The sequence below is a fragment of the Aythya fuligula genome, chromosome 20, assembly GCF_009819795.1.
Source record: "Aythya fuligula isolate bAytFul2 chromosome 20, bAytFul2.pri, whole genome shotgun sequence".
NCBI classification, from domain to species: domain Eukaryota; kingdom Metazoa; phylum Chordata; class Aves; order Anseriformes; family Anatidae; genus Aythya; species Aythya fuligula.
In genome coordinates, this window is record NC_045578.1 from 594,944 (window position 1) to 715,185 (window position 120,242).

Genomic DNA, 120,242 nt, shown 5'->3' on the forward strand with positions numbered 1-120,242 from the left:
TGACCCCTCTGTGCCAGTGCTGCAGAGATTAGCTCTCGTTTGGAGCTCATTCACAGAGACCAGCCATGGCTGTTTTGTTGTTATCTAGAAGCCAAGTTCTAGTCCATCAATAGTTGTATTCCTAATGCCTTTTAAAATTCTCCCATCTCATACGAATCCTATCAATAACAGTTATGGACTTTCAAAATTTCGTGCAAGCTGCTTTGACAAGCAACTGGTTCATCCTAAAATGTAATGCCAGTGAAAGGGTCTTTGAATGGCTGTTCTGCAAGGACAGCTGTAGCTGTCAAATCAAGGTTGCTGTTGTCAGGCACCTAATGAGAGAGGAACATCTTACACAACTCTACACATGAAAACTCACCCAGAACATCTAGGGACAAAAAAGGGAGCAAAAAGAAATCATTGCAAACCACTGAAGAGCTTTATTTTTAAGCCACTGACAGCAATTTACAAATACATTCATCAAGGCTATAAGGAAATTATATTTCTTTAGCATACAGTGCACTACCAAACAGGTACCAAACTATAGCAGGTTGATGTCTCTTACCCAAAGGAACATGGCAACCCTAAAACACCATGGATCTATGAGAAAACTGTCTCCAGCACAAATTATGGTTTCCACATGGTCAAAATAAATCACAGCCAGAGAAGGACATAAGCAGATTTACAAGTGCAAGCATCTGTTAGCCCTCAAATTAGAGGGCCAAGTTAAGAGAGGAGTTGGCATCCATGGCATCACTGAACAGGGGCATAACCAGCATCAGCTGGGCATCACTGAGGACAGCTGCTCTCAGGAACACATCAGATATGCAAGAGTTTGAAGATAGACCCATGGTTATATGGGGCTTTAAATAGTTAGTATCTCCTATGAGTATGGGAAAATGAAAGGACAAAAAGAGGTAATAAAAATTATGCAATTCCCAACTCATCATGGAGAGAGAATCAGTTCAGATCTAACAACACATTTAGGCTCCAAACCCACTGATACTAAAATTCTCAGATAACATTTTCTTCCATTACAAAGATTCATAGCATCTAGACCCATTATGCTTCCATTTCAAAAGCAGACAGCTCTTGCCTTTCAAGGCTTTTTTTAGAAACTACAGCTCCAGTGAAACTCCTGGCTTTTAGACTAAATGTATCCATGTTCACCTGACTCCCTTGCCCCTGGATATTTGCACCTTCTTCAGAGCCTGGCCCAATTTAAATGAATCTTAGGTAGTGGGAGGAGGGTCTTGCTGTTCTCAGGAACTTTTGTCATGCAGCTTCAATGACTCTTCTAAGGCATGCATTGGCCAGAAGAGAGAGGTGGAGGCAGGAAGGTGATCTGATCTAACTGGAAAAGACTAAGAAAATTAACTTGTCCAAAGTAAGCAAATGAAGGGTCAAAAGAGATCTGACTATTGTCAGTAAAGCAAAGCTGGAGAGTCGGGAGAGCTGTTCAACTTAAAGGTTATGATTGACTTTTAAGTGAGAGAGGAATGATTTCAGGATGAAATAAGAGGACTGGATTCTGAAATGGGAGTGAATCCCACTGGAAACTACTGACACAAATATCTCCACTGGAAGAGACTGGAGCTAGCTAACAGAGGGCAAAGAGTTGGGACTGCTCACTGCGAGGGCTGTATTGTATCAGCCAGACAGTCCTGTAATGGAGAGCAGTGCTGAAGGGAATTCACCTACTACATACTCAGATAAACAGACATTAACACTGATGTTAAAAGTTTCACAAGGATTCCAGAGTATTAGACAAAGGTCATCAAGACTAAGGAATCTGAATTTATCATGCTCCCGCTGTACCTCCATGATGAATCTTCACATAACTCAATTGTACAAGGCACAGATTAGCTTTGCATTTATACTTATGAGTGAAGAAATAGTGAAATAGAATAGTCCCATAATGACAGAAAAAGAGTTTCAACAAGAAAATGTGTACCAACTCATGAAACTTCCTGTAGTGTCCATGACAGAAATGTAATACAACAAGCTGGAATAACTTGTGGCCTTGGACTTTAAGCCATGATAACAGAGCAGGGGACACCCAGATGAGCTGAAGACTGGAAAATAACTTAGTTTACCACTGTAAATGAAAGAATCGTATTAATAAAAAGATGGGGGAATAGACCCCTGGAGGTCTGTAGTCCAACCAGCTGCTCGGAGCAGGGTTAACTCCAAACCCAGATAAGTTTGCTCAGGGCCTTGTCTAGGTAAGTCTGGAGTATCTCCAAGGATGGAGATCCCACCAATTCTCCGGTCCCTGTCTCGGCACTAGACCATTATTATGAGGAAGAATGTTTTTGTCCAATGGGAATCTCCCTTGCTGCTGCAAGTGTCTGTCCTCTCTCATTCTTTCACTGTGCAGCTGAGAAGCATTTGGCCTTCTAGCTGCTCATTAGGCAGCTGTAGACTGAAATCTCCTCCTCTCCCCTCGTCCTCTCCAGACTGAACAAATCCAGCTTCTTCAGCCTGTCTTTGTACAGCACATGCTCCAGCCCACTGACCATCTTAGTAGCCCTTCACTCAAGTGAAATGTAGTAAGTGCTGGGAGATGGTCCTGAGCAATATGGACATCCATTTGCAGAGCTGAAGCTGCTGGGGGAGGCTGGTAAAGAAGGTGAATGAGAGGCCATGATAGTGCCATGTTTCTGAAAGCAGCAGCAGAGACTGAGCAGGGCAAACAAACGTGTCCTGGCCCCTTCCAGGGAAGTGGCTCCTTCAGGCTGCACTCCTCCACTCTGTGGCTCTGCCAGATGGGGCAAGCACACTCTGAAGTCTCATCAGAACAGCCCTGATCCTGCTGCACATGCACTTTTGTGAATTTGACTAAGCAGTTTCATCAAGTTGATAAGCTCGATTAAATTTTCTACATTTCAGCCTTGCATTTAGCTAAAAATGCAAAAATAGGTACTCTGTGCTTAGTGCACACAGAAAGATCATAGGTGATTGGGCCCCTCAGTACAAGAAGGACATTGGTGCCCTGGAATGTGTCCAGAGAAGGGCTATGAAGCTGGTGAAGGGCCTGGAACACAAGTCCTGTGAGGAGCGGCTGAGAGAACTGGGGTTAGGTCTGGGAAAGAGAAGGCTCAGGGGAGACCTCATTGCTCTCTACAACTGCCTGAAAGGAAGGTGTGGGGAGCTGGGGGTTGGCCTCTTCTTGCAGATAACCAGTGATAGGACTAACTTTTTCACAGTGAGGGTGACAGACCACTGGAACAGGCTGCCCAGGGGCGTTGTGGAGTCTGCTTCTCTGGAGACATTCAAACCCACCTGGATGCATTCCTGTGTGACATGATTTAGGTGTTTCTGCTCCTACAGGGGAATTGGACTAGGTGATCTTTCAAGGTCCCTTCCAATCCCTAACACTGTGATTCTGTGACTAGAGGGAATGGTCCAGGGAGGTTGTGGAGTCACCGTCCCTGGGGGTGTTCAAGGAAAGGTTGGACGTGTTGATTAGGGACATAGAATCATAGAATATCCCAAGTTGGAAGGGACCCATAAGGATCATCAACTCCAACTCCTGGCACCACACAGGTCTACCCAAAAGTCTAGACCATGTGACTAAGTGCACAGTCCAATCTCTCCTTAAATTCAGACAGGCTCAGTGCAGTGACTACATCCCTGGGGAACCTTTTCCAGTGTGCGACCACCCTCTCAGTCAAGAACCTCTTCCTGATGTACAGCCTAAATATCCCCTGCCTCAGCTTAACACCATTCCCGTGGGTCCTATCACTGGTGATTACGGAGAATAGGTCACCTGCCTCTCCACTCCTCCTCGTGAGGAAGTTGTAGTCCCCCCCTCAGCCTCCTCTTCTCCAGGCTGAACAGGCCCAGTGACCTCAGCCGCTCCTCATACATCCTCCCCTCTAGGCCCTTCACTATCTTTGTTGCCCTCCTCTGGACACTCTCCAACAGTTTAATGTCCTTTTTATACTGTGGTGCCCAGAACTGCACACAGCGCTCAAGATGAGGCCGCACCAGCGCAGAGTACTGTGGGACAATCACTTCCCTTGACTGACTAGTGATGCTGTTCTTGATGCATCCCAGGATACGCTTGGCCTTCCTGGCTGCCAGGGCACACTGCTGGCTCATATTCAACTTGCTGTCAACCACAACCCTCAGATCCCTCTCTGTGGGGCTGCTCTCCAGCGTCTCATTGCCCAGTCTGTACATATAGCCAGGATTGCCCCATCCCAGGTGCAGGACCTGGCACTTGCTTTTGTTAAACTTCATGCGGTTGGTGATCGCCCAGCTCTCCAATCTGTTCAGATCTCTCTGCAAGGCCTTTCCACCCTCATGAGAGTCCACAACTCCTCCAAGTTTGGTGTCATTGGCAAATTTGCTCAAAACACCTTCTAGTCGTACATCCAAATAATTTATAAAAACATTGAAGAGGACTAGCCCTAAAATGGAGCCTTGGGGGACCCCACTAGTGACCATCCACCAGCCAGATGTGGCCCCATTTACCACAACCCTTTGAGCCCTGCCCATCAGCCAATTGCTCACCCATCGTATGATGTTTTTGTTACGTTGTATGCTGGACATTTTGTCCAGTAGGATCCTATGGGAAACCATGTCAAAAGCTTTGCTGAAGTCCAAAAAGATCATATCCGCTGGTTTCCCTTGGTCAACTAGATGGGTGATGTTATTATAAAAGGAAATCAAATTTGGACCTACCCCTCATGAACCCATGTTGGATGGGACCAATGACTGCATTGTCCCCCAGGTGCGCTTCAATAACTTCAAGGATTGTTGCGAGGACATTTGTTGTCGACGGAAGGAAGACACAGACACTCAATATGAGTGATCAGTGAACTTCGATTTATTGGATAGCTCAGTCGTCTTTTATCTAATTCAATATAATTAGCTCATACATATTGCAAAAGCTAAGCTCATGATTGGTTAGTGCATTTCTCTATTTTATCAGCTAGTTTCTCACTCCCATCAACCGAAATAACACAGTTAGTACTTTCCCAAACCTCCAACGGATATCGTGTCCTTGTGCCTGATTAGCTCCCCGACCTTACGTACTTTCTCAGACTCATATGAGCTGCGTTCGATACTTTTTTAGACCTTACATACTTTCTCAGACTCATATGAGCTTCGTTCGATACTTTGTTAGCTCACGACCTCCTAGCTGCTCAACATGCACATGACCTACTTCACTTAACCATTCCTCCACAAAGGATCATCTTCTCCATAATTTTACCAGGCACTGACGTGAGACTGACAGGCCTGTAATTGTTAGGGTCTTCTTTCTTACCCTTCTTAAAAATTGGCACAACGTTTGCCAGCTTCCGGTCTACTGGAACCTCTCCAGATTCCCAAGATCATTGAAAAATAATTGAGAAAGTCCTGTGATGATGTCAGCCAGCTCTTTAAGCACCCTGGAATGAATCCCATCCGGACCCATGGACTTGTATGGATCCAGGTGGAGCTGCAAATCCTGCACATGTTCAGGGTCAATTGGGAATTTAGCATTCCCACCGTCATGGTCCTCCAGCTCTGGGCACCCTGGGTCCTGAAGCTCGTCATCAGTGTTGAAGACAGAGGCAAAGAAGGCATTAAACGCCTCTGCTTTTCCTATGTCATTGTGAGGAGACCTTCCCCAACATGTGGCAGACCTATGTTTTATTTGGTTCTCCTTTTTCTGTTCACCTATCTAAAAAAAACTTTTTTATTGTTGCCCACAGACATGGTCAGCTTCAACTCTAGTTGGGCTTTGGCCACACAAATTTTCTGCCTACAAACACAAACAGCATCCCTGCATTCCTTCCTTGTCACCTGACTCTCCTTCCAGCAGCTGTACACTTTCTTTTTCCGTCTAAGCTCCAGTAGAAGATCCCTGGTCAGCCAGGCCAGCCTTCTGCCCCGCCTGCCTGCCTTCCAATATTTTGGAATTGCCTAATCTTGTGCTTTTAGGAGGCAGTGCTTAAAGACTGACCAGTGCTGATGGATGCCAATGCCATCAAAAGCAGTTTCCCAGGGGACCTTGCTGACTAGTTCCCTGAGCAGCCTGAAGTCTGCTTTCCCCATATCCAGGGCTGAAGTTTTGGTGGCAGTTTTCCTTCTGTCACCATAAATTCTAAACTCAACCACTTCATGGTCACTACGACCGAGACGGCCGCCAATTGCCATGTCTCCCACAAGACCCTCTCTGTTTTCCAGCAACAGATCAAGGAGGGCACCTTTTCTAGGTGGCTCCCTTAGCACCTGCACCAAGAAGCATCTACGTGCTTTATGAACCTCTTGGACTTGCTTGTGTCAGCTGTGTGTTGATCCCAGTTGATGTCTGGCAAGTTGAAATCTCCCATAAGGACAAGGGAAGTTGATCTCGAGACATCTCTAAGTTCTGCAAAGAATAATTCATTGGCATTGTTGTCCTGGCCAGGTGGTCTGTAATAGACTCCCACAGCAATATCCCCTTTATTTGTTCATCCCTTAATCCCTACCCAGAGGCTGTCAACTTTGCCATTCCCAACTTGAAGTTCCACACAGTCCAGCCCATGCTTCACATACATCACCACCCCACCCACCCTGCTTGTCCCTCCTGAAGAGCCTGTAACCATCTATTGCAGCACACCAGCCACAGGACTCATCCCACCAGATTTCGCTTATGCCGATGATATCATAGCTGTGGGACTGAGCCAAGATTTCTAGCTCATCCATTTTATTCCTCATACTGTGTATGTTTGTGTAGAAGCACTTCAAATGTGCTTCCCTACACACAGCACCTTATGAAGCCGACCGAAGGACCTCACTAGCACACAGTCCCTCTGATTCTAGCACGCCATCCCTTAGCTCATCACCAGCGTGCCTGGTTTTATCCCTTTCCCCCTTCAGCTCTAGTTTAAAGCCCTATCTCCTGAGCAAAACTCCTTATCCCTCTCTGAGAGAGGCGCATCCCATCTGGTGACAGCAGGCCTGGCGTCACGTAGACCTTCCCATGATCAACAAACTCAACGTTCTGCCGGTTGCACTAGTCCCAAAGCCACGTGTTAATGTGACGAGTCTGCTTGTCAGCATTGATCCCCCCTATTGGAAGGACAGAGGAAAACACAACCTGTGCCCCTGATCCTTTAAGTAGTTGCCCCAAAGCCCTAAAGCCCCTCTTGATTGCTCTCGGACTTCTTGTTGCTACGTTGTCATTACCAGCCTGAAAGACCAGTAGCAGATAGCAGTCGGTGGGCCGTACCAGGCGCTTGACTTTCTTAGCAAAGACTCTCACCTGAGCCCCAGGCAGGCAACAGACTTCCTTGTGGGTTGCATCTGGTCGGTATATTGGGCCCTCTGTCCCTTTCAAAAGGGAGTTCCCCATGACAATAACCCTTCTATCTTTCTTGACAGGGGATGTAGCAATGCGGGGGGGGGGGGTAGGTTGTGTTGCCTTAGGCACCTTCTCCAACTGGGACGGGCTTTTGTCTACTTCATTGTTCTGACTGTTGTGTACTAGAGCCTCATGCCTGTTACATAAGGGTAGATGGGAAAGTGAAGTGGGCAGGGACAGGGCTCACCTACCACCCCGAACAGGAACCTACCTCCATTCCCCCCCTTGGCCCAGGTCTCCTACTGCCTGGCAGGATGAGGGAACTTTTGTCTTCTGCACAGCAGGAGGCACCTGTGCTGTGGCAGGCTTGTGAGTCTGTCTCAGAGAGGGTAGAGCACATCTCCACCAGTCAATTTCCCTCTCTGACTGCCTGATGCTCCTGAATCTGCTCGCCTCCTCCTGAAACTCCACTACCTGGCTGAGCAGCTCTTCAGCCTGGGCACACTTCCCACAGGCATACCCCTTGCTGCTGCTGGATACAGACAGAAGACTTGGGCACACCCTGCAGCCCAAGACCTGGATGGCGGTGTGTTTCCCCAAGCCCGCTGTCTGAGTAGCCACATCGGTGACTGTGGCTGGAGAGGCCACAAGAGATGGGGAGGCCATGGTTTTCTGCCTGGTTTATACCATGGCCAGGTTCCTCACAAGGGGGTTACATGTACTGAAGGGAGAGACTGCTGAAAGAGAGCGGCGAGGGGCCCTCCCTGCGCGAACTGCCGCGCCCCGCCCTGTTTGCCCGTCCTGGTCGCTCGTGCTCCCAGGGGCTGCCTCGTCAGCCTCCCTCGCGAGGGCTGCTGGATCCTTGTGGCTCCCTTGGCTGCTTTGAGTGGCCTCTATGCCAAAAAAAAAGCCCTGCCTGTCTCGATCCTCTGCTCTGCTGCAGAACGCGTCTGCCCCGGAGCCGATCGCCTCGGCAGGCGTTTAGTGGGTGATACTGATGGTAGGGGGTGGTTGGACCAGATGATCTTGGAGGGCTTTTCCAACCTTAATGATTCTATGATTTTGAGCTAGTCATTTAGACTTGACGATATTTGTAAGTCCCTTCCAACTGAAGTTTTCTATTTTCTCTTCATAAGTTAATTGCTGAAATCAAAAGGTAATGAATGTGCCCTCCTGTGTCATCAAGGGTCTGAGTAAGTGCTGGGGCTGCATGTTAGACAACCAGTACTAAAAAAATAAAGCCAGAGAGACTGACGCACATCCCCGGTGTAGTCAGTGTCTCACACCCATTGAATCTGTTGACTCCCTTGAAACTCTCAGCACCATGAGCTTAACCAAGAAACACTGGGCTTCAACCCACTCCTAGGGGATGTTTGCTTGTAAGAACCCTTCTGTGTTCAAAACATGTCCAGGCTTATGTTTGTCAGCCTACACACCTGGAGCATTTCATCACCCCAGCATCACCCCAACACCTTGGACAAATGGTGGCAGAAGTCAGTACCTACACCTCTTCTTTTTCTCTGAGGATCTCACAGGAGCTTTTTGCCTTTTGGGAGAGATAAGGAGGAGATTGCTGTCAAGCGTTTGTTAGAGCTAAATCCTGCACTGCCCCTTTTTCTGAGGAATGCTTTTGTAGTGCTACATGACACAGGATAATGACTCAGAGACTACAGCAAGGTATATCTTCCTTCCTTAAAAATATATGGGTTCTTCACTTGAATCTGCTTAATCCATTACCTCCAAATTAAACCTATCACCACCCTCCACCTGGCATTGGTCATTGTACTTTTTACAAAGTGTAAAGAAAGTCTTGGCCTCAGCTCAAAATTGCAATTTATTGATCAACTACAGTAGCACAGCAAATTAGAGAGGAAAGAGAAAGACATTTTGATTCCTTTCGGGAAAAGCTATTGAAGGGAGAAACTAGATTAGGTCTTACTTTCTTGTACTGTCTTTGCTAGGACATATCCCATCACCTCCACAGCCCAGGGGTAAGTCATTCTGGCTCATGCCAGGCTGCAGAACAATTTATCAGTTTTCCATCATGCTGTGTGATGCCTTAGGCATTCTGGAAGAGGGGCAGGTACTGATGAGAGAACAGCTTTATTCCAAGTGGACAATTTCTTGGTTCCATATCCAACAAAAGCAGGAACAGAGGGTTTTTAATAAATCTGTTTGGGGTGCATGAAAGCTATTGCTGCTTCACTGAAATTACTAGATTTTCTCTGGAAACTGAAGTATGTACTTCTTAGAAATAAAAATGAAATGGTAATAATAATAATAAAGAGAGTGAAAATATGCAATCTGTTCTGATGCCCCAATGCCTTTCTGTGTAGACTGGAAACTTAATGCTATTTCACACAAAAGGAGTGTACAAAACCTGTCTTTTGACAGTAAAGCTTACTGGGACCCAGTGTATGTGAAATTGCCTGAGCAAGCAGTATGTTTGGGAGTGAGTCTCTTGATAACTCATTTTCTTTTGCGTTGTGATATTGAGTAATTTGCACAGATCTGGAACATCTTTTCATGAAATTTTTTATCACTGGATTCCATCTCACTTGAAAGGCTTCAAGCAAACTAAATAGAGTGAATGACAGCAATCATGCCCAAACATTTCAGGCAGTAAAGACATAGACACAGGAATAAAATAATAATAATAATAAAAAAATCTCAGCAGCTTCTTCAAATCCAAGCTTCCGGGGAATCCTCAGTGTTCAACATTAAGAATCACGTGGTTCTTCTACAGGAGACAAAAACCAATGCGTTAACAGACCAGAAAAGGAAGCACCATATCTCCCTATTGTCTTGTGTGATTTATTGCATTGGTTAAGCTGGAAAAGTGGGACCAATAACTCTGGTATTAGCTCTGCTCTGAGCAGGAGATTGCTCTAGAGACCTCTGGAGATCCCTGCCTACATATTGCTTTCTGCAGTCCTCCAAACCTTACTTTTCTGGTACCAAGAAAGTGACATTTATGGTTGCACCTTGTCACACTTTCAAGCTGATAATCCCATAGCCCTTCGGAAAATGTAACTAAACAGCCTCAAGGGAATTGGAAGCCGACTGCAGCTGGAGTTCTCTGCGCTCTTAATGATTGCGTCTAGTTGCAGTGATTTGCTCCTTCTCACAGCTATCAGCATGACAGCATGGCAGGGCCTGACTCTTAGAGCAAGGGAAAGATGATGTTTAATAAGGAAAAGGCCCTAATGAACCAGAGCAGCCCACTTTTCCCAGGGGAGAGCTGCTCTTGCCTGCATCCACTTCCTAGAGATTTCAGAGATCATTTTGGAAGAAAAGCATTGAACCTCAAGAACTTTAAAACTTTAAAGCAGTAAACCTCAAGAACTGAAGGCAGATGAAGGAAATACCAGAAATATAGGTAAAATATTTCTTAGCATAAATCAAACTCCACAAACTGGTCCATATATTGGGAATCTCTTTTCAAGTGCAGAGATGGTTTTTGTGTGACCTGGATGTGCTGACAGAATTCTCAGAGATGGGCAGAAGACAGACCTAGACAGGTCCGGACAGAAAGACAAGCTGGATGGAAAAAAAAAAAAAAAAAAGTGTGTATACCAACAACAGAGCTAAACTGAAAAGATTGAATAAGAAAAATCCCAGAGCTATAAAGCTAGCTTCACCTTGCAATGCTGATGCTGGAAAATCTGTGCTGGAGGAACTACTCCCAGTGGACTTGATGGAATGATATATCTAAACACATGCTAGGCATGTACCTGGCACATATCTTCAGGCCTGTGATAGACAGCTCTGTTTAAGAGCCTGGGTGTCTGGTGCAGTGGTCTTTGGCTGCCCTAATATGTCAACAGCCATTTCATGGTAGTCTCAGGAGTATTTTGGTAAGCAAGTTTTCTGTGTAACGCAGACTGCATTGCTTAGACACTTAGAGTCCTCTAAAGCCTGAGCTTAGCCCAGTTATATCACCTGTTTTCAAGCAGGAACTGACTGCTGTTTCAGGTTTATACCTTACTCTGTACTTTCCTCCATCTTCTTTGACTTCCAAGCTCTGAGGTCCAGCTTTGGGATCTGGTTGCAGCTCACAAAGGAGTGAGGATAGCTGTTGGCCTGGAAGATATTTCTTGACACTTTAGAGATGTGGGTGTTATCACATATTATTCGTGACAAGGAGATTTTAGCCAGTGAACTGCGTTGCTGAGGAGTGAAAACTCCTTTATTCTCCCACCAAAACCTGCAGGAGACAGAAAATGACACTATAGATTTTTCCCTTCTATCTTCTTCTTATTCAAGATTCCTGCAAAATTATTTCCCATTAACACCAATGTTTTTTTTTTTCCTCGCTAAGACCAAATTAAAATTTCTGGTGTTTAAGTTAAATGCTCTGTCTCACCCGCTGAGTAATTTGAATTGCATTTCTGCCATATAAATAAAACAAAGATACAGTTGAATTAAAGCCTAGCCCTGTGTTTCTTCAACTGAGGCACAAACACCCTCTTTCGAATAGAATATTCAGCACAAACTCAACACAGACTGTGATGCCATGGTGGGAACAGCCCTCTAATTACTCTCTTTTAAAAAATTGTTTCTTCTATTCCTGCCTTATGAATAGGATTTCTAAATGTGCAGTAGACTGTCTGCCTTTAAGCTCCCAACTCTGTGTTTTGAGCTTGTAAGTCTCTCTAGGTATGTACTTGGCAGAAAGTTTCCTAGAAACAGGTATCATGATCCCATTTTCAGACAATATTGCTAAACAATGCAAGAACCCTGCTTCAGAAAGGACTGGCAAATGTACCTTGAAAAGGGTACTAACTCCTCTACCTGATGTCCTTTAGCAACTTCAAGGAGGAGGTGGCAGAGGACCTCAGGTATTTTGAAAGCACAACACTGCTCAAATGATTTTCGTTGCCAAGCTAACACCAGTCCACCCATCTCCTGGTGCAAACTAAGCCTAAATTGCTACATGCCCATGAGAGTACACCTCATAACTGGGGTGGAATGGACAAATAGTGAAAAGTCACCTCTAAGACCTCCAAGAGGTACAGAAGACACTGCATTTGTGCAAGGTCATGTTCTGTAATTACAGGGTCTGTGAAGGTGACAGATGTTTTTAGACTTTTGCAGGGCACAGCCATGAAGAAGCAGCCTATCTGTCCCAGCAGAGAGGGATCAGGGATGCTGACAGTGCCAAGCAAGCAGTGAAGCTTAGCTGGGACTTGGAGAGAACCAAGAGAACAATTAATCTACTTTACTCCCTTCAAAGCCTGACAGTGTTAGTCCCTCAGTAACATCCCTTAGCATGCAGGCAATTTTTCAAAAACTACCCAAAGTGTTATCCACCCCATCAGCAGACACTGAACATCTACAGTTCTGTCAGCGTGAGCTACATAGTCTGACTAAACCTGGAAGCTTGTTTCCAGTTGGTGAAGGCAATGCATCTGGAGCCTGGTTTTCCCATCCTTAAAACTATACTTGTTTTTCTTGTTAAGGTACTTACATGTTTCCCTTTGCTTGAGCAAGTGGGTGTTTGAACACGTAGTAATGTAGGCCTCCTTAAAACAACTTATCTGAATGCAGAAAAATTGCTCAAACATTACCACTGTGTTTGAACCATTGGCATGGAAAAAGTCAATACAATTTGCAAAATTAGTGATAGTGAACAGGCAGAGGGTCAAAACACTTGGCTGGGAAGGGATCTCAGCCTAGAATCTCAACCTAGGGATGATATATCTAGACAGGGAATAAGAACATCACTAGAAAGGGAAAGCAAACAAACAAACAAAAACCAAACACATTTTGAGGAGCAATGAAAAAAAAAAAATAACCAAACAACTGGAAGCAGTTTCCAAATCTCCATTAGGAAATCTGCACAAACTCCAGTCTCACTCTGTCCTCTGGGGTTTGTGTACCCATCTCCTCTCTTACCTGTCCCCATCACGTATCTTCCTGAACTGGGTGCCAATTAGACAAGCCATGAGAGGACCAACTCTTCCACCTTTCACAAAGGGCTCTGCAAGCGCCCCAATCCAAATGTCAATATTCTTTGGTGTCCCATACAGCTGCATGAATTTCTTTGCCAGACTGTGATTCTTCAATACTTGAGCAAGTGACTTCAAACCACGAGGTTTTGAGAGCCTACAGAATTGTCTCCAGGAGATGTAACCTGCAAGTAGTCGAGTATCACAGCAAAGAGTGGTCAATAATGTTTTCCCTTTTTGGAAAGATTTTTTCTCTTTCCTGTACCCTGGGCAGAGGTAGGTACCAATTATGTTTAAAACCTTTTTCTAAATTCTTCTATATTTCTATTAATGCTATTGCCTTTCCATTGCTCGAGGGTCATTTTGTCCTGCCTGGCATTTCCATGCTATTTGTGGATGTCTCTGCAAGTGATCCCTGCCAAGATCCCCATGCAGGCTCCAGAACCACGGTGTATCCTGAACAACCTCATGAAGATGTGACAGAGGAGATATGGGAGACCCATGCCCTGCTGAAGCTGCAGCAGATGGCGAGAGGAGTGACCCCAAAGCATTTCCAATAGCAAAGGAGATATATGTTCAGGCACCTGATCCTGAGTGTGCTATGATTGCTCCTACCCCTCTGCTCTGGACACCCAGATGAAGGGGCTGGGCATGCCAAATTACAGCCTAGGAACATTAAGGTATCTCTGTGAGCAGACAATGTCAGAGATCTTTGGAAAAACAGGAGAGATTTCCTCACAAAACTTATTGATGTTGATTTCTTTGAAAGTGAATCTAGATAATATGTTGATGCTCTGTACAATAGGACAGTGGCCAAGTACTTCCCCACAGGTGGTCTCACGTACATTTATGTCTAGCCACCCTGACAAGCCATTCCACACTGCAAATAGAGCTCATAAGGCAAGCTACTATGGGTGGAAGAGGGACACTGTACATTGCCAGCTGTATTAAATTTTGTTTACAGCAAATAGCTGGAAATTCACTAGACCACAACTGGAAGATAATTTTGCATCTTGTTGATCTGGGCACATAAACAGCAAAAGGCAGTCTCAATTCAATCCTCTCTCTATCTTATCAAATGACTGCTTAAGTAAAAGAAAAGTCTATGGAGAACTAATGCATTCTGCTACCTTCCAGCCCAGTAAACTGCTGGGTACAGAGATGAGAATGATGCTGCAGCATACATTTCAGCTGTAAGCAAGATGTTTAAAAGCTGGTGAGAATTCATAGAAAAAGATACAGCATATAGTACCACTATCAAACAATTCAAGGAAACCACATATTGCTGTATCAGAAAAAGAATCAGGAAGCTTTTTTGATGTTGCTATGTTATCACCACTTTCATAGTTTGTCTAACATCAAGGAGCACAGTAGCACTCAGGGGTAGGCTGAGACCCAAAGACAAGGAGATTAACACAAATAAACACTTTTACAAATACATTTCATTTCCACTGCAGTAGATCAGCAGACAAAACTAGAAATTTGGGATTTGATTTCAGATGAGGTTCTGTGCAGCAGCATTCCCAGAGACAGAATGGAACATCGAAACCTACTGTTGATAAAAAGGCAGAGCAATCCTGTGACCAGACCATGCATCTGCAGGCATTGCAAAGCCTCTGTCTGGGCTTAAAACATGTGAATCTGGCATTCTTCATCACAGTTTCAAAGTGAGCTGTATTGCAGTTCCCAGGATGTTACTGACACAGCAGCTCCAGGCACTTACGTCAGCCTAAAAACATTGTTAGGCAATGGCACACCCTTGATTCTGTTGTCAAGTCCTATCAACAATCTATTTCTCAAGACTATATTGCGATGTCTTTACACTGGTTTTGCATTTTGCAGCTCCCTGTGAGTTGTTTTGACATGCTTGGTTTTTTTTTGTTTGTTTGGTTGGTTGGTTGTTTTTTTTGTTTGTTTGTTTGTTTTTCTGGGACATTGTCTTTGTAGAGAAAATATGATGAGATTATTTTTTTTTCAGATATATGGTCTTCTGGGGCTGTGCTGGACCTATACAAATGTCTGAAGAGAAGCCATGGGGGCTTCTGGCCCAAACTCTGCTAATGACTCCTGCACACCCTTGGTGAACCACTTTCATAATTTTGGCATTTAAACAACAACATAAATGCATCAGTTACTGAATGCTTGACTCTGTGCAATGCTAAGTGTACTTGTGGTTGTGTGCCTCCATGTGTCTTCTCCAGCTCCAGCCAGGCTCTGACTTCATTGCACAACCTGCAACCTACTTATCAATGGTAGTACAGAAAAGATTAAAAGGTTTGGAAAAGTCCTCTAAGACAAGTTTCAGCCTAGCATGGGCTGGAGATGTTTCTCAATGTTCAATAACAAGATTGCCTGCTTTTCACTTGTTCTCCTTTGGCAGCTCTGCTGCCACAGCCAGCTTACCTGGAAGGCCATGATCTCTGCCACGCTGCATGTTAAGTGCAGCCAAATCAAACCCAATCCTTTCAACCTGCTCAAACATCCGATCCCGGAGTTCATCCACAACCATTTGTTTCTGTGTCATCAGCTTGGCCTTACTGGCCATCAGGTTCCGCAGGAAGGGATCGATACCGCCTGCAACAGTTACACAGCAACTTGTGAGCTTAGGGTGGAAAGTGTGTACGAAAGAGGCTCCAGAGGCTTGTATTTAATTGTAAGTACAGGAGAATCAGTTTTCCTGCACATAAAGCATTAGAAAAAATACTTTGAATGTTCTTAGAAACTACAACAATTAAGCAATCAGACTGCAAACATCATAATAAGATGGGTCGCATCTGACTGCAGAGAACAGCTACGTTGGGAAAACTACTCTGGCAGTAAAGATGATTTAATACATTTATTTAATGCAAGCTGCTTTTAAGTTTGACTGATGCAGGAGCTTATCCAGAGAGGGCCAAATGAAGTAATGGTACACCCAAGACATGCAAGAAAGGCTTTACCTTCTTTCACAATCCTCCAGACACCAAAAAAGGTTTTGCTGAGTTGCAGTTTGGGATTTATGGGCTTATAATTTTCGTTTAATCGGCCCACAAATGGGGGAATTGAAGCATGGGCGAAACGGAAAGCCAGAGTGAAGACATTGGATATGCGAGGATCCACAGCCTCGTTGTAGCCTCGGTAGCAAGGAATCCATTTCTGTAAACTTTCTCCCAGCAAAAGAGGCAGGTAGTCCCTGTAGGTTATAATCTAAGGAGAAACAAGGAAAGTGTGAATCATTAATTGCTTAAGCATCAGTTTCCTTGGAAACAAAGTAATGGGAGAGCTGTTGCGTACATCTTAAACAGGAGCTGTCAGACTGGGCTTCTCTGATGCTATTTCTGTAGGAAATTTTGCTAACACAAGATGCAGACCAGACTCCCCAGGGCCAGCTTTCCTTTCACCTCATCAGACCTTGACCCAAGTGCTCTGGCAGTCTGTTGAGGATCCTTTCTGACACTGTTGAGTGACAATTGTATTTCTAAAGCTCTGTAGCCTTGGTTCACAGCAGCTTTTGCACCTGACCGTTGCCCCATGCCATTGGCAGTGCAGCTCCAGGCACAGGCACTGCAGGGTGCTGCTCCAGCCATGTGCAGGGATCTCTGCACTCTCTAGCACTGACAAGGGGATGAAAATGCAAAGCTTCATAACAGCTTCAGCAACATCAGGAAGCACAGACACTGCTGATGCCTGACCCATGCTCAACCTTTGTGTGTAATGCACTGGGATTCTCTACATGTTGCTGCTGCTGCTCAGCTGTCCTCAGACATGGTCCTCACCTCTAGCCTTACATCTTGACAGATGAGAGCAGGATGAAAGCTAGCATTGCCTCCCACAACCTCTCAAATATTTCCTCTTGGAACTATAGGTACAGCCCATTTCCAGCAGCCATGTAGAACTGCATGTCCTCCTCCCTCCCATATTACTTGCTTCAGATGAGAGAAAAGATCTATGGTGTTGACACAGATGATATCACCTCCCATGGGCAGCTGTTAGTCCTCTCAGAGCAGAGGTTTCCAGCCCTGGCTTCCTCTCTCTTTGGGTTATTGAGGAAGCTGAAGCATACAACTCGAAAAATCAAATTATTTGTCAGGAAATGTCTTAATTGACTGCAAATTGCAAGAAAATTAAGCCATTGATGTAAACACGATGAAAGAGGCAATGTTTTTACTGCAATTGTTTAAATCTCTCCACATTGGCTTATTCAATATTTGTTTATTCAACACTATCATAATATGCAATTTTGACAGTTTTAAAAACTTAAACCTTCTGATATTACGAAAGAATTTGCCAAGCCAACTTAGAAAATAGGTTTTCAATTAGATATGACTAAGCACTGCCTTTGGTAACCCTGTGTCTTCTTCTGTCATAGGAGCCAGCCTTTTCTGCCAGCTGTGAAACCTCATCTGTTTTGAAGCTGGTCCTGCTCTGAACTGGAGGCTGGACTAGAGACACTGAGAGATCCCATCCAAGCACAGAAGTATTTCTGTGACCCTACCATCTCAGTCAGGGGAAAATCTGTAGTGTAGCATGGACCCAAGCATCTCTGCTCTAAAACCATAAGGACAACAGAATATCACAGGTGGTTGCACCCACCAGCACATAGGGCTTCTTGAGAGGATCAGACTTATGACCCAGAGGAATTTTAACCCAAATCTCCAATAGCATTATTATCCTGCACAAAACACTGGGAAAACTTTTCCTCTGACTTTTCTGTCCTCATGTTCATCAAACAAAAATATGCAGTTAAAAACACATCAAACAATTCAGAAATGTAACAGTAGAGGAACATAAAAGATTCAGGGAGACCCCCCTCTGCACATGTTATTTCAGGTATCTCTGGGTGGTTTTACTTTAGACTAAAGGAGTTAGTGAAAAGCATTTGATTATTTGCACCCCAAAACACTGCACCCTATGGAAACCCCACGCTAGCAATCCCACCATATTAACTCTGCAAGGCTGCAAGACAAGGCAGCAGAGCTGGGGTGTGACATGGTGGCTCTACCTGGATCATGGCACCCACAATCTTCCGTGCCTCCTGGTAGAGCTTCTCTCCATTCCAGTGTGGATTTAATCTCTTCAGTCCTCTAGCCAGGCGGTTGTGCTCCCGCACAAAAAGCGTGTGCATGCACGCCAGCTCCAGCATCTCGTTTGCTCGAGAGTCACCTATGAGTATCACAAGAGTGCTTAATTTTACTGCTAGTGTCCTGCATGTGCCTGGCTGCTTCACACTGGGAGAAAGCAAACATCCTGCTTTGAACCACGCACAGAGAGCTTTTTAGGTGTCTCAATATCTGCATCATGAAGAAGATGGATAAGAACCACACACAAGGAGAAGGAGCAGTCCAGAGGACCAAAGAGCTCTGGTGAAAAGCCATTTCCTGCCAAAGCAGCAATAGCCAAGATGAGCACAGTTGTGCCCATTTTTTGGTTAAAAAAAAAAAAAAGTCTATGAGAGGTAACTTAAGGAGTTAAATACAAGTAGGTCTCCTCTAGGCTCGTATATCAGAGCAACAGTCTCAGAGCTCAAGACAGAAATGAAAATGGGCAGAGGGAAGTCAGGACAGCCAAGGGAGCTTTGTAAGTCAGAAGGCATCCTTTGAACCAGCTGAAACCATGGCCAAAGCAAGAAGACAGTCACAATCAAGCTCTCAGAAAAGTAAAAGTAAAAGCAAAATGAGTCACAACTTGAAGGAATATATTACAAAAGGCATAACAATGAAATATTAAATCCTTCTTCAAATGTCTAGAGCAGGAAACCTGAAAGCAAGCAGGTGATGAGAGTATAAAGAAGCACTCAGAGAAGAGTAAATGCATAGTGTTTAGTCCGCTAGATCCATAGTAAATAGAGGGATTCGCTCATGCACTCAGCACAGAGCCCTTTTCATTAACTATCAAAGACTGTCTGTAAGAGGCTACGGAAGAAGAAACAAAACAAGCACTGTGAGGTTTCCTCCAGCAGACAGCATCCACTCAGGGCTTCCAAAGGAACTCCAATAATGAAATCGCTGAACCCTGTTAGGTAACAGCACATGTACAGCTGCCTCAGTTCTCAGGGACCGGAAAAGTCACAAATAAGACACTGAATTTTCAAAGGAGTTTGTGGGGAGCTGCAAGGAGCCTCTGAGTAAGCCTGAACCCCTTCACTATAATTTTGTTGATGTCCGTGTACCCAGCTATATAACAGAAACTGCTCAGGCAGCCCAGAGTTGCTTGGGATGGGAAGCCCACACCAGGAAGCACCCGATGCACCTGCCTGCTCTGCTCCCCACTGGGCATCTGTCACAGGCCCTGCAGGGCCCTCACTGAGGACCTGCACGAACTGGGGAAGCAGCTGGAGACATGGAGCAATGGATGGGAGAGATAGGCAGGTGTGAGAGGCCAAGGAAAACAGAAAACACCAAGAACTTGAAAAGAGGGATCTGGAGGATGACACCAAGCAGAGCTCTCCTGCTGGTCCTGTCACCTTGGATGTATCACCAAGGTGTACAGGGATGTTGTTCAAAGCAGCCTAGGCCAGATGTACAGGGTGCAAGGGAACAGAAATCAGCTCCACAGCTGATGAGATCTGTCATGCCCTCAGGTGCCATGAACAGCCCAGTGTGGCCAGAGCCATCAAGTATTAGACAGGAGGTCCTGCTGGCCAAAAGGAAGGACCAAGGGGTGAGAAACTTTCCTCTGTGGGTTCTCACACACTTTTTGCAGCACCCAACTCCTCACTAGCAGGAGCCGGGGGAAGAGACCACTGCTTAGGGCATTGGGAAATGAAATATATTGGCCTCTGTGTGCTGGGAACAGGACAAAGCAGCAAGCAACAGCAGATGGAAGGTCCCGGCTCTGCACAGGACAAAAGGATTTAGCTTGAGTTGAAGGAATGGTCAAGAGGATGCCAAAAGGGTGACAAATGGAGCAGGAGATTTTGTTAATGTATAAAGGTCTGCGCTGCCAGCATGTTGCCAGTGCACCCCAGCCTTCTTGGTGGCAGGTCACCTCAGTCTGCAATCAGTCCTGTTCTCAGTCCAGCTGGGATCTGAGCTTCTGTCAGTGCAGCAGCACTAGCAAATATTTCTTGGTAGTGATCCAGCCCAGCACAAACACATCTGTATCTATCCAGATAGTAGAGAGGTAGCTGCCAAGTGACGAGCATGGACAAGCCAATGTATCCCAGCCAGTCTGCTACTGCTGCATTCGCTTGGCTCCATCCAGGAGCTACATGGGGCCCTGGGTGCACCATGGCACCCATGGCAGCACTGTGTCCCTGGCTCTACTCCAGGGCAGGGCTGCTGAGCACAGATGGAGAAACATCACAGCAGTGGTATGGTCACAAGAAAGACTCAGTAAGTGAAGTGCTTTCTCCTACCTGCCTGCCTTAGTCATTCACCATGTTTTGCTATGCTCCCTTTTCTACTTAAATACAAGAAACAAGCAATAAAAGAACTAAACCCGAGCTGGTGGAATTGTTCACTCTAGATCTCAAGACTAGGGAACCTACATGTACAAGGGTTTCAACAGCCAACTTACCTGCAAGAAAGCATGGAATTTTAGCTCCCTTGCTGACCATAAGACAGGGGTTCTTTGACATGTAGTCAAAGGGCATATACGCCATGCCCCTGTCAGTGAAATTCCGATTAACAGCCAGCAAGCCCAGCTGGTTGGTCTGATCCCTCAGCTTGTTGGCCAAAGGCACCTCACTGCCATACACCACACTGCCATCAAGAAAGGAGGTGAGCGCGTTGATCTGTTCTCGAATTGCTTTACCACTGTCACAAGCAGGAGCTGAGCGAATGAATGGGAGGCAATCTCTGGTGTTTTTAACTCGTGGGTCATTAGGTGGGATCTGAAGAAAGATAAGAGAATAATTCATCATCATTTCAGGGGTGCAGAAACTCTGCAATGTGATACTACAATCATAAGAAAAGTCAGGCAGGAGTGATTTCAGAGGCACCTTTCATGGCAGACAGTGTTGAGTCTGGTCCAAATTCCCACCTATGAAGTGTCAGACAGACAGCAGAGATGCTTTTTTTAGGAGTCCCAAATATGTATGAAAGCCTGGAGGTGCCTGAATGTCCAGAAAGAAAGACCAAAGGATACCTAAACTTCTTCCCCTGGGTAAATACGTATCAGATCACATCTTAGAAGCTCGTGTGTTCCTATCTTATATTGCAGTCTAATGTCCGTATCTACTCCACATTGTGGACAATTGCCATCCAGCACTTGTAACACTGGCTGTGTTTTCAAATGCATATGTGGCAAATACTCAGTGATGCCCCAACCCTTCACAGTTTTCCTTGGGAGGAAATATGGGTATGCGAGCGAGCCAGAGCTGCAACACATCCCGAAAATCAGGAGAGTAGTGCTGCAGGGTGGATGTGTGCTTACTGGAGCAGAGACTGCAATGTGGCTGTTGAGTTTCCTAGCTCAAAGCCTTAGCCACTGCTGACAGGTGCTCGCCACTTCCTCATTCCAGACGCTATAGAGCAATTAACCATCAAATAGGCATTTTCCAGGGTACCAATGGGACATTAACACCCACCAAATCCTATCTCTGACACACTTACTATAACCCAGGCACCGTCTGTGTTGTCTTTGCATTATACCTCCGAAATAAATCCATATTCTTGAAGGAGATGGGGTTAAAGGTTGGAAACAAGGGAAAGGCTGTGGATGTGCTTACATCTGGGGACAGCTCCTTGGAGTGAGCACTGCCACCTCAGAAAGAGTGGTCTGTCCCCCTTGGCCTGCTCTGTGGGGCTGTTCCTTGGTGGCCAGGATAGGGAGAGCCACCAGCACCTCCTGGTCAGAGGACCGATACCCTGTCCCCAGCTTCTCTGCAAGAGGCAGGCTAGCTGTACCTTGATGGGAAAGCAGGGGGGCTGCTTGGCACAGCTGGTGTGACAATCCACTTTGCCACTGAAGGTGACTCTGGCTGGGGTTTCAGGACTGAAATCAAGGTCATGATCAATAAACTGACCCCACTGCATGAACATGAGTGATCGCTGCTGGTCCAGCTTGAGCTGCGCAGGGGGGAAACGGACGATCTCATTTGAAACCTTTCGAACCTGCACAGGATGAAGGCAGAATACGTGCATTAGAAAATGGCTATAGGAATGGGTGCATCTGTAGGGTTGTCGACAAAAAATCACAAGGAATGATTCCTCTTATGTCATATTAGAAAAAAAAAAAAAGCCTCTGACTGGAAGGTATTACAGAGAGACCTCTGCTGAGCATTGTACTCTTGAATCGAGCCAGGTTTCTGAGCTTCTAGGCAAAGAGCATCCCTTAATGGACATATGGAAGTGGCTAAGAAAGAGCCATACTCTGGTTCTTAGACTGGGAAAGGGAGGCATTTTTTTTTCAAATATTGCTTTGAAATAGAAGTGCAAGGGAATAAAAGTATTTAGGAATTTATGAAGGTTTTGTCAGTAAATTCCCTCTAGTTACTAAAACATGTATAACCCTTCACAGTTCAAATGCTCCTTGGTCAGGTACGCTTCTCGCATAGACAGGATACTCTCCCAAACCCTTTTTCTTTTCTTCTGCTCTGTCCCCTGTCACCGTTTCTCCATCAGCTCTTCCTTCAGTTATTACTGCAGAAAAAGGAGAAACTGGGCAGCCCTGATAATGTGCTTTAGAGCAGAGTTAGGAAGCACAAGGAACTGTGACAATAAGGCACACAACACGGAAAATCTTTGCTCCTCATTACTGCTGGTGGTGCACCAAGCTCAAGTGACCTGAAACCATTTCCCCGCCAGGTGCCACCAGAGCCACACACACATCCCTCACTGATTACTCACCCATGGGTGCATAAACAGAATTTATAGCTCAATGTCTTTTATTCCAGAGATTCTCTTGCTCATTTTATTCTCTGGCATACTGCTTTTCAGGAGACCATTCAAGAGACAAACAATTTCCACAAAACAAATCATAAAAAGCTGAGTCAGACCTTAAAGTAAATTATATTGGCTTAAATGCACTTGAGTTAAAAGAAAGCATCATGCAGGTCTTTCTTTGTTTCTTCTGCAGTAATCAGATTAATTTTCCTTTGCTTTTCATCCAAGCATGGGAGTGAGAAAGCATTTCCATTAGGTCACCATGGAGATTCTCATATAGTCAGATGACACCTGACGTAGGTGAATTTATCTTCCTGCCTCCTGATAATGATGATGCTAACTAGCAGACTTGTAAGGACTTACTAGTGGAAAGGGGAATCCAAAGAAACGCTTTTTTTCTGTCCACCCATGGGGAATTGACACACCATCTTCATAGTCTGCTGGCAACCATCTGGCCAGGGCTCTGTTTGAAGCTCCTAGTAATGGGTTTTTCCTGCACCAGTGAATGGAAGAACAGCAAAATATTAGTGGAACTAGGTCTGGCTCAGGTCTGATGGACCCATTGTTATCCCAGATACTAGATCTCCCTCCCAAATGAAGCCACCACCTTCTGAAAATGGAAGGGCACAGCTAGCTCTCTCCCTGCTTCTTATACAGACATCTGAAGGCGAAGTCATCCTGTAGGCAGGCAGACCTGTCTGAATTCCTTTCTCCTCCCGAGAAAAGGGAGACACAGCTTTTTATGGTCAAAGCGTTTTATGGCCACAGCTGCCAGGACGTGCTCTGCCTAGTAGGTACTTGGCAACAGGGGAGAGATGTGGAATGTTCCTGCGCTGTTCCTTTGAAAATACTCCACTGTTTGCCATACGAAACACTAGGAAAACTCTGTAAGTACTAAGAAACAGTTTTTACATTCCATGTTACAGTCATGTCCATCCATATACCCATGGGACCTGCACAAGGTGCTCGCACCCAGCCTGTGTGTCCAGATTTCCTCCTGGACACAGACTGGGGCATGGAGATGGCCAGATCATGCCCCAGTTCACATGCAGCCAGGTTGTATACCCAGGTAGGAAGCCAGGAAGCACTATGAAACCCTGCAAGGGGGTAGATCCAGACAAAACCCAGGAGAAAGCAGAGACAGAAGGGTCAGAATTGTTGGCATTTTGGCCAAAGAGCTCATTTATGTATGACACCAAGAACACTTGAAGCAAGGCTGTAATTAAAATCTTCATACATCTAGGAAACAACTCTGTGGGCTGCAAAACCCTAAATAAGGCATCCTATGTGGATCACCTATAGGTCCATAGGTCTGTTCCTACTGATGGAGGACCCATGCATTCATCTTCCCTTTAACACAGCCTCCTCACCTGTTGTTGCACTTGCCAGTGATCGTTCGGTAGCGGTCAGAAGATTCACAGTTTATTTCCTCATTCTGCTGGTCACATCCGCTTGCCTTGAAAATCATCCCCAGCTGAGCCGGTGTGAGCATATCTGCAAGGTAACCATAGAGGATAAGCACACAGGAACACACTGGCTCTGTCGAGTTTGTGGTGTCTCCCTGGCTCAGGAAAAAGTTTCCCTTCTCGTACCCTTGACGCCTAAGAAGGGGACCACTTATCACCCTTACCACTGTATCACCCTCTGCTCTGAGCACAAGGGGCTCACCAAAGGTCATCCTGCTCAGACCTGTGCTGAGGATGCTCTTTAGCAGATTGCTTTTTCTGCTTTGGAAAGCATTAAAACCACCAAAGTTGTGATCAAATCTTAGATATTATTAAGCCTGTGCAGAAGAGGCATGAGCTTCTAGCATTAGCAATCCTTTTCCCTTCCTCTCCCCTTCCTTTTTATCTCCACCATAAATTGCTAACAATTACAGTCATCCAAGAAGTTTGTTACAAATCTTTCCCTTATGGGAGGAGTGTGCCTCACCACCACTGAACACACACTCAAAGCTGCTCGGAGAAGGCACCCCCGGGTGGCCGGGCAGCACAAGGGGATGCCATTTGCATTTCCACCGCGAAGCTCTCCTCCTGTATGGGAGGTAAGTGGCTGAGCTCAGCCAGCAAATCCTGCTTGGCCATTGCTGCTAGCACGCTTCCCGAGTCCCTTGGAGGTTTCGTAGCCGCTGCTGCCACCAACAGGATGGGTCACAGAATGGTTTGTCATCATGCTCAGGCAGATGCGGGGTGCCCTGGCAAGGAGAAAGGCTCCTGGCACGGAGAGGCAGGAGCTGAGCACACCCAGCCCTGTCTCCCCACTCCCACTCATGCTGGAGCTATGTTGGAGCACACCGTGACTTGCATCTTGGCCTGCCAGTGCTTCTGCAGCAATCAGATTAATTACGCTTTGCTTTCCCATGAGTTTATCTTTACATCACAAGAGCCCTCCTGTGCCTGCCTCCCTGGGCTGTTTCTCTGTCTGCCCCTAATGTGCCTCCTGCTCTCAGCAAAGTGGTCTTGCCAGGAGGCAAGGACTGCTGCTTCCTGGAGGACGCTGCGCCTCAGTGTGGCACAGGGACAGCTCACTCAGCTTTGGTGGGAGGGATCCAAGACCTGACCCCCATAAATCCCTTCCCCTCCCTCCTCATAAACCCCACAGAGTCCTGTTGACCAAGCCCCCCATCTGTCTGCAATAGCACTGCTCTGCCTTCCTCCCAGCAAAGTGACACCCTGACCTGTGACATTGAAGTCCCCCTTCACGGCCCAGCGTAGCTTCTCCTTGAGAAGGGTCAGGGTGGTTTCCATGTAATCTGCAGCCCGCACAGCAGCCCGAGTCCCTGCCACTGGCTGTTTGAAATATCTCAGAAGTTCTACAGGGGTCAAGACATCATTCTCCAGGTTCTTCTTTATGCTGCAAGGGAGAATAAAATAACTTCTGCAGGACTGAAATGGGCCAAAGCCATGAGTCCTGCAGGTTGCACACGTGAGCCTCAGGCACCCCAGATCTGCCATGTTAAGAGTTGGAATTGCCAACAAAGGCAGAGTCACCTACCACCCTGCACAGCAGCTGGAAGAGAGCAGGCTGCTCCTGCCACCCTCTGCAGAGGAGCAGGGTGGGTGCAGGAAGGCAATCTCTCCAACCTGCCAGAAAACATCAGAGCACTCAGGTCTTTACATCTTTGAGGCAACCAAACCTCACTCAACTGTTCTCCAACTAATAAATGCCTGCAGGTGCCTGTCTCCATCCAGAGGTCCCAAGCGTCTCCATGTCACCCTGTCTTAATGCTGCTGGAGCCCTGAAAGGCTATCAGATGGAGGGTTCCTAAGCCAGTGAGGGGTTTTCAACAGATGGCAATAGAAAGAGGAGGTATATAGGTCAGTCGGAAGCCATATGTTCTCACACCATAGTGGTAGAAGCTGGAGTCATCAGCAAATGCACAGTCTACAGTGGTTTGCGTCCTCCGCAGGGGGTGAAAAACTATGAATAAGCAGGATCCTGTGCTGGCTCCAGCCCTCCTCAGGACCTTCCCAAGGGATGAAACAGAGCCACGCAATACTCAGCAGGGAGGGAGGGCAGGGAGAACACTGTTCCAGCTATGAGCGACACCATGGACTGGAGATATGGTGCAGAATTGGGGGAAGCCAATATGCACAAGGCAGCACTATCAGTTGCAGGATGCAAAGAGCCAGGCCCTCTGCGGAGACACAGTTGAGGATCCAAGGATGAGAGCAGGCAGCAAAGGATGGGTGGGGAAACCACAAGGGTATATGAAGAGGAGACTGGACACCCCCTTGAGGCTGTGACCCTCCAGAATGTGACAGAGACCAGGCCATGGCTCGTGCACATGAGACAGCTGTGCCCAAGCCCAACTCTCACCGGTCACGTGTGTTCTTGTAGGCTGAATCCACGATCTGCTTGGCTTCAAACACACTGCTCAGGAGGGATGCGTCTGATAGCTCCTTGGACAGATCTCATTAGGGGAATGGAAAAAACAGAGGTGAGAACACTGTCCCATGCCTAGTCACATCAGAGCTTCCCTGTGCCACAGTGGGTGTCTCTTTGTGCCACCAGCACCTGGGGATATTTGCACTGCAGTGCTGGAAGCAATTGCTGCTACTCTCTCTGGAGAGGGAGAGAGACATCTGTGCGTGACTACATTCCTCAGACATGGAAAGGGTCTCTCCATTGGTGGAGGCTTCAAATAGCCATGTGAGAGATGTAGGCATGATCCTTCCTGTTGCTTTAGGGGGAAGAAGTTGCTATTTCTATAAAATATTTTGCAATCCCAATTATTGTCATTTATTTTATTGATATGCCTACAGCCATAGTTGCCTTCACAGCTTGCACAGATACCTCTGGCTGCCATGTCAAACAGCTCAGCATTAAAAGCTCTCATTTCCTGTTTTTTCACATCATTGTCTTCATTCCCCAATACTTTTAAAATAGAATGGGTATAGCCACGTTTTCCAACACACCTATGGTGAGTTTGGCTGCTCTCCTGTGGCACCAACTGGCAAAAGGTCCTATATATCCCCACGTCTCAAGGCAGATGGATGCTCATGCCAATTTCCCCACTACTTTCTCCAGTCTCCTGCAACCCCCTGCTCTCTTCCCACTCTCATCACTTCCCCTCATGCTCTGGGGAGCTCCCAGAAATGGACTTGGTCCCCATCATCAGCTGGCTGGGGGTTACAGAGCAAGAGGAAAAGCCCCTGCTATCCCACTTGATCCCTGAGTGGGATCTTTCTCCTACAGCTTCAGAAATCAACACAAATTGCAAAAAAAAAAAGTCTCCAGATTCTCCCAAGATTCTTTTAACTGTCTTCCACAACCAACCCAGAGTTCACCTCTTTTTCAATCTTGGAAAGAAAAATTATTGCCTGAACCACCATATGAGATAAATTCAAGGTCTGGCATGTGTTTTCCATAATGATTTAAAATCATGAGTTAACAAGCAGAGGTCTCTACAGGTTTTGGAAGGGTAAATCAGCACTAGAACAGAAATTAGTTCAGTTTTCAGCCTCCCTAAAAAAGACGATGCATGATGGAGCTACTAGCACTGCAGCCCGGCAGAGCCAAACTGTGCTCCCAGGGGACACTTTGCAAAGCGTGTGGGGTGGGAGGACCTCTGTACCATGGGGATGGAGCTGTTCTGAGAGCTGACTTCTCCTATAATGTGATTTTAAGAAATCAGGTAGGAAACTGATAAACACCTGAAGCTGTCAGGATTGCTGGCACAGTAGATACAAACTGGCAATGTTTTTTTCTGACCTCTCTTTGGGGCTCAGCTGCTTGAAAGAGAGTAATTCAGATTCTCCTAGACCTGACTTCATTGTTTTTCCTACTCAGAACATACAAGACCCTGATATGCAAAACCCAAGAACAGAACAATACCATAGGAAGAAGATACATGTGCCTGGAACAGGATTAGGACCACCAGCAATCCTGGGAAGAGGATTTCTGCCTTCATCCCTGCAAAAAAAGTGCAAGAAGTGAAGAAAACTGAGAAGCCACGGACCTGATTATGAGTAGCAAGTCCCTAGCAGCTCCCCCATGTCTATACAAAAGCCCAGAAGCAGATGGACAATTATTTCCCCAGCTGTATTTTAAAAACAGACTCAAATCCTTTGGAGTAGCTGGAGAACAGCAAGAGAGCCCAGCAGCTGCCCTGATCATGCAGCGAGTTTGTGCAGGGTTAGGAGAGCTGCCACTGGTTATTCAGCTGGGGTGGGGGTGGAAAAGAGAGATCAATCTGCAAGGTCTTCTGCACGCAGAGATTTGGGATGTTTTGCCCAAAACTGACCCCTCACCTCCCTCCAGCATGGAGCAAGGCCACTCCAAAGCAATTGGTTCTATCAGAAGCAGAGCCCAGAGCTGTAGGTGCTGCCAATGGAGCATCATTAGGCACCCACCATGGAGCAAGGTAGGTACCAAGCAAAGGCAGCATAGCATTCACCTTAAAATTCAGAGTAAAACCCATTCCCCATGGGGGAACTCCCTGCAACAACAGCAGCATGGTCCAGCCCCATCCTTGCTAGCCTCCAGCTGCACTGGGTAGTGGGGCAGAGAGAGGCTCTGGGGTCCCTGGGGAGAGGTGGGGAAGCTCAGACCTCAGCTAGGCACAGCCCTGGCTCCCCATCCGCAGTGTGGAAGTAAGTGGTCTGTGAAAGCAAAAGCAAGCATGCATTGTGCCAGGCTCTCACCTGCTGTCTTCTGCTGTCCTCACCACGGCTCCCCCCACGGACATGCTTTTATCTGTGCCAGGCTGTTATCTGCACCAGGCTGTTATCTACAGCAGGCTGTTATCTGTGCCAGGCTATCTGGGCTGACCCACAGGGCTCAGTGACTCTCCACAGTGCTGCTTCCCACCCCAGCTCCATAGCAGGGGGCTCCTGCGCACGAGGCGAGTAGTTCTGCACACCCAGCTGGACACACAGCCTGTTGCTCTAGCAGCGCTTCTGCATGGTTTTGGTGGGGGAGAGACATAAGGTAGTACTTTGCAGTGGTTCAGGAGTCTTGAATTCCCCCCTGAGGATGTCCTACAGGGACAGGTGTCCTTTCCCCATGGTGTTCTTTATCCTTTGTTGCTCTTAAAGGTTGAAAAAAAAAAGTGTCCTAAGTATCAATGGAGCCACCAGCTGTAAGGAATGTCTGCTTTGCTCATCACTCCCCGTCACACCTCCCTGCCCTGCCTTGTGTTCCTGCTGTGGTGTGGAAAGGCCCATGAACATCACTCCTAGAGCCCCACAGGCAGGAACATCAGGAGGGGGCACCTGGCTGATGGGCTGAACATGCAGCAGGAATGCACCAACCTCCAGTATGCACATCTCAAGCTCTGGGTAGCTCACATAGGGGTTTAACCCTTGTCCAAATTGCCATAGTACTCCTGGGAGCTCACCTGGCAAAGCAGCAGCTCTTCCACCGTACAAAGCCCCTCTCTTTGTCTGCGTGCACATCCAGCTGATGGACAAATCCTCACCATCTTACAGCTGTGCTGATGATGCAGGGAAATGGAATACTGCTAGGCAGGCAAACAAGCTGGTGTGTGTAGAAGCAAGGGAGCTGCTCACCAGCACTCATCAGCTCCCCACTAACTGGGAGTTTATTGCAGTTGTACTTCTCCTAACCATAACTCCCTGGATCAGCAGTTACAGTTTGAGAATAATCAAGTCTCTGCCGGTGTTCACCAGATTAAATGAGCAGTGGTGGTACAGTGCCTCCAGCAGCAGCTCAACACATACTTGGGTCCTCAAAGCTGGACTACACAGGTGGCGCCGTACCCTTAAAGAAAATCTGCAAAGCCAATTGCCAGCCTTGCAATGAGTCACAGGTGAGGCTGCTCTTGGAGCAGTGTCCTGTTCTGCAGTTGCTTGTCTGAGACAGCTTTTGATTAACTGGAGTGAAATCAAAATCTTGTGCACCTAGAGCACAAGACATACAACAAGAGCTGATTTAGCCAGTTTTAGTCAGCTGGGTGGGGAGAAGGCTCAGAAGAACCCCACTGTTGGATTCGGCTGTCTAATAGAAGGATTATAGAGCAGGACTCTTTTCAGAAGTGCACAGAGAAAGGACAGGAGGCAATGGGCATGTTTGCTGCAAAAGAAATTCCTGTTGGACTTAATAAAAACAACTACAAGGGTGATGCAGTGCTGGGACGGGTCTCAGGAAAGTGGTTGGTTCTACACCCTTGGTTCTCACTTGGAGAAGACCCTGAGCATCCTCCCTGGCCTCAGAGGTAGCCCTGTTGTGGGCAGGGGTTGGACCAGAGCCTCAGGAGGTGCCCCCACACCACGCCACACCTTCCTGTGCACTCAGCTTGTCAGAGACAGAAGCAAAGTACCTCTCCCTGAGCCACCACCATCAGCTGCTTGCACAACGAGAGCAGCACTGCTCTTGTGCAAAGGGGCAGAGCTGGCAGCTTGCTGAAGCCATTATCTCTGTGCTTATTTTGCTGTATCATGTAGCTCACTGGTTAGAAGGGGATAAGGATTTTTCAAAGGCTAGTGAGACAGTTAGTGCACATCTGTGCTGATAATTGCATTTCATAATAAGGAACTTACTTAATTGCTCTTAAAACTGCTTTAGAAATCCTGATAGTGGGAGGTTTTGAGAGAGGCTTTTTCTCTTCAGTGTTCCCTTGCCATGGAGATGTGGACGTGCTGCCAGATGGCCATGTGTGGGACCAGCCATGTATCTGGGCCTCTCTGTACAAGCCTTCTGCCAAGTATCACTGCAAATGCCAAGCCCTTGTGCTCAGCACCTTCACCTGCAAAGGAGACGCTGTGTGCTGCTTCTCTAGAGTAAAAAAATGAACATGTTAGCTCAAGCAATGTCACCTCAGAGCAGAGGTTTACATTCCAGCTGCTTGTTTGCCTGCTTGCCCAGGCAGAGTCCGCAGGAAGCATGGTTCTGTTGACCATGAGGTGGTCAGATCAAAGCACCAGGCATCTCCACATCACTACAGGACTCCAAGTTCTCCTACTGAAAAACACAATGGTGACGATTGTCCTAGGTGGAGGTTTGCACCACTGATGGAGCAAGCTCTGTAGCGCTGAGTTTCTCATGAGGCAAACCCTCCTGGTTGGGCCTGCTTTGGACCACCACAGCTCAATTTTGAACCATGCCAAAGTGACGGTTTTATAGTAAAGTTTCAGTTGGGAGGCTCCTCTAAAGTCTGTGGTTCAATCTCCTTCTGGATTGATCCAGATCAGATCCACATCTGGATCAGGATGCTCTCCCACCAGGTGTAGCTCTAATGAGCAGGGGTGGTCTTCTCCATCTGTGCTTGCAGTCCCAACTGCTGAGTTCCAATGGTGCAGCTCCAGTGAGCAGGAAAGGATTTGACTGCTTTTACAGCAGTTCTGTCAAGTTATGGGCTCCTCAGAACTGCCAGGCTAAGCCCTTCTGACTGCAGATGGCTTTCTGACAAAACAGCACCTTTATATAAAGCCAATTATATCCTCATGAAAGAGCCTGAAAAATATCACCCCTCTTTCCAGTCCTCAGGGAGAAAATCTGTCAGACAAAAGCTGCTTTTCCATCAAGTCATTCAGGCATTTCCTTGGCAGTGCAGCAGGCTCAGCAGCACTGACAAACAGGACTGCTGAGGACTGAGAAAAGCTTCATGCACCTAGTGCATTTCTCTGTTTTTAACCAAATATCTGGACCAAGAGCAGTCAGGAAGCCCACACTAAGCAAGCTCACATCCTGGCTACAGTAAGTGGATTGTTGGGACAGATGATCCCATTCCCCATGCACCCTCCATCCTACCCAGAGACACACACTGCCTCCCTCACTCTCTGGGACCATGGCAGTGATCCACAAGCCCAGGTCAAGCTCTTACCTGCATACTAGACATCTTCAGGTTTTACAGGTCTTAAGTAAGAGCTGTGCAAGAGTATTCAACTCTTGTGTTGCTTGAAGTCTGTAAAAAGCTGACCCAAGTCTTGTTCTTCTGGAGAAAGTTTTATAAACTCAGAAACTTGACAGAACTCAGGCACTCCAGTTCATCTTGGGAACTATGGGCAACCACACATTGATATTTTATCTCAATTCTGAGAAGACACTAAGTAAATTTCCTGAAGAAATAACTTTTAAAAATACAGATTCTGTCCACTGGCCTTGCTGCCTTCCTAACTTATTCTCTACTTTAATTTGTTGAGGATGTGTGTCCAGTGCCAGTATTGTCTGCTACCAAATATGCTTGGTGTTGCCAGTGATGATGTGCCTACCAGAAGTGAAGAGCATACTGGAGCTGCCAAGCGAAAGAGAATATGCATGCAGTAAATGGTCACCAAAGGCCCAGGAATGGAAACGTAGACATCCCTGTTAGGCAGCTCTTAATGAATATGCACAAAATCAAAAACAGGAGCAACTCCTTAGTCAGTAGAGGACACCAATCCCCAGGTGACCATTGGCTGCATTTGCATCCAGATCTAGACTGAAGGGAAGTACCTAAGGAAGGGCACAGTTTGGCAGAGGAAGAAACCAGAGCTTTGGATGTCACCAAGAGTGTCATCAACACCTGGGATACAGTGCAGCAATTCAAATCCAAAAGTGCAAAGCAGCATTGTTTTGTTTCTTAAATTTATTTTTTTAACCTACCAAGACCTGAAGGTCTTAAACCTTTCTCAGACTCCTCTCAGCTTTGCTGTAAAGCCTGCCTGGTGTTGGGGGATCCAACTGAATTAGCATGACTCCACTACGCAATGGGAGTCTGTGTATATAACTGTGATTTGGTAGCATGCAGCCCAGCACACGCCTGGTGAGCAGGGAAACAACATTCACCTTGTGAGGTATGAAGGCAGTACCAGAGCAAGTGAGCCATCCTGCAGGCACCAACTCTGGGCAGACACCAAAACGTTACAGCTGCTGTTTATCTAAGGACGTTGTTCTTCCGTTAGTCCCCTGATTAACTGGTAAGTGCAAGAACAGACAGTTTCTTTCAAAAGACCTCAAATGACTTGCTTAGGAAACTCCAGATCGTAAATTCAGTTAGAACAGCAACCAACTTCCTCCAGGCAGGGTAAGTGGAAGGTAAGTTACAGCATGGAGGGTACTTCTGGCAGCACTAGCTACCAAGATTAGAATCACAGAATCATAAATTACCCCAAGTTGGAAGGGACCCACCAGGATCATTGAGTCCAACTCCTAGCTCCACGCAAAACTACATGAAAATTAAACCATATGTCTGAGAGCCTTGTGCAAGCACTTCTGGACCTCCAGCAGCTTTGGTGCCGTGACCGCTTCCGTGGGGAGCCTGTTCCAGTGCCTGACAAGTCTCCTGGTGAAGAGCCTTTTCCCGACAGCTCCTGTCTGAGCCTGCCCTGAGGCAGCTTCCTGCTGTTCCCTCAGGTCCTCTCACTGGGCACCAGAGAGAAGAGATCAGTGCCTGCCCCTCTGCTCCCCCTGGTGAGGAAGATGTAGGCCGCCATGTGGTCACCCCTGTGCCTTCTCTTCTTTAAGTTGAACAAACCAAGCCACATTAACTGCTCCTCCTATGCCGTGCCCTTTCACCATCTGTGTTGCCCTCCTCTGTAAACTCTGTAACACAATTATACCCTTTGTAGCCCTATAGGTGGTGTTACAACTGTCAGGGGAGGAAAACTCCAAGGCAGAGGAGACATGGGGTCTGACATGCTTTCAGGACTCAAAAGAGACCCAGCAGGCCTTGATACTAGGTTGCTGAGGACCATCATCACTTATGTCTGCTTCAGATATTCTAAGAAAACCTTGCAAGCATTCATAGCTAAAGCAACTTTATGACTGTGTCCATCAAGTAAGATAGTGGTACACTGTCAAATCAAACATACCACACTCCCACCCCCCAAATAAGCAACAATGAATCTTTTGCTTTTTTAAGGAAAATGTATTTTTGTGAAAATAGACTTTATTATAATAAAATTTGATATTAAATAAAAACATACCTTATCACCAACACTTGTGGACACTGTGCTGGCATAATTCACATACCTCACGTAACTGTCTTTCTCAAAACATGTACCCCATTGAAACATGCAAAGAAAGAAACACTGAAAAGGATAGAAACCATGTCGTACAAAACTCTCCGTGGCTTAGGAAGGGATGTGTCTTAACTGAAGGAACACATCTCATATGAAAATAGCTGCAAACTCTCCATCCCCAGCTCTACGCTCCATCCAAGCTCCAACTGAGGAGCAGCCCACTGAAACAGCCAATTTAAAACTGTGAAAGAGGCGGACAAAATAAATAAATAAATAAATAAATAAATAAATAAATAAATAAATAAGGCGGAGTCCCCAGCCAGTGTGTGGTCAAGGTGAACCAGCCAAGAGCAGCTTACAGCAGCCCACGCTACAAGCTGAAGTATCGACCCCCTTCTGGGTATCGCTCCTTCCTCCACGGGAATCATAGAATCATTAAGGTTGGAAAAGAATCCTCACGCTGAAACATGACTGAGGCAGTGTGGGATGCTCCTAGGCACAGCTGCATATTTACAGTACAAATAACTCACTTTTCAGCCCAGAGACAGCAAAGAGGGTTCACAGCAACAGAAGAGTGCAATTTTTCTTTGCAGGAAGTGAAGGACTTGACACAACCTCCTTTGGACCAGAGAAATACCAAGGGGTGTAGTACAAGGGAGCTCTTCCTAAGGGGCTGGGGCTTTGCTGGGAAAAGCCATTTAGCTAACTTACAGTCAGAATATATTCTTAAAATTAAAATATTTACAGGGAACTGGTGCATTGAGGGCTGCATGGAGCAGGACACACTAATGTGGAGTTAGCTGTATCCTAGAGCTGAGGCCTCACACACCTCAGTGCTGTGACACTGTTCAGAGTCACTGCCAGTGGGCTCTCATCAGAGACCACAGCTCACAGACCCACTGAAGAGTTTTCTCTATTCAATATACACTTTTCCCCTATGAAAATACTCTAATCAGCTTATTGCAGAGGGCTTCTCCTGAATTTTCAGTGCCTGTGTGGACTGCACAGGCAGCCTACACCTAACAGTAAATCCTTTATTAGTTTTTCTTACTGGACCCAAGTTTTTTGAAGAGCTTTTTTCCTTTGAAGAAGAAGCCTCTCTTCTTTTTACTCTGACCAGGTAAATCACTGCATTTGAGAATGGCCAGCGATGCCTGCTCTGGACACTGCTCGCCTGTGGCAAGGCAGGAAGGTGGTTCAGTAGGAGGAGTTGGTGAGAAGTCGCTTTGATCAACAGACCCGTCTGGATTTAACTGAGCAGGAAAAGAGAAAGAAAAGAAAAAAAAAGAAAAAGTAGAAGTTAGACTTGAAGAAGGACACGATGCCAACACAAACCTCAGCCAGAGAACCCTGCCTTCTCCCCACCAGTCTGTCCCACAACCTGTAAGGCTCAGCTCCTTTGTGCAGCTGCAGAATCAGTTAGGAAGTTTCCAGTAAAGTGTTTTATACCCCCAACACACTGCCTGACCTCAGACATTCCAAAATACGTTAACTTTGGACTTTAACTTTGGGCAATATCAGAAATGCCTCCACTGAGGACCTCTTGAAAGATGTTGCTTCACAGCTGAAGAAACTATGTTAAGCACCTTCTCAGTGCAAGGATAGAAAGGTAACGATGCATCCCATTATGCCTGCTGGCTGCTTGCGGCCAGGGGAGACTGGTGGGCTCCCGGCACACTCTGGGATAGGCCATTAAGAAAAACACCCCAGTAAGAACAAGGGCTGTGCAAGACCTCAGAAGTTCAAGTAGGCTGGCTAAGCTGGGAGGCTTCTGTAACAGTGACTGTGCTCTGTCAGGGTCAGAAATTTAGACCCTTGCAAGGCTGCTCCGCATCCATCAAATCTAATTACAGGAGGGGCAGAAAGCATGTCTGATTCTCTCCAATGGTTCCAACAATGGAAAAAAAAAACAAGAACGTGGTGATGGAGCAGGACACAGGGAAGTCTTGAATCACGTGGCACAAAGCAATTGATGTGTTCTTAAGCAACCTGAGTATTTCAGAATATTAACTAGGATCTACAGCTCCAAATGATTCACTGTATGCTGCTCCTTTTGGAAATCACAAAGTGCCCTGGTCCTGGGTTCAGCTTTCTCTTCAGAACATGCTGATGTAAGGTCAGTTTCTGGCAGAAGACTTCTGCTTTACACAATCTCCTCTTCCTCGGTGTATGGATTGTGACCACTTCTGCTCTGGCATAGCACACTTTCCCAAGAAGTTGCCAAGTTCACTAGGGAAGAGGTTCTGGGTTGCTGAAGCCTAGGAGAGCCCTTGTCCCACTGCCTTCTCTTCCACACAGCTTTCATGTGCCTGACAGAGAACTAATTTTCTAGACTCCCTGCTGTATATCCTACCTTGGCAGTCCCCAGAACCCATGACATGTGCTAGAGCTGTGCCAAGGAAGAGCCCCCTTGGCAGGTTGAAACATTGGCTCTGCTTGGGTCCCACTAAGTCAGGGAGAGTTGAGTGCATACTCATTAAGGATCGATCTGTAAGCAGCCACAGCTCCATCAGGGAAACTGAGTTAGTAACAAAGGCAGAAGGATGCCCCACCCAGGGAGGAAGCATTGCTGAAGAGCAAAGATGAGTCCTGCAGATGAAATGTATCAGAACCACAGCAGCAGCTGCTTGTAGCTCACTGGCAGGAGTAGATGTGCTCTGGTCCCATAGTGCTCCTGGTGAACACTGCTGAATGAAGCAGATGCACAGACATACCATCACTGCCATAGCTATAGGACTTTATGTGCTGTCGGTTCGCTTATTTAAAGTTTCCTAAGGTTACAAGCAAATGCAGCCCCACTCAATCACCCCATGGCTGTTTCAGCAGCCCACCAACTCCGTGATGAAGAACATGAAAAGTAGCTGTGATTTCTGCTCCTCCTGTAGAACAATATGCTGCTGTGAAACAACCTTCCATGTGAAGTTCACACCTTGGTCTGTCTGGCTTAGCAGAACCAGAAGATGTGGGAGCAATGTAAAGGTCCCTGCACAGCCAGGGCAGCAAAGGCTTGGAGCCCATGCACTGCTGGATAACATTTTTCAGGCAAAGGTGAAACAGTTTTAGGGCAGATCTGAAGTGGCCCAACAAACCTGATGCACTTTCTCCTGCTGAGCTAGGCATAAAAAACTGCACACAAAATGAGCGGCAGGTATCCAGATCAATTAATGAATGACACAGTTATTTACTGTAATAAGGATAGCACAGTATCAATATAATTATCAAACATCAAACAGTTAAAAGGAAATGACTAGCAGTTTCCAGCCTTTGTGGCTGCAAGTCCTTCTTATTTCCAGCTATGGTACATGATGCCCATGCAGATTTTTATACACAGAGGCACTCACACACAAGTATGTGCAGATATTCTCACAGGTCTTTGTATGGCAGAAAAACAACAGAACCAGTTCACAGATTCATCTGGTCAGAGACAGGTAACACGAAAAACAAGGGATTCTTCTCTAAGAGAAACTTAAAGGAAAAACTGCTCTGGCAAGCTGTGGATGCCCCATCCCTGGAAGTGTTCAAGGCCAGGTTGGATGGGGCTTTAAGCAACCTGATCTAGTGGGAGGTGTGCCTGACCAGAACAGGGGGGTTAGAATTAGATGATCTTTAAAGTCCCTTCCAACCCAAACCATTCTGTGATTCTGTGAAGATCCTGATAAAGCTATTGGGGTTGATAAACAGAAGAATCACGTTAGTTTTCAGGAGACACTTTTCAATGCTCTCTCTGGTATTATTGATTTGTATAACTTCTGGAAAACAATGTTTGAAAGGAAGAAAAACCACAGATCTCCTCCCACTGCCACCCAAAACCAGGGGTCTCACCCCCCAACCCCAAAATTGTCAGACAGAACAATTATCCAGACTAGGTTGGTTTTAGGGACTAAGTGTTGCTACTTTCTTAAGTTGATGGTGTATGGGGGCATTTCAAGAAATGAAAAAAAAAACACAGACTGAACATGGGTGCTCAGCCTGAGCAGGATTTCTGCAACGGCTACATGAGGTTCTTGTTGCTGAGGTGCTTGAACAGTGGTAGAATGGCAAGGCTGAATTTCAAAGCAGGTCTTTTCTAAACCTGAATATCCAGTACTACTACAGTCCCGTCATGGTCCCCAAAACCACCAGATAATTGTTCCAAACTGTACTTCATGTGCAGAACGTGGCTTCTCTTTAATACAGAACTAACTTGGCAGGTAAAGATCTGCCACCAGAGGGTTTGAAGCTGGACTTGATAGCAGAGCCCCAAACCAGCCTGTCAAACTACAAGCAAGAACAGGAGTAAATTGCAAGTGCAGGACCCTTTAACAGGCTAAGCTGGGTGGGAAATTGAAGAGATCTTCTCACACAAACTTACATGGTTGCTCTCTCTCTATGTATCATTCATATCTATCACTGGACTCTTCTCTTCCTCATTCTCTGAAGAAAAGAACCACCACGGCAGAAATAAATACATGAAATCAATTAGAATTGAATACTTTCGAAGTTGCTTTACAAACGGTCTTTGACAAAAACTGCATATTAGTGAGGCAAAAATATTCATTCAATAGCCGCAGCATTAAGGTAAACTGCTCATAGCTGGTGAACATGAGTGCTTCAGCGCCCTAGCTTGTGATCATAACTTCTTGGACACTCCTCTTTGTACTGCATTTTTTGTTGCTCAGTCTAATACCAAAATGACGTTACTTTGAAAGTCAAACTGCTTTACCTTTTTCAGATGCCAGCATTTTAAGATTTACTCAAAAATAATTCTAATAATTCACCTTCCCCAGTTCAGTTTGGAAAGTTAATTGTCCTTACCCTCAGGCCTTTGGCATAGCATCAAGGAGAAGGGAAATGGGAAGAACACACATAGTGAAAATTTTAAATCCAAGAAGTTACAGGCAATTTTAAAATCATTCGTGGTCATGCTGGAGAAGCTTCTGTTAAAACTGGAACTAGCTTTAACACAATCCAAAGCTCTGATGTTAATACCATGATGAGTATGCATGCTTGCTGATGTCTCAAGACGAAACTGGCAAATTTGTTGGGAGACTTTTGCTATGTTGTGTCCCAGAACATTCAAACAATACTTCTCTAGAGGCTGCCATGCATCTTCTGTCTTTGGTGATTTTTTGCATAAGCCCTGTCCTCCCACCCCATCTCATCTCAAACAGGAGCAGCTGTATGTGTTCTGCCTACATATACATGCCAAAAACACACTTAACTAGCATGTTCATAAACTCTGCAGAATGAATATGACAGAGTTTGGAAAGCCTCATGCTTGGCTGTATCACTCAGTTTATGACAGCTCGGGGATGGCCCTTAAAATATGTGTTTTCTATAGGAGAACATGTTTCTTCTTGCCTTACCCATCAAGTGTTTTGCTCATAGGTCAGGATGCTGTAATTGATGACACAGCCAAAAACTCAGTGGGTCAGGTCTCTTCTCAGGACTCGCTAAACATAACTAAATGCAGTTATCTAGTACAAGCTTCATTATGAGCAGGATAAATATAGTGTTTTACATGGGGGCAAACATTCCCTTCGTATTTGGAAGCTGTTTAGATGGAGCTGGACTGCAAAGCACAAGCAGGACTGCACATAATTAAGATTGTTAAGCCAGAATCACCAAGGACAGGTGTGCTGGTGAAGCAGGGAGGCAGCAGGACAGGAAACTGTCTGCCACCACATCTATGTTATAACAGACAACAGAAAGTCATGCTTGCATAGTTAATGCAGACTCCCAATGATACAAAATTGGCTTAAGCATCAAGAACTGAATTTTCCAAGTTCCCAGACTTCACAAGGAACAGCGGCTCATGGATTGGCCAAGTGACAAAGCTACCAAATGTATCCTGGCCTAAGGCAACAGCTTCCCGCTCTGCAAACCCCAAGTCTGATCAAATGCAATGAAAAGCTCTGTTGCATCTCTGGCATAGAAACACAAATAAACTGAAGGCCAGGCAAGCCTGAAACAGGTCTATATTAGGAGGGTTTATCATGTTCGAGAGGTATTCCTGTTTAAAAAAGGTGTCATGAATCACAAAAAAAAAATTACAGCTTTGAGCATCCAAGGATATATGGGCCAAACTGCTGTGTCCAGGTGAACAGTCAACTCCTGCTGAACCCAGCCACAATGGAAAGGGGAGAGAGGAGAGGAGCAGCAGCAAACTGTAAAGCATCAAGGAGGAGCAGCTTGTGCTCCCTGCTCAGCAGGGGATCAGATGGATTTATTGTATATGTCACTCTGTTTATCAGCCTTGTTGGTCTCTCTTACCTCTATTCAATAGAATACCATTTTCAAATGGCAGCTCTCTGAACCCTGAAGGTTCACTGAATTTCCTATTATTTTTTTTTTTTTCCCCCACAAATTCTGGGGCCCAGGCTGGGGATGTAATAATGACCCCCCAATACATGAAACAGGCCCTTGCTGATCAATGCCAGAGAGGACGTCAGGTCCACAATAAGCTGTACTATGAATTCAACCTGCTATAATTGTACTGGTCTCCTTTGGCACTTTCTGTTCTCATAGATGGATAATTTTTGAAGAGTCAATTGTTCTGATAGGGGAACTGGAGAATGAAATCCACTCTGAATATTTGTTTCTAACCAGAAAGTTAGATCTGTGTAACCTCATAGCTGCTAAACCCTGGTAGTAACAGCTCATTAATTTCTCTGATTGCTCAGCAAGGACCAGCCTTTGTTGGCTGAGATCAAAGTAACTGAGTATCCAAAACAGGCAAACATAAGGGTCCAAAACCACTTCTGGGTTTAGAAGATGATCCAGCCAACTACCCTCAAATCTTATTTCTGAGGCTGTCCTTCCACTTTCCCTCATAAGACGACATTGAGACTGTGGGACAAACATTACACCAACAAAGCTTCAAATGCCTGGAAGCAAAAGAGGGGGCTGTAGGTAGAGCTTGTGGAAGTCCAGGCAGCATTTGAAACGTAAGTGGGAAGTGAGTAAAGGCAGAGCAGGGAATGAAAAATAAGACAAATGACACTGCAGAGAGATGGAAAGTGAGGGTGACACCAGTGAAGAGTTTGACAGAGGAGGATTTAGGACCGCATACATCCTTAAGGATTGCCTCAAAGCCAATCTAGGCCTGCTCTTCCACACTTTTAAGGGCCTGTATAATAACCTCTCCATGAAGAACTGAAGGTTGAGGAATAAGTACATTTGAACTGGGACGAGGCTGTGTCACTCCCTGCCTCCCACTGTCTAGAATGCCACAGCACAGGCAGTGACCAGAGAGGTGTCACACTTTTGGCCTTGCTTTCTGAGGACTGACTGAATCTGGCAGATGACCCCAATGTCCTGCTTAAGCATTTGCTTGAAAAGTATCAGAAACATAATGCAAGGGGGATAGCCCAACCTTTGAACCCCTTGCATCTGTGGGTTGCTCCCATAGCCTTAGCCTGTGGATCCACTCCTCAGATCTGTTTGATCCTTCCCTCTATGTTTTTTTGGTTGTTTGTTTGTTTTGTTTTGTTTTCCTGAATACTCCTTGGACAGATTTAAGATACATCTAACTTGGGATGGGTGGAAAAGCATTGGTGCTTAGGTGTCAATAACTCCAGAACTCCTTGGCATGGATATGAGCAAATATGAGGAATTTCATGTGTCTGGGGATCTGGCTGAACTGCTTTGCTTGCAGCAGGATTTCACCACTGACCTTTGTGTGCATCTGAAGAACCTGCTGGTGGGACCTGTGATGTTCTTTGCTCACATGACAATAACAAGCATGAGGTCCCAGAAAATGTTCTTGCTTTGTGTCTCATTTTGTACTATACTGTCTTTAAGAAGAGCTCCTGGTGCTCCCTTCTAAACTTCTGGGCTCCCATGGGATGAATCAAGCTACATGCAATAATTTAAACCACTCCATCAGATGCTGCATGCTGTGCAACACCCACTCTCCAACCATGTCACAGCTTGGATGTCTGTACTATGCAGAGTCTCACAATCTTACCTGGCTCTCAGAACTCAGTGGGAAAGCATCTTTATCTTTTGAATGAAGTTCCTCAACCATGCCTCCATCTGAAGTTACAGCTTCCAAGAAGTTTGATGGGACAAGCCCTCTCTGTTGGTTCAGCTCTCCCTGAAAGATCAACGTTTAGTTCCCATATCAGGTTTCCTGGCTGATGGAAAAATAAATAGAGGTGCAGCCCTATTCCAGGAAGGCTATGCTATGGCCTGAGAGAAGCCCAGGAACACATTCATGTTGGAAGCATCCTCAGTAAGTTTCACAACTCACATTCTTGCTTAGTTGTGGAACAATTCAAAATGCAAAAACACATGAGTGTAAAGGAAGAAAAGATGATGGCAAGCTATGACAAATGTATTCCAGCAGCATGGACAGACACCTCTAAGTTGTAGACTATGAAGACTATTTGCACTTTACAAACTCAAAAAAAATCTACTAATAACCTGGAAGCAACTGGAACATGATTGTGCCACGGGATTCCTAAAGGTCTTTCATTTGTTCTGGTATTTAATTTTTTAAAGAATGAAGTACTGCTAGTACAATGCCCTGTAGGCCTTTTCTCTGTGCTCACTGACATCTGGAGCTGCAAACCAAGCTTGGCTGTCTTTCCAAAAATTTGTCTCTATTTCAACAAGAGGTAGCTGGGTGAGACAAAACAACCCCAGCAATGTTGTCTGACCAACACCATGAAGGAAGTCAAACAAAACATTCCTAACAATGCCTCCAGACTTCATCTAGTGGTGCACCTCAACTTTGATGTATGAATGCATGCTGTTTTCTGTGCAGGAAAAGAGGGATGATCCAAGGGCTAAGAAACATGTCTAACACACAGCTTGCTGGCAGGCACGGTCCCCAGCTATCCACAGTAAATTAAACAGATATCAATGTTTGTTGAAGTTGGTTTGTTGATGTGTTGCAGGATGGGGATCAGCATAGGTTTTGTTCTTATATTTTAGCCTCCTGTTGCAGGATGGGGATCAGCATAGGTTTTGTTCTTATATTTTAGCCTCCTGTCCTGGTTAAGACCATGTGTCAGAGTCCTTGGCAACAAATCAGCTTGTAGCAGATGCTGATGCAACTAATGTATGTGCAGTAAACGCATCTTAGGCTTTGGGAAACCTGCAGTCAATTTAGTCCAAGAAAGAAAATCAGAATCATTTGGAATATTAGGCTTAGAGGAGAACATGGACTGCAAGAAACAATCTGCTTATTCTAAGGAGGCATGTGTTCATGTGTTCCAGCAGCAGAAAATTTTGTCCCCTAATTTTTGCTCTCCTGCCACTAGATTGAATCCAAGGATTTCAGATGTAGCCAAAGGACCCAGCCAACCCCAATACTTACGTAATAGAATCCATCATCATCCATGGACCCAAACACAGTGATAATGTCCCCTGCGCTGAAAGTCAGTTCAGCCTGCAATGAACAAAAGGAAACAATGGTCACAGGAGGAGCACTGCCCGGAATTTCTCAACAAGGTTGCCCTGGGCTGCTTGCACAATCTCACCATGAGTGAGGGAGGCCATTGTGATAAGACTTGCAGGAACAGAATGCAGAACAACCAACCTTGGAAACTGTAGAATTCCTTGTTGAGTAAGCATTTCATGAAGTATGATAAGAGCAAAATTTGTCTCGTAAACCAATTTTAATAGAACTTCAAAATGGTACCTACTACCTGTTATAGAAAGGGGTGCCAAGAACAAACTAAACAAGCACCAGAAATGCCTTTTTTTTTTTTTCCTTTTAATATAAACACTAAATCCCCCTTTACCTCGGATGACTGTTCTGTATGCAATGCTCAGGGTACTCCTTGGAGCACAAGACCAAGGCCAAGGATATAGGCATTCTCTTCTAATGGAAGGAATCCCCCCAGTTACAGTGAAACATTTGCTCTAAGATAGGAGAAGTGGAGTCTTTCAACAGGCTGCATAATGGGCAAGACCCACTGAAGACATGTCTTTACATGCAATTCCCAGACCAATGGAAGCATTGGCTCGAAGAGACCTACTTCTGATACATTTACTTTATTTAGTTCCCAGTACTCGATTTCTCTCCTGAGGCTGCAGGTTCCTACTGATGGCAGTGAATGACTTTGTCCTAGCAGAAAGCAACTTCTAGGGAACTTCACTCACAGACACAGAGAACTGCACAGCTGATCCTATTAGGTGTTGCTGCAGGTTCAAAAACACCAAATGCAGCTTTACAGCACATCAAGTGACCAAATTTCCTGTGAGTTAGAATGGGGAACACCTCTAATAATGCAATGTCAACAGCACCTTGTTGATGAGAGCTCAAAAAAATTCTTCGGTCAGATGTGTGAATACCTACATAGATGCTGGTTGATGCATGTTTTTATTGTATCTCTCCTAAAATAATCCATTAAACCCAAAATACTCTGTCCTCAGAAGCAGGCTCTTTTGTTCATAAAACACACAGATTGGGTGTCAAGCATTACCTGTATTGTGCCACCTCTTGGCCATACATTCTTTTTACTAATCATGGGGTTAGTATTCAGATTCTTTCCATGTATATGTTTGCTCAGAGTAGACTGATGCTGCTACAGAGGAACAGAAACAGAGCATGTTCTAATTCAGAAAGTCTTTTTTGCTGGAAGGATTTTGTTTTACAATCTTTCCATCAGAAACAAATTTATCCACAAAATCACTGTTTGGATTATATGTAGAGACTGCTTGAAAAGCCGAGCGTAGAGGACTGGTCCATTAAATTGGAATTAAGTGTTCTTGCTTGAACAAAGACCTACACAGGTAGCTAACACAAAAGACATGCTCCATAAAGACACGTTCACCATAAGTATCAGAAATCAATTCTGACCCTTAATCGGGTATTTCCATTTACCACAGGATGCCCTGTACAGGTGCTAGCAGCAGGGGCTGTTTAGTCCTGTCTAAACACTTACAGGATGCTACAAGGCCATGAGATGCTCTAATAGCTTCACAGAGACAAATACTGAAAATGATTAGGGGTATGTTGCTTCATACTCTTCACAGAATAATAACTGACCACTGTTATTAGGGAATGCATGAGAGAACTTATTGGCAAACTTTATATTTTATGACTTCAGCCAAACAGTTATAGTCATTATTTTGCCATGCTATAATCATCTTAGTTTTTACCAAAGTCTTAAGTGTCTCAGGACAAAAGAAAAAAAGAGTGGAAAAAGAAAGGTATCAGAGGACTGAGCAGCTGCTGGTTACCTCTGCATCTGCATTTGGAGAGCTCTCCTTAGGATTATAGTCAAAGACAGCCATCATACTTCGAGGAGTAAGTAGTTCAGCTTCAAAGTCCTGATGCTTCTGTCCTGGAGGACAAAAACATAACAAAACATGCTGAGCTGGAAGCCAAAGGACAAAATACCAAGTCACAGCAGCTATTCACTCTTCTTGGGAGTAAACTGAATAAAATGAATACAAGAGGGAAACTGAATGAGCAAGAGATCTTAGAGGACCCCGAGATATCTGATAAAGCAGATTTCTGATCTCCTGCATTAACTCACAGAACCAGTGACATCTCTCACTTGCAGTATCCTAGTATCCTGCCTATATATACAGGAATTTTAATTTATTTATTATTTTTTTTTTTAATATACTAACAGACACAAATACACAAGACAGCAGTCTCTTTACAGTGTCTCAAATGGATATTTCTCTTTTCTCCATGTAAAAATTATCCTGAGGAATAAATAAGTGCCAAGGAAACAGCAAGACCCTAAACAACATCAACAGGCAGTCTAGCCATACCAGCACAAAGCTCAGCACAAAGGGAAGGGCACGCAACACCCTGCATTTTTACAACCACCTACCTGCTCAGCCCCATTAAAGACCTGCTCTGACTCTACAAAAGCAAAGCTTGACACTACAGAAAACACAAATTGTCCAGTCCTTCATCTTACAGATCTGATCCATTGTATGGGTCAGCAGGGTGTTTGCAGGCTTGAACTCTCTTGACATCAATAAATCACAGAGCACCTAAGCATAGAGAGAACTCCTTCAAGGGACCTTGGATTTTAAGGATTGCAGCATCAGATGAATAAGAGATTACCCTGCCCTTGCAAAGCAAAACCATGTGTGCTCTTCTCCTCCAAACACTCCCTTGTTTAGTCAAAGGCCACTGCAGTCACTAATAAATTAAAGAACTACAACTCTTCTTTTCTGAGAATGACCATTCTCTTACAGTGCTCCGAATGATGACTACAGCTACAGGACAAGAAGCAACGGGCACAAACTGAAATGCAGGAAGTTCTGGCTGAATATGAGGAAACATTTCTTTGCTGTTAGGGTGACAGAGCACTGGAACAGGTTGCCCAGAGAGGTTGTGGAGTCTCCATTTTGGAGATAGTCAAAACCTGCCTGGATGCAACCCTGTGCAACGAGCGCTAGGTGACCCTGCTTGGCAGAGGGGTTGGACTAGGTAGACTCCAGAGGTCCCTTCCAAACTCAAGCATTCTGTGATACAGGATGTTGGATTGGCCCATGACCACAAAACTAGTGTCTGTATTATGATCATGCCAATGTAACATTCCCCTTCTTACAGTAAGAAAGAACAATTCTTACCTGTTTGAGACTTGTACTTCTCCTGTTTATCCAGTTCTGCTGGGGGGAAAAAACATCTTATCAATGGATATTCATCTTTCAACAGTGTCCACACCACATAACTGACAAACAACAATCAAAAGAACAAACGCCACAGCAGCAAAAAAACAGAAGCAAACTCTTCATGCAACTCAAAGTCTAAGCCAGTAACCATGACTCAAGGATGTAATAGGACGCAGAGGTCAAGCTCCAAAACTATAAAAGACATTACTGTTGTTAAAAAAACTTAACATCAGCAGGGATGGAATCTCTTTCCACTTCCTAGCAGTCGTACAAACATCTGAGGGTCCTGTAAGCAAGCAGTAAAAATTCAATGCAGTCTGTAATCCTATTGCAAAAAACAAAGAGGAAGCAGTGGGTGACACAGACCTTTCTTGGAGCGTCTGGGTTTTGGAGGAGGGACGGTTTGGCGGCGTGGAGGTGGAGAAAATGTGCCATTTCCTTAATAAAAACCCAAAAAAAAAGCAAATAAATAGACAAGAGAAACAGACAGTGAATGGAAAGTGAAAAGCATCTTGAAGAGTGAACAGGCAACAGAGTGGCATGACACGCTTCCCCTGGGAAGCAGACACTGTGATTTCTGTGCACAAGGCCCCAATCTCTATTTATTGCATGTGGACTCAGACGAGGCATGATCCACATCCTAGATATATACAGAATTCCACATTGTATTTTTGCCCTTAATTGACGCCACAGTACACATCCGACAAACTTTGCCACTTAGCTGCATTTTATCTTTCAGAAGCAGCACCACAAAGATAAAATAAAGCCTTTGTACCATTAATACCTGAAAAATGCCAGGTGAAGTGAATCCCATCAGCTCAAGTGGGAAGGGATCTTGGGATGTCTCTTGTTAAAACTTCTGAACAAAACAGGGTCAATACTGGATTTGGACCAGGCTGCTCAAGGCTTTGCCTCACTGGGTCTTGAAAAACTCTTAGGACAGGGATTCCCCCACCTCTTGAGTCCTGTACCAATGCTTATTTATCCTCATAGTGAGAGATCTGTTTCTTTTATTTGGTCAAAACTCTCAATCAATTATTATTTTCCCTTTTCCTTCAGCCATGCAGTACCATGAACTGCCTGGTTGTGCCTGCTTGCTAACCTCTTTTAAGGTGCTAGAGGGCTGTCAGAAGTCATTCTTCACATACCCCAAGCCTTCTCTTCTCCTAGCTAAACAAGCCACAATTCCTCAGCCTCTCATTGTACACAATGTTCAAACACATCCACTGCCCCTGTATGGCTCTTCAATGCTTGAACATGTCCCTTGAAGTTCCAGAAAAGGGAGGATTTCTATAGAAGCCAGCACATACATCCCTAGAGAAGTCCCCAGCTGAGCCTGCCGGAGTACCCAGACCAATCCCTTAGAGGCATTCCCTCAATTACCAGGCTGTAATACCGGTTTACAGCAGCAGGAAAACTGGGGCACTTACAGCCCAGCTGTGTAAGGGAACAAGGTTTACCATCTCTGCACACACCCCCACATATCTTTTTCACTATCCCCACTGGATACTTTCCAAAGTGGATTTGGAAACTTTCAAATCCACTATGTTTCATGCAGTCTCAGAGCTATTAAGGTTTTTATTCTGAGAGGACGCAACAGGGGAGGGAACAGAGAGCCCTGTACATCCAGATAGGTACAAAGCCCACCACAGGCATCAAATCACCTCTGGGTACCAGGGAATAAATTCAAGAGAAACATTATGAATGTTCCAGGGGTGGAAAAAAGCCTCAGTAAAATCTCTGCTCCCCGTAGACATGAGAGGGGCCAACAGACACAAACCTACCAAAAAGCACACAGCCACAAAGTGAAAGCAACTGCCTCCAAGTCCTGTGCTCCTGAGGACTCACCTTCCAGAGACCCACATTTAGCAGTTGGGCATGGTTAGACCCTTAGTCTCAAGGGCTGGACAATAGGTCTCAATGCAGGGGAACAGAAACAAGTTTGATCGCTTCTTTTTCATTTTTCCTTGACTGCCTGTGAGAACAGCTCAGTCCTTTGCCACCCCAAGCACCCAAAAACCCCATACGTGTGCTGTTTCAGCCTGCTGAACCCGTGAGGAAAAGGTGGCTAGCCAAAACGCAAATTTCCTCTCGTTTTAACAAGTGGAAAAGGTCAAAGAATCATCACTGGTAGCAGACAGTACAAAAACAAGCACGGAATGAGACGGGGGAATAAAAGCCAGACAGGTGGGACACAATGTTGACAGCAGTCTCAGGGCAGCTCACAGCCCTGCAACTGCAGTCTAACCCAGCCCAAGCAGTAATAGCTGCAAATCCCAGGGAAGATTCCTCTCCTCTCTCTGAACATGAGTGGAAAGAAACAGGAAAGCCTCTGCAGTGCGTAAACCACTGAACCATGTACTTCAGGGAGTGAGAAACAGCCCACGGACCAGGGTCTACCCATTGTACACTCTTGCCTGACTGCCTTGCTGTCTCAAACCCTTCCTACCATTCACTATGAGTCTCTGCCCATCTTCCTCCTTTCCCACATTGAAAATTCTGTCACCTAAGAGCCTACAGGCTCATTTACAAACTCACAAAACAAGGGAGAGCACAAAAGTGAAAACTGTGTTCACAAACTTCAGCTGAACTACAAACTTTTGTTCCTCCTCCTCTACTGCGGATCAGCTTCACCAGCTTCTGTGTGGAGTTCAAAAACACAACACTTCAAGCACTGGACCAACTCAAGCAGCTGCAAATGCAGCTCTGGGCAGTGGTGTCCCGCTCTAGAATCTGGTATGAACCAAGATCTCAGACATCCCTACTTGCCACTGCTGTAGCCACTAAACAAGCATTCAGATCCTGGGGATGAGCCATTCTGGTGGGCTGCATTGGCCACAAAACTTGACAGCACAACTGAGCTTTCTACAGTTCAGCAAGGACACATGAGGGCAATAGCACAACACACATAAAGGAGATACAGTACCTATGCTCTCCATTGGCGTGTCGGCAGGAAGGAACCCTTGCTTTAGCAGCTGCCTCTTGATTTCATTATTCTCCACCTGGATTTCAGATACCATGTTACATGGAATGTAACCTTCTCTTCCTGCACATTCACCCCTGTAAAAGCCATCAGCATCCTTGTCTCCACACACCTGCAAGGTAAAAGACAGGCCAAGGACTGTTTACACTACAGGGACCAAGACACAAAGACAACAGAGGAAGGGAATCTAAGGAAACTCCCAAGATGAGGAAGCTCCACTTCCCAAAGTTTATGCTGTCCCTGGAACAAGAGTTGGCTCCATATAGAGTAGATGTTCACTAAGATCTGCTCCTACCTTCAGGATCTGCCCCTCCTTAAATGGGAGCTCCTCTTCTGCTGCATCAGGGTTAGGAGACATAGAAACAGGATCATAGTCAAAGAGGGCCACAAATATTCTAATGCCATCATCTTTAACAGCAGTTGCTGATGCAGCACTTCTTGGAGGACCTGGAAGTAGTCAGGTGACACACCAGATATAATGTAAGCACCATTTCCCTGCCATAGACCTGCATGGCTAAAATACTATTAGCCTCCCCCATGCAATTTCCAACAGCCTCCCCCTCTTCTGCTGCATGACTCTCCCCTCCTTCCCCACTCACCTGGACTAGAGAGCAAAGGTTTCTGCATTTGACTTCTTCTTACACTCCTGTTCCCTCTTCTGCTGGGAGCCTGCCAGGCAGCTGAGCCAGACAGCTCCTGGCCCCTAGGATCTTTATTACCAGATGCCTGCAACAGGAACCACCAGAGAGTTAGTAGCAGCCTCTGCTTTCCAACTCATGTGAACAGTGCTCAGCCTAAATGCACTCCACAAAGCGCAGTGCATCCAAATGCAACATTCCTCTTCAGGGACACTCTAGAGCTGAAAATACTATGGGAGGTGGAAAAGAGAACTAAATACAGGCAAACACCCAGCCTGACAACGGGGATGCAAGGACGCAGGAAAGGGCATTTCAAATGAAGGCAATGACACTACAGTCATCATCTACACAAAGTTTTCACAAATCAGCTTATTTCACCAGGGATTCTCATTTGAGTCCCACAGCCTCCTGCTATAGGTAGGAAGACCCAGTGCGAAAAGGAATACTGCATCGGTGACACTCAGTCATTTAGCAGGAAAAGCAGAAGCAGCTAATACAAGAAAAGGCACGAAGCAGCACAGAACTACAAAATCTCCCAGATATTCTTCCAGATGGTCCTACAGGGTCCTTTTTCTGGACAACACTGAACAAAGCAAGATACAGGCAGGCCAGGGAAGCAGAAGGGAAGCTAACGCCACTGCAAGCTGCTTCAAAACCAGAATAGGAAAAGTCACCCAACCCTTTTGTGCAAGGAGGTGCTACGTATCCCCTTCCAAGGATGTTCGAGCCTCCTTCTCCAGACAGGTGACTTACAGTCCAGGTCCCAGCCCTGCTCCTCAGAGCTGCTCTCACACCTCAGTGCCTCCTTCTCCTGGCAGAAGAATTGCAGGTGGTGGTTTGGATATCCTGCCCACTCCATGTCCCGCTCTTCCAACATCTCCAGCCTGGTCAGGTCCCTTCTGCCATCCATGTGGACAACCTCAGATTGACTGGAGCAATCACTCCAATCCCCCGCACAGCTCTGGGACCTTTCTGGCCACAGCCTGCTCTCAGGGGGGGATGCACAGGTTGAATCCTGATCGTCTTCAGTGTCGTATTCAACATCTATTTCCAGGCTCCTGGGGCTGGAGCAGAGTGCTGCTGCCAAAGCACGTTCTCCAAACCCTGAAACCACTGCTTTCTTGTGGTTTCTTCGTGAGGTTCCTTGTCTGGCTCGATTGTACACATCAAACCCCTCCTTACCACCAGCGCTGCTCACAATGTTCAGCTCTTCCCTGAGGCTAGGAGCTCTGTACAATCCACTTCCCATCTGGCTGCAGTTGCCCAGCAGATGACTGCAATGCTCTGAGAGATCATTCTGTCTCTTCCTACCCATCTCAGGCCGACTCCAGATCTTCTCTTGATAGTTGTTTCCCTTCTTGCTCTGAGTGGGGATTGCCCCAGTCCCAGGCTTTGGATCATTCTCCTGGTAGCCCCGGTTCCAGTTTGCCCTTTTCTGACTCCAGCCCAGAGGCTCAAACCCAGGGCTCTCATGGTCAGCATCCCCTCTGCTCTCCTTAACAGTACACTCATCCCATGGGGTCTCAGCGGACAGATCTGGGGAAGAATCACTACCATCTGCCTTTAGAAATGGCTCCTGGATGCTGAGTGGCTTCTCGGTCCTTCCTGCATGGTAGGTAGGCATTTCCAAGGAGTCTTGAACATTTGCCTTTTCCTCCATAACACCCTTCTCATCCTCATCTTCATCCTCATCCTCAGTCACTTCAGGGATGCTAAACAATTTCTTGCTGTGGTTCTTCTGAAGTGGGAGCTCTAGTATCTTCTCTAGAATCTCCTCATCGCTGTCAGTATCACAAAGATCCATCTGTACCCAGCCCCCGAGAAAAGCAACAGCCAGGACAAGCAAAGGAAAAAAAGAGAGGAAATACACATTAAAAAGAGAGACAGGGTTACAGTGGATTCCCTCCCAGCACAGCGGTATGAAGCAGCGACTGTGGTCTGCAGAGAAGCAAGGGTAGGAAGCAAACAATAGCAATGGGTCTTCTGGCAAAGGCAATCAGATGAATTAGCAATGCAGCAGAAAGCAAGAAAGGCATGGATGAGCTCCCTCCCGGGCTCTGCCTCTGCACAAACAACTGTCTGCAACACCCTCCATCCTGCCTGCTGGACTCCCCACAGCTCCAGCATCCCCAGTCTAGGATGACGGGCCAGGAGCAACACAGATCCTCCGTAGTTGCTCACTGCACGTTGGAGCTGGTCTGCTTCCACCCTCCACAGGGACCAGTCTCACAGCCTGTGCCCACACAAGGACCCAGAGTCCTCCCTTATCTCTCTGTCCTCACACTGGAACATAAGGAAGTGACCCTGTATAGCAGGACAACTTGAAGATGTTTCTGCTATAAAGCACCTTCCCCAAGCCTTTCCTCTCATCTGTCAAGGTCCAGCTCTACAGCAGTTTGTCTCTAAATCCAGGTTAATGCAGCATTGCCATGAATATACATGAAAGTCCTTTATATCAATGGGGTTGTGCATACTTCTATCTCACTTGCAATCTGGGAAAGAGTCTACCAGCTCACACAAAACTTTTGGAAAAACATTGAATTTTAGAACTTGTTTTGGATCAACTGTGTAAGTTATGTTTTGCCTTTTACTACATTTATAGTAAAATAAAAGGGTAGAATCCTGGAAACATAGCATAATTTAACTTAGAAGATATGTCTGGAGGTCTCTGGTCCAACTTCCCTGATAATTTTTACCATGACTTTCTAAAAACATTTATAAGTACTTAACAAAGCATATGCAGATATTGATGTTTTAAGCTACAGCCACAAGCCTGGCCATGCAGAGATAATTAAAAACTGAACCACGACAGGGTGAAAAGGCAGTTGTAAGCTGCCTATTGACCACTTCAACCTCCATAACTTTTTCCAAGCAAAAGCTGGTCTTGAATCATATTTAGAATGGGTTAGAAGGGACCTCCAGAGGTGTCTAGTGCAATCTCCTACTTGCAATCAGGACTGTTACAAAGACTATAGCAGTGTTTTGCTTAGCTGAGGCTGGAAAACAACAAAGAACGGAACTCCTGCACCTCTGACCCATGAGATCCATCCCAGGGCTGCATCACCTTCCTAGGAAGGAAGTCTGTACTTATGTCCAACATGAGCCAAACTGCAGCTCATGGCTGTTGCCTGTTTCTTTATTATTTGCCACCCTTTGACTTTGGCTTTCTCCTCCTTGTAATCATCCTTCAAATGGTTGCAACCAGCTACTAGACCTCCCTTTAGCCTCCTCTTTGCCAGACCAAACAAGCTCAGCTTCCTAGAACTCTGCATACGATGAGCATTCAAGGCCCTACTTTGTTAGCACAAATTAGTAACATGCTAATTTATAAATGCAACCATAAAAAACAGTCTAGTAAGACATTTACAAAACTGGGGCCTTTGCTTTTGAGTTTTAATATAATAAATGGTTTCTAGCAAGTTGAAGCTGCAGCTATGCAAGTGTGAGCTTCCACATCAAGACAAAAGGAATCCAGGGACTCAGAAAACAAAAATATTGAAGAAAAACACTGTTTCGTATTTGAAAGAAGTAGAATAATGAAATTCTGTAACATGAGAAGGGTCTGGGACTTTGTAGTCCATTAATAATAAAGAAGAAAGTTAAACACCATAACCGAGGTTACACTTTTAAAATCAGAACCCCTCCATTCTTTTATCCCACAAACCCTGAGTCAGCTGAGGAGACCTGAAACAACCCAGGACATTACTAAATATGCAGAAGCCTAGAAAATAGGCCTGCCGAGGCTTGGCCCAACTTCAGCCATCATCTTCCTCTACATTACAAAACAGTGTAGTGAGCTCTGTGCCCTAGATCTTCCTTCCCCCTGATGCCTCCTACCCATTCAGCATCTTGTCACACTCATGTCATCAACTCTGCATTGCCAGAACAGAAAACAATCACTTTACCAGGTCAAGAAGCACCAGTTTGCTCAACCCCTCGGAGTGTGCATGTTGTTTTTTTTTTTTTTGGTAGTTCTTTGTCAGGGGAAAACAAACAAACAAACAAATACACTTTCAGGCTAATAAAATGTCCAGGAAAAGGTGACTAGTAATGGTGTTTCTAGCTGTTCTCATTTCCCCTTTTTCTCCTTCCAGGGAAACTGTTTTTATCCCTTTTTTTTTTTTTCCTAGCACAATCTAGAGCTTCAACACGTTCTTCCCAGGGAGCCCAGGTCTCCAGCCACCAGGTTCCTGACACACTGCCCTGTAGGTCCACCCTCCCCACCAAAGCAGAACCCCCTTCAAAAGGGGAAAAAGCAGCAGATTTACTCCAGATTCATTGCAATTTCTGCTGCTGTCTATTTAATGCTCAGCAGATCCATCCCATCTGTGCTGCAGGCTATGAGCCACACAGTTCAGCATCGGTGAACTACAACTGTTCTTTGATCACATGAAAGAAATAAGGGTGTTTCTTGCAATACAGGAAGATCACATTTCCTGCAAATCTTTCTAATTTCTCAGTTATCCAGCCTTAATACCATCCCTCATGCGCATTCATTTCAACTGTCATAATTTGTATGATTATATATCCCTTCCCAGTCATGCAGTTTTAAGCACATTTCCTGATGCAGATGCATTGTAACACTCCAGCTAGCTTTAACTGTTTGAACTCGTAACATGAATAAATTATTGCTCATAATTTAACTTAAGCAGTATTTTCTCACTTGTAACATCTGAATTGCAAAACCATTGCACTGCTCCTGCATGCAATCCTTCCATTCAGAGAACACCAAGGTTTAAACAAAATCATCTGCACGACATGATTCATGTTCAGGAGTGTGTGCAGGACTAAGGCCAAAATATTACATGACCATTTTCCCTTTGGAGGGATGGTGGATTGCTACAGAATCTATAGATGGGTGGACTTTACAGACTCCTTCGTGCTCACTGTTTCCATCTACATTAAGAACTTGGTCAATACAATTGATTTTTCACCCTGGGCTCTGAAGTTCACATTACATCGTGTGTTCTTCCAACTACTTAAACCACGGACAAATTTATTACATATAAACACTCTCCCCTCTCATGAAGAACTTGTATTTTAGCAGCTTAAAGACAATGCTGGGAGTAAAAGCAGAGCATGCAGGAACTTAGCCAAGCACTACTGAGAGTGCTGGAACCAGACCAGCACCTTCTCCTGTGAGCTGATGACATGGGATGGCTGCACTGGCACTCCCCACAAGCATCACTCTGCTACAGGTTACCTTTTCTCCATTCTCCCTGTAAAAGGGCTCTCTTGAATCCCATTTCTTCTCTTCCAGAGCTTCTGAGGACAGTTCATCTTCTTCCTCTTCTTCCAAAATATCTGAAAGGTCCGAACTACGGTTGTGCTCAGCAAAAAGCGTAAGCTGTCGTCTTCCTATTTCAGACAGTTTTTCTTCTTGCTGTGGAAAAACAAAACCAATTTCAATCCTCTCAGGCATCCTCTCTATTTCAGCAATAAAGTAGTATTTTACTTTTATTCTCTCATACACATGCAGTTAAAGTGTGTTAAGAAATAAATTGGACAGCACCCAGTGCAGCAATTGGCACGTGCACACACAAACGTGCATGAATACACAAAACTGACAGACACTTTATAACATGCAAAGAATGGTACAGCTTAAGACTGTAAAAGAAAGAAAAAAGAAAAAAAAAGATATCAAATATAATCTATATCCCCCTCCATAGGCAGAAATTTGACCAAGGTACAAAACAAACCTCTCTTTTCACTCTGGACATTTCTTTCATCACCTCCTTGCCAGGGGACAACCTCAGGAACTCCTGGCAGCTGCTCCCACCTGTGGTTGCATCTCGGGAGGTGCCCTCTGTCCTGTCAGCCTGGCCTGGGGCGGGCACAGGCTCTGGGCTCAAGTGCTTCTCCTTTGTCTCTCTCTCTCTTTCAGTACTGGAACTTTTTAGTGGCTCTTCCACAGAGCATGTACAGCAGGTCTCCATATGTATCTTCAGGCTACTGTTAGATGGGGTCTCTAGCTCAGGTGCTTTGGTTACAGATTGTTCCATCTGGGAAACAAACCAAAAAAAAGGCATCACCAGGATAACAGCATCGTCTGCAGGACCTTCCTGCGCACCCCCCAGTGCATGCTCTATTTCTACTCTTCTGCAAAGGACCCCTCAAGGACAATTTGAGAAGTTCAACCTTGGCCTGCTTGCCAGCAGTTCTGAGGTGAATGACACCAGTCTGCTGCACCCCCCACCCAGCCCTTTCTTGGCAGGGAGCAAAAAGAAACCTGGGGGAAATGTCATCCAATACTTGTGAACCAAAAGGGGACCCTTAACCCCACTACTCTGTCTGAAATACCATGTGTTCGGTGTCCTCGGTGCATGAAGATTTTGGCAGTCAATTTTGTATCATAGAAGGCTGGCCTGTACTGGAACAAACTCCTCCTTAGAGTTACCTGAAGGTGGGCCCTTCCACTACAGCACTGTGCTTTGCACCTGTGCAAGTCCAGCCACCTCATATGTCACATACAGGCCACAGAAGCATATCAACAAATAGTTTTAGAGCAGCAAGAACAAGATGAGCCCAACCCATACAACCAGGCCATTTCCCATTCCGCTGTTCCAGAGGAACATCCTGAGCACTAGCTTGTAGGTTAGCTTGAGCTGGAGGTGAGGACACTATCCCAGCACTTCCTGGAGCTGGTAAGTGCTGTGAAGAAAATGGGATTCTGTGAAGAATATAGACAGAGAGTACAGCTGCACAAACAGGAACAAGGAGGGTAAATCAGGCAGGCCTTTATCAGCCATCTCCTTTGCTAACTGTTCATCTAAAAAAGGTAGCCTATCTCCTCTGCATTTTGCAACGAAGTACAGTTTTGTCCTTATGTACCAGACACACTTAGCAAATATTCACAGGATCAGACTCCAAAGGAGATTTAGACACTGCAGCACCTAGTTTCTAAATGCCCCCTGAGTTTAGGCAAAAGCTAGGCAGGTCTGGATCTCATATTTAATCTGACAGCTAGACTCCTTCTGCCCTGCTTCTTTTTGTTGACAGCTGCGTGAAGACAGACAGTTTGTACTGGGCATCCCAGTACCAGAAGGACATAGAACTACCAGAGTGAGTTCAGAGGAGGGCTACAAAGATGATGAGAGGACTGGAGCATCTGTCGCACAAGGACAGGCTGAAAGAGCTGGGTCTGTTAGCCTCTAAAAGAGGAGACTGAGGGGAGACCTCATCAGTGTGTATAAATATCTGAGGGGAGGGTGTCAAGAGGATGGAGCCGGTCTCTTTTCAGTTGTGCCCAGTGACAGGACGAGAGGCAACGGGCACAAACTGAAGCACAGGAGCTCTGGCTTCTGAGAGGGTACTTCTTTACTGGAGTGGGGGGAGGGAGGTGACAGAGCGCTGGAACAGATTGCCCAGAGAGGTGGTGGAGTCTCTTTCTCTGGAGATATTCAAAACCCACCTGGATGCCATCTTGTGCAACGTGCTCTAGGTAAACCTGCTTGGGAGAGGGGTTAGACTAGATGATCTTCAGAGGTCCCTTCCAACCCTAGTCATTCTGTGATTCTATGACACAGTGTACTGGTTTCAGTTAGAACAGAATTAATTTTCTTCCTAGTAGCTGGTGGAATGCTGTGTTTTGGCTTAGGATGAGAAGAGTGCTGATAACACCCCGATGTTTTAATTGTTGCAGAGCAGTGCTTATACCAAGCCAAGGACATCTCAGCCTTTCGCTCTGTCCTGCCAACAGGCAGGCTGGGGTTGCAGTAAGAGCTGGGAGGGGACAAACCCAGGACAGGTGACCCAAACTAGCCAAAGGGGTATTCCATAGCATCTGACGTCAGGCTAAACAATACATAGGGGTGGCTAGCTGGGGGGAGGGGGCCAAACTGCTCGGGGTTAGGCTGGGCATCGGTCAGCGGGTGGTGAGCAATTGCATTGTGCACCACTTGTTTGTACATATTTTTATTACTTTCCTATTATCACCATTGTATTATTATTATTATTATTGTTGTTGTTATTATTATTTTTGTTATTATTATTTTCCTGTCTTATTAAACTGTCTTTATCTCAACTCAGGGGCTTCACTTTCCATTTCTCTCCCCTGTCCCAGAGAGGGAGGGGGGAGGGTGAGCGAACGGCTGTGTGGTGTTTAGCTGCCGGCCGGGTTAAACCACAACACACAGCTACATCACTGGGCAGTGCCCCTTCTTGCTACAGGGCTTAGTCTGCCTTGCACAAGTCCACCCAATTGGAGAAGATTCTTGGAAGTCAAAGACAACAGCAATGCCTGACTAACACCGACATGAAAAACAGTAGGAACATCCTTTTCACCATCCAAGCCCAAGGAGTTCTTGCTTTCGTAACTCTACTCATGCTCTGGTTGCACACATGCAATCAAGTAGTGAGGTTCTTCTGCTCTTGCAGGTACACAACAGCAGCCAATGCTGTTTCCTGGTTTGCCAACCACTGGACGATGGCCCAAACAAAACAGTGCATCACAACAGGAGAAAGACAAACAGCAGCACGTCATTCCATTCCCCAAAATGATTCATTCTCCTTCCTAGCACATGAGGCACGAGACATTAAGCTTACCTTCACCTCTGTCCGTTTGTCTGAGCTTTTCAATTCTGCTTCCTTTGAAGAGCCAGGCTCTGTGCCCTCACCAGGGAACACTGTGCTGCCAGCTTGCTGAGGAGGCACAGTCAGACATTTCTTGTCTTGTGCATCGCCTGATCCCTCTGGGAAAGTGTCTATGGTGTGCACCAACGAAGTACTGGGAGAGTAGAGGTGCAGTGGTGAGGAGGCTTTCTCTGGCAGAGATCGTGCTGAGCCATCGTGGCTGGAAGAAAGATCAGTCAATTTGGCATCTGAGATATCAGTGGAAACTTGTTGAAGCAGGAGTGCCACTGTCTGGTGCATGGGTGGGCTGCGTGCAGACAGAGAGCCCCTAGGATCTCTGCAGGGTAGTCTAGAGGTAAAAGTAGTAGAAACAGCAGAATCTGAATTTGAAGAGTGACGAGATGTTCTCAGCAAGACTGAGGAAATCTGGGCTGGAACTGAATCTACTGACTCTCCATACAGAGACATTGTTCTCACAGAAACTTCCCGGCACACCTGGAACATTTGAAGCTGGGACAAGTCCACAAGAATGCTCCCAGCTGTTGGAGAAGTAACTTCTATTGCCTGCAAGCAAAGAACCATGAAGCAGTTATTTATTGTGCCCAGTTCAGCCTTTCTGAGAATGGTAGCTCCTGAAACCAAAGTTAACAAGTGTCCCCTAACAGTAAAGAGAAAGTCACAGCTTTTGGGTATAACATCACTGGCAAAGATGAGTTATTAACTTTCCTGGGGCTTATTGGCAGCACCATGGTGAGGCAGCACCATTATGCCTCTTCCCCACCCATGTTTCAGGTGGGCACACCACAAACATGGTAAAAGGAAGACACCGTAATGCTGGGATAAAAAACATACATGAAAGACAGTCCACAGAAAGGAACTGTTACTATGTTCTGAAGAGACTGGAATCAAATTAACAAGCTAAGCACCCATATGAGGAATGATGAAACTCCCTACTGATGCCACCACAAAGCAATTTAACCATTCTGCAGTTACTGGGTCTCCACTTGGGATCCCACAAATCTGGATCTGCCCTAAGTTACCAACCTGCAGTAAAGTTAGCCCCTGTGCACTATGCTAATGAAGTATTAATCAGAAAAGTCCCTTCCCAGTAGAAAAAAAAAATCCTCCCTTTTTAGAGCATGATCCTTTTTCTCCACTTCTCATGAATACACAAAGTACCTCTCAGTCCTGCCCAGGTCACAGGAGCACCACAGTGACATTAACACTCATCACATGCCTGACTTGTACAGTCAGTGGCTGCTTTCGATGTCTTGAAGCTCTGAGGTTGCCCCGTTGACCCTGCACCAGACCCCAGCCACCCACCTGCACAAACATCAGCCTTGCACAGTATCAGCTCCATACCTTCTGTCCGTCCGCGTACACAGCGTAACCAGTGACTCGAACTCCGTTGGAAGATCCTTCGGCATCAATAGTGACAGGTAACCAGCTGATAACTAGGATACCTGGCGAGGGACCAGCTTCTACCTGGACATCCAGAGGAGCATCAGGCGTACCTTTGAGAAAACAAACAGACTTTTGTCTTGCTTACCTCACTACAGCATAACACTAAATTAAACCCCTGTTTGTATCAAAAAGAAAACTCTCACACCAGACTCATCACTGAAGAACCCCAAGCCTTGGGAAGCGCAAGACAAAACCAGAGCAAATAAGGTGCTCTTGTTCTGTGAAAACATTAATGCACAGAAAACAAAACTTTGCAAAAGTAGCTGAGGCCAAGATGCAGCAACCCTTAGAGCAAGGTAAGTGCAGGTCACAGCAAAACAGATTGTCCATGTCCCAAGAGGCATGCTGCTCAAATCAGCAAAGGGGATGTCTTCTCAGAGCAAATGAAAACAGAAGTAATAAATTCTTAAAATAAGAGAACAAAACATTAAGACAAAACAGTACAGCATCTCACACCTCAGATCCTAATAAACCTTGCTTCCCTTTACTCCAAGGTTTCACAGCAAAGTTCAGACAGAACTCTCTTCCCCAAGCACTTCCTGCACAGTGGCATTGGGCATGACTGCTCTGATACCTGCTAGTGGGGTAGTGAAGTGTATCACAGCTGAGTTCTGCTCCTGCCCCTCTGGGACCTCTTCCCAAGGAGTTTTCAAGGGTCGGGCTTCCAGCTTGGCAACATACTGAGTGCTTGGCTGCAGGTTGCGGAAAGCATACCAGTAGACCCCTGGTTTTGTTATGTCACATTCCTCCCCATTGAGATACACTGCATGGTTATAATTGCTGTTGCAGGGAAGCCATGTGACTTCTGCTGATGTGGCAGTGACGCTTCTGACTTTCAGCATAGTTGGTGCCAAACAAATATCTTGCCCCACAAAGAAAGTGCATCGCAGTTTATCGGAACTGCCTTGCTCTGTCACGCTCTGCACAGACACACGGTAAGCCTTCGTCTTTAAATCCAGCTTTTCAATCACTGTTTTGGTCTGAAAGCCACTCTTCACATTTTGACGTAGCTCTTCATCCACATAGATATTGTAGCTTTGTATGTCTGGGCAGCCAGTCGGCAAAAGTGGTGGTTCCCAGCCTACAACTATGCTTCTGGCAAGCTGCTTGATCAAAGTCAGTTTTCTTGGGTAAGGCACTGCTGTGTGACTAACAGCTTCCTCCTGGTCTCCTTCTGCTCTACTGACCAACGGACTGATGCTACTCTCTTCAATGGAGAAATCACTCTTATCTCCACTGCTGGTGCTTGCACTGACAAAACTTTTCTCTTGGTATGAACTATGGGTGAGATCATTCAGCTCCGAAGGCAGAAACGTCATGAGGTCATCATCTGAAATTCGCTCAACAAAATTGGAGGGGACCAGCCCTCGCCGGCCATCCATCAGCTCCCCTAAACAAAAAACAGGAAACCTGTTACCACTGCACCTACCATTCAACCTTCCAACTCATCTGTGAAGACAATGTGACAATTTCTATGCTAGGTCATAACTGCACTGCAGTCAGGAATGAAAAAAGCTCTGGGATGTTATCCCTGGGCAAGTTTGCTCCATTTCCTACAGCTGCTCCTGTTACATCCCAATGTCCACAGTGAGATAACTCACTGTGAGATAACTACACACTTCAGAGTCAACTAACCACAGAGTGTTTTTTGTAATTAAGGGTTAAGCTTAAGGGTTTTTCCTACTTCATTATTCTCTTGTTCTTCCTCACAGCTTTTTTTTACTAACTTAAATGTCTTTTTCTATTTTTCACAAACTATGCAAGCTATTTTATGTCTTCTCCCGGCCAAACAGTTTTGGTTTTCACAGTACTTCCCCATGGAATTCCATTTATCCAGTTCTGTATTCAGTTCTGGCCTTCTTTTTAGTTCCCTCCTTTGCTATGCTAGCTTTTGTAATAAAGATGTCCCAAAAGGACACATGGGGATGACTGATACCACAGCATCTAAGTGCAAGAACCATCAAATCAGTATTAAATGAACACTGTATAGGGACTGAACCTACTTTCAAATTCTACCTACAGCAAATCAACTGAACGCAGGGAAAGAAAAAAAAAAAAAAAAAAAAAAAAAGTAAAGAATAATCTTTTTATTCTTTAAACAATAAATAAATAAATACATGAGAAGCTTGGAAATAGAAAGAAAGAAACAGACAGTCAAAGAGTAAGCAGTGCAACATGGCATGCATTTGCCTCAGCTCTTGCAAAGCACCTGAATAAATCAGGTCCCTATATCCCCATAAGTATGTCAACTCGACAAAGAAATTTCACTACAATTTACAGTCCAGAATTCTTTGTTTCAATTCCATCCACCCATTAGTCAACAAGAACCATGGTTTCAAAGGTGCCAAAAGAGAAGCACACTGTATAACACCAAACAGTATAAAGACTGTGGTTTAGACTGCTTAGCTTACACCTTACTATGCCCAAAAGAGCAAGAGGTGATCAAGACTATCAACTGCCTGTGGTCCCTGGCTCAGTAGGCAGACACTGGAAAGAGGATAAGAGACCACCTGCAGAAGGCACCCATAGGTTAAACTTGGTCCTCTCCATGGAAAGTAATGGCAAAACTCTCACTGAATTCACCAGACCAGGATTTCACATTTTAGACGTTAATCATGATGCAAATAAACTCTTTTCCAACAGAACCTGCTCTTCCCACTAGCAAACTGGCTTTGGACAGGAAACATTTATCTTGAGCTTTTAAGATTCACTAATTTATTTTTTTTATGGGATCAAATCTCCACAGCAGTTCAGTCACATTCCACTGCCACTAGAACACACCTTCAAAGAAGCCATCTTCATCCATGTCTCCATAGATGTAAATATACTCTCCAGCGGTCAGTGGAAGTTCTGCCTCTGGATTTTCATTAGGTCCATCAAATGGATTGTAGCTGAAATAGTCACAAAACAAAACCTTACTTCATACAGCAACTTTCATAGCAACACCTTCAAGCTATGCTGTTAGAACAGCTTACATTTTAGCTGCACCCACCTTTTGTAAGCAGCAAATTCCACAAAGGTCAAGCCTCCAGCTTATGCTTTTCTATATAACCAACATTATATTGCTCCATGTTCAAATAGCAGCTAGGAGTGCTTTGTTGAGTGGCAGAAGAGATGTCTTTTGACTTCTGAAGTAACAGATCAGAGTGACTCAAGAAAGTGTTTTAAAAAGATTTGATTTACCTGAGTGCCTGCTGTTCTCCAGATGATATCAACTGAATAAGTTTTAGGATTCTGCATTTTTGAATTAGACATCCTTAGATTCACCTGCACTCTTAACTCTTATGTACAGTTCTCTACATTTCATGCACATAACTGCTTCGAATCAAAGCTCCTCAAACATGTAAAGCATGCTTTACCAGCCATACAACTGTCGGGGATAAGCACAGCAAAGAATCTCAAAATTCCCATGTTTCAAACCCTAAGAATGAGCTGATTTGTGCAGAATGTTATATATGAATGAAAAAAAGGTTTCTAGCCTTCGTAATTACCCAGTCCTTAGGATCCAAGTTGTCAAGAACCAACTCCCAGTGCTGTAACTCCACATTTTAAATGGCAGTCCAAAAGTACATTAAATTGTTAAATAAATGCATTGGTGATAGTATTTGGGCTCCAGATAGTTCTAAGTTACCTACCCACAAGCCGATCAGAGAGCCTAGTAGAGGAAAAAGCCTCATAAAGAAACTTGTAAGAATCTACTGCCAATTTCTGCTCTTCAGTCATTATAATGGTTTCCAGCATGCTGTAGCAATGCTATCCTTTCTGAGCTGAGCAAGACCTTATGGGCACAGGACTAGGACATGAACACACAGGTCATATTTGATCTACTCCTAACAAGTGTAGAATCATCTCAGTTCTTCTCCTTCCAGTCCACAGTCTAAAAGCTGAATCATATGCCAACATTCTTGGAACTGAAACGAGGGACTTGGCTTTGACCATAGCAACTCAATGGACAGCAAAAATGAACTGGAAAATCTGGTGTTATTCTTTCCTTCTTCAGTATTACATTGTTTTTAGTAACAACCATAAAGATTTCAGCCAAAACTCAATTCAGGAATTCTGTGCTGAAGTTTTCTTAATTGTTGGAATAAGATTTTCTTGGAGAAGGCTACACAATTCTCTAAAAATCAGACCAAGGAATGGGTCAATTCAGAACTCAATTTTCCATCCAAAATCATTTTCAAAAGAAAAATTTCAACCAGTGCTGCTTGCTGAATAGCTAACGAGCTTGCTATATTTTTGTTATGCTGAATGCACAGGCTTTGCATGTGGAAGAAATGCAAGTCACCAAAAAAAAGTCCAACAGATGAGTCAGGTACATGGTTGAACCTGACAGCTATCCTTAACAGTGGTTCATGTCATAGATCAGGGTAAACTAGGCAAGTGTGAGATAACCTGTCTAACCTTAATGAGGTGACACGTTACCTGTATCGAGCCAGGAAGACCTGGAGCTTTGCAGGGCCTTGGCTACCTGTCTCTGGCATTAGAGAGATGCTGTCAACATCCAGTTCTTCCATTTCACTCGCTGTGTCCACCTAAAAAAAAAAAACATTAAAGATGAAGGATTAGATATGGTCAAAATCAGAATGAAGGAATACTCAAAAGGTACCAACAGTAGTGAACAAGTCCTCTAAGCAGATGTATGTGGTGAGTTTGGCCAGTTTGGGCTAAGGATTGGTCTGGAAGAATGATTTTTAGGGTGAAAAGGTAGTACTAAGAATGACAGCTCCAAGCTGCAGTTTCAATGGTTGCAAAACATTGCAAAAACTCCTTGCCCAGGCAGGTGATGCAACCTTGGGAGAGGTTTCCACAGAGCTGGTGGATCTCCCATTGCTGAAGCCTCAGCTAGGTAAAGCCATGGCCTCACTGAGCCAGTGTTGGTGGGCAGTCCCACTATGAGTAGGAAATTAGACTTGAAATTCTGGAAGTCCCTTCCACTGTACATATCTCCAATGCAGTAAATTCACTTCCTCCTATCTCTGTGACCCTGTATGAAATACAAATGGTAATGGCATCCAGGTGGGTTTTGAATGTCTCCAGAGAAGGAGACTCCACAGTCTCCCTGGGCAACCTGTCCCAGTGCTCTGTCACCCTCCCAGTAAAGATGTGCCCCCTCATATAGAGCCAGAACCTCCTGTGCTTCAGTTTGTGCCCGTTGCCTCTCGTCCTGTCACTGGGCACAATTGAAAAGAGACCGGCTCCATCCTCTTGACACCCTCCCCTCAGATATTTATACACATTGATGAGGTCTCCCCTCAGTCTCCTCTTCTCCATGCTAAACAGACCCAGTTCTCTCAGCCTGTCCTTGTATGACAGATGCTCCAGTCCTCTAATCACCTTCATAGCCCTCCTCTGAGCTCTGGTACTTCTACGTCCCTCCAGTACTGGGGAGCCCAGAACTGAGCACAACACTCCACGTGTGGCCTCACCAGGGCTGAGCAGAAGGACAGGATCACCTCCCTTGACCTGCTGGCAACACGCTTCTGAATGCAGCCCAGCATCCCCTCAGCCTTCTTGGCCACAAGGGCACATTACTGCCTCCCAGTCAGCCTGCTGTCCACCAGGACTCCCAGGTCCCTCTCTGCAGAGCTGCTCTCCAGCAGGTCAGCCCCCAGCCTGTGCTGGTGCTTGGGGTTATTCCTCCCTAGGTGCAGGGCCCTGCACATGCCCTCATTGAACTTCATGAGGTTCCTCTTGGCCCAGCCCTCCAGCCTGTTGAGGTCCCTCTGAATGGCAGCACAGCCCTCTGGGGTATCAGCCACTCCTCCCAGCTTCGTGTAATCTGCAAACCTGCTGAGGGTGCCCTCCGTTCCTTTATCCAGGACAAAGGAACTTGCTGATGGGCAAGTTGAACAGCACTGGACCCAGTACTGACCCCTGGGGGACACCACTAGCTACAGGTCTCCAACTAGACTGCACCACTGAGTGCAACCCTCTGAGCTCTGCCATCCAGCCAATTGTTAATCCGCTTCACTGTCCACTCATCTAGGCTGCACTTCCTGAACTTGTCTATGAAGATGTTTTGGGAGACATTGAACAGTAATTACACTGAACAATAGTAATTTCTCCCACCACAGAACCGATAGTAGTCAGATATATGTTCCTTTCTAGGTGTGACCATCACTTTATTACTAAAGATGACAACTTCTCAGACCTTACACAGTGGTGGGCACTGCTTGGCACACCAACTTAATGGGCTCTGTAGCTCAAGACTTTAACATCCTCCACATGTATAATGTGGCACTCCATGTAGCCTCCAAAGTTTTAGCCGTTCAGTAAACATCAGTGAACCAAGAGACCAAGAGCTGCCTCCTACACCATCACACCCAGCCCCACTCACAACACTAGCTTACCCTAAATTGTCGTATCAGTGAGTATGAAAGACTGCTTAAATGAACCCTGTAATACTACATAAGAGCTCCTGGGGAAGAGAAGAAACCGCCATCTATGGTATCTTGGTGACACAAATAGGCAAAGCCTATTAACTTCACCCCCTTGCTAGCACAAACTCAGCATCTTGGTGTATTATGTATCATGGTGTATTAGAACAAGTAAAACTAGTACTCCTAAGAGAACAAGCAAAGAAGCTTGAGTCCCTCATTTACAGCTTAGGGACAAAAATAGTTTGGGCATAGTCCCTCAGCATGCTGAAAGTAACAGTCTGTAAACTTTATGCTTGCAACCATGGCTGAGGCTTAACCAGAGCTTCCCCACACTTCTTACCATATGACCTCCCCACTTGCCTCCTTCTCCAAGCCCACAGTACTCTGTCTAGTCAGTTGATTCCTTCCTAAACTGCAGTAATATGCACAAATGAGCACTGCAGACATGGGCATCCAAGACCTTCCTACGGGTTTTCTCATTTTGCTACAGTTTTCTTCAGTCAGCCAGAGGGAACAAATGCAACACCAGGAAATACAGGGCTCTCTGCAATGCATTTCTTGGCTTAGAAAGGACAGGTCCGAGAGGGGACTCCCATACTGACCTCTGGAGTTGGGCAGGATTTTGGACTGTTCTGCATGGATTCTGATTTTGAAGAGCTCGACTGAGATTCAACTTTTTTGGCTTGTTTCTGAGAACCAGTAGCAGAAACTGGGGAGCCAACAGCAGCATCAGGAACCCGCTGTGATGACTCCAACTCATCAGTCCCTTCATTGTGAACCTTCTTTGTGCTTTGATGAGTAAGCAATGCAGGACCAGTTGAATCTGCAATAAAATAACCTATCCATTACTTTTAGCCGCAGTCAGAATACAAGATCAAAAGTGAGTATCACAGTGAGCAAACACCCTTTAGAGCAGCTCATGTCTCAGTAAGTGCAATTCATTTAACCGTGCAACAGACTGGGCACCCTGCACTCTATTTGGTCAGAGAAGCACCAAGTTGTCTCCGTGACTACAAAATGAATTTTGGTTATTTACGAGAGAAAGAGAGATACAGACTGAGATCCCAGAAGCTGATACAGACCGAGATCCCCAAAACACATTTGCATTATTTTCTTTACACCTTTCCACTTACACAAATAATGACACATTTATCAAAACAACCACAGGCCAGGCATCTCCAGCAATTACCTTTCTCCCAGTGGAGCTGTGGGCTAGAGCTGCACAGTGCAAGAGGAAGCTCAGAAGTCACCAGTGTAGAGGTGAGAAGGTCAATTTTTCCTGTTTGAAGTCGGAATTGTTTGAGTTCCTGAGACAGGAGGCTGAACTGCTCTGTTTGATTGCGGCACTGGTCTTCTAGATCTTTCACCCGGGCCTGACAGGAGAGACACAAGATGAGGCACAAACCTACATTAAAATCATCACTGAGGCTCCAAATAGCATTTGTCTTTGCTACAACTCTTCAGAAACTGAGTGGGTCTCAGACTGCAAAGACCTAACTGTATGCCCTGCCCAGGAATGGTCAATAGCAATTGGAAGCTCTGCACCTAGAGTGTCTTCGAAAACCTGAGACTCCTTATCTATTAGGAGACTGACTACAAGATCAATTAGGAATTATCCCTGAAATGTTGAGTTTGAACATTAATGTCCTATCCAAGACTTGCACAAGAAAGGATGTGATGAGTCAAAGATAAGTAAGTTTTGGAAAGAAAAAGGCTGAGATAGCTTTGCACGTTTCTTAGGGCATTAATATCATGTCTGCAAAAGGAATTGCTCTCCCAGTGCTCTATTTCCTCCATCACCCCAGAAGCTCCAGGAAGCTCCCACAACCTTACCACGGCCTCCCCACAAGCTGTTCTGGGCATGACTTCCAGACACTAGGAAGGGCACAGAGCACTATCACCGTGGCCCGTGCTGCAGAATGTTGGCGTGATGCCGGCAGCCCACAGGGTTTGCCACCAGGTCCTATAGGGATGACTTGCTCCATGAAAATGCATGCTGAGTACAAGAAAGCTGCATCGCAACGGGATGATATGCAGGGGAACATTGGGGAAATACTGTGCAAAGTATGAGAAATACTCATTCCTTCAGCTTAAGACTACACTGCTAGGTAAGCATTTTTATCTTTTTTATATAGTGTTCTCTTTCTACCATCTCTATATCTTCCCATTCCAAAATATTGCCAAGTCTTGGCTGTCCTTACACATCCCCACACCCTCCCTAGCTGCAGGCATATTCCCAGGAGAGCACAACTGCTCCTTTCTCTCTCCTCTCTCTTGCCACCATGTAGTAGCTTAGTGTGGCTTCCTAGACAGTTTTCCTGTGTAGACCTTGCTCACGCCCTTCAAGTAATAAGAAGACACACAGTATTGGTGCTAGATGCAAATTTCTCATCACAAATTCTTCAACTGAGATCACGCAGAAGATATTTCATTTGGCATCAGTGCATCTGGCTGAGGCACAGGCTCTGTGCGAGGTGACATTTGCTCAATCAATCTCTTCAAAATTTTTCATTCTATGAAACGTTTTTGAAATGTCTTTTTCTCCTTCCAACTCAAAAATTAAATCATGCTTTTGAAATGCTCTAGGAGACAGAAAGTCTGTTTCTAAGAAGCTCTAAAAGTAACAGTTTTGACCTGGATAAATCTTTCTTTCTGGTCTCAGAGTACTGCAAAATCTTTCTGTCCCACTCCTTACCAATTTCCAAGTGTACATTCATTTTTATTTTAGAATAAAACACGTGTTTTAAACTTGTCAGTTTTATAATTTGTTTCCTGTCAAGTAGCTAGGAATTCTCAGTCTTCAAGTGAAGCCTGGTGAAGTCTGAAGTGTGGCAAGGAGTAACTGTCCCTGTAATGAAAGAGATTATTACACGCCACAAGCAACTTTCAGAAGCGTCTGCAATTCTCTGCTTGCTCAGTCAACCCCCTGTCACTGAGGTCATGTTGTACAGGATTCCTCCGCAACACAATACATGTAAATGCCTCTTAGCAGGCTACTCACAGAGGTTCGCATGTAGCTAGGCAAGCAGCATGTTTCCAGGGCAGTGCTAGGAAGCTGCGGGATAAGGAAGAGGAACCCATGGACAAGGTCAAGAGCTGCAGAGAACGAGCAAGAACCAAGCCCCAGACACAGAAGAGACAGAAGTCTTTTGTGTCTATGCATCTATGCTTATCCCAAAAGGGGAAGAAAGATGAGCCACACACCAACCTGAGACTGAATAGTGGGATTACCAGAAAAGGCTGCAAGAGCAGGGAGCAGTGCTTGGAGGGATCACGTTGACCAATTCAGGAACTGACCACCAATTTCAGGAAACAATTTCCCTCACTGAGCTAGACCTAACCACTACCAGCTCAGCCCTGTCCTCTTAGATACTCTCTTTGGCTGCTTTGTTACAATTCTTCTCCTGCAAAGGATGTTCCCCCATCCAGACATCCTTTGCTACCTTTCTCCATATCTTCTGCTACCTGTTTTGGGGATCAGAGAATCATGATTTAGGTGTAAGAGGACTCTGGAGGTTTGCAGTCCAACCTCTTGCTCAAAGCAGGACTAACTCCAAACTTAACATTGGGATTAAAGGAACATCTGTAACTCCACATAGATGTGGGTGCTACTTCTACAGAAAGTGGGCATACCCTGATGTCCTCAGGCTTTCTTCGGAAAAGAAAATAATTCCCTTTCTAAAAGTTCCCAACACTGTATTTGCCTTTAAGACCAGTATTATGAAGAGAGATGACATTTTATTTATAAAAGAGATGCTTCAAAATCTGCCTTTCCTGTCACAACTGGTAACTGAGAGCCCATGCTGCACATTTTTGGTAACGGCTGCGTCTCCTCCATGGGCATACCTTTGCCCAATCAGTGCTGTCATTGATCTCCCCACTACCCATGAGACCTTCTCACTGATTTTTGCAGTCAGATTTGAAGGTGACTGCCAAAATCTGTTCTCTGTCAGGTACAAACTCCATCACTTCAGTAGAAACCCTTATTCCAAATCTTTTGTCAATACGCCAACCAGCACAGCTCCCAGACTATAATACTTCACTAATTACTACCTCTTCTGTAAAAATTACTATTCACAATCTCTGCTTCCTGTCTTCCAACCAATTACAAAGCCAGCAGGTATTATTCTTTATGACTCTTTCGCTTGCAATGTTGTTGCCATTGCTTTTGGTTTTGAAGGAAATGCCTTCCTCTTGGACTGCAAGTAGTTGCCCAAAGACCTTGTCTTGTGTTGACATACAAGGTCAAAGACAAGGACCTTGTATGTGATGTATGGAGAAGGTGCACAGTTGGACAAATTTGAAAGATATGGAAAAGTCCAATAAAAGCTCAAAATTCTAATTGGTTGAGAAAGCAAAGCATTTAAACAGAAAAGCAGCTGCTCTATCAAACTCCTAGTGGCAGCTTCTTTAATTATATTTATTTCTTAAAGGTGACACTCTTGCAATCTTTTCCAGAGTATAGTTAAAACAGAAATATCAAGCAACTGTCAAAGCCAGGACAGAGGAGAAGAATGTCCTGCTTGACAGGATTATTGTAGTACCTGCATGCAATCCAAAGTACTCTGGTAGCAAGGAGAAAAGCAAAAAGAGATATAAAACCAAATCAGCAGTTACACTAGCCAAAAATTAACAACCTGCAAAGATAACCCAACCCTCAGTTTGAATGAGATTTGTTTCTCACCAACTTTGTGTCCATCTTGTCCCATACAGAGATCCCCACCTCTATGCAATCATCTGCTTGCTGAACAAAAGCCAAATCCCCAATACCAATTGCACGAACAAGGTAGCCATGCACATTTTGAGGGCCTCCAAATCACAGTAAGATCTGAACAAATGAGTTTAAGTGCTAAATTTCAAGCTTTCTTTTCCCAGCACATTGCAACCATCCCTACCTACCACACAATGGATTGTTTGTGCACAGACTCCCCAGGTCTGAGACCAAGGAGTGCTGGGAATCAAAGCCCAGTTCAGAATGTGGCTTTGACACAATTTCAAGCAGCAGACAGACCGCTCAGTCATGCACCCTGCTCCTAAGTCAGGGAAAACAAGCCAATTTGAGCCAGGTTTACTGCATTTCCCTACAAATTTCTGCACTGGATACTTGAAAGCAGGCTGTTGCCTTTGGTATCAATGAAGTACAAAAGGCATTTGACACTTTGTCCCATGCACATCAGAAAAACTACTAAATTCCTTCGTCACCGTGACCATACCCCTCAAGGTTTTCTTTCTAAGCAGAGTTGGTCATTCTGTGCATAGCATTTCCTCACACAGAAATGACCCCATACCTCTACTTATCCCCATCACTTCCCTATTACAGAGCTACACAGTAGTTGAAGATGGAAAGCAGCTCTGGAGATCATTTAGTCCAATCCCCTCAGCTCAAAGCAGAGTCAGCTAAAGTAGGCCGCTGACAACCCAGTCTCCTTGGGTTTTGAACATCTCCAAAGAGGAAGACTCCACTTAGGACAACCACCTGACTGAACTCTTCCAAAAGAGGAATGGACCACACCCATTCTCCATTAATATTACATCAAAAAGCAATCCAAACACATCTAAAATGACAATATGAGGTGTTAAGTAATCCCAACCCCATATCTAGCCCCTACACTGATATTCTGGAAGGACTATGATTATAGTTCAGTTGTTTAAACAACTGTTGCTCCACATTAAACTAGCTTTCAATGACAATTTCTCTCTCTTTTTGCCACCTGGTGTCACTGACTTATAAAGTAATTCTGTACCAGAAATATGAAAGCAAGAACTGATGAGGCCCTTGTGGAACAGCATGACCAGCTACTCAAACAGAAAAAAACAACTGCTCCCTTTTTCCCCAACATGGGTAGATGTCTGTCTATTTTAAACCTGAGAAGCTGCTCCAATCCTTCGATGAATTAGTTCAGAAAACATTTGCCAAGTATCAAACCTCCCTTGCTGTAATGGCTGCTAAGAAGTCAGCTAAATACCAACTGATGTAAGAGTAGCATACATACCAACCCTGATCCTGTCTCTGCAGCCTGTCTCTGCAGACGTCCCAGAAAGAACATGGAAATGGGACAACATATAACATCACTTCCCTTCAATATTCACCCATCTTGCAACAATTTCAGTGCCATCTGGTTAGGAGCCCAGCACTCTTAGGATCTCCAGTTCAGATACAGGTCATGCCCACTCAGAGGAGATAACATTTACAGACATGGAACAATCTTATGGATAAAGAAAACTTACCGTCTTGCTCAATTCTTCTGGGCTCCTAACAACCACGGAGATGTTGCACACTGGTCAACATAGGCAATTCAGGCTGCCATCTCCGACTGTACATGTATGTCACCATTGTAGACATGGCCACAGCCTCATTAATAAGAGATCTCAATGTCCAGGTGTACAACGAGGCACTCTGCTCAGATATTTTAGTACTCAGAAAGCCTCAGTGGACAGACAGAGCAGAAGCTGCTCCATGTGCCTTCACACCTAGCCCCACTCTCAGGCAGCCACCAAATTACCACATCAGGTTTCAGGGTTTAGTGCTTTGCATTTGCAGTTCCAGGAATCCACAGCCAAGGTTTTCTCCTAAGTCATCTTAACCACTGAGACAGTGCAAATCAAAACCAAAACAGTGTTCATCCCATTTGCCAGCCTGCATCATTAAGCTGTCTGCCACCATGGCAAAGCACATTCTGCGCAGATGTCACAGCACTCACACAACTGGTCTCAGACTAGCAAATGGGACAAGGGCACTGCCTCAAACGTCATCACTCATTATCTTCAGGCAAAGGATACAATTCAACCTATACACACAAAAAAAATATATCAAATAACATGGACACAAGTATTCCTCCTCCCTGCAGATGACCCTGGAAATGGAGCAGGCAGATCTGAGGTTGGTTACTTAATGCATCCCTGAAAGAGTTGCTGGGCACGGTCTGAATGAAATAACCTATTTGAGGACTGAACAAGTTAGGATTTAACCACACAAAACTCTCATCTCAGTGACTACACTCTGCCAGCACAACCAATAATTATACACAGCAGTAACATTTTGTGTCAAGTCAATACTTTATCACATTTTGCTCAAGAACTAATACAATCCAGGACATCAAGAAAAATGACATTAAGAACAAAAGATACCAACTCTGCAGCCACTAAATCAGCTTGTTTTATTTTGTCTTACCTCTAGAAGCTGTACTGCTCCTTCATGTTCCCTTTTTGCCTCTGCCTGTGCCTAAGAAAAAAGAGACAGAGTAAATAAGAAAGCAGTCTACCTAAACTCACTTCTACTATCATCATCACCCTGACAGACACTATTATAGCTTTAAGACATATTATAGACTGAAGGCATCTTTGGTCTATGGACAAACAGCTGTGGGAGATCATTCATGAGAAAAGCCCCTCAATTTGCTCAGGTACCAGAGTTCACCTAAACACAGAGACTCTTCCCTGGGTTACTTTAGTAGATTCACATATAGCTCCTCCATACATTGCTCCTCCAAGCAACAAGGTGCAGGAGTCCCAGCTCTTCTGGGAATTCATAGAATAAGATGTCTGATCCCTCACACACTGCATACCTGCTGTAACCGTCTGACTTCCTCTTGTTTCTCCTGCAGGACTAGCAGCGCTTCCTTGTGTTCGGCTTCCAGCTGCTGCCTTCGCTCAGCCACATCTCTCATGTGCTGCAGAACAATTCACAGACAGTTTAAGGGCAATGTTACTGAAATAATGTCCTGTGTCCTGCCATGAGCCATGGAGTCAAAACATGGTCTGCATCTCACATCATTAAACAGAGGAGAAAGTAAGAAATTCTTGCCACAAGCCAGAGCAACACAAAGAGAATCCTAAAATCAGTGATGACCACCTTATTTTCCCCTTCCACCCAAATCCCTGCAGCAGCCTTTCCCACGTCCCTCTGCTCCCTTCGGAAGGCCATGTCACAGGATCCTGCATGGCAGAACCCCCAGCAGAAGCACCAAATCTAAAGAACAGACCAAAAAAAAAAAAAAAAAAAAAAAGCGAAGAGACAACCTGTGCCATCCAAAAACAGCACTAAGCATCTGGACAGTCCTTCCAGCCTACTGACCTTCAACACCTGCTCTAGATTCTCCAGCTTGGTTTGAAGTCCTTGATTTGTCTGAATTACTGAATCCCGTTCCTTAGTAACCAAAACAACCTGCAACTTCAGGTCAGCATTCTCAGATTCAACCTGAAGAGAAAGGATTGGCAATTAGCACATATAGCCATAGGTATTTGTTATATAAAGAATGGAGGACAATTTATTTCCATAGTACGCTATTTTACAGACCTGCTTCTTACTTGTAACACCAAAATCAACCTCCTCTCCCTCTGTCTTCCATTCAGAACAAATACTGCCGTATTTACACGCACATGCCATTTCTCCTACTAGGTTCTCTTTAGCAGGGGGGAAGGAATTGGGATAAGAAGAGGTTATTTACTGAAGAGATACAAACAAAACACACAAGCTCTGAGAGCTTTTTTTTTTTTTTTTTTTTTTTAATTCTATATAGTGGGATTAACCACAGAGAACTGTGCAGAAAGACACAATAACCTGCTGAAACTGCATTTACCTCCTCCACTTACTATAGGAAGTTCCAGTAATGTATTTTGTTTCTGTAGCACACTATGGCTTGATGACCACTTGCAATGCAGATTACCAAGTAAAGAAAAATGCTTCCAATTAGAACAAACAATTGTTAAATATGTTGGAAGACCTATGCACGGTGGCAACATGATGACTCTTAGTTCATCTCAGAAAGTTTTACGGAAGGTAATGCTCCATCTGACAAACAAAAATACTGCTTTTTACCTGTCCTGCCCATCCAGCCTTCTCATTCAGCTGCAAGTTCTCTTCAGCCAGTCGTGCATTTTCACTCTGTATCTCCTGCAGCTGGATCTCCTGTCCAGAAACAGCAGGTGTTACCATTCCAAGGTCCTCAGACTAACTCCCCCACCTTTTTCTGCATGACTCCACTGTTCCTGTTGACTGATGGTTCAGGATGCTGGCAGGATACTGCTTGAGCAGTGGAAGGTAACAGTGTGCAGCACTGCTCAGGCAGATACCAGCCTCATCTCAGATGGTCTCATAAGTTGCTTTTCTCATTTATATAGCCTCAAACCTCAGAATAAGAAAGACATTTCCTTGTCTACTTCTGTCTAGAACTCTATCTCTACCGACAATTCATCAAGTTTCACTGCTGGTTCAAGACTGCAGTCTTCTCTACAAATTTCAGTAGAGGAAGAAGAATTTTATGTCTCTGAGCAGGCAGGAAGCCATGGACACTTACTGAGTTATGCAAGTCTAGTCCACCTACAGCCCTTACAGCATCAGAGGAATTTGAGAGTTTCATAATTACAAGTGACTCCACAGAGACACACACACATACATACATTCCCACACCACACAGTTTTAAAGAAATATTTTCACATTTTCTGGATATTCCGAGAGCTAATACCCTGTAGTGGAGAGTCTCAATCCCAGTCTTTCAAGGTGACTTGGTCCCTTCTTGATCTCAAAAATCTGCTAACAACATATAACAACAATCTTATTCCCTAAACACTCCATACTTACCCAAACAGTGAGCTATGCATCATGGACATGTAGAAATGACATCTGAGCAAGAGGCAAAACAACTATTCAAAGGGTCACCACCCTTTGACGAAACTATACATTGTGGCAGTCATTAATACCACCAGAGCTGCTCAGCAAGGTAGAAACAGAAGGGAGAAATCAGGATGCTGTGATATGACCTGCAAAACCTCCATGAAATGGAAAAGAGGCAAGGTTTCATCCAAAAAATAAGAAGCACAAGAAAATTATGTGCAATTACTTTCTCAAGATGCAGAAATTTTTGATGCTTGCCTGGAGTACATGTGAAAATAGAAAGCATCTCCCCAGACTTGCAAAGGCTATGGAGTTTCATCCAGTGATTTACGTAGCTTTATCCAACCCACAACTAGCTGAAAGACTAAATAAAAAATTCCAGCTCCAAGGGCTGAAGCCCAGAATTTGACACCGTTTAAGAAGATGACTGGCAACTCATTACTGCAATAAACAAACAGAACCCAAGACAACCACACAACAACCTAAAATCTTATTCTACCATTAGATTCACAACACTAGGCAATGAGAACACTTACGAGTTCTTTGCATCTTTTATGTTTTTTCCTCACTTCATGCTCAAGGTTTTCACATTTTTTGCGCTTTTTCTTGAGTTCAAATTCCTGTACAAAACAAGAATAAATAGATCACTAAGTCCATGTTCTTACAGTGCAGAAGAAATTCAGGCTCTGCTTCTCAGACCCAATGCTATATTAGCTTTTCCCATTTTCTTAAAAAAAACTCTTTTTTACAAACATAAATAATATATAAACCTAGGGAGATTTTTCAAATAACATTGTAAACCAAAAAACTTTTTAAGTAAAACAGCTACTCCTCTCTTTCTCAACCCTTTCAACTTCTGGAAACAGTGCTCTATTTCCCATCTGCAAAGATTGTCCCTATTTGTGTAGGATAGGATGAAGGACAAGATGTGAGGAACAAGAATACAAGAGTTGTGCAGAATATGCAGCCTGAAACAACAGCTGTGCTAAACTAGCTCTTTTTCTAATCCAGTTGACATCTAACAAAGAGCAGACATCATCTGGTTATGTACCTTTATCTATAGTTACTTGCAATCACTCTTAGCTCCCCAGATAGAAAAGAATGGCTAAACTTCACTGTGAACTGTCCTAGTTTGCCAGAATAATTCACAAGGGCCATATTCCTCACAACATCTGTCCCAAGTTAGTCACATCTGTTTCCCAGTTCAGATAAGACTAAACTAAACATATCACAGAATCTATTGGCATCGTTTCCTCTCATTTTAGTCTGATACATTCCCCCACCAGCTCACATAAGATGCAGCACAATACCAGGAGATGTCTCCCAGAAGCACTCTCAATGCAGAGATAGCCTTTGCAGGTTGTGCCTACAAAAGACTTCAGTCCCCCAAACCTCTGCCTGGATCCTATGGGTGAAAACCACAAGAAAGCAGTGCACTCCTTCACCTAAAACCAGACTGGTTTTATTCTGGAAGGGAAGTGCCAATACGCACAGACCCCTCTTGCACCCACAGACAGGGCAACAACTCACCAGCTGCTGAATCTGTTGGCTGCTCTCTGGGTCTGTTATTGCATTTCTAGGAGGGAAATTTTCATGTCCTTCAGAGGCAATGCCCAATGGTAGCACACCTGGTTCCACCTGGAAAGCAAGCAAAATATCAGAGAGCTCAGGAGAACAGAGCCCACCTCACAACACATGTGCTAAGGGAGAAGACGCTCTCCTGGCCGTACCACCTAAGACAGAAACATCCCACATGAAAACTTCTGACCTTCTCCAGAATTTATGATTAGAAAGGTTGATGTCACATCAGGGACCAGTCAGCTACCACAGAGAGACGTGTTGGACAGGTTCTGGAGCCCAGTGCCACTCAGACCAGCTTGACTAAACCACCCATCTGCAATGGTGGATTCAAGGAAGTTCTCAGGTTTGATCTCCCCTTCGTGCCTCATCTGAAGTTTCAATGAGAGGCATCAGCAACACCTTCCATGGCCTTCTCCAAAGCAATAAACACAGCAGGAAGATGGTCAGATGGGAGGACAAAACCCTCATAAACTTGAGAAAGTAGAAATCAGTGAAGATCTCAGAATACAAGAAAATCAGTCAAAAACAATTTCAGAAGAACTACTAATAAACACAGGAAAAAATCTATTATTTATGGCCTAGTGACAAAGTTTCACAAGCGACTTTATTACACACCTCAGGAATTTCTAAGCTGTTTTCTTTTTGTTTGTTTGTTTGTTTTTTACCTGTTTTGTGCACAAGTTTCTAACGGAATACCCTTTAATTTGGGCTACAAACACACCTTTAATCCTCTAAATTTTCACTCTCAACTGATATCTGACCTGGCATTGTCTGGTCAGAGTAATCCCTGACAGGAGGGTAAGGCGTGAGGTAGACTGAAGAAAGAGGGCAACATTTAAATATTGAATTTAAAGTTGTTTTTGATAAATGGTTTTAGGGACAGGAGATTGCGATCATCAAATCCAACTTGTACGGTGAAGAAGCAGGAGGACTTTGTGACTCCATCTCAGCCTCTAACCTTCATCTGTCTGCCATCAGAACTGGAATTTCTCATTTCACTTTGAGCATCTACAGTCTGAGGGATCTGTGACAGATCTATGTTATTAAGTCTGAGCTCCCTTTATAGTCAGTTATTAAGAGAATATCCCAGCACTACACCTGCTGTCTCTTATCTATTTCAGACTTGAAACTCTGGTTTTAAATACAACTATATTCGTGGCTCCACTGCTGAAACCCAGGAAACTATGAGACTACAAGCCTGGGCTATCAAAGCTTTCAGATTTTCTGCTACAGAGCTGGTGCTTGAAATAGGAAAAATCCTGAAACCACCATCCCGCAGCAAGGATCACAGATATTAGCACCCCTGGAACAAGGGTGACATTGGTCTGGCAGATCGAGACCCAACCAGTGGCTGGAAATCCTGAGATCCTCTACCCAGGCCATGGTGCCTTACAAGCCCCAGCACTCAGAAGCCTTCAAATGTTTTGTAAAAACATTATTTTTGCCAGTGGAACCGTCCTTTGGGACTAAGGTAACTAACTAAACCCCTCAGTCTCACTTGGAACTTGAAAGGCTTTCAGCTAATATTTAGCTCTGGGATACCCACATGTTGAGATTTTTATTTTTAAACTATCTGGCACATACTAAGTTTCAAATCTATATTTTCCCCACCCCCACAAAAATTTTGCTTCCTCACAAACTGAAAACATTGCACTTTAGTCAGCTTTAATGAAGTGACGTCCCAAGAAACGCTAGTGGATATCACTTAAGGTTTGATACCTACTGTACCAGTAACATGCACTATGCTTAACAAGCCATCCTCTCACAAACAAATATACAAAGCAAATCTGCTTGCTTGTAAACATTTCTCATTAAAATTATAAATAAAATGATGAAATTCCTAATTACAGCCAACCTACAAAATTTAGAAAATTATATTTGCCTGCTTGGACCTAATTTCCTCCCAAGAACAAAGACAATCCCCCCAGCCACATGCTATTGTGGCTGCTATTATATACTGCTATTTTTCTGCAGAACCCAGACTCATCACCATATCAGACAACTGGTAAATGAGACTGGCACACACCAAGAAGAGAGCTGTGATTTCGAGCTGTGCCACCTCATTCACGGCAGAGCCTGGAAGATGCTCAGTGAATTCAGGTGTAAGTATTCTGTTCAGCAAAACAGTTAAAAATAACCAGAGAAAAGCTGCTTTCCACCCTCGAAGCTATCCACAGTGTGCACCTACATTGGCGGAGCCAATTGAGACAGCACGGTGGGGCTGCACAGCTGATGAGACATCCAGGATGTATTGGTTTAAGTCAAGCATACAACAGGCACAGAAGTATCCGTGCTTTGGCAAATGACCAGAATGTTTGAAGCAAGCAATAAGGTAAATTAAAAATGTTGTAGGCTGTCTAGAAAGCTCTGTCCTTGACATCCAGGAGGCATCACTGCAATCCTGCCCCTAAATCATGTTCCGTGATTTAGCTGTGGTCCCTTCCCTCAGCTGTTCCAGGGCAGCTCTGCACAATACCACACAGAGCTGGACCAGAAAACTGATGCAGGTTACAGAAAAAGATGGAAGGAAGGCTGTGTTTGCTAGGCCATTTTTAACTCTGATCTGTTCTCTAGTCCCTAACACTTCACTGCAGCAGTACAACTGAAGGGGTAGTGGGGACATGCAGTGGGGGACAGGAGGCTGTTTAAGCTGGCACTGTCAATGAGAGAAATCCCTCTTAAGTTATGATTGGACTTTACAGAGATAAGCATCACTTCTAAACCCTAAAGAAGTAGAGAAATCAGCAGGAAAACAGAGAAAAGGGATTTTCCAATGACAGTTAGAAACAAAGCTTGTTCTTTACATCCTGAGGAAGTTCTTTAAAAGTCATGGAATACAGCCCTGATGCACTGTGCCAGGGAGAGAGACAGAAGAGTGAAATTATTTATTTTAACTGCAGTAACTGGGATTACTGCCCCAAGGGGTAACTTCACTCTCAATGCTGCACCACTGTGCCCACATGAACACAGCCCACTGAGCCCAGGGTGTTCTGTGCTACAGTTTCAGCTGTGAGACTGGCAATAGTTCCTTACTCCCTGCTAATTACTGCTATCAGACTTAGTCTTCTTGTTATTTTTGAGAGAGAAAATCTTTTGACAATGAGGACAGACTCCCCTGAATCAGAGAAATGAAGAGCAGATGTGAGAAAGGATAAAATGCATGTTCTCTCTCATGAGAAGAATCTGACAGAATCTGGAGGATCAATTTAACGTCAAGGTACAGAACGGCTGTCCAAGGATGATAACAGCAGAGCAGGACCAAAAAAAAAAAAAAAGACAGACAAGCCTGTACGTCCATCCCCATCACGGAAGAGTTTAGGCGGTGAGGGCTCACCATGGCAGAAATCTCAAACTGTGAGGAACAGAACTGAGGATCTGTATCAAACTGAACTGTCTGATAGAAGAAATGTGGAGACCAGTAAAGTAAACAGTAACAAATCACCAAGATTAGACAAAATTCAACCAAGAGTGCATAAACTGAATCTCTCATTTCAGTAGTAACTGAGTAAGGACATGTACTGATTCACTTCTCTGACACTGCCTTAATAAAAATTGCTGGTAAAATATCAAGTTTTAAAAGTATTTCAGTGGTGATCTGGGAAAAAAGAGACTAGCACATTTGACATCTGTTCCTGGCAAACCCATAGGAAACAAAGATTAAGCAAGTATTTAAAACAAACAAATCTATACTTAAAAAAAAAAATAATAAATAAATAAATAAATAAGAAAACTTCCTCCTACACTCCCAAATCTATAAAATGGGTGAGGATCAGTAGGTACAGTTTGCTTGGGTACTCTGCTACAGTCCTTTTAAAGGTTTCTGCAGACACTAAGCCACCAAAGGATGGGGGAAGGTTTTCTCTCAGGTAAATATTTGGTAAAAATGAGAAGACTAATGGAGAGGCAGCAGGAACTGTGCTGCCCAAGAACTGATGCTGCATTGACACAAACGGTGAAAAGAGTCTCATGACACTGGGAGATTACAGTGTGGCATTACAGAAATGATGTTTTAATAGAACGCAAAGCTTACACAAAAAGGCAAAGAGATGTATTAGGAAAGGGAGAGAAAACTCTATATGTCACTCTATGAATCAGTGACAGCGTCTGGGATACTGCATGCTGCAGTGCTTCCCCCAGCACAAAAACAGCAGAGAAAATGTACAAAGAAAGGAGACAAAGATGATCAACGCTGAGTAATGAAAGAGGCTAGAACCCACCAGTACAGAAACAAAATAGTGGCTGGAGGAATACAGGAGAAAGGTCACAAGTCACTTGGAAAAGATGAACACTAAATGAATATTCAGTGCATTCAGTACAACCGCGGGGCAATACACGCGAGCAGCTGGCAGTTCAGAGCAGCCGCTCCTCACACAGACTCCGGGCGCGAAATTCCGCCCCAGGACACTACGGGTACTGAAAAATTCAATCAGCAACCGGGTGAAGCCCCAGCAGATAAATCCACCAGGTGGCGGAGGACCCCGCGCTGCCATCCCCGGCTCGGCCCGGCCTCCTCCTGCCGCGGCCCCGGGCACGGGCCCCCCGACGGGCCGAGCCCGTTTGCCGGCCCCGGCCTCGCCCGCGGAGCGTCTCTCTCGCCCCCGCAGCCGCCAGGAAGCGCCGCTGCCCACAGCGGGCCCGCGGGCAGCAGGGCCCCGCCGCGGAGGCCCCAGCAGAGGGGCCGCGCCGGGCCGGGCCGCCCCGGCCCAGCGGCACCGGGCCGCGCCGCGGGGCAGCTGCTGCCCGGCGGAGCCCCGGGCCCGCCCCGGGCCCCGTTCGTCGCTCCCCGGCCCGGCGCGGGTGGCCGCGGAAGGCCCGGCCTTACCTGCCGGCGGCGCGGCGCGGCGGGGATTTAGCGGGCCGTACCACTGCGGCCGCGGGGGGGCGGCCCGGGCCCTGCTCAGCGCGGCCTGGGCGTGAGGCGAAGCCCGGGGGGCAAAGGCCCGGAGCTGAAGGGCGCTCTGCTCCACCGCCACGGAGCCCTGAAGGGGGGGGGGGGGCTGCCGGCAGCGGCCACCGTCCCCTGGCTAGGTGACGCTTGGTGCTTGGGCAGGCCACTCTGAAAACTAGCACAGCCAACGCTGACTGCAGCGCTCATGTGCTCTTTGCAAGCTTCCTGAGAACATTGATTAACTCAGTAACGAAATCACAAGACTTTTAGCTTGCTGACCCACTTGTCTCACCTTCCTGTGTGCTTCCACTCTTAGCACTGGGTCTCCCGAGCGGGCCTCCTTTGGTAGAGGTGAGTCTTTGATGCAGGTATTTAGTGTTGCTCCCAGGCAGGTGGTGGCACTTGGCAAAGAGCTGCCTGAACTGGTTTTAGAGGAACGCAGGCACTCCTTGAAATTCTTCAGAGCAATCTGTCTCTGCAGCCGCAGCACTTCTTTCTGGGACTCCCGCAGCAGCCGATCAAACTCAACAACGTTTAGGCAGCAAGGGTCATCCTGCAGGAAATACAAACCCAGCAGTGTATCACTGCCAAGCTTGGAAAGGTGGAGCAGGTCACGGTGGTGATTTCACACACAAACTGCAAAAGTGTTACCAAACAACTACCAGCAAAAACAGGTAATGCAGCACACAAAGGTTTTAGTTTCCTGCATCTCCAAAGCCTCAAAAACAGTCATTTCGCATCCCTTATTTCAATATGTTATTTCTCCCACAGATGAAAACTAGCTTGTAATGCTTCTATAAGTATCCCAGTGCGAAGCTATACTAAAAAGGGCCTAGCATGTGTTTTCTAAGTGTTTGCCAGCAGAGAGCGTGTCAGGATAATAAAATCTCATTTCCCCGCAAAACAAGAGCCTCGGCTGGTTCCCTTTATTGTGGGTGCTGGCATTCTCTGCAGCCCTATGCATGCACGGTGGTTAGGTTTTTAAATGCTAGGGATAATGAAGAATATCTGAGACTTGTTAAGTCCTAACTCAGGATGTTGTTGTTTATTTTTTTTAAACATTCTTGATTTCTAACCTCATCAGAGAGGGATAGATGAGCTACTATCTTCAGCACAAGTGGTCGCTCTGGACCCAGAGCCAGCAGCTTTTAAAGGAAACCAGTGCAATTTTATTCTCACAAAAAAAAGGTGTGCATATGTCACCAGTTTTGTTAATTCTTCACAGGTTTTTACAGATTTCAGGAAGCTGAAAAAACATGTACCTGCATGTCTGTACATACATACAAAAGCTGGTTATGAAAACCTGTCTTTACAAATACACTGCTGAAGGAGACATTGCTCATTCCCCTGGAAACCTCCTAAGCCAGTGAATTCAATACATAATTGGTATCCAAGACAAATTTAATCTGCTTCCCTGTTCACTTCTTATTTACCCTAAAAATAGTGTGTGCTTCGCAAATGCAATTTTAGTCAAAAAACGTAGTTGCTCTCAAGCTACAAGGGGGAAACTGAGGCACCATTAATGGGAACTGGTTACAGATTTAAGAAGCAAGCAGCTGGGCCCTCCCATGTACACGCTATCAGGGTATAGTTCTTTGAACAAAATTGACTGTGGCTGCATTAAAAAAACTCCCTTCCCCCACCAAAAAAAAAAAAAAAAAAAAAAAAAAAAAGGCAGCTATTATCAACAGAAAGCCTCCACAGCCTGGGGAACAAGGGAGTAGAAAAAAGCTCAGATTTCCTCTCATGTTATGCATGTTCCCTGCAGCTGCCTTGCCATTCCCTGAAATTCCTTGTTTCCAAGAATCTCCACTGCAAGAAATTGAAGTCTGCTAAGAGCTGGTGCTAGGGCTTGGTTGGAAACCCATCACTGGAGAACGATCTCAGGAAATCATTTTATCCTGAGAGCCCTAACTTTGCAAGACAAGGGCAATGCTTTTGCAGTCCGGTGTGCAGGTTGTCTTGCCAGTGGAAAGGAACTGAGCAGATCCATTTCAAAGCTACTGAAGAATTCGTGCGGAATTAAGTATGCTAGATTAAAATTGATTTGGTTACAAACTCTGAGCATGCACATAATATCTCTGCATATAAACCCCTTCACTGGCATAATGCATTTTGCATGCTACAGACAGATTAGGTGAATTTTGAATTTTAACTAGCTGAGAATTAAAATTTAATGAGCAGCTTGCTTGGAAGAGAAATGGGAAAAACAAGATCAGATGGAATGATTTTATCTCCAGCAATTTTTCTCTGCAGATTCCCTGCTCGTCTATTGGTGCCCTCCGTTACTGGTACCTTGGCAGGTTAAACAGGTGGTTCTATCTTCCCAGCCAGTGTTGTCACCCATGCCCTAGCAAGGCAGAAGCTGAAATCAACCCTGAGGATTACACCAATGTGTATTTCCTTGGCCATTAATGAGTCTTGCTCTCCTGTCTTTGTCACATTCCTCTGTAGTTTGTTACTTTCCTATCCCTGGCAGATTCAGGTTGGTTGCTCAGCATGCTCTGCTGTGAAAATCAGGCAGCTTTGATAGGCTGTTCCTGCTTCTGTGGGGGTTGCAGCAAGCAGTCATGAGGACATGAAGGAAATTTGTTCTCAATGAGACTGTAGGACACATGCAGACCTGGATAACTTTCTCCTGTTTAATTTAATGCCAGAAGGGATCACTGGGGCAGCTCTTTACAAAGAGCAAACACCACCCAATTATTCTTGTCCTGACTAGACCTACATTAGGGAAAGAGGGAGAATCTACCTGCAAACATGCAGTAAAAGCAAACATATGGAGAGCTCAGGGAATGAAATAAAGCTGCTTTCAGCAAGGAAGTATTTGTCACCTCAGTATTACTGTAGGTAGAGTAAGTAGAAATGCAAGTATTCTTTCAGCTCAGCTGGGTGCAAGAACATAGCGCTGCACTTGACCACAACCATATTGGTGAAAAAGAGAGAATGAGAGTTTGTTAACCGACCTACACCAAAAGTTTCCAGCTTAGGAACAAAAGACATACCTGATATGCGCAGAACAGATTGCTCTAGTCATCTTGAGTGAGAACTGTTTTATCTAGCTTCAGATGTCTGCAGAGGCTCCTTTCAGAGCCATTGCAGAGAATAGGTGCTTCGAGGGAATGACACATCCAAGCAGTTTTTAGATACCTCAGGATGAGCTGAATTAACCCTTTTTATCTCATCAGTTATTTCAGCAAGTTATGTGCTGGTGCTAAAGGGAACACAGGCAACCAGCCTTGTTGTAGGCATCAGCACTGTAGATGGTTTCATGGACACAAACCCTCATCTTAGGATTTGTATCCACAAATATGCACTACTGTGGCTGTAAGCACTCAGAAAGCTGCGGTTGAGGACATGAGATTCAGAGTGGTTATTGGGAATGTGCTCAGCTGGTTTACTTTTTAAAGGAATGTCTTAAAAGGAAGTCCTGCTTCTACATCTCACTTGAAGTTTAGCGCTGTGAAAGGTCATCCTGTATCTGTGGCTTCTTGGGGGCTTTCCAGGGGGAGACTTTTAGGTCACTGCTGAAAATGGCAGCACAGACCCACGAATTCATGAAGTGAGAATTGGAGTATCCCCAAACATACTGTTCTGGAGGGGTCTGGACCCCACCTTGGCCACACACTTACCCAACTTCTCCTATACCAACTCACACATCAAATGCTCTGTTTTCAGTCTGTCCTTCTCACACTGCCGGAGCGTGGTTCCCAGCATTGTTACTGCACTGTTTTTACCCAGCCACTGCATGATGTCCCAGAAGTTTCTCACCTTCCCTGCAATGAGCTTAGCCTGCAGCTCCCGGCACTCCTGCTGCAGAGCTTCAATCTGCTTGTCTTTTGCCAGGAGAGCACTGGCTTGCTCTGTCAGGTCCTTGGCACGCTGGCAGGCAAATGCTTTTTTACACAGCTCCAGGCTGGAACCCTTTAGAGGCACCGGAGCAGTTACCTATACCAGAGAGAGCAGCAAGAGAGAAAGCCACATACATTGGTGTTGATCAACTACCACCCCAACTACCATCAGGCAGCCTAACCCCAACAGGGGAGAACAAGAAGTGTATGGAAAGACAGACGGGAGAACAAGAGGTGTATAGAAAAGCGGGAGGAAAGAGGAAAGGCTTCTTAGAGAATTGGATCAGAGAGGAGGTGGGAGGGAGAAGGTGCTCAGCAGACTGGGCCAACGCATGCATAGTCAGCACAGAGGGCTGCAGGCAGGGCAACAGCAGCTGTGGGGAGGAGAAAGCCGGGATAAAGGCTGAAAGATAAGAGAGGACAGCAGAAAGGAGAGGAGGGTGGCAGGAAAGACGAGCATGGGAGCAAGAGTGAAGGCAGCCAAGACAGCAAGAGAAATGGGGCTTTTATGGAATCCTTGAAAGGCAAGGGGGAAGAGCTTCAGCATGCATGGGTGGAAGATACAGGCAAAGGGGAGTGGCAAGAGAGAGCCCAGTCAGGGCCAGCACAGCTGGGGGAAGATGGGATGTTCAGCTGAAGAAGCAGTTCAGCTTCATGCACTCCCTTGGAAGGGAGGGAAGAGCAAGAGTGGGAAGTTGTGGGGGACTACAAGGGGAGTAAAGGGGATGGGCAGAAGGCTGGGCACAGCCTCTGAGTAGAGGTCCTGGGCAGGGCATGATGCTGCCCAGCTGCAGTCTCCCCAGGATGACAGGTCTCAGCACTGCCCCCATCCCTAGCTGGCCCCCATCCCTAGGGCCAGCTCTCCCATGGGGTACCAGCACTGCTGAGTGGGTGGGTAGCTCACACATCCCTGCGCATCCCAGCCCTCTGGGCAGTGAGGCCATGTCTCGTCCCCAGGTTTATCACACCCTGCCTCTCCCCATCCAGCAGTTTTTCTCTGAACAAAACCTGGAAAACTTACAAGGAGGGACTCCCTCCCCTCCCTGACCAGGATCAGGGCATCCTCTGTGCAAACTTCTCCCCAGGTCTTCCTGAGCACCTCGCCCACACACAGAAGCTGCACACTGAGCTGGTTCCCCAGGACCTGTGTACCAGTTATGGAAGCCAACTGCTGCCAGATTAATCCCAGCTCCTCAGGGCACGCAGCTGCCTGGTCCTACCTCCAGCCCACCTCTCTACAAACCTTGGCCACCCAAGTGTTCAGCTGCATGGAGACCTGGGCCAGCCAGTTGGTTCTCCAAGGGCTCACCCAGGTCTCAAACAGCAGCCACCCCAAAGTTTCACTTGGAAAAAAAAATAATGAAATGGTATTTGTGTAGTTGCTGGAGAGTCTGCATAGCTGTTAGATGCATAGCAAATGATTTCTCTTAGCACAGTATTTGCCAAGTCCATCTGGCAGCAACTGTTGCACTGCAAGTACCAAAATCCTGTGGCAGAGGGACAGTGTGGTGCCTGGGGACAGAGAGGGCAGGCAATATCAGGAAAATCCCCTACCTTCTCTTCAGCCAAGCTTTCACTTCTCCTTTCTATCATAAAGGGCTTGAATTCCCCCCACTCCTCCCCACACCACCCCCCCCACCACCACCCCCAAAAAAAAAGGTTTCATTCAAATGGGAGAAAGATTTTCCCTTACACTGCTACAAGCTACCTTTAGGTAGCTCATGCAAATGTTTGTCTGCAAAATCCCACGTCCTTCAGCCATCTCCCACCACTCCTGCACTGTATCAGAAACTATAGGGTTTCTAACAAACTGCTCTTCCGTTTGAGAAAGAAAAAACACACAGCTTGCACAAAAATGCTAGTGAGGTGTGGATGGGGCAGAACATAGTATCTCACCCCTTCCTGTTTTGCCTTACCACACTCCTTTTCTTATTCAAATACTTCCTGTTTCTTTTCGGTGAAGTCAGATGAATTATTTTTATGACTAGCCCAGGGAAAGCTGAGCTAATTACCTAAATTAATACCTTACATTAGGATGGCACATTTACAGCAAGAAACCAATTAGGAGGAAATTGTTCAAAACCAGCTCCCCAAGCATAAGCAGAAGCTGGTGATGGCTGTCCCCTCAGCTCAGTTTTGTGATTCCTGCCCTGTTACAGATGTACAAAGCAAGACTGCCATGTGGCCTTGCCTGCTTTAAGGAAAGGGAAAAGAAGAGGGCCTTCTGTTCCTATAAAAGTAGCAAGCAAGAAGTCCCAGTGGTGAGGTGTTCTCCTAGCCCAGCTTCCCAACTCAGCAATGCAGAGGCTCAACACTCACGACTTTGAGGTTTGCCTCCTGGAGTTTCCGGGCTCTCTCCTCCAGGCGTTTGGCGATCACCGCCAGCTCTGCGTTCTTCCTCTTCAGGTGCTTAACCTTCTCCTCTGTTTCAGGGAAGCAGCTCCTGCGCTGGATAACAGAAGGATTGACCTGAAAACCCTATTCAGTCTCCCCCTGCACCCATGCTTGAAGCTGGCACTGGGGATGTCAGAGGTAGCAGAGGTCCCTTGCCCTGCCTGACCCACTCTGTGTCCACTGGGCTCTCCCCAACCAGGGCTTGGCCGGTTCTTGTACAACTGTCCCAGATGCTTCACTCGTCACTGACCTTCACTCGTCTCCTCTCCAGTCACTGAAACCTCTGCTTTTCCTGATATTTTTGTTAACTTGACCTCTTAAACAAGAAGCCCCTTGCCCCACCCCAGTCCATCCATCTCTGCAGCCTGTCTGTCGCTCTCTCTGCTCTTTGCAGGCTCTGCCTTTGCTGGATGGGACTGAACACATCACCAGAATCAGTCTATCCTGGCTGATGGCCCTTTGGGCTTTCCCTTCCAAAGCCTGTCCAGTACATTTCCCTGCTGTTACAGTACTCAACACATCACTGTGGATTTACACTGCATTACACCCCACATTACACCCCAAACTTTGCTTGCTTTTTTCCTTGCTCTCCTGACACTGAGACATAAGCTGAGGGGAATGGAGAGAAAGCAGCCAAGGACTTTATGATGTTTGCAAACCAAATTTCTTTTTCCTTTCTATTGATTCTGTTTGCTCTTAATCCCCTTTTATTTGTTATCTGTCCATTTCGATAAGCTGCTGCTTGCCGATGGCTTGTTCTCTCAAGGTTGTACCCAGATGTGTTGTGCTGTCTTTTCACATCAGCAAAAATGTCAGGTCAGCTGATCCTTTCACTTATTTTCTTCCCTGTGAGATCCCACCACATGCACTTGCTGCTTTCACTGCTTTATTTGCTTTTCTTCATTTGGAAGACCAAGGCTGATTTTTGAGAGTAAGATTTGATGAGAGCTTATATGATAGTGCTTTGCTAAAATCCACATGAATGCTAATGGGTGACCCCCTGAGCCTGCAGGGCATACTGGATGTATGCTTTTAGTGTAGGAAAATTATCTAAAATATGTTTTGAATTTGGTGATATAAATCTGAAATGTTGAGTGATCAAATTTTCAAGGGCATTTTGAAGAGAAAAAATCAACCTGAACTGTATATTTCTCAGACTCTTTTACACCTTCTTTTCAAACAGCAGTGGTGACACATGAAATATGAAGCTGCTATGACATTTACATTAGGAAATGGGAAGCACATTTGCCTAGGACGGCATTATGGCCATACACTTCCAAAGGTACATGGACGATGTGCAATGCAAGGTCCTCTCCCTCTGCACATTGTAGTTCAGAGCCAGGGTTGCTGATGAACCCCATTCCCAGCAGGAACAAGGAGGTTGTTCCTGAAGCATATCCTGCTGCCTGTGTCTTGGCAGCAGTACCCATCGCACTGTCTAGCCAAGCCCTGATGCCACACAGGTCCAGGCCGTTGAAGCATGCTGAGCATGCTGAGCAGGTGGCTGGACCACAGCAGTGGAAGGACCTGAACTTTTGGGGGCCTCTATGGTCATGGTCTCAGATCAGGAACGGAAAGTTTATAGGGTTGGACCAATGCAGCCCTGCCAGCATTGTGGGGTACTCAAACCCAGGGTGGCTACATCCCCATGTTGCAGGGCTTTACAGGCAGGGATATGCTCTGGTGAGGGGGGGGAGCATCTCCTCTTCTTATTTCCTGGCTGCCAACCATGGGCTAGGGGAGCCGAGGATGTGGAAGTTGGGCAGAATGGGGCAGCCCACACTGTGGCGTTGGGTGCCAGGGGTGCAGCTGGAGAGCCGGGTGCTGAGCTCCCACAGGAGCAGGGGGCAGTGCTGCGCTGTCACCAGAGCAGGGTGAAGTGAATCAGTGTTTCTGCTTTTTCCCTTAAAGAGGAAACAAGAGTGACTTCCCCCTCCCTGCTGTCAGCTCATGGCTGTGTTGCTCTCTGCCAGCCCTAGCAGGCAGCTGCGGAAAAGCCTCTTGCGGTTTCCAGCAGGCAAATAACACAGGACAAAGATGGCAGGGAGGGCAGCAGCAGGTCACGAGGAAGGGGTCCTGCTCGAGCCAACAGCAGGTGCAGTGCAAAGGCACTGAGGGCACACGAAGCACCCAGGCCCCCTTTTCTTTCCCCCACACCCTCCCCAGCTGATCCCATGTACCAGCATTTCTTGGATCTGGTGGCCAATGGCAGCTCACCCCAAACAGGGCTCCCTCCCCATGGAGAATCCCACACCCCACATTGGTGTGCCTTGAGCCAACCCAGTGCCTGGCCAGGCTACATCCTCCGCTCACCAGCAAGCTGTTTTCCTCCGCGAGACTAGAGTAGCGGTGCTGCAGGTCCTCCAGTGCACTCAGGAGCTTCGTGTTCTGGCTCACAAGGAAGCTGTAGTCAGCCCCGCTCTGCAAAACAGCATGGGAGAGGCAAGGCAGGGCTTCACCTCCCCTGGACGAGGAGGCCATGGCTGCATGCTCTCCCTGGCCCCACAGCAAGCCCAGCCCAGCTTCACTGGGAGGCCAGCAGGGTCACGGTGCAGGCAGTGAAGCAGCAGGCTGAGACTTGGAGGCTGATTTCAGGAGGAAGAGAGGGGCTGCATGTCCTTTGGGGACAGCAGGAGCAATGGCCATAGCTGGGTACTTGCAGATGCTTTTCCAGGTTCAAGGAGATGTATGCCCTACTAGCAGTGTGGAAAGTCAGGGAGATTGCTATCAAGGGCACACTGAACTCTGGCACCCCTCTACAAATGGTTCCATCACCCAGTGCCTCCCCATGGACCAATGGGACTGGTCACCCTGCAGAGAGTCTTGGGCTGCATCGGGGTCTCAACTTGCATCTGAGGAAAAAGCCCAAACCCTGACATTGTTTCCAGCTGCTTGCGTTTTGACATCATACCACCTAAACCAGCTCAGATAAATGCAAGCAGAGCCAGCAAGAGCACATGCCACAACACACCAGACACATGTGCTCCTCCCTACAGCTCAGGGACCAGGTATTGTGTGGTTCTTGGAGGCAAAGAGACCTCCTCACCCCCCTCCCCAAGCCAGCCACATAGATTAGCCCAGGAACCTGCCTGGGAGCCAGGCCCTGGCTCTGCCCTCCCTGTGACAGCCTTGGCTCCGGAAGAAGGCAACATGCCGGATTTCTTTGCAAAATACTACCTTAATTTTGTCACATCAAAAGCAGCAGCAGCTCTGCTGGGAGCTGTATATATAGCTTGTGGTTACTGCTTCCTGCACAGAGCAGCTCGCCGCAGGCTTGCTGCCGAAGCAGGGTCCCAGAAAGTATTTTTATGTGTTAGCAAAGCTCAGAGCCAAGCTATTGCTTCACATCTGCCATATGGCAGCAGCAAGCCATGGACTTCGAGAAGACCTAGACAGATGTTCTCCCAGCAGCCAGACCAGTCTTGCAGGACCCAGGAATTCTTTGCTAGTGCTAATAAACACTTCCCAGGCTTTCTTGGCAGCAAGTCATATAAGCAGCTCACAGCACAAGGATGCTGATAAGCTCTAGGAAGTCTGAGACTGGGTAAAACTCATCACACTTTTGAACAAGACTATTCTTGGCTTCTTGATCACTTCTAGCAGAGAAAAAGCACAGGAGACCAGTGCCACAAAGTCCATTGTGCCAAAACCCCCGGCATAGCCAGGCACAGCAGGCAGCCTCTCCCAACCTTTCACCCCTGTATAGAAATGCATTGGCACATCAGGGAGGAAAAACATGACTGGAAGAGACTGAAAACCAAAAGAAAACCCTTTAAAAATAAATCAGCCCTCTCCTGGCCTCACTCAATGCCCCAGGTGCCACCAGCCCTCTAAGCCCCCAAGAGGGAATATTGGATGCCTCGAGCTCCCAGGCCTTTGGCAGAGCTGTTTGTAGGTGTCCACCCTGAAGAAATCCCTGGGTTCAAGAAAGGTGGAGTGAAATGTCCCATGGGAAGAGATTGCACTGCCTTCCATTTGTGGGAAAGCAAACCTATATTCATTTTCTTCTTTTTTTTTTTTCCACCCCTCTCAGCACAAAGGTGCAGTTGCTGCCTCATCCCCAAGGACACTGCGCCATGTGAGCCCCCTGGCATGACAAAGAAGCCCCCAGAGCCAAGTGCCACTCATCCTGCACAGTGCGGTGATCTGGGCCCAGAGACCCAGCACCAAGTCCTGCAGCACCAGTCCCATCCCTGCTGCTTTACAGGGACAGTAATGTGTCCCAGAGAATATTTCCCCCATTGCCAGCTCCAGGAAGAGCAGAGCCCATGCAGAGGATGCTGTGAGTGCTGATGGGGGCACAAAGCAGAATGAGGGCATGGGGTGAATCCTGTCAGCATTTTCCAGGCAAGCACAGTGTTGCTGTGGGACGGTTCACTGCTCCTGTCCCCAGAGCCAGGAAGGCAGCTCCTGGGATGAAGTCAGAATACATTATTTCCATCTCCTTGCCACTGCCAAGAAGAGTAAAGCTTCTTGTCTTTGCTCTCTTCCACGCAGAGAGGCTCAGCCAGTGCCTTCTGTGCCTGGGGAAGGAGCTGGGCAGCCATGAAGGATGCAGGGTGCTGTGGCCTCTCCCCTCTGGCAGCCAGGGCTTCTGGCACATCAGTATTGCAGTTCTGCAGGGGCTGATTGGCCCTTCTAACATGGCAGGGGCTCTGCTGGGGACTGACACCCAGATGGGCCTATTTATGTTTTTGAAGCCTCTTTACTGTAGCTACAAAACAGTGTCTTCACCAGGCCAGGATGCAAAGACTCACAGCTACTCTCCTCCTAGCCTGGACTAGCAGGCTGTTCCCAGTTCAGCTGCGCTTCAGAGCCCACCACACAGCAGAGGCTGAGTCCACGCTGAGCTCCCCAGGTGCTGCTGGCTCTCCTGGGCCTGCTCCAGGCCGGGCCTGGCCCACAGCCAGGCCACCCCCCACCTCCTAGTCCCTGCTGCAGCTGCAGGTCCTCATGGCCTCCTTAGGAGAGGCATGAGGGGCATCCACAGCCATGTGGCATCAGGAGACCCTTGCTGCGGCACCACCAGGGTGGTGGCTCCAAGCTTTGCCAAACCTCACCCTGGCACAGGGCTGGGGCCAGGCTGGCTCCTCACAGATCGCGTGGCCAGCACTGACTGACTGTCTAGACGTCATCCCACACTCATTAAACATTCATTTCCTATAATGAAATAGCTTTTCATTTATTAACCGCTCCGACGTTCCACATTGCATCTGTGCTCTGTGATGCAGCCTCACTGCAGGCATGCTTGCAGCACCCCCACACATTGTGTTTTGAATGGAGCTGAGGAAATCCTTGTGAGAATAGGCCTGGAGGCCCCCCCAAATGGCTCATCTTCATAAGGACACGTAGAAGTGCCTGCAGAAGCCAGGAGACAAAATCCAAAAGCTTCCCGCAGTCAGGAAGGTTTGCAGTGAGCTGGTGGGAGCCAAGGCAGAGCTGAACCACAGAGAAGGCACAGAGAGCCCTCATGTCCCCAGATCAGGAGATTCCTTGGCCACTAACATAATTAATCCCAGGGACAAGTTTTTTGGCCACAGAGGAAATTTTCCAAAGATAGAGCAAAGCAGGGAAATAGCAGCAGGGAGGCAAGCAGGGAAGCAGAGCACAGCTCCCTAGTGCAGCTGACACATGGCTTTGAAGCCTCTTGGTACAGTGGTAACATGATCATCTGTCACCTCTTCTGGCGGGTAGAACCAAAAATACAGTTTCCTCGTGATACATTGAGAATGAGCAAACACAGGCCTCAGCAGGATACCTACAAGAAAAGCTGCTGCTTTTTCACCTGAAAACTTCAAAAAGCCATCAAGAGCTGCAGCAGCTTTTACAGAGCGAGATGCCCAGACAGGCTGCTAACTGGGTCATGCAATCAAAATCCCCGAGGAACACGCAGCATCCAGCACAATCTTTGAAGTTCTGCGGCAAACTTGCAGGAAGCCATTTGGGGGGCAGTAAATCAAACTGCGGCTGGGTTGGCAGCTCAGCTCTGCAGTGCAGCTCGGGTCGCCAAGCTATACTGCTGGTGCCTTGCGGCTCAGCCTGGCACAGACTGGCCCAAGGGCTTCCCCAGTCCCACTGCTGCAACTGAACCAAAGTCAAAATCCAACACTTCTTGAAAATCTAGCAGAGAAGCAGATGTCAAGGAGGAATTTACCAGGTGGCTCCATGAGCCGGAAGTCTCAGGTGGCCTTTAGCATGCTCGTGACTGTTTCTAAAACATATAATTTCAAGATGTCCCCATGATGACTTCCCTGTCTGCAACAGATAGGGCTCCAGTTGCCAGGTTTGCTTCACAACAGTCATCTCTGAAATCTAACCCTCCTACTTCAGATACCACCTCTTATGTCAAAAACCACCACTACTTTCCTACTACCTTCTATATTAAACCCACCACCTCTCCCTTGTTTGAAATCATTGTCACTTGTACTGCATTAAATTCCAGGCCTCCATCATGCCAAAGCCCTATAGTTTGCTCCAGCTGACTTTGGTAATTAGTTTCCTTAACTTCTCAGTCCTTGCCACTTGGAAATAAAACCTGTCACTGACGATACGTTTTTTCCTCTTCCATCCAGGTTCAGCGGAATCAGCTTCCTTGTAGAGGGAAGTTATTTTCTGTAGGCTGCTCTTCTGCACTTCCCTCACTGCAAGTCAAAAGCAAGACAAAAATAGCATCACCTCCTGCTCGGTCAGTGAGCAAGAGCAAAACCCATCAGCTGCCACTGCCAGCACAGCGAGGACACCTCGCACTGGAGTGCGCATTATCTGCACGGAGGTAAAAGGGCTATTTTTGTTAAAGGTATGAGAGAAGAAACAGGCCCGGGATGCAGCCGTGGTTACTCTGCCATTCCTTTGATAGGCAGCCTGTTTCCCACAGCTTCCTTCATTTTGCACCAGGTTCCTGGTTTCAGACACAAACATCTATGTTTTTTCTTTGACTTCATGACACTTCCTCACCAGCTCCTCTCCCTGTGCGTTGCCAGCTCCTGTTTCCATGATTCAGCATTTTCTCCTGCTGCCCATCCCTCTTCCAAACACAATCTTATTTATTGTGATTTCCTCATTTATCTGATTTTTATTACCACAAGTAAAGAATTCACAGAAGAAAAAATCCATCCGAGGCTATTAATTTCAAATATACTGTCTCCAGCATGGAGAGTGTTGGAGCCACAGATTGCAAGATATTAAGAGAATGTTCAGGGAACATTCACTTACACCTTTTCCCAAGCATCCTATTCTGCACACCCTCTGATCACTTTCAGCTTTTTATTCAGCTGTCTTTGACAACCAGACATAAAACAGATCAGTTGGTTGAGAGAGCCCGAGGATTTGGAGTAACCCTCTTCTGTCCCCGCAAGGCCAGCCTGTCCCTGTGTCACAAAGCCCAGCACAGAGATCAGAGCAAGCAGCCCTGTGTGGGATGGACCCAGTGGGGACACCTGAAGTGGAAAGGTCCTGCCAAGGGCACAGGCGCTCATCTAGCTGAATAACTGCTGGTACCATCTGTACTGGAGTTGCTCCTTGGCCTGCCCTCCAGTGTGGTCCAGACACCTTTAACCAACACTTCTTCCAGCTAGGAGTTACCTGCCTTACATAGAGGCACGACAGTGCGGGTGTCCCCATGAAGGATTTCCCAGCTGCAACCCAACCTCTCTCCATGTTAAATGCAAATCTTTTTGCAGATCCAGGATATGCAGCCAGAAAATGCAGCTGGTAATTGCTGGGATATGATCCAACTTGTTTAGCAGATAACCTACAGTGTAGGGTTATACACAGTATGAAAACAACATGACCTTCCTGCCCTTGGGCCACTCTGGGATCCTTGGGCACCCCTAAGTCCTTTGTAGGGGCCTTTTTCATCTACATATCTTGTGAGAAAGATGCCCGCATTTCACAGGGGAAGAATCATGTATTAAGATGCTTCTGTCAACTGCCCATTTAACACTGATGTACAAGCTTCTCATTTTTCTCTTAGCAGCTTTCAGAAAGATTTTGTCTATCCCCACAGTGGTAAAGCAGGATTGTGCTCCATCCCCACCACGGTAAGGGGAGACTAATAGTCTTTCTGCTTTCATTGCAGAGAAAAACTGAAGAGATTATTTCTCTTCATTGCACAGCTTGAAATATACGAAAGTCAGGGTATATGCTGTAAAACCCATTTTGTTTGTAAAACTCAGGTGACCAACCAAGCCAAGACAGCCAAGCCTTTTTCTTTCATTGCAGATTTTCTAGGTGTTGCTGAGCATGTCATTGAATCTGCAGAGAAGTAGGCACAAGCAATGACATTTACACTAGACAAAAGCAACACATAGAAGTGGGAAGTAAATGTGTTAACATCCTCATTGCAAACACAGAAAGACGGGTGGCTTCACAACCCCTGCTTCTTGCGTACTCGTCTGCATTGCCCATCCTTTGAGCTAAACATGTGGGTATTGGCTTCCTACAGAAATTGTTGGAGATTTTGGGGTTTTAGGTCTGAACAAAGGTCAGCCTGCAGCTCCCAGCACTGCAGGCTCCAGCCCAGGCAGCCCCAAGGTCTTCATGGAGTATCTGGACTCTTTGGATGCCACGTCAGATAATTCTATTTTGTAAGTATGCAAAAAAACTGGGGAAGAGTGATAAAACTTAGCTCTTTCCAGGTTTGGTATTTTGATGGCTGGAGCAGGGACGATTGTTCTCTGATATCTCATCTTTCTTGTAACAGAAACTTTAATCCAAAGAACCACTCCCTGGAAAGGCATGAGACTTGAGAGCCATAAGAAAGGCACGGTACTGACAAATGCATGTGGGATGCTCCTGTCTACAGTGAGCAGCCTGGGGCTGTGCCAGGGCTTCACACCCGGCAGCCATGGAACTGCAGTTCAGTAAATCCCTACCCCAGGCCGAAGTGCCAGTGCCCTCTAACAGGATCACAGCTTGAAAAGTTAATACCCGGTCTCCTTCCTACTTCAGAGCCTCAGCAATGGTATTTGTGGTCTCACGAGTTGTTTTTATTGAGTAGAGAGACTGTATTACCTAATGCATTCAGCTCTGAAGAGATGGATGACCTCTTGAACCTTGGAAGACACATCATAGAACTAGAGTGGCAGATTTTGTATGCAGAGCTCAGTTTTTGCCCAGGCATCTGCCCCATAGTTCTCTACCATGTGAGTCTATTTCCTGAATTACTTGCAGTTTCCCAGGGGTGAAGAGTACCTTTTCTGCTTGGGTCATATTTGCTTAAAAAATGTTGATTGCCCAGACTCTGGCACATTGGGAACAGCATTTCTTACACATTGCAGTAAGTAAGAATTCACTAGCCAAAATGTGATTTTAAGATTTTGTCCTTTTGACAAGCCCCAAATCTCCAATGTCTTTAACAAGTAGATGAAGGACAAAGAAATAATTTCCTTGCACCGCTCACAAGAGCCAAAGGCACTGTTTGGTGATCAATATGGGAATGTGAATGGCAAGAGCAGTGGAAGACTTACAAACTGATGCCCAAAAGGGTATTTTCCAAGAACTGCTAAACAGATGGCTCAGCTGCAGAAAGCCTGTACTCAAAGCAGGAGGAGGCCAACAAGGCTGCCGGCATTGCATGTGCCATATCTCTTCATGTTGTTCCAGCAGGAAGGAGGACTACAGCCACAGGACACCCAAAAGAAAGAAGAAAAGGCATTGGCAAGTTCCCTTGTGGATAATGTACAGAGGGTGAAATGAAAAAGATGCTGAGACAAAAGATCATGGTGCAGTAGCAGCCAACTTCCCAAACCAGTCCATCATCACCAGTCCAGAGGAGCCAAGAACACAGTGAGGAGGCAATGGGCTGGTGTCTCTCATCCTCCATGTTCTGCACAAGTAACCTTTCCAAGCCATTTGGATATGTCTTTGTACTGACAGTACAGGTGAGAAGAGTCAGCTTTCTCAGAAAGACAAGTAAAATAAAAATTACTTTCCCCTTCCAAATAGTCTTGCTTTGTGCTTTCGTCCATTCCTACAAATAAAATCACATTGGGTTTTCATGGCAGACAGCTATCTGCAGTTGGCCATACATTCGTAATGCTTGCAGAAAATGGCACTAAGTCATTTGCATGAGGCTGAGTGTTGCCAAGAAAAAATAATTTACTCAGATTTTGAGCTAGATGGAGTATGATCTTTTTCTGATTGTGATTCTCTGAAATGGTGTCCATAACAGTCAGAACTGGCCTCAGTACCCAGGAAGGCCTTCTCACCTCCCTACCATATTTTATTTTGCTGATCTATCCATTTAGTCAGGGGTGCAGCTGTACACATCCTCAGGCATTAAATGAATAGGTTTTCATCTATGGAGTGTTCAAAGCTCTTAAAATACCATGAATTCCTGCAAAAGGAACTGAGCTTGCTGTTAAATGCAGCTTGTCCTGAACACTTGGCATGGAGGATGTTTACCAGCATTTTATAATTCTTACTGTATCTGTGACTTGTGTTAAGTCCCATTGAGAGCAACAGCTTTTTTTCTGTGGATATTTAAATTCCAACTGATTTGGGGGCTCCCTGGATTAAGCATCTTTGTTTGGGTTTTACAGAGTAATTGAACATCCTTAGCTCCCTCTGACCTCAGAGAGAAAGCTGCATGCTTGGCTTTTTAGAAATTCAGATCCAAAGTGGCTTCCTGAGATTGAGACATAGTCACATTAGCCAACTCTGAGCACCCTAGCCATGCTCCTTGCTTTTGTGGCTCATGAGATGCCAGAACATGGATGGTTAAGCTGCTGAGCTTATCCCATCTGTACATGAAGCTGGATAGGCTGGTGGGGCACTAATCCTGGAAACAGAGGGCACAGAGAATATCCAGAAAGTGAATGACCTTGTTCCTTTCCCCTCTATCAATTTAGGGCACCAGGAAAAAGCCTTCAGTTCAGCAACCCACCCTCAAACCATCCCAAATTTCCAGGACCAAAGCAGATCCCAGCAGGGCAGCACCCCACAGCAGATGCCGACAACTGAGCTCTTCTGGGAAATGCTCTAAAACCGTTCTGACAGCATTACGAGAAGTTTCCAGTTTCCAACCAGACTGTACCTGTGACACTTTGACCCCATTCTTCCTACATAGTGTTTTACATAATGTTTTTCTCCTCTGATATTCATCATTCTGATTGTGATCCTAAACCTGCCGTACCTGGAGATTCTCAGCAAGAAAGTCTTTTCTTACCTTCTGTGTCTACACAGAAATTTTGGAAAACAAGACCAGAGTGATTTCAAAGGCCTTGGAACAAGAATAGAATCATAGAATCATAGAATATCCTGAGTTGGAAGGGACCCTTAAGGATCATCAAGTCCAACTCTTGATACCGCACAGGTCTACCCAGAAGTTCAGACCATGTGCCTAAGTTCACAGTCCAATCTCTTCTTAAATTCAGACAGGCTCGGTGCAGTGACCACTTCCCTGGGGAGCCTGTTCCAGTGTGCAACCACCCTCTCTGTGAAGAACCCCCTCCTGACGCCCAGCCTAAATTTCCCCTGCCTCAGCTTAACCCCGTTCCCGCGGGTCCTGTCACTAGTGTTAATGGAGAAAAGGTCTCCTGCCTCTTGACAACCCCTTACGAGGAAGTTGTAGACTGTGATGAGGTCCCCCCTCAGCCTCCTCTTCTCCAGGCTGAACAGGCCCAGTGACCTCAGCCGTTCCTCGTACGTCTTCCCCTCAAGGCCTTTCACCATCTTCGTAGCCCTCCTCTGGACACTTTCCAACAGTTTCATGTCCTTTTTATACTGTGGTGCCCAGAACTGCACACAGTACTCGAGGTGAGGCCGCACCATACATTCATGAGATCAAGCCCCCAAATAGCATTAGTCAGTAGTAAGATGGGGGATGCACGTCTCTGCTGTTACTCTGCAGAGGAGCTAGGAAATCCTGCAGTGCATTGCAGGACGCAGAGGAGCACAGCAAATGGCGGGGAAGAAACGGGCACAGGGAAATTCCCACAGGACCTATGAAGAACACTCATATCAAGGAGTCTACTGTAGCTTTGGGACAGGGTTAGAGAGATGGAAGGGTCCCAATCTTTGGAGATATTCAACACTTGCCTGGACAGGCCCTAAACAACGTTATCCAGCTCTGGAGCAAGCTCTGCTCCAGACAGAGGCTGCATGGGATGCTCCAGGTGTTCTCCTCAGCCCCATCCCACTTCTCTATCTCCACAGTTCACTTGCCAGCTCCCATATGGGAGAAAGGTGGCAGCTCCCCAACCCCTGCACTCCAGAGGGATCTAAGCAAGAAAGCTGATATTAACTTGACCTACAGAAAGTCTTAACGTCTGCCCCTAGACTGGCCCTGAGGAAATGGCACAGCATTAGTGGCAGAGGCTGGTACACACGGCAAGAGCTTCATCATAAAATCAACCTCTTTAATCAACTCTGTCAGTGATGAGCCCTCAAGAGGCTCTTCCCCACACTAGGAGATTACTCCCTGGAGGCTGCTGCCCTGTTTGCATAATGCAGCACTGACATCCCAAGGACAGAAGTCCTGGACTCCTACAGGAATCCCAGCTCTGTCTGCAGGGCACATGGCATTGGTAGCACTTGTCCCAGCCTGGCCAGGAAGAGCCACGCTTTGGAGGGGAGCTCCCTGCTGGATCTGAAACAGAGATCAGTTGCAAGCCTTTCATATCACTTGACTTTAGGAGGAAGTGCTGGATTTCCTTCCAGGAGATGACAAGTTAACCTTTCTGGGGATCAACAGCAATGTTAAGGATGTAACATTATCATGACTACCACCACAGGATCACCAGTACTACCACAGTAATGTCATGGTACTGCCACAGTCCCACTATGGCACTAACACAATACACGACAGTACCACCAGGTGCCACAGTACCATTGCTATCTCAAGTACCATTGTGGTACTGACTCAGTACACTGGTGCTGTGGTGACACTACCATGGTGCTGCCAAGCCCATGAAGAGGGAAGGGAAACAGTCATCTGCCATGTTAGGACCACCCAACATGGAAAGGAAAAACTAGGGAAAAGTCAAAGCTTCCCAAAGACCAAGGGAAACTGGATGGTGAATGCTCAGCAGTCACAGCCATTGAAAGCAAGTGGGGTCATCGCCCTCACCACTTCCACCCACACATGCAGCTGGTGCCTAGGGTACCCACTGCAGGATCAGCCAGAGCTGGGTGCATAGCTCCCACCCACAGGTGGAGAACTGCTGGAGAACCCACAATGACCCCTTTGCGCCATCTCCTGCCCCTTGCTACCCTCCCCGGACAGCATGAGGCAGTCCTGTGGGTCAGAATAAAGCTGAGCACCAGAGCAAGGAACACCAACACCAAGACAGGGTGCTTCCTCCCTCCCTCACCTGCTGGCTCTCCTGAAGCAAGAGGAAACATTACGTTTGGCACAACTGGTTCGAGTCTTGGGATGGACAGCTAAGGGGGATGGGAGCAGAAATGCTTCCTACACTGCTGCCCCAGTTTTGTCTGGGGTGTTTCTGGAACAACCAAGAGCTGTGACCAGAGGTGGGCTGAGGACTGTGTGGCTAAATGTGGCATTTCCCTAAGCATCACGATAAACAGCCATTCAAAAAAAAAAAAAAAAAAAAAAAAAAAAAAAAAAAAAAAACATAAGAGACTGCTTAAATGAAACAATTTTCTCTCCCAATGGGTTTCCAGCAGTACCCTTGCTCCTGTGAGCTGGTCCAGCCACCCTCCAGCTGTGCTCAGGAACACAGCACTGGCATAGCTCAAAAATCTCCTGCTAAACCCCAACCAGCTCTGCTCACCTCTTCTTCCCCACACTCTAGAAGAACAGGCTGAGAGCTTATTCCTTCCTTATTTTAAACACATCACAGAGTCACCTCAGAGCACCAGGGGATCCCAGGAAGATGAGCGATTTTACCCAAGGAAAGGGAGGGTGAGTTGTCATAAACAGGGCCAGCTAATGAACTTATGTGGCCAGGATTGAGGGGGTGAGGCTCCCAGGAAGCCTCTTCGCCTGTTTTCAGAGAGATGCTGCGAGGGGCAGCGCATTGCATTGCCTCGAGGTGCCCTGCTTTGTCTGCAGGGACAAGATCCCCGCTGCCCACCAAGCCCACAACCCCTCCAGACTACCCTGCTGGAAGAGGGCGCGCTCTGGAAGCAGGTGGCAGTGAGCTGTGTCCCCTTCACCACCCTCAGCGCCACTGATGCTGCCGGAGCGCGGAGATGCCGCAGGGGTGGGGGAGCCCCGGGCTGACATATCTGTGCCCGGAGCCAGCTCCAGCACCAGCAGGGCAGCGGCAGCTGGAAACCCCTGCGGCTCCTTCCCCCTCACCCGCTGCGTGGCAGCGACTCCAGCAGCTCCCGGCCCCACGGGGTCGGTGCCGCGGGGCGGCTCAGCCGCGGCCCGGCGCAGCCACGTCCCGAGCCCGGCCGAGGCGACGGCCGTCCGTGGCCACGACGCCTCTCGCCCCGAAACGCGGCTCGCCGGGCAGCCGCCCTACCTGGGCCAGGCCGTCCGTCCGCTCACGTCCGAGCCCGTCCATGGCTTGCCGAGGCCTAACGAGCTCCGGCGCGGGGCGACCCCGCTGCGGGTCCGCCGGGGGGGCGAGGAGGCTGCTGCGGGCTCCCTCCTGGGGCTGGGCTGCTCCGGCCCCCTCCGGGCCCGGGGACGGCGGGCGGCTCGCCCTGCCGGCGGCGCCCCCCGCGCCCTCACGCGTGGCCGGCGCCAGGGACACGTCCGGGCAGGCGGAGGCCGAGGCCGCGGGGACGGCGTCGCCCGTGTGCGGCGGGTCCGGCTCCTCCATGGCTCACGCTGCGGCGCGGGGGGCTGTCCGCGGCTGCGGGGCCCGGCGCGGGCACCCCGAAGGCATCAGAGCGGCGACGGCGGCGGGCGCCCGGGCCGCGCTCCCGCCCGGCGGGGACGGAGGCGGCGGCAGCATCCCCGCGCCCGGGGAGGCTCCGTCCCCGCCTGGATCCGCCGGCTCGGCGGGCGGGCGGCTGCCGGTGCGTGTGCGCGTCCGTGCGCGCGTGTGTCCGCGTGTCTGCGCGTGTGCGCGTGTCCCACCCCGCACGCACACGCGCTCCGCTCCCGCACCCTACAAAGGCCGCCCGCTGCCCCCAGCCCCGCCGACCCCCGCGCCCGCCGAGGCCCGGGCCGGCCGCCGCAGCGCCGAGACGCCGGTGGGGGGCCGCGGGCGCTGCCCGCCCCTGGCCGCGGCCCGGCGGAGCTCCCCACGCGGAGCCCCGCAGGCCCCGGCGGCCGCGCGGCCGAGCCGTGCACGCGGAACCCGGGCCTGGGCACCCCGCCGGGAGGAACGCCGGCCCTGCCGGTTTCCATGGCGATGGTGCGGGAACGGTGCCGGCTGCCCGCCGGTGAGGCTCCGCGCCGGGGGAGCCCCGCCACCATCCCGCTGCCCCCCGCCTCGCCCGGCTCACGGGGTGCTGGCGGCGGGGTCCCGCCGGGCTCTCGCCGCCCCCAGGCGCGGCTCCGGGGTTGGGGGTTCCTCTGTGGGGAGCCCCGCGCGTTTCCCCATCCCCTCTGGCCCCGTGTCCCGCTAGTGCTGCCCTGCAGGGCCAAGCACAGTCACGACCCGCTGCCGAAAACACGAACTTGGGCCCTGCCAGCACACGTAGGGGCTGCGGTGGGTGAGCCACAATGTGGGAAGGGAGGGAGCCGTTGGGGTTGGCGTGGTCCAGATGCACAGACAAGAGATGAGAGTTAGCAGCAGAGCACTGCAGCAAAGCTCACACAGAGCCACAGAGGTGTCTGCTGCCCATCTTGCTCTCCGTGGATGGAAGCCACCCCACACAGTGGGCCACGCAGCACCAGTGACACAGCACCAGTCTCTCGGGGAGAGCCCCCGCCCCGTTCCCCAGGACGCCCACTTGTCCTTGCTCCCCAGCCCAGCTCCAGCCTTGTCCTGCAGCAGGACACGGTTTGGCCATCCCTCCGCTGCTGGGGATGCACCCCGCCTGCTGCATCAGCATGCGTGGCTGCGGGGTAGACAGTGTTTTGTAACACTGTTGCTCCGTTTGTGGCCATGGCTCCAGGTGAGGTACACGCAGGAGCCTCAGGTGGCTGGCATGCACGTTTCAGAGGCTGCTTTATGAGCACTGCCTGTGGGAGCTCACGGGCACACCCGGACGTGCAGGGTGCAGATGTGTCACCTACTGAAACAGATGCCACTGGCTTCGTGTCAGCTCTGCCTGAGCACAGACAGTGCAGACATCACCACCAACAGCAGTTTTCTCACCGCTGACTCTAAAGTCTGCAGATGACCCACTTAGATGTTGTGGGGAGTTAGCACCAGGTCTAACAGTCCCACATCTGGCAGCATCCTCGAAGCCTGCCATCGCACAAATCCAGCATCTCTGAGCTCTTCATTTTAAAGAGTGTTTATTGTGATGATCGCCAAGCTGGCCACAAGCAGTGAACAAAACCAACAGACCAGAGGGAAAATTTCACACAGCAGATCCCACCTACCCACATCTTCTGATACTTGCATATCTCCAATCACTAGCTCAAGTGATGCCCCCCCCCCCTCCATGAGCACTCAGGATGAGTCCCACTGCCTTCCACTGCCAGGAGGAGACCTGGAACCCCCTGGTCCCTGCCCATGACTGTTTTCCTCCCCAGGAGATGCCCCAGGCAGGATCTCCAGATGCTGCACAAGTGCAGAGCAAGGCCCAGGTGCTGCACAACTTGCTGACAAGACAGAACAAGAAGGTTTAATTAGCAGGACGCAAGAGCCAGCAGTGGGAAGGGAAACGTGCTGCTGATAAGATCATGTGGTTGCGAGCAGCGCACGGCACACGCTGCTCAAACAGCACAGCCTCCTTGGGAACCCTGCTCCGACATGTCTTATTTTGCACTTCCACTGCCATGTGCTGCTCACCACAGCAGTCTGCTTATCCCACCAGGGAACTGCTGCTATCACCAGACCTACTGTGCAGTTCTAGGCTTCTCCCGCTCACCAGTGCCAGACCCGCGTGGCTCCATGGTGCTCCCAGGACCTGCTGCCCTGGAGTATCAGGGGCCAGGGCCAAGCCAGGCACCCATTTTCTCCTCCCACAGTCCTACAGAAGACCCCAGTCAGGTGAGATGAAGTCAGGTAAGATGGTGGCGCATCAGTGGCATACACACTGAACCCATAGCCATGAGCTGCCCATCCCTGAAGAGACTGGATGCATCCTAGCTTCCTGAGCTTGGCAAGCTGGAGGTGCTCTTACTCCTTGGCCAGCCAGCTGGATAAATCAGGGCCATGGACCATCCTTAGGGAGGAAAGAGAAATCCATCTGAGTTATTAAACAAAGGCACGGTGGCTTGGGAGCTCCTTGAGCTGACTGAGTGAAGTCTTCATGACAGCTGTGGGGAAAAATTGCTACAGGCACCTCCAGTTACCCCTTGGTCCCCCAAGTCATGCAAGCACCTTCTGTGGGTCAATGCTCCATGTACATGAGATGGAGCAAAGTGTTTCCTTAGAAAGATACTTGAAGCTCTCCTAAGACAGAGGAAATGACAGGCTTAGGAAAAACAAACAATGGCACTGAGCAATTAATGAAAACCAGGTGACAGTAGGGAGGCCGAGATCAACAATTCAACCCTGGGAAGCTGAAAAAGGACTGCAGCAGAGCCCCCCAGCAGCACCCACTGCTCTCTAAAGGCCTCCAAGGAGCCAAGGTTCAGACACAGAGTGCACAGACCCCAGGGCCTCCTGCCCTCTTCCACTGTGGAGCAGCAAGAGTGGACATGCTCCATGGCAGAGAAGAAATAAGGAGCCAAACATTGACCCCAGGGCCCTCAAAAACCAGGGAGCCATCCCACAGGTTTTGAGCAGGACACTGATAACAGGATCCATTGGTAGCCTCCAGACAAGGTGAAATGAACCAGGACCAGGGGCTCCCCATGAGACTGCTCAGGGCAATTAAGACTAATTAGTGTCCTCGGTTGTCCTATCGACCTTCTCCTCTGCCTCAGGGGATGGAATTTGGTGGGACCATGAAGGATTAATGGGAGCTCCTGTAGCTCTCTGTGGTCTCAGCTGGGGAAGGAGGCCGAGGCTGTGCCAGCTCTGGGTGACCTGTGCCCTGCTGCGGGGGTGGTGGCACTGGGGCAGTTGGTGGGCACTGACCTGGTTCCATCCTCCTTTCCCGCAGGCCCCTGAGGACAGCCCCAGTGAGACCAGGACACATGGTGACACCAATGGATGCCCACTCTCCCAGCTGAGAACCTTGGCTTCTGCTTCGCACCTCCCTTGAACCATTCCAGGGCCACCAGGGCTGAGAGTTTGCTCTGGCATGTCTTGGTGCAGATCTGGGGAGGAGACATGAACATCTGTGATGCCCATGCTTGCAAGGATTTCCTGGGCACTGTTGCATGGGAAATGTGCATTTGTAGGACACAGCATTGTGCTGGGGGTGTGTGCATCCCTGGGCAGGCATGAGCACGTGGGCTGAGCACAGCATAGCAGGGACCACCAGGCTCAGGAAACAGCTAAAAGCAGCCCAGCAGGGAAGGGGATGAGATCAGCTGGGCGCAGGGCATGGTGCAGCCCCCCACAAATGTGGTGGCTCATGTTCTGCAGTATGGAAACCCCACAGCATGTGGGACTGGGGCATTTGTGTGGGTCTGAAGACAGTGGGGGAAGCCTTCCACTGCCCTCATGGCCCCGTTGGGCTGGGAGCTGCACAGCCGCCGCACGGCCATAGCATTGACCCGGGCGAGGAGAAATGTGCCGAGGTCCTTCAGAGACTGGCAGTTCCACCCAGTAGGGAATGGACACGTTTACTTGCAGGAACCAGCTGACATGCACTCAGCCCACAGGGAGGGCACTAAAAAAGGAGATGTGTTTAAAAAAAAAAAAAAAAAAAAAGTTGCAGTTTCTGTTTTGCTGCTCTCAGCAAGAAATATGTTTCCAACATCTCTGCAGGCAGTGAATGCTGGGTGGTTATAACATTTGTGACCATAATATTCATCAATCATAAGTATCCCGTATTTATGTTGCCTAATACTTACATATTCATTATTAGGAACGTGACCTTTCAAAACTTCTACGTATTAAAACTGTAAACTTGGGCTTTGTTTTCCTTTTAGGCACGCAACAAAATGAAAGCTGCTTAGGGCAGGCTATGCTGCTTCCTTGTTTTTTGTTTTTTGTTTTTTGTTTTTTTTTTTTTTATCTTTCCCAAGGCCAGGAGATGGGGAATCAAAGCCAAGCATGGGGATGCCCACAGGTGTTTGGGAACTGACATTTGGGCACTGGGGACCTAGAAAGCCAGAACATGGGGACAACAGCATGGATGGGCTGTGTGTGTGTGGGGACAGTGACCACAGGAGCGTCTCATTCCCTCTCTATGTGAAGGTGGCAGGGCTGTGGCAGGATGTGGCCACTTTGCCATGAGCCTGGACGGACACGGGGCGCAAGTCACACTGTGTGGTGCTGGTGCCCCTCGTACTGTTTCTAACACCCCTGAGCCCCCCCCAGGCCCTGTCCCCGTGCAAGCTTGCAGTGCCCCCCAGCTGCTGGCCATGGCCTTGGGGAACTGCAGGTGTCTTTTTCCAGTTTTTGCGTTTCCCAATAATAGAATAAAAAAGACAAAGTCCACAAGTCAACACTGAAAGAGTTTTATTTAGCAGCATCCTGCCATTGTGCAGCCATGCAAAGCTATTCGCCAGCCCCCCCGCCTCTCCCCACCCGCACATGGCCACCACAACCCAGCTCCCCACAGGACTTTGCCATCCATGACCTGAAGATGGGGCAGAAAAGCACAAATCGCAGGCTTTGCTACCTACCTGTCCCCTCAGCCCCATGTCCCAGGCGTGCTGGCTTGGTGGCAGCAGGGACGGTGGTGGTGCTGGCGCCAGCCTGTCCTTGGCTCCCCAGCCGTGCACAGCTGGTGGCCAGCTCGCAGGTGGCCGGCAGTGCTCTCTTCTCCGTAGCCCACAGTACACTCATCCATAAAGTAGGAAACACTACACCCTGCAGTGCTGTTTAGTAGTGCTTTCTACTTTATGGGTGACTGCACTGTCTCTCAGTCGGTGTCGGCGATGCTCTCCTCCAGCGACGTGGCCTCTTCCGCCTGCACCCCGCGTGCCTGGCCGTGGGGATGTTTCTGTGTCAGCATGGCCGGGGGCGCGAATGGCAGGGCTGGCTTTGCCCTGGGGACAGGGAGCTCCTGCTGGCATCACGTCCTGCCCTGGGGAACCGTGCCAGGCACAAGGGACATCCTCACCTCATCCCCATGGGGGAGATCCTGCCTGGTACCCCTGAAACCCCACCCTGGGCACAAAGGGGCAGCCTCGCTTTACCAGCCACTGTACCTCCTACACCATCATTCCCCCTCAAGCCCTATCCTGAGCACAAGGGACTCTGTCACCTTGTCCCCAAGGGGGGGTATCCCACCTCAGACCCCTTTCTGCCCACAAAGAACACCCTTGCCTTGTCCCCACTGGAGGGGATCTCACCTCAAACCCCACCATCCCCTCTCAAACCCCATCCTGGGCAAAGATAGCCTCTTTGCCTTACCCTCATAGGGAGACCCTCATCTCATCCTCTGCCCTGTTCACAAAGGTCCCCCTTGGACTCTTCCCAAACTGAGGTTGAGCTGCTCCCCTAGAGTTGTCTCCCTTGACAGGAAACACCCCACCTTAAACTCTGTTGTTGTCCTTCAAACCCCATCCCTCGCCTTGATCTTAAGTTTGAGATCCCACCATAAACTCCCTCATTGTCCCTTGAAGCCTATCAGTTTCACAGAGGAACCCTTTGCCTCATCCCCATGGGGGCACTCCACCTAAATGCCACTCAGGTCACAGAGGACTCTTTTTGCCTCAGTCCCATCGTGGAGATCCCACAGCAAAGCCCATCTGGACCAAAGACCCCTTGCCTTGCGTTGTTCCCATGATGGAGACACCACCTAAATTCCACTGTGGTCACAGAAGACTCCTTTACCTTGGCCTCATGGTGGAGACCCCATCCCCATTACAGGGACCACCCTTTAAAAGTCCCCATCTCATACTGCCATTCCTGTCACCAAAGTCCCCCTTGCCCTGTCTTATTGTGGGAATCCCACACTCTGTCCCCTCCAGAGAAGTCACCCTTTCCATGGGGCCACAGAAGTGCCATGGACCGGAGGCTTCCCAGGGACCTCCACCTCTCCCCTGCCTGCCACCCCTATGGAGACCCCCTCAATGTCCCCGTTGCCCTTCAGGCCACATGGCAGGGGACACCAGGCAGCCCCCGTGGCCATACAGAGCCATGCGCCCCACAGTGACCTCAGCCCTGTGCCCCCCGGAATGTCTCCAGTGCCCCCCAGAATGGCTTCTGTGCCCAGCAGCAGCCTCACCTATCCCCACCAGCCTCTGCATCCTCTGCCTCCTGTCCTGCTGGAACTGAAATCTCCTCGGTGGCACTTCTGCTTCAGGCTCTTCCCATCTCCTCCCGCCCACCACTGCAGCGCCTCCTCCCTGGGGGGGACCCTCTTACCCATGGGGTGGCCCCCAGCACCCACTGTCCCCCTGGCAGCAGGTGGGGGCCATGGCCCCAGGACCTCTCCATGCCCCCACTGCTCCTTGAGCACCACGTGGGTGCCATGCTGCTGGCTGGGTCCCTCCGTACATTACCGGGTTGGGGCGCAGGTGGCCCATGCTGGGTGCCGGTGCTGCGGGTGGGTGCTCTACAGGGTGCTGGTGGCCAGGGAGCAATGGGCCCCTGCAGGGAGCGGGGCTTCTTTTAACCCCATCCTGCCCACGTGGCCCCGACCACAGGAAGAGCCGTAGCTGCCGAGGAGATAACGGTGCGCGGTCCCACCCAGCGCCACCCCACAGCCTGACCGCAGCCGGCCCAGCCGTGGGGCGAGGGGCGGCCGCTGCCGAGCGCCGGAAGCACCGGGGGCCGTTGCAGAGCAGCCGGTTACGCTCTCCTGGGCTTTGCTGTGCTGAGCAACAAACATGTTTGTGCAAAAAAAAAAAAAAAGTCTGCTTGCACGGGATGACAGCAACCATGTCCCCCCCACCCTGGTGCAGAGGCTGGGGACAGCTCCACGTGGCTCCACTGTGTCCCCTCACCCCATCTTTGCAGAGGGAGCATGACATTCCTGAAGACAGACATTATAGAAGGGTTGGTAGCCCTGGACGAGGTTCTGCAGGATTTTGGGTGCTGCAGTCTCCCAGCCCCATGGCAGGAGCGCAGCAGGAGACAATGTGGCTGCCAGCAGGCTGCAAGCCCCAATCCTGCTCTTTAGAAAATGTGTTGCCCAAGAAACCTCCCTGTGCTTTTCCCCCATGCACTGTTCTGCAATACCAGACTTCCTCCAAGCCTGAGGAAGCCATAACGGCCAACAGGAACACGAGGCCCCCAAAAAGAAAATGAAAGCCAGCTATGCAGGGAGGTCACACGCTTCTTGCAATGCTGGCTTGCAGGCTGGAGCTGTGCAGGGGCAGCCGTCACCGCCTGATGGCACCGGGACAGGAGCAAGCTCCAGCAGCAGTTTTCCAGTCAAGGTCCCATATCACAGAAGCCATCTCCAAGCCACATGCAATTTCCTCACTAAGCTCTACAGCAAAGAGCTGTGTGTCTGGTGCAAGGGTTGTCTCCCAGCCTTGCTCTCCTTCCGCTGCCACTGAGAAGCACAGAGCAGAGGAAGGGAGCATGGCCAGGAGCAGTCTTCGCACCCACCACAGAGCTGGGGAAGGTCAGCCAGTGCTACATGAAGCTGTCCATTAAACCAGATTAAAAACTCTGAGCTAAATCCCCAAAACTGACTGTAAATGAGAGTGCGTTGGTCCATGGGATGAGTTTCACATGGCTGTGCAAAATGCTCACTTTAGGACATTGCCGTTCATTCTCTACGTCGATAATCTGGGAGGAAATATAAAAAAACATTACTAGCAAGGTTTGCAGAAGGCAGAGAAGAAGGAAAGTCAAAATCAACCGAGCCACTGTACAGTCAGCAGTTGTTTGAGTTTTGGCCTGCCTGAACATGTTTGGATCACAACAGGTAGAGGGGGTTTTGCTGTGAAACCCTTTCCAAACTGAGGTTGAGCTGCTCCCCATAGAATTGTCTCTCTTTGTACATGCCGTTCAGCATTTGGTGGCTCAGGGCTGGGACCCCAGCGGCTGGCCTGGCACCAAGTCCCCGGCCCCTGAGTCACCCTCACATACTGCCTGTGGGACTCTCACTGCTGTGGCTGGGCCTGGTGCTGCCCGGACCCACTGCCCTCTGCTTACACCCCACATGCCTGGGGCAGAGACCTCTGCCCAGGGGTGCCCCACAGAGATCCCACATCTCCCCATTGCAATATATATCCCTGGGCTGAGGACATCTTGCTCATCAGACCCAAGGGAGAATCTCTGCCTTGCTGAGGCACGTGTTGAGCATCTCCTTGCTGGCAGCAAAAGCAACCACGTGTGTGGCTGTCCCCATGTTGGGCTGGGCTGGGCTGGCAACCTCCTGAGGTCTTCTCCTGCCTGAATTGCTTCATAACTCCTGGGGACATCTGAAATACTTGAACAACAATTTGGGTGAGGATAAGGTGTGATCAGGTCATTCCTGACCCAAAGACTCTCCCCCCCCCCGCCCCGCCAAGAGTCAGCACCCCATCCCTGAGGTGACAAGCCAAGCCAAGGGTGCTGTGGGGTGGTCCCCAGTGTGGTGGGGTGCTGTCACAGGGGGCAAAGCCACCACTGTGTGGTGAGGGGGGGATGCTGCCAGCTGTCCGTCGGAGCCGGCCCGTGCTCTGATACCAAAGTAAAGGAGCATTTGTCCAAGCTACTGGAGGCAGCTTTGTCCCCAGGGTGCTGCTGAGGGACTTTCCCCTACGCTGCAGGGCTGAGGCCACACTTCTCGTGGCGTGCTTTGCTCTGATGACAAACCTGCCCCTGCTGAGAACAGGGGGCTGGGCTGGGTGAAGACAGGCACTGAAGCTCTTGAAGAAGACCTTTTCTCGGAGGAAAGGTCCATTTAATGCTAATGGTGTTGCAAGGTGAGAGGGAGTTCATTTCCTGAAGGAGGCAGCTGGGAGAGACCGTTCTCAGTTCTCAAGCAAGATGTCAGGGGGAGGGTGAAGCATGTGTCTGGGAGCGATGATGGTGCTGGGGGATGCTGGGGCCCAGGGAATGCAGCAGGGCAAGAAGCCGAGTCCCCAGAATGGGGCTCCTGGCTGCCTGTCGCCTGCCCCATGTGGATCCAGGTCCCAGGAGCTATTCCCCCACAGGGGGCCCACAGGCGCCTTCCCAGCAGGGAAGTAGGGGAGGAGACGCTTCCTCTTTCCCCGCCTGGTGCAGCACAGTGTGTCTGGGAGAACATCATATTTTGGGTCTCCGAAGCTGGTTTCCTCCTCCAGCAGCAGCCATCTGCTGCCTTCTCTGTTTCTCCAAAAGAAGGAAATCAGCAGATCTGGTTACTTGGGTTGAGATGAGGAGGTCTGAAAGTCTCCAGCTGATGATGAACTCACCACATCCCCTGGCCATTGGTTAATTTTACCGACCAGCAAACAAGGCTACGGGAGTTTCTAACCCAGGCCTTGCAGCCCAGTCACTGTTCCCTCTGCACTCCACACGCCCAGCCAAAATAGCTGCCAAAGGGCTGAGATCACAACAGACTTTCTGGGTTTGGTGTGGGGAGGCAAAAATGGCTGCATTTCCTCCTCATTGGACCTCAGGAGAGCACCCAGCCCCCAGCACTTCCAGGTCCTTCTCTGCATCCTTGGGTGCTCAGGGACCTGTGGTGGTCCCCAGGGTGTCAGCTGCTGCAGCCCCCAAGCTGTACCAATTCCTGCAGTGGCAGCAGGACGTGGCACCACTCCCCAGCTGTGCTCATGCCTTGCCTTGTCTCAGGGTGCCCAGCTGTGGCTCAGACACCCACAGCATCCCCCTGCTCCCAGGTGCTACCCACTTTTTGTTCCTTCCTGAGCATTAATGGTACATGGATGCCACCAGCCACTGTCCCTGCTCCCTGCTGCTGTTGCTTTTCCAGTAACTCTCACAGTATCTGTGAGCACAGGGGAGCGGGTGCCGGGGTTTGGGGGGCAGCAGTGCTGTCAGCTCCAGCATGCAGGCAGGGGGAAGGGCCCTTGTCAGGCCACGCAGTCAGGGCGCTGCAAAAGCGCTGATATTTCTTATCGCGCCTTGCAGCAACTTCCCCTCCTCGCCTGCGGTTGCAGCGCTCGCTGCACGCAGGGGAAGTGGCGGCCAGGCTGGCTGCCTTCAGCTCTGTGCTATGTTTAAAGGAGCCGTACTGCTTGATATCTATGTTGGAGGAATAGGAGGAAGAGGAAGGGGTGATCTCAACCAAATCCTCCTTGACCCCCCATCTAGGCCTTGGGTCCACAGCTTCAGTGACTTAGGCAAATGGGAGCATCTCTTGGCCACCATTCAGAAGTGCCTGCTAGACCCCGATGGAACCAAAGTGCCTCCCGCATGTCACACTGAAGCCTAATGATTACATTCCCTACACAAGCCACTGGCTTGCCTGTCAGAGCATGGAGCAGCAGCACAGAATGGAGAACAGGGAGCAGCACAAGGAGCAGCCCCCAAAAATCCTTGCTGGGACGGAGGCTCCCATGGCCCCTATCTTGGCAATGCTACTGGGGCCTTGCTGCACCAACAAGTCAAGGGTACCACTGCTAGCTCCTGGGAACTTTTTGGACAGGAAGAGCATTGACTGCCGCCCTCCTGTGGGGCACTCTTTTGTCCAGCATAGCCAGGACAAGGAAGAGCTGCAGCACCTCCACGCCCACTGGAGAGGGGCTGGGTTGGGGTGGGATCCATCACCAGCTCAGCCCCAAGCCACCCCACAGCTGCCTGTGCTCTGTCCCTCTGCCTGCGCTCAAGGCAGGGGACAGGACCCAGGAGACAATGAGCTTGCATCCCCAGAGAAACCCGCACCAGCACCAGGGGACACCCCAAGCAACCCAACAGAGCCCAGAGGTGCTCTGCATCCCTAAACCCACACCCCGCCACTTCTGAAGCACCGGGTGCTGGGCACGATGCTGGTGTGGGCCACCAGCAGGGACTGGGTGCTGCTGGCCTGACCCCACGGCCCAGTAGCAAGCATGGGGCCGGGCTGGGAGCGCGGCCGTTGGGAGTGAGTCAACCAGAAACTGCCGGGTGAAACAGGCCGCGAGCAGGAGGCAAATGAGAGAGCGAAGGGAAACCTCAAAAAGCTGAAGTGACGCGCTGGGGCGGGCGCGGAGGACACGGGGGTGAACGCGGTGCCTCACTTTGCCCATATATAGACAAATTGCAGCTCATCTGCACCAATGACAAGTGCGGGACCGTTGTGCTGGCGCCAGCGGGGCACAAAGTGCCCCGTCATTTTCCATGTCACCTGCCACAACCAGCCCGCAGGTGGGGGAAGGGGTGGCAGGCCAGGCCCCACTCCCCTTATGGGCCCTGGTGCTGCACGGGCCCCATCCCTGCAGGGCAACACCAGTTTCCCCCTTCTTTGCCTCTGTTCAAGGGTGGCACAACCACCTTGGGAGGCCCTGGGCACCTTTGGGTCTCTGTTGTGTCCCCAAGAGCCAGAGAGCCTGTGTGGGGCTCAGGCACCCAGGACTGTGTGGGTGATGTGGAGACAGTGGCATCAGAGCCCATGGCCTGGCTGAGGGGCTGGACAGGGCAAGGGAGATATGGGGAATGGGTGCTGGGGCCTATGTGGGTGGTAGACGCCATCCAGCTCCATGACCGCCTGAGATCGGTTATAGGCACATGAAACGCCTGAGTCTCTCCACTTGGAGGACACAAGGCTGTGCACCCACCATCAGGACCAGCTGCAGGACTGGGGTTGCCACCAGGATGCAGCAGGAGGTCCAAGAAACAGGGGATGGGATAGACATTGTCAGGCTCCAAAATCCCTCCTGTGACTTCGTCTATGTGGTCCTGCTTGCCCGTTTACCCTAAGGAAACATGCCCTCAGCACTCCCAGCAACCTCCACTATTGGGGTAAGACCTCTCTCTGCCCCATCAACCCTTGGCATCTCCCTTTCCTCTGACACAGAGCTGTGGAGGCAGAGTGGGGAGGTGGGAGGTCTGCCTGGAGAGGTTTGGGACCCTCCAGCAGCTTCTCTCATCCCTCTAGCCATGAAAACCCCAACCCTGTGGGCAGAGCAATGGATTCAGGTGTCTCCCATTAAGTACCTGACCACTATGTTGCAGATAGCACCAGGCATGTGAGCAGTGGCAGCCCAGGAGTGGCAACCCCTTCTTCATAAGTCCTTTGCAGGCCTGCTTCAGGAGCTGATGGCCCACCAGCCTGCTTCTTCTCCATAAAGTCTCCTCCTTTCCTCTGTGTTTTGTGAGGGGCAAACACCCAGAGACCCTAATGTAAATCACAGCCCAGCATTTCTGTCTGCCATGGCAGGGAATGCATCCCAGCTCCTTACTTGTTCACCTCCACCACTGGCATACCAGGAGGCTCTTTGGTTTCAGCACGTGGAAGCTGTGCCTCATTTCTGCCATGCTTCAAATGCTTTCTCATCCGCCCACACCACAGAAACTTGTGCACCCATCCTCTCGTGCCATGGTTACCGTAACACCCCCACACCTCCACCTCCACAGTCCCTCCAAACTGATGCTGCCAACATCCGCAGGTGAGCGTCCTCTGGTCCTCACCACATCAGACATGCTTGAGTGCCTCACTGGCTCCAACCAGCCCGCCCTGGCTGGGGGTGATGGGTGGGACAGTGCTGCACCCCCCAACCTCAGACCTCCAAGTTAACAGCTCACAGCCTCGGCTTTGCTGCCCTCACTCCAGCATGCATCCCACAGGGTACCAGCTCAGGCCACCTTCCCCTGCACTGTTGTCTGGCTCTCTGCCACTCAGCAAGGAAAACAGCTTTGACTTGGGGCTTTCGTATCTGTCTTGGCACCTACAGCCAAGGGTCCTGGCACCCTGTTCATTAACCTGTATGTGATCAGACTCCCAGCACCCCAGACACACAGGGATGGTTGAGTTCACAAGCTGGAGGGCACATCCAGCAAGTGACGGTGGGAGAGGGGATAGCGCAAAGTGCGACTGATCCTGCCAAGCTGTCCCTGTGCAACAACTCTGTCTCCTGGCCTTAACATGAGCAAAGAGGTGACAAACAGGCTGCACGGTACATACAGAACATCTGTAGGAGCAAAGAAGGGGGCAGAGGTGGGAGCTCCCACCCTGCCTTGCCCACAGCCCCTGCAGAGATAAAGTGAGCACAGCTGCCTGCAGCTCGTGACTCCTCTCATCTGCAGTCACTCGCCTGGGCCCAGCTCACCTACAAGACCCTTGACAAATGCACACCACACTGGTCCCAGGGCTCCCTGTGCCGCACATGAAGTCCTGTCCCTGTCCCTGCACGTGAAGCGGGGAGAGGGTCCCTCACAGGTGGGAGCAGTGTGGCTGGGCATTTCCCAGCACAGCCGGCAGCTGCCTTGTGTAGAGCCACCGTGTGCTCTGCGGTTTTGGAAAGTCACTTTTTTTGCCCAGAGGGAGAGCCAGGTATCGGTTCTCAAAACCCGCACGAAGAAATCCACTCACTCGTGCTTCCTGCCGGTGCTGCTGGGGCTGTGGGCGGCCCCTGGCCCCTGGCCCCTGCTGCCCTCCCCAGCCCCCGGCAGCTCCCGGGAGATGCCCGAACACGGGCAGAGCAATGTCAGCCCTGCAGCCCGCAAGCCTGGCTGAGATATTTTGGCGTCATTTGCTGCAGGGGGTGGAGCCATCTTGAATTGACTCAGATCCACAGCTCTTGACGCTTTCTCTCCCGATTACAGCCCAGGCTGCCGCTGCACATTTTTCCTCTGATTTCTTCAGCATGAGAGCTCCATGCCCTACTTTTCTCAGCAAATAAAGCTCTGCATCCATTTGCCTTTGCTGCTATAAAGCCCCGGCAGCTCTGAGGCTGGCATCTAACTGAAATGCTCACTTCAGGCACTTTGCAGAGGTCCAACGCTCAGCTCAAACAGCCTGGGAGCAATGAATCATTTGGGCAGTGTGGGCTGGGAGATGCAGTGTGCATGTGGGTGAGTGAGCAAGCTAGCAGGGAAGAGGCTCGGCTCACCAAGCCAGCCCAATTACAGGCACCAGGTTCTCAGAAGCACTGCAATGTGCTGCAGGCAGAGGAGGCGCAGCTCCTCTGGAAGACCACCAGCGTCCGGCCAGCTTGCTGCGCTGTTCTGTCTCTATTCCACTTGCACTGCAGCTCCTGCCAGACTTCACTCTGTATAATCGAGGGTGGCTGCACTTCCTAGCAAGAGGCGAGGTATTTGTGTGGTTTACAAGCCCCCTCACCTTCCCCGAGAGGCACAGTGACAATGCATGCTGTTCCTTGGGAGTAATTTCCTAAGTGAAATCTCAGTCCTGGGCGGTGAGTTCCTGCAGCTTCCCATGGAGGGGGACGTGAAGCACAGTGCCCACAGACCCACACCCGGAGCCCAGCTGAACAAAACCCTCACTGCCTGGGGCCCTGCACAGGAGATGCACTAGAAAATGAAGACGTGTCTCAGGTCTTTCTTGCTCAGGTTCATCTCCAGCAGCTTCACTCCCCACCCGTCACCAGGCTCCCGCCCTGCTCCACAAAGCCGTGCTGCCACCCTGTGGCACTCGAGCTGTGAGGCTTCAAGGACTGGGCCGGGCCAGAACAGCTGTCCTCTGCTGGCCTCTCAGCCAGACCATGCACAATCTCCTTCCAGGCTGGCTACAGCCAAAAATCTCATTCCCCAGCTCCACCTGCCTCAAGATGGAGAAAGAACCATCCAGCTTGTCCTCCTGGATTCATTTTAAGCTGAACCTCGTGAGCTCTCATCAACCTCATACAGCAGCTGGGATGGTGCTAACTGCAGCTTTCCTGAACCTTTCTTTCTGCATGGGACAAGTGTATCCCAGGGGGATCCCACCGCACCCTACGCCTCTCACTGCAAAGCTGGTCCAAAAACACCCTCCAGGGCCCAAAGTCTCCATCTTGACACCCAGCGAAGTCATGCCTTGAGCCTGACAGGACACTTGTACCTCTCACCCTCAGGCCTGACCTTGGTGTTTCCGAGGTCCATCTCCTGACCAGCCTCTGCAACCACGCAAACCTGGAGGGCAATTTTCAAGTAACTTCAGTGATCTGGACATTCACCAAGGAGGTGTGAAAGCTGGGTTCAAGACTCCTCTGTCCCAGGACTTGAACGTGCTGCTCCATCTTTGCATGGTAAGGCTCTGTCCCCAGCCATAGGCATTTCTGCCACAAAGGACTCAGCTCTCACCACCAAGGTGATCTGCAATAGGAGGTGTGCAATGGACCTGGGAGCAAGTCAGCAGAGACTGACTGCAGCATTGCGTCTGAAAGGACTGAAGAAAAATGTGGTTTAAAACATCTTTCTCAGCGGTCTTCGTTAATGCAGCAGCTCCACGCAACCACCCTCTGCTCACAGCAGGCAGCATGTTTGCTCCGAAATTCTGTGGGAAGCTGTGCTTTGACCTGCAGTGTGAGTCTGGGCCAGCTCTACAAACCAGAGCAGGACAAAAAGCACATTGCCTTAGTACTCCTGTTGACACTCCCCAACAGCGATGCACTCCCTTTGCTGAAGCCACTTTCCTCCTAAATCAGTCATCTTTCAGGTTTTATCAGTTTTCCAGCATCTGTTTACAGAACACAAGAATCAGGCTTTTCAGCTACAGGATTATTTCAGAGGAAAAAAAAAAAAAACAAACAAACTTATTTCACAGAGGTGCTGATCTAGGACTCTGCTCTTGCACAAACCACCTTTGTGATTGGCAGCTGCTGCTGAACTGGAACAAAAATTAGGCAAGCGCCATCTCTCAGGAACAGAAACTATTCAAGCTGAAAGTCCCAACACACCGTGACATCGAGAACTTCACAAATGCTAGACTGGATGGGTGTTTTCACGCCTGCTTGTGGAAGCAACAACAATCCCTCCTCCTATAAGGCCTGGTGCTGCCTCCCAGCCACGCTAGCAATGGGTTCAGC

General features: G+C 47.7%; 2 protein-coding genes across 3 annotated transcripts; both read right to left on the reverse strand.

Moving 5' to 3' along the window:
- Positions 1 to 9,109: 9,109 nt before the first annotated feature.
- LOC116497447 (myeloperoxidase-like) lies at positions 9,110 to 29,196 on the reverse strand. Of its 2 annotated transcripts, none has more exons than XM_032201190.1 (14): positions 29,168 to 29,196; positions 28,359 to 28,436; positions 26,841 to 26,934; positions 25,699 to 25,874; positions 24,392 to 24,515; positions 23,385 to 23,514; positions 22,044 to 22,250; positions 20,713 to 21,028; positions 18,197 to 18,357; positions 16,155 to 16,401; positions 15,619 to 15,789; positions 13,163 to 13,400; positions 11,253 to 11,471; positions 9,110 to 10,004 (listed from the first exon to the last, which is right to left on the reverse strand). In XM_032201190.1, exons 2-14 carry the CDS (start codon positions 28,432 to 28,434, stop codon positions 9,992 to 9,994), a joined length of 2,172 nt encoding a protein of 723 aa, XP_032057081.1. In that variant the 5' UTR covers positions 28,435 to 28,436; positions 29,168 to 29,196; the 3' UTR covers positions 9,110 to 9,991. The 2 variants fall into 2 exon arrangements, with proteins under 2 accessions (XP_032057081.1, XP_032057082.1); XM_032201191.1 differs by having other exon boundaries at positions 11,248 to 11,471.
- Positions 29,197 to 34,345: 5,149 nt separating this feature from the next.
- TSPOAP1 (TSPO associated protein 1) lies at positions 34,346 to 104,103 on the reverse strand. Its single transcript, XM_032201132.1, has 31 exons — positions 103,801 to 104,103; positions 91,679 to 91,786; positions 89,291 to 89,419; positions 86,892 to 87,068; positions 83,413 to 83,673; positions 78,182 to 78,289; positions 77,188 to 77,271; positions 75,857 to 75,946; positions 75,113 to 75,235; positions 74,604 to 74,708; positions 74,210 to 74,260; positions 71,583 to 71,603; positions 68,228 to 68,411; positions 67,641 to 67,861; positions 65,081 to 65,190; positions 63,437 to 63,546; positions 61,230 to 62,045; positions 60,554 to 60,705; positions 59,165 to 59,755; positions 56,320 to 56,622; positions 55,824 to 56,003; positions 51,300 to 52,424; positions 50,582 to 50,708; positions 50,278 to 50,429; positions 49,926 to 50,094; positions 47,366 to 47,437; positions 46,958 to 46,993; positions 45,602 to 45,705; positions 43,731 to 43,802; positions 42,375 to 42,503; positions 34,346 to 35,679 (listed from the first exon to the last, which is right to left on the reverse strand). Exons 1-31 carry the CDS (start codon positions 104,101 to 104,103, stop codon positions 35,464 to 35,466), a joined length of 6,429 nt encoding a protein of 2,142 aa, XP_032057023.1. The 3' UTR covers positions 34,346 to 35,463.
- Positions 104,104 to 120,242: the final 16,139 nt, after the last annotated feature.

What these genes read in the sequence shown, in the direction of transcription:
- LOC116497447 (XM_032201190.1), bottom strand. Translation starts at nt 28,434, where the DNA reads ATGAAGGCAGAAATCCTCTTCCCAGGATTGCTGGTGGTCCTAATCCTG. An exon ending in ACATGTATCTTCTTCCTATG is followed by an intron (nt 26,935 to 28,358) that starts GTATTGTTCTGT and finishes TCCCCTAATGAG; the next exon opens with ATCTGTCCAAGGAGCTATCA. An exon ending in GGGGGACTTCAATGTCACAG is followed by an intron (nt 24,516 to 25,698) that starts GTCAGGGTGTCA and finishes GTTACCTTGCAG; the next exon opens with ATATGCTCACACCGGCTCAG.
- TSPOAP1 (XM_032201132.1), bottom strand. Translation starts at nt 104,103, where the DNA reads ATGGAGGAGCCGGACCCGCCGCACACGGGCGACGCCGTCCCCGCGGCC. An exon ending in GGACGGACGGCCTGGCCCAG is followed by an intron (nt 91,787 to 103,800) that starts GTAGGGCGGCTG and finishes GCTGTTTTGCAG; the next exon opens with AGCGGGGCTGACTACAGCTT. An exon ending in ATGATGATGGATTCTATTAC is followed by an intron (nt 42,504 to 43,730) that starts GTAAGTATTGGG and finishes TTGATCTTTCAG; the next exon opens with GGAGAGCTGAACCAACAGAG.